Genomic DNA, 133,049 nt, shown 5'->3' with positions numbered 1-133,049 from the left:
ACAGTCTGGAGCCGAGGGGTGGGGTTTCGGGGTACGCTTTGGGGCCCCGCCCACCAACGCCCCCGCCTCCCCTTCGGTGCCACACGTGCTCGTCTCAGCCCTGCCAAGACTCCATGCAGATGCAACTTCTGCCCCAGATAAAGAAAGTGCACGACTTCCCGACATCGGTTTGCAAGGGACCAGCGCCCCCGCCCCGCGCGGCCGGGCGCACCCCTCCGCCGGCCGCACCGGCTCCCTGCAGCCCTGCAGCCTGCAGCCTGCACCCCGCACCCCGGTGCGCGCGGGTCCCGCCCGCCGCTGCTCGTGCGGACGCGGCTTCGGCGCGGCGACCCTTGCGCGCCCTCTAGCGTCGGCATCTGGGATCGCCGCGGCCCGCCCGCCCCGCCGCGCGTCCCGGGAGGGGAGGCCGGGATGCAGGGATGCAGGGATGCGGGGATGCGGGGATGCGGGGATGCAGGGATGCGGGGATGCGCGGGCGCCTGCAAGTAGCACGGGATGGGATCCCCACCCGGCGGGGGCTCGGGGCCGGTGCTACGTCCAACTTTGGTGATTCCCTTCCACGGCTCCGGGGCTCTCGCTCGCCCTGCACCTGACATCCCCTTGGATGCACGAGTAGGCCCGGCCCGCCGCCCGCTTTCGCCCCGGCCCGCCGCCTGCGGTCGTCGGGACCCCTTGGAGGTCGCAGCGCGCCTGGGGACTGGGTCTCCCCGTGGGCCCCCGGCTCCGCGCGACCCTCTCCTGACAGCCTGCACCCTGCGCTTCGGGGTCCCCGCGCCCTTCCCGCGCCCCCCACCCCGCTCTCCCGCCCCTGCTGCATCCCTGGGCGGGAGGAGGGGACGCGGGGAGGGGGCAGGTGCTCCTCCCTCGCTGCGCCCCCGACCCTCCCTCCGTGTCCACCGCCCGGATTCTCTTTTTCCCTCCGTGTCATTGAGTTTAGAGCAGCGAATCCTCATCCCCATTCTCTTTTCTCCCAATTTCCGCCTCGCAGCCTCTCCTGTCCTTTTTTCTCTTTTTTCCCCCTACAGTTTTCTCGCTGTCCCTCTGGCCTCACTTTTTCTTTTCCTGCGTGACTGCCCCGCGCTCTCCCCTCCCCACACCTTCTCAATTCCTGTGTCTTCACCTCCAACTTTCTATTTCTGATCATATTTCCTTTGTCCCGTTCCCCTATTGCCCCCCACCCCCTTCTCTGTCCTCTCTCGCTCTCTCTCTCTCTTTTTCCTGCTCCCCCCGGGGAATTTCACAAATAAATCACGGGCCTCCAGTTTAATCATCTCTAATGCAAGCCGACTTCCCCTTCCTCCGTCGCATGCGAATGAGCTGCGGTCCGAGACTTGCAGACAAGCTGCGGTTGGCCTGCCTGGGTCAGGGGTGCCTCCGGGTCAGGGGTGCCTCCTGCAGCCTGTGCGTCTGCGACTTTGCTTTTTTGCTCTCGGGTTTTGTCTTTGCTTTACAAACACGGACCCATAGGAGTTCCTTTGGAATCCACTGCCCTCATTGGAGCAGTGGCATTAGGTGAGGATGGAAATGTGGCACCCCCTGCCCCCCGCTCCAGGAAGGTTATCTCAGGAGCCAGCTGCCAGGGTGAGAATCAGGGGCAGGCTAGCAGAGTTTGCACTTTCCAGGAACATTCCTGCTCCTACGTGGAGATTTGGCAGCCTCTGAACCAGGCACACCTTTTCTAAACAAGGCATCCGGCTTCAGTCACCAGGAAACTTTTGGAGGGTTTTTGAGCCTTGAGAAAGGCATCAACCACTCCGCGACTGAAGGGAATCCCGATTCCAGCAATGAGTCAGGACCTTCATCCCCCAGGGGGGCACAGGAGTACAAAGAAGCTCAAGGCAGGTGAGAGGGGGGAGAAGAAGGAATGCACACTTAGCTTTGGGGAACATAAATCGATACAACCCTTTTGGAAAGAAATTTGGCAATCTGTATCAAGGACCTTTAAAATGCTCCTACCTTTTGATCCAGTAATTCCACTTCTGGGAATCTGGCCCAAAGAAATCATCTGAAATGTGGAAAGAGCTTTATGCCCAGAGATGTAAATTGAGCTGCCATTTATGAAAGAAAAATTGAAAATAGCCTGAACACCCAACAGAAGTGGATGTTTAAGTGAACCGTGGTCGGTCCGCCGCCCGAAATTGATGCTGGTGTGGAAAGTCGTGTTTGTAGGAGTACGGTGACCTGGGAGACGCGGCGGTCAAATGTCGAGACAGAAGCACGAGTCAAAGCTGCATCGACAGCGTGATCACAGAGCTGTTCAGCAAAGGAAAAGTCACACAGAGAAACCACGTTCACAGCCTGTATCTGTACAGGCAGGTGCAGCTACGTTGCTTCCCCCCCCCCCTTATTCTTCTTTTAATCTTTTTTTTTTTTAAAGATTTTATTTATTTATTCATGAGAGACAGAGAGAGAGAGAGGCAGAGACACAGGCAGAGGGAGAAGCAGGCTCCATCCAGGGAGCCCGATGCAAGGCTCGATCCCGGGACTCCAGGATCACACCCTGGGCTGAAGGCGGCTCTAAACCGCTGAGCCACCCAGGGATTCCCCCCTCCCACCCCCTTTATTCTTCTACTTCTCTTTTGCCTTCTGGTTTTCTGGAAGGAGCATGAATTTCCCTTTGGAATAGAATGAAACGGTTGATTGCCCTTTTCCTCCCCTTTTTTCGAAGTGGCTGTAAAAGCGACAAGGGCTAGCAGAAGAAAGTTCTAGATGACTGAGGGGAAGCGAGCCAGTTCTGGGTGAGCAGAGGCCATGACATAGAAAAAGTGGGGGGAGCTCAGTTTCTAGGATGATGCAGGGGTCAGGGACAGGGCATGGATGTTAGAGAAAAAAGGGGCCTGGGTTTGAATCCCACTCCACTCCCTGACCTGGGTGGTGCTGAGTCCCACTCAATGCTTGGTGCCACCTTAGCTGTTGAGTGTAGGATAGTTTTCTCCAACGGCTGACCCGCTGACCTGTGTGTGTCTGCATCTTATGTGCTCCATGGCCCTCACCATCCTCCTTTATGCTGATGGCTCCCGAGGAGAGGAAGCTACTTCCCAGTTGGGGTTTTAACCAAAACCAGACCCTCGGTTGCCCAGCAACTGTGCATTCCCACAGTGTAGCCGCAGCTCTGGGCTCCGTGCACCAAAAATCAGCAATGTTTCTGGGCAGGCATCTCCCAGAGCATGCTCTGTGGAACACTGTTCTGGAGATGGCCCCAAATGCTCGGTGCGTGCATTGAGCACCTGCTCTGTGCCAGGGCTACAAATCCCTCAAATATAGAGAGTAGACTCACCCTTGGCTTGGCTTTCTTTCCTTCCGTCCGTTCTTCATTCCAGGCTGGTCCTTGGTAAAATTGAGAAGTCGGGGAAGTTTATCTTAGATGACCTTTCCCCTCCCATTTTGCAATTTCTCTTGCCTTGCCAAGAATTCACGCTCTCCCTCCCTCCTACATGACAGCCCTGTCCGATAGAACATTCTGTGATGCTGGAAATGTGCTGTAGTCTGTGCTATCTGATACGGGAGCCGCTAGCCACATGTGACTACTGAGCACTTACAACGTGTCTAGTGCCACTGAGCAACCGAATTTTTAGTTTAATTCAATTTTAATTAATTTAAATTTAAATCAAATAGCTGCATATGGCCAGTGACTGCAGTATTGGACAGTGCCGCTCTATAAAAACCTGTCCTCAGTTCTGCCTCTGGTCTCCCTCAAACTCAAATCTATCTTTTATAACCAAATGGTATGAGCTCTTCCGGTCTCAGCTTGACACCACTTCAGCGGTGTGCAGGAGCCGGCTTGTCCCGGCCTACACCAGCCTGTCCCAGCTCTCGAGGGCTGTGGCTTCTTGTTAGTAGCTTGAGATCAGCTGTTGTGGGGGTCTTTATACCACGAACGGGAAAATGCTACACGTCACGTCTGGTTTTTCCATGGAGCCAGTCCAGTATTTTCCAACACACCCTTGAGTGACGGGATCGTGACTTGCATGCTCCTAAGGGCAAGGGCCAACTTGAATTTTGTTCACTGGACACTTCACTGGTCTTTCACCCAGGGCCTGGCTCTGTTGAGTATCTTCCCACCAGCTTCCCAGGGTCACATCGGGCCCATTGTCTGGGATCTGGGGCTTCCAAGGCTGACATCTCTCAGTGGACTGTCACATGTGTATTTTTTTTTAAGACTTTATTTATTTATTCATGAGAGACACACAGAGAGAGGCAGAGACACAGGCAGAGGGAGAAGCAGGCTCCCTGTGGGGAGCACGATGCGGGACTCCATCCCAGGACCCAGGACCACTCCCTGAGCCAAAGGCAGATGCTCAACCACTAAGCCACCCAGGCATCCCCACATTTCATATTTTCATCTTTCTCCTCCATTAGATTCAGAACTTCCTTGAGGGCGGGTAGTTCCCATGGCCTGCTAGATGCTGAATCCCCAGGCCCCACTCCCTAGAGGGAGCTTGGTGAGTACTTGTCCGATTGATAAAAAGTCTTGGTGGAATGACCGTGGAGGCCCAGTTTGAGTCTCGCTCTGGCTCTTACCATCTGTGCGACGTTGACTATGTCCTCTCTCTGTGTCGGGGTCTTTGTGTGTTCCATGGGCACAATGACCTCTTTCCCGGCCACCCTACTGTGAGGGTCAGTAACATAGAAGGAATGCTTTGAAAGACCGTGCAAATAAATAACTTGCTTTTGAAAGTCCCGGGGCATTTTGAATTCTCTGTGCTCCTTTGCCTGCTTAGGTTTGGTGATCAAAGAGGACCAAAGGGGGTCTGTATTTTTCCACTGATTTAAATGAAATGGGGCCAGGCTGCAGCCCACAAGCAAGCGAGGGAAAAGATGTGCGCATTTGCAGCTAACCAGGCAACTTCCCTGGAAGGAAAGGTTGCCATTGCTTTGGTCTCCCCACCCAGGGAAGGTAAGCCAGGGTGGCTTGGACCAAAGAGTATTCTTTCTGTCGACAGAGTTCCGTGAGGAGGGAGGCGTTGACGGCGAAGGCTGAACTCTTGGATGCGAAATGGTTTTCTTCTGACATTTAGGGAAGAACTTCTCTTTTCAAAGCCCACAAATATTTGTCAGTTATTTTTCTCTTTGAAAAATGTTTTGCTCAAATCTGCAATGCTAAAGACCGTCATGGGCATTTCAGCTTCTGTGGCCTGTGAAAGTTGACTGCTTACCAGGGCTGCTCCAAAGGGGTTAATTGCATGTAAGCATTGGAAAGTGATTATCTAATTAAACTTTGAAATGGAATGGTGAAAACCCTGGGTGACAGACTGTCTGTGGGAGGGTCCCCTGAGGTGCTCTCCATTTATTGCTAATCATCTTCCCTGCCCAGCCTGTGCCTGTTTCCAGTTAAGCCCAAGCTCAGACCTTGCTCTCAGAGCTCTGGATTCACTCAGCTTTGTCAGACAGATCTCCCCATTCTGGGTTCCCTGCCCTGCCCACACCCTGCCGTTGGGCCTGGATATCCTGAGCCTTCCATCGCTGGTCTTCAGCTCCCCGATTCCTATTTCATATCCAAAACTTACGTCTCTACTTAGAACCATGAAATCAAAGAAATCGGAAGTGTTCGGAGTTATTCTGGCTATTTCTGAACACTGCCTGGGAAATTTGGGTGCAAGCCCTTAGGACACCAGCCACCAGGCACACGTGTCGTGTCCCTCATCTTTAAATCTGCCGGATTTATTCAGTCCTGCAGACCGAGGGCCCCGGAAGGCGCTCGGCTGGATGCCTTGGTGACTCAGAAAAGTGAGCTCTGGAGCAGCTTGCAGGCGGGAGGGGAACTGGCTGCCTTAAGATAATCTTGTGACTTAGAGAACCAGCTCGTGGCGGCTCCCCGTTCCTACCTTGGGATGCGGCTGTCTGCACCACCACGGTGCTACAGAGATGGGAATCTACAGAGATAGGAATCGAGGCTCTCGGGCTGCCTAGATGACTTCCCCAGGTCCCTCAAAGCCGGCTTGCCGGACATCGGGACCCACGTCTCTTTGGCCACTGCCCATGATAAGCAGCAGCCTGGGCGGGTACAGACCTTGAGAAGGAGGGGTTCATTTCCACTGGGGGCAAGGGGGAGAATGTCATAGAGGAGGTGGTGTCTGAGTACAATTGTCACAGATGGGGCTCGATCTGCAAGAGGGGTCGCAGAAAAAGGCAACGGGCATCCGGTTTGGGATCAGCAAGCCGGCAGGAGTGACTTGAGACTTTGCACTTTGTTTTTATCTTTTTTATTTCTGAATGATCCCTTCATGCAGCGATGAACATTTATCGAGCACCTATCCCGTGCCGGACACTGGGGTTTAGGACTGGAACCGTCAAGGAGGCTGCACAGTGGCTGCGTTTGGAGCACAGGGGGATGCGCTCAGGTCTGAGGGTCAGGACGGTCACCACGGCGACAACTGGGAGGAGAGGCCGGAGGTGGTGGGGTTAGAAGCTGGGAGACCTTGAAGAAACTTCTGTGACAGGTTAGGGAGAGATGTGGACCTGGCCTGGGGCCATGGGCGCCTGGATAAGGAGGAGGGGATAGATCTGAAAGCAGCTTAACTAAAATTCCTTTGTTTACAATCAAGGCACTCGAGTGACTTCAATTCTCCTTTAGAACTGCCTCTGTGGAACAACACTTTAATATTTTGCCCTCAGCAAAGATTACACGATGGTATAAGAAGAGCCACCCAAGGAACATCATTGCATTTTTGTAAGATGACTATTGGGGACATCATTCATTACACTGCTCAATGCCACTTATGCAAATGTCCCCATGACAAATGCATCCTAGGGCACGGGGCCAAGAAAAAGTGGTCCTCCTGACACACAGGCTGGGTCCCACCTCGAGACAAGAAGAACCCCACGGCCTGCCACCCTTCCCTCCGGACTCCAGGTGTCGGGAGCTGAGACGGCAGTCTGGGGCTTAATTTCTGTAGTGTCCCCTGGAATAGGGTTGCCCCTGCTCCATCCATTGTATTCTGTTCGTATTGTCAGCTGCCTTTTGGAAATGGAGGTGGAGAGAAAGTGCAGTGATTAAAGCAGTCAGTAAGTGGTTTAATACACCTTCTGGCAGCATTAGATGGAGTTTGCATATGTTTCCCGAACACCATTTCCCAAACTCTGTTCCGTGGCATAAGGAGGTTCCAAAAGGAAGGGCATAATTGCAGCTGCTGACATTTTTCATCTTCCATTTATTTTAAAGCAAAATGTTAGAAAAAGGCTAAGCTTATCGATAGAGCTGTTCTAATGATGAAACCAGAGAGGCTGGATGCTGAATGGCTCGAAGTGCGGGCTCTGGACCCAGATTCTTCAGGCACAACCTGACCTGGGAATTTACTTGACCCCTTTTCTTCTTCTTTCTTCTCTCTTCTTCTTCTTCTTCTTCTTCTTCTTCTTCTTCTTCTTCTTCTTCTTCTTCTTCTTCTTCTTCTTCTTCTTAATGGTTTTATTTATTTATTTGATAGAGAGTACATGAGCAGCGGGGAGCTGCAGAGGCAGAGGGAGAAGCAGACTCCCCACTGAGCAGAGAGCCTGACATGAGGCTCGATCCTGGGACTCTAGGATCATGACCTGAGCCGAAGGCAGATGCTTAACTGACTGAGCCACCCAGGCGTCCCTACCGGACCTCATTTTGTCAATCAGTTCCTTTATCTGTAAAATGGCACCAGTGGTAGGATCTGCATCAGAGGATTAGAACAGTGCTTGCCACGCAGTAAAACTTGGACTTGTGGTGGCTCTTCTTTCTCAGTGATCATCTACCTACCTTTGAGAAAGGGCCTCCATCACCTGACCACACTGGGAAGTCCCGTGACAGACGGCCCGCGGGAAGCGTGATGTTCGGTAGCAGGTTGTACATTTGCCTCCCCACTGCCAAGCTGCGTGTTTTCTATTTGACAATTGCTGGTCTTTGTTATGCATTTTATCTCATAATTTTAGCATTTATTGGTGCAATTATTCAATGTTTACTTTATATTAAGCATATGGATCACATTTTGATCATTTCTTACCACAATTAATTCAACCGTGAGACCATTTTTGTGCTGTCTACTTTAATTTAAATGATATTGCATGAGCTTCTATTGGCACCCTGACAAAACAGTACAATTTAAGTAATATTCATGGTCAAACAAGTTTGGGAAATACTGCCTGAGGTTACATCTTAGTTGTGCATTTTAGTCTGTGAACAAGATTTCTATGTGGACTCAGGTACAGCACTAGACAACTTGGACCTTCAAAATATCTCTTTCCAATGCTCTTTACAATGAAAATTCAATCTATATAAGCCATAGGTGTTTGTACCATGGATTATATAGATAAAATTTTCACCACCTTTGAAACAATGCCTGTGTGTTTATCATTTGTTCATTCATTTATTTAATAATTATTTATTGAGTCCCTTGTATGTGCCACGTGCCGTAGTATGCATTGGCGGCATTACTTTCTGTCTCCTATGTTCTAGATCTGTGCTGTCCAATATGGTAGACATAAGCCACATGTGGCCATTGAGCACTCGAAATGTGGCTAATTCAAAGTGAGATGTGCCACTGTGTTAGATACACACCAACCCTCAAAGCCTTCGTATGAAAAGGAATGCAAAATATTTAAAAAATAACACGTGTTATGTGAACTGGCACAGCCACTCTGGAAAACTGTGTGGAGGTTCCTCAAAGAGTTAAAAATAAAATTAAAATAAAATAAAATAAAATAAAATAAAATAAAATAAAATAAAATAAAATAAAATAAAAATAGAACTGCCCTCCGACCCAGCAATTGCACTGCTGGGGATTTACCCCAAAGATACAAATGCAGTGAAACGGCAAGACAACTGTACCCCAATGTTTGTAGCAGCAATGTCCACAATAGCCAAACTGTGGAAGGAGCCTCCATGTCCATCAACAGATGGATAAAGAAGATGTGGTCAATGGAATATTCCTCAGCCATTAGAAACAACAAATACCCACCATTTGCTTCGACATGGATGGAACTGGAGGGTATTATGCTGAGTGAAGTAAGTCACTCGGAGAAGGACAAACATTATATGGTCTCATTCATTTGGGGAATATAAAAAATAGTGAAAGGGAATAAAGGGGAAAGGAGAGAAAATGAGTGGGAAATATCAGTGAGGGTGATAGAACCTGAGAGACTCCTAACTCTGGGAAACGAACAACGGGTAGTGGAAGGGGAGGTGGGCAGGGGGTTGGGGTCACTGGGTGATGGGCACTGAGGGGGGCACTTGACGGGATGAGCACTGGGTATTATACTATGTGTTGTCAAATTGAACTCCAATAAAAAAGTAAAAATAAATAAAAAAAGAAAAAATAACACATGTTTTACAGAACACTTATTATATTTATTATATATTAAATATATAGAAATGTACTTTAAATAATATTGGTTACATGTTGAAATAATGATATTTTTGGCATACCAAGTTAGGTAAAATTTAGTATTAGAATTCATTTCATCTGCTTCTTTTTTACTTTTTCAATGTAGTTACTGGAAACTTTTTAGATAACAAATATGGCCCACGTTCTGTTTTTTTTTTTTAAGGTTTTATTTATTTATTCATGAGAGACACAGAGAGGGAGGTAGAGACACAGGCAGAGGGAGAAGCAGGCTTCTTGCAGGGAGCCCAATGCAGGACTCGATCCCAGAACCCCGGGATCATGACCTGAGCCAAAGGCAGATGCTCAACCGCTGAGCCACCCAGGTGTTCCTCACATTCTGTTTCTACTGGGCAGCGCTGGTTTAGGAGGTTTGCAGACATGTAATTGGTTAATTATAAAATAACAAGGGGAGTGCTATAATTTTCCACATATCCCTAGAGGTGGAGCCTCACATGGAGAGACCTCCCCAAAGGCAGGAAGGGGAGGTTAGCAGAGGCTCCAGCTGTGTGGGGAGGCTCGAGGTGCTAACTGGGGTTGGGGTGAGGATATTGGAGTTGGAACCGGGGCATCGAGAGTGAGCACAAACATACTGGGATCCAGTGGTGTTTGGAGGGTGTATGCATCAGCTTTTGCTGTGTAACAAACAGTCACAAAACCACAGAGATATACAATAATATGCATTTGTTTCTCACTCATGTTTCTGCAGACAGGCTGGGGTTCTGCTGATCTAGACTGAGCTTGGCTTCCCCTGATGACTGGGCTCAGGTCTGCTCCAAGGGTGTTCTTTTCAGGGTCCCAGCTGAAGGGGTAGCAATGAGCTGGGAAAAGCAGTTGCATGATGGTACAGGTGCAAGAGGCAAATCCCAATTGTCTGCAAGTGCTTTCAACCCTCAGTTCAGTCACATTGGCTAACATCCCATCAGCCACAGCAAGTCACAGAGCTGCGGCCAAATTCAGCAGCAGGGAAGTGTACTCTGCCCTCATGTGCCATGAGGCCAGAGCAAGTCATAATGGTCAAGCCCTACATCTGTTGGACAGAGGAAAATACTCCTTCCTCGGTGGTTGGGGGTAAGGAGAGAGTGCATTCTGTGCAGCAATAATCAAATCTATCAATGTGGGGGCATGATTAGAGGTGGGGTAGGGCAGGTCTGTTCCGAATGACTGGTATGAAAGGAACAGAGGACTCAAGGTCCATGGGAAGGGTGACTATGTAGTTTAGGAGTCCTTCTGAGAGTGAAGGGGGACCATTAGTGATTATTTCAGGATAGGGATAAGTTGGGACGGTCCCAGGACCACCCTCACTGCAAGCCAAATCCCCAGCACAGATGGACATGCTTTGTTTTCCTGACATAGTGTTTCTTTTCATTTTTTTTCTTTAAGAATAAATTTGAATGTTCTTTAGAGAAGCCTATGTTCTCACAGGCTAGGCACTCTGTTTGGTCTTACATGTAATCAGATCACCTGCCCGGCATGCCAAGTTGTGGCTCCCAGTGGACCAGCAGCAGCTTGATTTCAGCGGCCACCCTGCATGGGCGCCACCTTGGGTCCCAGGCTGTTGTACCAATTACTGCACATTCGGTAGCTAAACCAACAGAAACTTATCTTCTCACAGTTCTGGAGGCCAGAAGTTTGAAATCAAGGATGCCAGCAGGTTGGTTTCTCTAAAGGCTCTGAGTGAGAATCCGTCACATGCCTCTCTCCCAGCTTCTGGGGGCGGCCCGCAATCCCTGGTGTGCCTTGGCTCATGGCTACATCAATCCCAGCTCTGCCTCCGTCTTCATATGGCCTTCTCCCCGTGTCTTCCGGTACCCCGATGTCAAATTTTCCTCTCCGTTCTCTTATAAGGACACCAGTCCTAGATCCAGGATGATCTCATCCTAGGATCCTCAATGTAATTGCATGTGCAAAAATCCTATTCCCAGATACAGTCACATCCACAAGTCCCAGAGGTTAGGACTTCCTTGCACGTGTCTTTTCTAGGGAAGCACAGTTCAACCCAGTACAGGTGGATTGCCAGGTGGGCCACGGAGAGCAGAGTGTGTGGGGGCGGGTGCAAAGCAGGGTGATGGTGAACATGCTGTTGGCTCTCTTGGGAGTCGGAGGGCGGGGGTTGCTGGGGAGAGCTCTCCAGGGAGAAGCATTTGAGGTGGGTCTTGAAGGATGAATGGAGTTTGGGGGAGGAAGAGAGGCCATGGGAGCAGAGGGACAAGCAAACCACAGAAGTGTGGAGCAGTCTGGGGGTCGCCAGGGGTCCTCGCTAGCATGCAGGGGCTGGAGCCACAGAGTATGGAAGGGCAGGTGACCAGGGAGGGCTTTGGGTGTCAGGTCACAGTGTTTTGCCTTTATCAGGAGCACGCCCAGGAAACGAATGGCTAACAGAAGCAACGAAACTGTACATTTTCATTGCTTTAGGTACAAGGTCCTAGGTGGAGACAGCAGAGACTGGCTAGTCGTTCCCCAGTCGAATCTGGTTTCCTCCGGGGCATGTAAGTGAACTGCACATCCCAGGCTCCCGTGCGGTTGGGTGACCATGCGAATCCTGGCCGAAGGAAGGTGGGGGAAGCCGTGTGTGCCACTTCTAGACCTGGTTGTGGCAATCCGCCCCTCATCTGCCTGCCAGCTGCAGATGCGGTAGTGGGGGGACTCAGCTCGAGAGGCCTCAGTGCAGTCACTGAGCCGAGTTCCCCATGAACCCATGTTGGGCTGCATCGGGTGCACAAATAAACCGTACTGCAGGAAGCCACTGCGATCTGGGACTTTCTAACTTCTCACTGTTGCTAGGGGAGAGCCCTCTGCAGACAACGGAAGCACGTGAGGGAGTCAAAGTCCAGGGGACTGAAGCTCGGGGCCAGATGGAGGCCTGGCCTGGGAGAGGCTAATGTGGCTCAGAGGACGTGGTCTTCAGACCCCCTACTCTTGCCCTATTGGGACCAGGTGAGTCGCTTGCTAAGACTAAGACCCTAGGGACTTTCCAGGGCAGACCCACTTCCCAAGGAGGTCCAAGGTAGAAAGAGCAGAGGGACCAGAAGTCTTTAGATGGGGTCCAGAGTCCCCAGGAGCCAGAGGCAGTGGTTGCTGCAGGTGTGAGCAGATGCCAGGGATGGAGGCCAAGGTCAGGAACTCAGCATGGGTCAGGTGCACATGAGATGGTGAGAGGGTGTCGGGGCGGAGAATGGAAACCAAGCCCACCTCAGGACATGCTTGCTGAGAGGCAAGGGTGGCCGTGAGGTGACAAGGTGTGCCATCAGGTCCTAATGCTACGGGCTGGAACCGCGACGAGCCTGTCCTGAGGCGGCAGTCATCTTTCAATCATTCAGTCCTTCACTGATTCCTTCCACGCATGAGCCGGGGTGGGCAGCTAACACCCGGACCCTGGCCTCCGAGATGCTGCCCCCGCAGAGGGAGGCCCGCGGTCGCCGTGTGGGTGCAAGGTCAGAGCGGCGCAGCGCTGTGACCGAGGGACGAGGGACGGGAGTGGAGGGGTCTCTCGGGGGCATGTGGCCAGAGCCCCGGGCAGGGTGGTTCTGATCACGGGGCGGCCCTGGGGCGGCCCCTCCCTCACCTCCGGAGCCACTCAGAGCGTGCTCTACGGCTGCGCAACTGTGCTTTTGCTTACTTGCCAGGGAAAGCGTCCTTTGTCCCTCTTCCTTAGGAAGGGCAGTGTCCAGGTCTGGTCCCTTTGTAATCGGGGCCAGCAAGGTGGATGTTAATCATTTTATTATTTTTTTAAAGATTTTATTTATTTATTCATGAGAGACAGAGAGAGAGAGAGAGAGAGAGAGAGAGAGAGAGAACCAAGCTCCATGCAGGGAGCCTGATGTGGGACTTGATCCCGGGACTCCAGAGCACGCCCTGGGCCAGAGGCAGGCGCTAAACCGCTAAGCCACCCAGGGATCCCCCAAGGTGGATATTAAATGCAATGATCCCCACGTATTTCAGCAGCGTCTGCTCTGGTGCCCACTGGTAGCTGGAGGACACACACACACACACACACACACACGCACACACACACACAGCCCACGGGGTCTGGCAGATGCAATTAGCCTCTGGGTCCCTCAGAATTAGATGCAGGTGGCTAATTGTCCATGCCAGGAGGCAACTGTGGACACAATTAGTCATGTCTCTTCTCCCACTCGGGGCTAATAGTGGGTGGGGAATCTGAGGTGGGGGAGGGGCTCGGCAGCTTTGGGTGGGAGTGCTCATCCTCTGGGTCTGGGGAGGGCGTTGGGGCAGGTGAGGGGGAGGGTGGCAGCTCTTCTGAGGATGCGCGGGCTCCTCGCCTCCCCTTCCCCGCCCCGCTGGGCACATTAGAGTCCCTGCGTCCCAGTCTGCTAATGATGCCAACCCCCTGCTTTTGTGTGGCTTGTTAGGGCTTTCAAAGCCCTTTTGCATACGTTATTACATCCACCAGCCCCACGACTGGGAGGGGCTGTGGTTACTACATCCCACTTTACAGGTGAGGAAGTGGAGTTTCACCTGGCCATGGGCAGAGCCTCTGCTGGAACCCAGGCCTGGGGCACCCTGCTGCCTTTGTCTGTCTTCTCCTTTTTCTCTATGAGCTGCTCAGCGGCAGCTCCCAGGGCCAGAGAGAGCTGCTGACAGCCAAGCAGGCTGGGGACATTCCAGATATAAAGTTTACCTCTGCAAATTTTCAACAATGCGTGTTTATTTTTTATTTTTTAAGATTTATTTATTCACAAGAGACACAGAGAGAGAGAGAGAAAGAGAGAGAGAGAGAGGCAGAGACACAGGCAGAGGGAGAAGCAGGCTCCGTGCAGGGAGCCCGACGTGGGACTCCATCCCAGGTCTCCAGGGTGACACTCTGAGCCGAAGGCAGGTGCTAAACTGCTGAGCCACCCGGGCGTCCCAACAATGCTTGTTAAGCCCTGAAAGTCTTGTGTCCAAAACCTGTTCACAGACCCATGGGGGTCCGGAGATGGAGCGGGTGCAGCCCCAGCTTCTAAGAGGTTTATGGTCCAGTAGAGAGAATAAGATGCGAACATTATATCCATCACCCCCGCCGGAATGCTTCCCTAATGCGCCCCCTAAACTGTGGGGTGACTTTGGTCAGTTTCTCCTTGTCTCTCTGGGCCTCGGTTGAGCCTCAGTGAGGTCTTGGGCTCTGACCAGTTCTTCCAAATGACTTCTCTCAGTGCAATGGACTCACGAAGGATGTAATTCCTACGACTGGGGAGGAGGAATTGGAATAGGGGGGTGCACCAAAAAGCCTAATTCATTTGGTCTTGACAGGTAGGATTTCAACCCGGGAGAGGGCAGAGCAGACCTGTATTCTAACCCAGGCTCTGCTCAGACTTGTTTTTGATTGCAAGTAATGGAAATCTAACTCTGAGGGCACCAAAGAGAAAACATTGGCTGGTGTATCGTGGTAGCTCTAAAACTGCAGTCTGAGTGAATCAAGACTCGGTATGCATCCCTTGTGCAGGCTCCTCCTCTCGAGTTTCGAGGTTGACCCAGAAGCTTTCTTGTAACCGGTGGGAGTGGGAGAAATGACGCTGCCTGGTTCCTGAGACAAACTTTGTAGCTTCCACCTTCTCTTGGAACCGCTCACCCCAAGGAAAGCCAGACATGGTATGAGGTTTGACTCTGATGAGACCTCCAGGCTCTGAGGAAGTCCAAACCAGCCATGTGGAGAGGCTGCATGGAGAGAGATGCCCGGCCAGCCCCCAGGGAGTCCACCTATGCTAACCCAGCCAACAGACATGTTGGTGAAGATGCCATTTTACACTTTAAGTTTGCTTAACATCTGAATACAACACGGAAGACCTTGCGTCGGAACCACCTAGCTGAGCCCATCAACCCACAGAACCATGATAATAATAATGACTTACTGTCTTAAGCCACTAAGCTTTGGGATGGTTTGTTACAACAGCAATAGATGACAAGAATACATATGTAATGCAAAAGTCTAGGGAGGTCTCGTTTCAGGTGTGGCTAGATCCAGAGGCTCAAATAATATTGCCGGATCTTATTTTTCTCTCTTTTTCATGTCTTGTTCTCTTCCATGCTAGTTTCTTCCTAAACCACCTCTCTCTGCTGATATTGCCCCAAACTTCCAGACTTGTATCACCCCTGTTCCAGGAACACACCTGTCCTGTCTCAGTAGGTACATGACATTCCTGGAAATGCATTCCATTGGCCTAGTACATGATCTTCTTTCACATTAAGGGTGCAGAAGGAGCATTCTCCACCTCTAGGAGCAGGATTAGGCATCAGTTCAAGCCAAACCATGGCTCGTGCATGGCAGAATGACACTCTCTAAAAGGATCTTTAAGGGGAATATTGTCATGCTGCGGGTGGGAAATGGCCCCTGGACAGGCACAAGACAGATGTTCATTCCTGCTGCCTTGTATGAGATACAGAAATTCCCTAAATCTTTGTTTCCTTCTATTTTAGAAAAGTTCAGGAAATAATTCCTGTTCTGCCCAACCCATGGTGAGGCTCAAGGTTGAGAGCCAGGTGGTGGGAAGCCTGGGAAAGCTGTCCGTGGGATCTATCTAGAAGAAATGACCTAGGCAAACTAGGGCTGCCTCAATTGCTGCATAAAGCAGGGTGAGACGTGGATCCCCCAATCCCAAATCCTGTTTCCAGATCACTAGGCAGAAAGTAGTGTTCCCAGACACGTTGGCTCTCAGGAGTCCTTTACCCTGCGTTTCCTGGGTTATGCATTTCTGTGCACTAGCAGAGTCTGGGTCATCTAAAGATTTCCTGAAATTGATTCCCCGGCTTGAAGTAGGGGTGAGGAGAGGTCCACTTGCTGGAAGAAGGGGTTAAGGCTTTCCCCAAACCTGCAGAAAGATCAGAGACACTGTACAGGAGGCCCCAATCTAGAATGATCCATCCTACTTGAGAGCCTACATACTATTTTCTCTCTAGCCATAATATCAAGAGGCACTGAACATATCTAAATAAAAGGGACTTTTACATTAGTCAAGGTCACAGGGTACAAAACACAAGGCAACATAAAAAATAATTTTAAAAAAAGACTCAATGCTAGAAGTAAGAAAATGGACACTCTGCTACAAAGGCAATTCAGTTCTTAAAACCTGGTGTGCACTAAAATGGTATCATTCATTCACCCGTGTGTGGATGCATTCATGCATCCATGCATCCCCCTAGCCATCCCCCATTGCTCTTCTCTCATAGTCAACTATGCACCTGATCGTACCCATACTAGCCTCAGTCGGAGAAAAGCTCCAATGCCTGGTAGAGGCTGAGAGAGAAATTCTTAGAGCAGAGAAATAGTTAAAATAAATCAAAATAAAATCGGTGTTGGCTGTGGTGCTTATTCTTAATGACACACAGGAAACTATAAACCAGCCATGCTACATAATTGACCACTGAGGATTTTTCGCTCTCAGTTTGAGATGTACCGAATCCAATATCATATCAGTGATTTGATTTGTTAATAATCAAATTGCAAATACCTTTTCATTTGGCTTCAAAAAGCAAACAGCCATTCGGAATAATTTTTATGGGTCTTGGAAAGCAATATAAACTTAAAATATTGTGTTTGCAAGTCCTATTGGCATGACCATATTATAATTTATATTGGCCTATTTTGATGTACAGTGGCATAATGAAACTTTAAAAAATATATTCTGCAAAGCTGCATCTAAGCCCAAGCCAGCAGCACAGATTAATGTAAGAACATCATGGGGATTCTTTGCATATTTTCTTAAGGAGATTTCTGGAGAATGATGGTTCTACTCACCAGAACTTTAACTGAAGCAGGGATTGCAAAGCCTTTCAGAGTTTTGCCCCTTGTCACCTTTCCAGACCCTCTGTCTGACACTCCTCCTCCTGCCCCCTGCATTCCCACCCCCTGCCCTACTGTTTGCAGTAGGAACATATTGTGTATTCAGTTTCCTGTTCCTCTGTCTGGAATGTCCTTCCTCTCTTCTCTCTTAGATATTCTTCAGCTCCTGGCTAAAATGTCATCCCTGCTGGGAACTTTCTCTCACACTCCCAGCAGTTATTACTTCCATTCTCCTACAGCAATTTAAAGGGGACTCTATTATAGCACTTGTCACAGTGTGTTATTGTTATATGTTTACACACAGGAGTGTCTCGACCAAGATATGTTCAATTTGAAAGCCCCAGTGCCTACCACTGTGGTGCATAATACATGCTCAATAAGTGTCTGTGGAATGGCGCTGTGGATGGATAGATGGGGGGATGGATGGACCGACAGATGGATGGGTGGGTGGGTAGTAGATGGGGGGATGGATGAACGAGTGGCTAGTAGATGGATGAATGGATGGATGGGTGGGTGGGTAGGTGGATAAACGGGTGGGTGAATGAATGGGTGGATGGGCTGGTGGATGGATTGAAAGAACAGGTCCTTCTAGAGGATAATATTTTCTTTGGCACCGAAAACATTCCAGCACAGGTTGTAGAGAGCCTTCAGGGCCTAGATGGGTTGTCAGACAAACCAATCTGTTAGATTTCTTCCAATCAGAGAGCCTCTGATTCCATTTTATTCCTGTAGGGTTTTGCCTTAGCACAGAAATGCTGTAGAGATTTATTTTACTTTCAGAACCTTAGAAATCCTCTTTCTCTTGAAATAGATAGATGTGTGAGATTTCTGATTATAGCTGAATAAGAAGGAAGGGAAGGAAGAGTATTTATTGAATGCCTACTATATGTCAGGGAGGGTTGGGCATTTTCCAATCATTTTATCATTTGGTCTTCATGATAATCCCACGAGGACCTATTATCCCCATTTCCTAAACAAGGAACTGAGTCTCAAAATCTCTTGTATTTTAGCCACTTATTATTGAAATCTCTTACCATATCTAGTACTTTTTAGTAAGAAGGAAGATAATATTGCCCACATGTAATGGAAATTTTAATTTTCCTTTCTAATAGTTATTATTTTCTTCTCACCTAATTGCTGAGACATGGCTAGGACATCCAGCAAAATGTTGAATGATAAAGAGAGCAGATAAATACTCTTTTCTTGTTCCTGATTTTAATGGGAATACTTCTACGATTCATGATTGGAAATCATGTTTATGGTGATTTATGGTAACTACCGTATTCAAGTACTGGTTAGGGCATTGGCTAACTGGCACAACAAAGCGATTCTAGACTACTGTGGCTTAAGGAAGGTAGAAATTAATTTCTCTCCCGCGTAAGAGTTCACAGCAATAGTCCAAGGTAAGCAGCCCAGGGCTGGTTCCACCAGTTTCCCTAAAGGAGCTTCCACACTAGCTCCAGGAATTTCTATTTTCCAGCCAGCTGGAAGGGGGAAAGAGAACTCAAGAGAACAGTTCCCTCTTTAGAGCAATAACCTAGCATTTGCAGGTATCATTTCTACTTGAGTCCCATTGGCTTGAACTTAATCACCTGTTCACACCCAACTGCAAGGAATGCTGGGAAATGTAGTCTCTGGCTCAGTGGCCGTATTACCAGCTAAAACTGGGGGTTGGGTACAAGGGTGGAAACAGAATGGATGATGGTGACTAGAACAGTCTCTGCCACGATACTCCTTATCTACTTACATAAATCTCCATCCATTTCTAGTGAACAAGCAGTTTGCTTTATTTTTAAGACTAGGATTAGATGCTTGGTTTCATCTGATTATTTTTCAGTAACTTTTGAGGTGGCCATATGATTTTCTCCTTTAATGTGTGAGGTGGACTTCCTCATATTGAACCATATTTCCGTTTCTGGCATTTAACTCTACTGGATTGAATTGCATTATTCTCTTAACAGGCCACCAATCATGTTTTATTTAGGATTTGCTTCTATATTTATAAATGATACTGACCTATAGTTTTTATGTGTGCACTATTCTTGGCCTTAGGATTGAGGCCACACCAACCTGAAAGGTCAAACTAGGAAACTTTCCATCCTTCTCCACTCTCAGTAACTGAGTATTGCAGAGGATGTATCCTGAAACACTCTATTTCTTAAAGGTTTGGGATAATTTGTTCTTAACCCATCCAGCATGGTGGTTTGTTTGTTGGTTGGTTTGTTTGTTTTTTTGTTTGTTTGATTGATTGATTTTAAGAGATAAATCCGGGGGATTCCCCAGGTGGCTCAGCCATTGAGGGCCTGCCTTCCACCCAGGGAATGATCCTGGAGTCCCCAAATCCAGTCCCACATCCGGCTCCCTGCATGGAGCCTGTTTCTCTCTCTGCCTGTGTCTCTGTCTCTGTCTCTGTCTCTCTCTCTCTCTCTGTCCTTCATTAATAAATAAATAAAATCTTTAAAAGAGAGAGAGAGACCCAGGTGCCTGGGTGGCTTAGTCGGTTAGTCTGCTTTTGGCTTAAGTCATGATCCCAGAGTCCTGGATCGAGTCTGGAATCGGGCTCCCTGCTCAGGGAGGAGTCTGCTTCTCCCTCTAACATTCACCTTGCTCGTGCTCTCTCTCTCTCTCTCTCTCTCTCTCAGACACACACACACTCTCTCTCTCTCAGGTAAATAAATAAAATATTTTAAAAAATAAGAGATAGATTTTTGGCTCCTGTGGCACAGGCCGCTGATTGTTCACTTTTCAATTTTTAGCTGGGTATAAATGCCTGGAATGAGACAACTTTTCTTAGCTTCTTTTGTGGCTTATGTAACTAAGTCCCAAAGTTCAGGTTGTGGGAAATTTCAGAATTCAGGTTGTAAAGAAAGTGAGGTTTGCGTGCAATTCCTGGCACATGTCTTTAAATGTGGGAGTGTTCCCCTTCTTTCCTCAATGTGCTGCCTGGAAGGGTCACCTAGAGGTGAGTCAGGGGACAATGAGCTGAGATGCAAATCAATGAAGCAGAAGGAGCCTAAGATGAAACCTTAGTGCTATGAGAAAGTTGACTTCTCCTTTGTTTAAGCCTCTTTGCTTAAACTTTTTTTTTTTTTGCTGTAGCCATTGACCCATATCTAAGTAATATAAGCTACATTTTCAATAACTTCTTAAAAAAAAAAAACTCCTCTATGCCTCTTTATTGAATATTTGTTCTCTCTCCTCCTCTCTCCATCAGCATCTTTCTTGTCTCCTTTGCAAACATACCAGGCATGCCCCTCCCCAGGGTATTTGTACTTGCTCTTCCTTCTGCCAGGAATACCCTTCTCCAGATATCTGCAAGCCTTTGTTCCCTCCCTCCCCTTGGTCTTTTCCCAAATATGCTTTCTCAGTGAGTTCGGGCCATCCTCTTTATAAGTGCAAACCAACCCAATCTAAGGCTCCATATCTCTCTTCCATGCTTTTTTTCCTCTCTAGAACACTCATCTTCATTTAGATTTACTTGTTTATTAATATATCATCTCTCCACTTCCACCAGAGTGTTATCCCCACAAGGGCAGGGACCCTTTGCTCTGCTCACTTTCTTTTTCAGTGAGTAGAAGGACACCTGGCACATGGTCTGTGCTCCAAAAATTTTCAATGAGTCACTGATGTAACATACTTGCCAGGGGATCCCTGGGTGGCTCAGCGGTTTAGCACCTGCCTTTGGCCCAGGGCGCGATCCTGGAGACCCGGTATCGAGTTCCGCCTCAGGCTCCCTGCATGGAGCCTGCTTCTCCCTCTGCCTGTGTCTCTGCCTCTCTCTGTCTCTATGTCTATCATGAATAAATAAATAAATAAATAAAATCTTTAAAAAAACCCATACTTGCTGAAAATATGTCTATTTCATCCGCCTCTCAAAGTGCAAGTGTTTGTTTTTACTATTTTCTGGTTTTCTATTTAATTAATTTCTGCCTTTGTGTTTGTTAATTTCTTCCTTCTGCCATTTTTAGTTTTATTTAGGATTATTTTCTTGTTGTTTCTCCCAGCTCTTCAGTTTCCCGAGTTAAATGTTTAGCTCATTTATTTTCAATCTTTCTGATAGAAAGATTTTCAGATGGAAGATTCAAGGCTATAGGTTTTCCTCTGAGTATTAATTTGGCTGCAATCCATGGGTTTTTATATGTGGTGCTCTCATTATTGCTCACTTCTGAACAGTTTTTAATTTTGGTTTGCTTTTCTCTTTTACTTGGGAGTTATCAAGAATGGCATTTTAACATTTTGAGGCAGATCGATTAAATTTAGTTATCTTCACGGTTGCTGTTAATTTCTAACAGTATTGAATTGTCAGAAATGTGTTTGTTTTCACCGTTTTTCCAAAAAGATTTTCTAGGGCACCTGGGTGGCTCAGCAGTTGAGCATCTGCCTTTGGCTCAGGTTGTGATCCTGGGTCCTGGGATTGAGTCCCGTTATCAGGCTCCAGGCCTGCTTCTCCCTCTGCCTGTGTCTCTGCCTCTCTCTGTGTGTCTCTTAAGAATAAATAAATAAAATCTTTAAAAAAATAGAAAAGACTTCTTTTATAGCCTACTATATGAGTGTTCCTTGAAAAGAATATGGATTCTCTGCCTGGTAGTTCAAAATTCTATGTTTCTATTATATCAAGCTTGTTAATTGTGTTATTTAAATCTTCTACATTTCTTTCTTTCATTTGATCCCATCAATTTTGAGAAAAGCATGTTAAAGACTTACAGTATGATTTTATAGGAGTAAATTTCCTGCTCTGCATCCATCTTTTAAATGAACATTTTAAAATAATGCTGTCAGGTGCAAAAATGTCATAACTATTACATTTCCTTATAAATTGTACTTTTTATTAATATGAAAAATTACTTTTTGCTTGTATTCAATGCAGTCTTATATTAACATTACCACAATGGCCTTCATTTTTTATTTACTGCTTGTCTTATGTCTTTATTTTCAGTCTTTGTGTGTCATTTTTTAGTTGTGCCTCCTATATGTGATAGGTATTTGCATCAAAACAACTCACTCTGAGCTTCTGATTTTTAATGTAAGAATTTAATGCATTTACATTTCTTTTTCCACAGACATGATTTTGTTTTTGAGTTACCCTGCTCCCCCTCCCTTTCCAGACTTCTATTGAAAAGATTGAATTTTCTTTGTTCCATTGCTTTTCCTTTTTCTTAGCATTTGGAACCTATATGTCTCATTTGTATCTATTAACTTTGACCCTTTAATTAATCAGCATGTATATTTAAGCATATAGTCCTGGCATAAACCAGAAAGAACATTCTCCTTCCGCATGAGAAAAAACTGCTGTTGATTTGATATGTATCCCTGCAGAGCCTTTTCTGAGCATTTATACACATGTGGATATTCTCCTAGAAGGTAGACAGAAGTCTAAGAATGACCACTAATGATCCTTGCCCTGTATCCTCCCTCTGGAGTGTGGATGAAACCCACCAATATGGTGAGCTATCCTTCCCATGATTATGTCACCTTACATGACAGAAGGAGGGTATCGGGGTGGGTCTAACCTAATCACGCAAGCTCTTTTAAAACACCTCCTCCTTTCTTCTTTCTTTTTCCTAGGTCATATTACATAAGACACTATATACATATACCATTACATGAGACACCTAGACCCCAGGTTACTATTAAAATGGTCACAGCTTGAGGAGGGAGGACACAGAAGGCACACTCAGGTGCCTGTAGGTACAAGATGACATCCTCCAGCTTCAAAGCAGGTGAGCCTTGACTAACCAGGATTGGAGGGGAAGCAGGGAATGAAGGTTCTGGTCAATTCAGTGACCTGCCTTATGGTATAACCATCTGGTAGGGCTGCCCTAACAAAGTACTGCACACCTGCGAGTTAAACCACAGAAATGCCAGCCTCCTCGTTCTGGAAGCCAGAAGTCTGAGATCAAGGTATCAGCACCAGGGAGGCCTGCAAGCGCCCTGGGCTTGCTGACAGTGTGCTTCCTGGGGTGGGCATTCAGTGCTCTGCAAAGCTATTGGAGATGTGGTCACCTGGGAGTCACACTGCTGACCCATCTGAACCTCTGTACTAGATCCCCAGGGATTGGCTTTTGAGCTATTTTATGGCCCGTTCTGTTGATGAAACACACCCAATGTTAAGTCCTTAATAAGGATGCTTCTAGAAAAAAGCTCTGTACAAGGACTCATTGTCCTCAGATCTGAGCTCCTCCTTTCCCTGTCAACTTCAGCCTTTCAAGTAGCTGGATAAAAGGGCTTCTCCTGGAAGAACAGAACTCTGTATGGAAAAAACAAGTCACTCTTTGAACAATTTGTCTGAGGATTTGTCTGGGGCATCTAATTCTCACTGCTAGGGTTAACAGCGAAGTTCCATCTTGACATGAACACGCAGAGGTGTGGGTGAGGGACCGGGGGCTGGTCACAGCCAACCCACCTGGAAAAGTCAGAAATCCAAATTTTACAATCTCTCAGGCACGTGTTCCACTTTGGAGAGCTTTATACATGAATAACCTGATATACAGCAAGGAACTCATAAGGAAAACGAGGTAAATTAACATAAAAGAGCAATTCATAATAGGCCTCCGTTTCACAATAATGTCTACGCACAAAGGCCCCAGGTTAGAGCATTCATTTTGCATTTGTTACTCAATAAGAATAACATAGATGAGGCTTGAATAATTGAAAATTCCCAATTACAGTTCCGACGAGTGGGGTTTTCCAGCCTGTTGTGAGTGACGTGCGAGACAGTCTCGCTAAACCCAGTCGTAAAGGGAGAGGGAGATGCTACTCGTCCTACCTTTCTTCCTCCGAACAAAAGCCGTGATGGCTTTGTCAGGTCCCATTTGGAAACACAATATCAATCTTGCCTGATCCATGTTATTGATGGGTTGTGGGTATTCTACTGTAATTATGTCAAAAATGAAATATTTCAAAATGTGATTGGCAGGCTGATTACAATAATGCATGTGATTAAAGCCAGGGCTTGCTTGTGTAACTAAAGCGAGAATGTCAGTGGCAATTAACTATATTTTCTTTAAAGTTTGCCAAGATTTCTCTTGTTTTTCATTGTGTTGTCGGGGAAATAACCCACGGAGGCACCTGGCGGTAGATGTGCTCAGTGTTCTTCCTCACTAGAGCCAATGGGATTGGAGGCAGGGACAAAAGGACTCCTTAGCTCCTGTCTCTGTCAGGAAACCTGGACAGCCTCAGGAAGGTACTAGAACCAGGGACAAAGACCATTCAAATTCTCTCTCCATCTCTCTCTCTCTGGATCTTCCTTTCTGTCTCAGGCTCTCTCTTTCCTTATCTGTTTTCCTCATCTCTGCAACTCAAAATCCTTGAAAAAGGTACTTCCTGGGTGGGTCAGAGACCCCATTGGCTGTCATTCTGTATGTTGCAGCCTCTTCCTCCCACTTTTGACCCATCGCGTTGACCACAGATGCGTGGACTGGATGAGTAGGGCCATTGCCAGATGGAAGGAGCAGGTGGTCACAGTGGTCTACGTGAGCTGTGCAAACACTCCTAGGCCCCTTGGAGTCTGATGGCCCCAGGAATGGGCTGAGTTGGAGTTCAGTGCTGCTATCATTTCAGTTCAATAAACACCTGCACAGAACCTACCAGATGCCAGGCTCTGATCTGGCCCCGGTTGAGTTTAGAGTATGTGCACCACAAATCTTCCCCACCCCCTGGAGTTCATAGGGAATTGTGAAGTCATTTGGAGGCCCTCACTGACCTTCTCCATGACTGCAGCTGCTCCTCTGTAGACAAGAAAGAGGATTCTTGTCTTAGACACACCTTGCTGTTTGAGGTTTTATCTTGAGTTAGAAGAGCTTGAGTGAAGTGTAAGAATCCTCCGGGTGAAACCTAACAGTGGACCTTATTGAGGGAGAACCTGCTCACAGCCCCAGGGGTTCCCCAAGTCTTCCATGTCACTTCCTCCCCGAGCCTTCTCTGATTCCCTGGGCTGGAGTAGGTGCCTTGTGCTGCTGTTTTGAAATTAGTACTCGGCTTTGGGATGAGTTTTTCTTTTTGGAAGACTCTTGAGTGTAGGGAAGGGTCAGGTCTTTTTTTTTTTTTTTTTTTTTTTTTGCAATTTTATTTATTTATTGAGAGAGAGAGAGTGCGCGAGTGAGAGAGCATGAGCAGATAGGGGTGGGGAAGGGCAGAGGGAGAAGCAGGAAGCCCAACGTGGGGCTCGAGCCCAGGACCCTGGGATCATGACCTGAGCCGAAGGCAGATGTTTAACCCACTGAGCCACCCAGGCGCCCCTGGGAAGGGTGGTGTCTTAGTCATTTCTATGTATGATGCCTGAGACACAGAAGAAGCTCGAGAAACACAAGTTTGATGTGAATGACCCCTTGCATGAGTTTCCTCTGGCTGCCATAACCAAGTACCACATGCTGGGTGGTGTACAACAACGGAAACTTATTCTCACACTTCTAGAGGCTGGGAATCTGAGGTCACGGTGTTGGCAGTGTCATGCTCCCTTGGAAGGCTCAAGGGAAGGATGTGTTCCAGGCCTCTCTGCCAGGTTCTAGGAGTTCCTTGGCTTGGACAGCTTAACTCGACTCTTTTTGTGGCATTCTCCGTGTGTGTCTGTGTGTCCATATTTCTGCTTTCTTTTTTATTATTGTTATTTTTTAATTTTTAATTTAATTTAATTTTTTTTTTCAAGTAAATAGGCTCCACATCCAGGGTGGAGCCCAGCATGGGGCTTGAACTCATGATCCTGAGATCAAGACCTGAGCTTAGATCAGGAGTCAGATGGCTTAACCACCTGAGCCACCCAGGTACCCTCATATTTCTGTTTTCTTTTTTTTTTTCTTTTTCTTTTCTTTTATTTTTTTTTAAAGATTTTATTAGTGAGAGACACAGAGAGAGACAGAGGCAGAGACACAGGCAGAGGGAGAAGCAGGCTCCATGCAGGAAGCCTGATGTGGGACTTGATCCCAGGTCTCCAGGATCACACCCTGGGCTAAGGGCGGCACTAAACCGCTGAGCCACCCGGGCTGCCCATATTTCTGTTTTCTATAAGGGCACCAGTCACATTGGATTAGGACCCATGACCTGATCTTAACATAATAAAGTAGCTCTACAATGACCCTATTTCCAAAAATGGCCACCTTTCTTGGTCCTGGGAGTTAGGACTTTATTATTTTTTTTAAGATTTTATTTATTTATTTGAGAGAGAGAAAGAGAGAGAGAACAGGCAGGGGAAGCAGCAGAGGGAGAGAGACAGAAGCAGGCTCTCCTCTGAGCAGGGAGCCCAACGCAGAACTCCATCCCAGGACCCTGGGATCATGATCTGATCCAAAGACAGACACTTAACCAACTGAGCCACCCAGGTGCCCCTAGGAGTTAGACTTTAACATAAATTTTGGGAAGACATATTCCACCTATAACAACCCTTGAAGAGGCTGCTCTCAAGGCTCCATCTCCCAGATGTAACAGACAGTTTGCAAGTTTGCCTCCTCGTTGTGTCCCCATGATACTCCCCGAGACAGATCAAGAGCTATCACGTTACAGAAAACCTGAGGTTCAGAACCAGAACCTAAGCGCAGGTCTCTTGATCACGGAGCGGGGCCAGGGCCTCTCCGGGTGTGGCCTGGTGAGGATGCTCTCTGTAGGGTCCTCTAGGACTAGACCTTGTTTCTCCCTCCTGCCGAGTGTGCCCCCTCACCCATCCTTCTCCCCCTGCACCAAGGCCTCTCTCACATTTCCAGTGCAGAAAGCCAGGGTGAAGCTGAGCTTGGCCTTTGGCTATTCTAGGCTGACTTTGAGCCTTGGGAGGAGATGAATGGCTTGAAATTCCCCCAAAGGCCTACCTTGAAGGGAGGTTTTTGCTGGCTTTGCAATGAGATCTTGGATTTGACCCAGGAACATAAGAAATTGCTACAGAGATGATCTTGCCATGAGAATGAAATGCCGGCTGACATGGTGTTCTTGCTCGGCTCCTGGAATTGCATTAGATTCTTATCAACAAAACCCACCTACTAATAACACTCTCCATATTTACATCATGTTCTTTGTCAAATGGGCCACCATCCCTACACCTGTCAAATGGGCCACTGTCCCTACACCTTCAGAATTGTGGCCATTGAAGTAGAGGTCAGAGTGGGAATGAACAATGACATAGGAGGTGTGTCTGAGAAGTGTGAGAATGTATATGTGTGTGTGTGCACACACCAGCATGCACTACTTCCTATTTGTTCACAGGATTTTTTTTTTTACAAGATCTGATGCTTTGAGTGTGTCCTGTTTAGCTCTTGCTGTGTAACAAACCACCCCAGAATTTAGTGGCATAAGACAATAGCCGTTTAATTACATGCACAATTTTGTGGATTAGGAATTGGGGCAGAGAGGCATGCAGGACAGCTGGTCTCCACTCCACAGTGACTTGGCCTCGGCCCAGATGACTCGAGCAACTGGAGATAGCTGAGCAGCTCGACTGGGGCTGCAGTGCTTGGCCTTGGTCCTGGCTGCTGGCTGGGCTCCTTTGATTTTCATGCTGTGTTTACTTGGGCTGGATTATCCAAGATGGCATCTGTCTTCACACGTCTGATGACTGGGCCGGGCGACAAGAGCAGCTGGGGTGGCCGGGCATCGTGCTCTCAATACACAGCTCCGCACGTGGCTAGCTTGGGCTTCCTTACAGCATGGTGGTCCAGGGGGAGTTGGATAGCTGGTCTCCCTCCAGAGTGAGTATTCTAAGAAGGCTGAGTAGAAATGCCAAGGGTTCTTATGACCTAGACTTAGAATTCACACACTGTCCCTTCTTTCACGTTCTATTAGCCAGGAAGTCACTGAGGACTGTCCTGATTCAGGAGGAGGAGAAACACACTCCATCTCTGTCAGAGGATTGACAGAGAATTTGCTGCCATCTTCAATCCTCCAAGCATGCCCTGCCTATAAGCCATTGACTGATGTTTCAGGTGTTTCTCCAAGTCCTTCTCCATGCAGTCTCAGAACTATCGCTCTTTGCCCCAGATCTAACCACGTCAGCCCCCTGGCCACTCGCCACACGCACACACACGTGTGCACACATTCACAAACACACAGCTTTTCAGATCCTCTGAAAGATTGCCACGCTCCCTGGCACACACACTCAGTAAATCCTTCACAGCCTGCCCCCTCCTTACTTTTCTCCTCCTCTCCCCTCACCCTCTATTCTCCATCCTAATTTTATTTCTTGTAATTCCAGAAATCTCTTTATCTTCCTTCTGGGCCTTTGCACGTGCTGTGTCTGCGGCATCCCTGCCTCCTCTGATTGTTTCCTTGGGCAGCAACTCATCTTTCAAACAAGGGTTTCCTGACATCTGCCCCACCCCATCCCACCCTACAAGGTGCACATTTATCTTATGGGCCTTGTCACTTTGCATATAATTATCTGCTCAGGTGTCTGTCTTCCCTGTTAGACAGTGAGTTCCTTGCAGTCAGGAGCTGTATTTTGGAAGGTATTCTCTTTGCCTTGGAGAGACCATGGGAAGCAGAGCTTGCTCTGTGAATACGGAATACGTGCATGATAGAGTGCTTTGGGAATGGACGGATGGTGTAGCCCAAGGAATGGCTTCATACTGGAATACGTGAATGAAAGCATATGAAGTATTAGCAGGAATATCACAGCTAAGAAATAGCTGGAAATTCCATTTCAGCTTCTGGAATCTTGGAGCCTTGCTCCCCAAGTGGGCTCTCCCTTCCATGAGCGCTATGGATTGGTGACAGATGTTCTGCAGTAGGATTTGGGAAGCCCCAAATTAAACAAAATTATTTTTTTCCCTTTTGACTATAAAAGCTAAATATGCTGATGTGCATTGGAAATCTCACGGAAAGTATAGAATGCCATGTTTCCCAAACCTGTTTCCCCACGGAACTCTCGTAGGGCCACTGGTCCGTGCTACATTCTCTGGGAAATGTTCAATTGCTCCAATTTCTCACTGCTCTCTGCCCACTGCTCCTTTCAGGGGATACCCCTGCCTTTAGCCCCTGATGACCAGTGAATGAACCAAATGTCCCTGGTGCTCAGCCATTGGCAAAGGGAGGATCAGTGACCAAAAGGTGATGAGCATATTCCTGTTTTCCATGGTAGGTGACTGAGCTGAAAGGTCTCACGGACTCAGGGTTGGAAGTATGGTGCATGCATGACATGAATGACCACGACAATCCTGTGACATATTCAAAGCTCCCTTGACAAGGAAGTGGAGGGGTGTCTGGGTGGCTCTGTAGGTTGAATGTCTGCCTTTGGCTCAGGTCACTGATCCCCAGGGTCCTGGGATTAAGCCCCACACGGGGTACCCTGCTCAGCAGGAGTCTGCTTCTCCCTCTCCCTTTGCCCCTCCTCCTGCTTGTGTTCTGTCTCTCTCTCTCTCTTTTAAATAAATAAATAAATAAATAAATAAATAAATAAATAAATCTTAAACAACAACAAGGAAGTGGAGGCTTAGAGACGTGAATGGCCCGCCCAGGGTAAAGCTGAGAGCTTGCTGGTCTCTGGGCTCCAAACGTGGGGTCCTTTCCAATCTACCACTGCTCTTGTAGACCTAAATCCCCCAGTTATTGAAGAGTCACATCCACCAAGGACAGGGACCCCCACATTCATGGATCACCTATATGTACCAGGCTTCAGGCTTAACTGACCCCTCACAAGGACACTGGGAGCTGGTACTACTGAACTTATTTTGTAGATGAAGTGACCCAGTGGACACACTGGGGGGAAAGGGGCCTGAGAACTAGCTCCATGCGTATTCTGCATGGCTGCACGTTTTTGCTTGAGCGGGGTGCCTGAAGAAGCCCATTACTGTCCATCTGGAATAGTTTCAATATCTGCAGATGGGAGCACGGGAAGCGTGTCTCACTCACTAGCTGGAGGTCCAGCCCTGCCATGGGATTTGCTACCGCACGGGCTGCTTCCAGAAGTCTTCTGGGGAAAGGGATCAATGGCGGAATTGGTAGATCCAGCAAGGCTTTTGCAATAAAAGCTCTTTATGCCTCTTGTTCAAAGCGTTTAAGTGCCTTTTAGATCACAGATTGAACCATCGACATTATAAAGTGGAGCCTTTTAATACCAAAATACACTTCCAGAGTAAAATTCCATTATGGGAAAAAGCATTTCACGGCACCAGGCTAGATAATAATTCTCTCACGTGTAATAGGATGTATGAAATGTTTGATGATAAACAGAGTTTCTCAGCATTGTAATAAGACGACTCACACAGCAGTGTGTGTGTGTGTGTGTGTGTGTGTGTGTGTGTGTGTGTGTTGTATACATATAACAAGACACGTCTCATTCCGGATACCTGTTTCTTTATCTGTAAAGAGTGGAATTGGACTCGATGGGTCCTGAGGTGCTTCCTGCTGTCAGATTACAAGAAAAAGCCACTTTCCACTCTCAGGTTCCATTCCTCAAAATGAAGGCTTTTGTATCAATCAGGAAACTTAGTTGCAGTGACAACTTAAAGTGGCTTCAGACACAAAGTGAAGGATGAAGCAGCTCTCGTAACCACGAACTTCGGAAGTGTTGTGGGTTTGGGCAAGGGCACATCCTGATGCTCCAAAAGGGTCCCCAGGACTTGGTTCCCTCCATCTCTTGACATCTCAGCTCCTCAGATGTGCCCCTGGTGCTGCCCCGCTCCAGGTTCAACATTCTCACGGCGTGGCAACACCAGCAGAAGGAGAACTTATTTCTCCCAATATTTTCAGTATAAGCCCCAGGATTAGATCTCACTGGCTCAGATTGAACCACACTCCTGTCCCTGAACAAGTCATCGTTTTCAGGGTGCAAACTGCCCCGATGGGCCAGATCTGGGTCAAGGCCCACCCGAGGGCAGAAGCAGGGATGGGGCCAGTCCCTCCCAACTGTAAAGTAAAAGTTACTGGGGGCATCTCTCCTGCCCCCCGCCCCGCCATGGTATAGAGACAGGCCAGTCTCAGTGGAAGGGTGGAAGGATGACAGGCAAAGCCAACACCAGGCATCCGTCGGGGCTTTGACCTAGCTCTGGTTGGACCTGAGGCTTGCCCAAGTTCTAGAAGCTATTGAACAAGTGCTTAGTGCTAGAGGCAGTTTTGAGATGATTAAATTCAACCTTTTTGCTTTGAGTTGAGGAGACTGAGGGAAGACATGTCTCGCTCAAGGTTACTTGAGTTTTTGGTAGCAGGCCTCCCACTAAGACTCGGGTCTCTAACCCTCAGCTTTTTTCTTCTCCTCTCTGAACTACGCAGGGAGGGAGGCCTCCTGGGAAGGGTCGGTCCAAGGGAGCCTCTTGGCAGAGTCCGGCCGAGGACTTCGCTACTTCAGTTTGCTTCGGCCAACAACAACCCTTTGGCACAGCCAATACAGGATACCTCAAACTGGCTGGCGCCTTCTAAGTTTCCTTGTGCAGAATCAGGACTCCTGGGTGTGGTTTCTGATCACCTGCTGATTTGTTAAATACTCTTGGTCAAGTCACTTAACCTCTCTGGTTATCAGTTTCTTAATTTGCAAATTTACCCTCCTCCTTATTATAACTTCACTCAGGAAGTGCTTACATTTTAGCCAAGATATTTAAAGAATATGGTGACTCTCCAGGCACCTGGGTGGCTCAGCCAGTTAAGGGTCTGCCTTTGGCTCAGGTCATGATCTTGGGAGTCCTGCTATTGAGTCCTGTATTAGGCTCCCTGCTTGTCTGGGAGTCTGCTTCTTCCTCTCCCTGTGCCCCATCCCCTTGCTCATACTCTCTATCTCTCTCAAATAAATAAATTAAATCTTAAAACAAAACAAAACATGGTAACTCTCTAATGACCCGTATATTTCAGGCAGTGTGAGATGGCCATCTCGCTGGCTTTGGAGATGACATACCTAAGGTCAAAGACAAACCTGGACTTCTCCATGTGTGTGACCTTGAACAGCTGATTTAAACTTTTTGGCCACTGTTTCCTTCTCTGGAGAGTGGGAACCTTGCCGAGTGGATGTACTTGGGCCAGAGCAGCTCCAATTTGGGGAGAATGCATAGCAGGAGACATGCCCAGCAGCACCTGAGGTCCATGGGCAATTGTTAGAGTAGCCTCCTTTCTTGATTCCATTAAAGAGACTGATGGCAGCAACATTGGCCATGGCTGTTGTAGTGGGTTCAATAGTGTCCTCCCCCCACCCCAAAGATATGTCCAAGTGCCAAACCACATACCTGTGACTGTGACCTTGTTTGGAAGTAGGGTCTTTGCAGATGTCATCAAGTTAAAGACTGTGAGATGAGATCGTCCTGGATTTAGAGTGGCCCTCGGTCCAGTAACAGGTGTTCGTAAAAGAGAGAGGAGAGGGAGATTTTACACACACACAGAGGAAAGGTGGCCATGAAGACAGAGGCAAACGTTGGGGTTATGCAGCCACAAGACAAGAGATGCCTGGAGCATCAGGAGCTGCCAGAGGCAGGGAAGGATTCTCCCTGGAGCCTCCGGAGGGAGCACCACCCTGCTGATACTTTGATTTTGAACTTCTGCAGGGTGAGAATAAATGTATCTTAAGCCACCAAGTATGTGGTCATTCATGTGGCAGCCACCAGAACCCAAAAACAGTTGCCACCCTGTTTATGATAAAACAGGAACTTGGTAAGTTCTGTAGCGTTGACTCTGCCTTTCTGACTACAAAAAAAAAATTTCTCATCTCGTCTTTCTCCCCGCACCCCCAACTCCGTCTCAGCATGCACTATCTTTATGTTCAGTCTGATTACTCATGGAAATTTTCCCTACTGAGCTGATTAATCAAAATACTGAGTCATTCATATTATGCTTAGAAATTCCTGGTCGTACTTAAAAATAGTCAGTAACAGATATGTACAAATAGACCCAGCTACAAACCAGAGTGATTATTGGTGATTTAATTCACTCCAGGATCATAGAGGGTGTGTGAAATTATATGGCAGGAAGGCATTTTTAATCATATGTCTTCACTAATAACAAATGTATTAATGTATTATACACACGCAGGCTTTGGTGAGTCATTTATTCATTCAATAGGTATTTATTGGACTGGGTGTCAGGCACCATGCGAGCTCTCTGCTCCTACGGAGCTTCAGTCTAGTGCAAGAAATGGATAGCTCCATGTACAATGTCATCGGGTGTTCAATTTGGTGATGAGTGCTTTAGAAGAAGGATATGGGCTACTTGAGGTGAGGGTTGAACATGTAGTTGAGGTTGAGGGCTTCAGTTCTGGAGCTGGAGCCTTTGGGCTTGAATCCCAGCCCTGCCTGGACAAGCTACTGACATGGTGGGGCCTCTGTTTCTTAGTTCCCCAGTCCTTGAGCCTCACCTTTCTTCTTCAGTCATGGTCTTTTGTGGGTTTCAGTGGAGAGATAGCCTAATATGTTAATCAAGCTCCACCAACTTGGTAGGGCTCAAACTCCTGACTCAGTGTCCCCTGTGGGACACTGTGTGCAATGCGTGCAATGTTGAACTCAATGCATGCTCTTTCAGCCTTCCAAATACTCCTCTCTCTTGGGCTTCTTGGAGTCTTGCTCATGTGGGTGCAATTCATCATCAATCAGCCAAAGATTTCAGGAGGTCTTAGGGTCGCCCCTGTGGCTCTGTTCTGCAATCCCTCCCCATTTCTGATTGCTCCAGCAGCTCAAATCCCATCCTCTGACTCCTCCGGCTAGTAAGATTGCAACTTTCCGTTTGGGTTCTAGCTGCCTTGTGGTATGTAGGCTGCGGAGTGTCCCCATTAGAAAAGTCAGATAAACATGGATCCACCTCTACTTTCAAGGATCAGATCCCCTTCAGGTCTTGCCTACTTCTGGCTGCCCCATCCCAGGGGAGGTTAGTATGCTATGAGTTCCTCCCTCATCACCAACAGAACTTTCTGACTTCTTGTCTCAGTCTACACTCGCTCCTTATGTTACTTCCTTCATTCTCATAAATAACCCATCCTCGGTTCTAACAGGCCAACTCTGTGCTGAAGATCTCCAAGTTTTTATCTGTGCCCTCTGAAATCAGTGTGGATTTGAAGAGAGACACAGAGCAAAGGGCCTTTAAGACTCAGAAGTTGGAGCCAAAGAAGTGCTAGCAAAAGGTACAGGGAAACCGTTTTTCAGAAGAGGAAACAGAAACCAGGGCAGAGGCGTGTTCTAGAGGCCAAGAAGAGAAAGTGCTGCAAGAAGAGGAGTGTGGCAGGTATGGGGGGCTGCTGTGTGGAGGCCTGGTGGCCTGAGCAAAGGTCACCATAATTAGTCACATGGGTTCACTGGCAACCATCGCAAGAATGCTTCCGGTGGCTTGAAGGTGGTGGAGGGCATCCTGGAGGTGTCAGAGAGAGGGTCAAAGAGGAGATGAAGGAGCGAAGGCATAGATGTAGAGAGGGCCACAGCTAAGGAAAGTATAGTTCCTGGAGCGTCACAAGACAAGAGCAGCTGTTTGCAATTTCTCAAAAGCACCACGCCTCTTACTCTCATGCCTTTGCAGATGCCCTTCCCCCTGCCAGGAGTGCCCTTCCCAGCCCTGTGTGCTTGATTCCTGTCCACGCCTTCTTTAGGACTTCATTCAAGGGTCCAGCTTTGCCTAATGGCCACTTCCCCTGCTTGGTTAGTTATCACTCCTCATGCACTCATGGATTCATTCACTCATTTATTCATTCGTTCCTTTTTATTCTCCCTCTACTCCTCCTGCTTACCCCTGGTCACAGCTACCAGAGTTCAGGAATCCAATGAACTAACACCCCATTTCCTTTCCTCTGAAAGAAATTGAAATATAGAATCAAACAAATGAAGAGCAGAGTGCCACCTTTAGGATTGGTAAAGCTTCGCTGGAGAATGTGGCTTCACCTGTGGACTTGTGAGCTTCCTTGCTACTTTGGTCCCCAATCTAAACCTTAAGATGAGGCCCCTGAGCCGAGTCACATACAACAGAGAATCTCTGCCCCACATCTGTGAGCCTCAACAGAGAAATTCATGCTTCCAGACCTGAGTCAGGAAGGCAGGGCTGGCTGAGATCCGAGCCTTCTCTTCCCTTAGGGGCAGGAATGGGGAGATCAGAGAGGAAGGCTGTCTGCCCCATGCTCGTGTTCAGTTACTTCTCACCACCTACCCCTCTGACAAATCCCTTCTTATGTAGGAGGAGTCAGTGGGGAGAAGGTTGAGATTTCTTCCTATGACTGCTTTCCTTGGGATATGGGATGGAATTCTCTCATGGGAACTTGAGGAGGGAATGACAATCCCCTCTCCTAATGAGGTCATCGTGGTCCTGTGACAGTCACTTTGTGTCCATCTACCCCAGCAGAGCGCGGCCTCTTAGAGACAGCAATCTCGCCCTGTCCCTTCCCACCCTGAGAACCAACACTGCACCTAGGGCATAGTAGGTGCTCAGTAAACCTTTATTCAACAGTACGTGTATAACATCAAGCATGTAGATGCATCAAAGGAGGCAGCACAAGTGGATGCCTAACATCCTGAATCCTCCTAAAGCTACTCGACAAATTTTTATAACACCTGAGGCCTTATCGCTATGCTAACCTAAGACCAATGACAGGGGGAAGAATGATCAAGTTCACAAATTATCCTTTGGCTTCTATTTTAATTCCCAGAGATAAATGTTACCTCGGTGAAATCATGCTTTACGCTTCTATTGCAGGTGTTAGCTTATGAAAATATTGGCTGAGCTCAGCTCCCTGGTGTGAAATGCAAATCCTGGGAAATTCAAACATACCAGTGAATTGCAGCCTGAGTTTCACTTATTAATGGTCACTAATGGTCTACAATCAAGCCACACCTGCTAGCGGTGAAACAATTGGTTTGTTTGCTTGGAATATAATTTATCAACTTGCTGATTATTCATTCTCTCTTAAGGCATTAGCCAGAGACATTTAGGCAGAAAAAGAGAAGAAGGAAAGTCCACTCACCTAGTTTTAGTGGGCATTGTGGAGTCATCATGGCTCTGGAGTCAGACCGTGTCGAGTATAAGGCTTCATTCTGTCACTAACTAGCTGCCACCACAAAGACTTTGCTTCTCATGTGCTAGGTAATGATAATCAGACCTGCCCTTGGGGTTGATAATAAGGATTAAAGAGGTCAACACCTTCTCAAAGTCTCCCTTAATAGATGTGCAACACACTTCCTCTCTTGTCCCCTTTCTGGTATTTTCCTGAAATTGTCTAGCTTACATCTGAAAGCACTGGTGGAGCATCTCTCCATCAGTTCACACCTTTGGCCTCATAGAAGTTTCTTTCTAAACAGAGCAACAGAAGCAAGGGCTCCTGGCATGGTGCAGGGCTGGGTTGGTGCACCAACTGGTGCCTCGGCTGGGTTGGCGCACCAACTGGTGCCTCGTAGAGATGGAGCACGAAGCCCAGGAGCCGGGTCTCGGAACCCTGGGAGTGGGCCGGAGGAGCGGACAGGTGGTGTGGGATTGGCCCTGCGTGCACAGCCACCCAGCTCCGCAGCTTGAGGCTTTGGTCACCATGTGTATTCATTGGCCTGAGCCACCAGAACAAAACACCACAGGTGGCGTCAACAGGAGAAATGTATTTTCTCTGCAAGTCCAAGATCCAAGCGATGGCAGGACCACTTTCTTCTGAGGTCTGTCTCCTTGGCTGGTAGGTGGCCCCCTTCGTCCCGTGTCCTTCTGGGTTTTTCTGTGTCCTAATCTCTTCTTATAAGGACACCAGACATATTGGATCAGGGCCACCCATATGACCTCGTCTTAATTTAATCACCACTTAAAGACCCTATCAATAGGGGTGCCTGGGTGGCTCAGTGGTTAAGTATCTGCCTTTGGCTCAGAGCCTGATGCCAGGGTCCTGGGATCAAGTCTCACTTCAGGCTCCCCACTGGGAGCCTGCTTCTCTCTCTGCCTGTGTCTCTGCCTCTCTCTGTGTGTCTCTCATGAATAAATAAAAAAAAAAATATATTTTTTGTTTGTTTTTTTTTTAGACCCCTATCTATAAATAAAGGCATGTTCTGAGATACTGGGGGTTAGGACTTCTGCATATCAACTGTGGTGGGTGGGAGACACAATTCAGCCCAGAGTACCGTGGTATCACTGCCCGAGGCCCAACAAGCAGCCCAGGTCTGGGAGACAAGGTGAGACCCCATGCCTTGAGAGCCCATCAGATGTGTCCCCCACATTGGTTCTAGCACCGATATGTCTTGGGTTGGCCTTAGGAGGGGGCAGGATACACATAGGGCCCCTCTCAGAGACACCTTGGCAGCTTCTCCTTTTGCCTCCCTCTTCCTTCTCCCCTCCCTCTACCCTCAGCATTGGTCTGCTGAGACCTCTCCTATGCTCTGCCCTTAACTCCAAGGCTCTGGCCCTTGACACACAGCCTAGCCTCACAAATCTCTGAATTGTATTGCTTCTTCCATGACTTTGCAAAGTGTATTTTAAAATTTCCAAAGCTGAGAATGACCCTCTCTGTTCTCTGGCTCTCTTCCTCATGGCTTTCTGCCCCCAAGACACAGAATTGGAATGTCCTTGCTGCCTGTACCAGGGAGAAACCGCAGGGCGCAAAGATATTAGTGGGGAGAAGGAGAGGGAGCCAAGTAATTCATATTAACAAAATGTAGCCCGCTGTACTCTGTCTTCCCAAAGAGCCCTGGCCCACTCAGATTTCTCCTGCTGCAGACCTTGACACTTAGCTCAATGATCAGACCCCAGATGTCTGAAGATCAGGGGCCATGTGCCAGTATACTGTGGGATACCACATTCCCTTTGACATACAGGAAGAGGGTCATCGTTGACACCGTATGGCTGGGTTCAAATCTGTCTCCATACACTCACCGGCTATATGACTTTGGACACGTTGCCAAAGCACTCCAAGACTCAGTTTCCTTGCAGGTAAAATAGGTTAATAATGGTACTTATCTCACAGAGTTCCTGGGAAGACTAAATGGGATGTAATTATAATATACTCAGGTATGCCTGGCACATGGTAACTGTTGAAATCTTTCAGTTATTTTTTCAAAAAAGATTTATTTATTCTATTTTAGAGAGAGAAAGCACATGAACGTGTGTGCACGAGCAGGGAGAGGGACAGAAGGAGAGGGAAAGAGAGAATCCTCAAGCAGCCTCCCTGCTGAGCACAGAGCCTGATACAGGGCCCGATCTCAGGACCCTGAGATCATGACCTGAGCCGAAATCAAGGTTTGGACGTTCGATGGACTGAGCCACCCAGGTGCCCCATCTTTCAGTTACTATTATTGAAAAATATTTGCCTATAGATTGACAGGCTATGGGTGTGTGTAGTTGAAGCGGGATGGTGGTGATGGCGATGATGTGTGGAAAATGGGAAGAATGCATTTTCCATGTGGTGACTGTACTGGGCAACAAGTCTCTCCAATTCTCTTGTGATAAAACGGTTTTGTTTTGCTCAGAGCCCTTCGAGTCTCATAACAATATTCATATACAGTGCCTTTTGTCCCAGAATCTCGGAGCAGCCCTGAAATCAAAACATAATAAAAGGTGGATGGTTGAAAAGCAAAGCAACAATTTGCTTTTTTGGAAGAGCACGCCTTCCTTTCCTAGTTTGTAACCTGGCAGCTGATGAGAGCATGTATGTGTATTTGGCCTGAGTCTATAGCTAGCCACTGGCAATCAATGATGACAGCTGTGGACCTCATGATGTTTAGGAGAGAAGAAAGAGAGGGATGAAGAGAAGGAGAAAAGCAACTTTTACTGAGTGGCCGCAGGGGCAAGATTTTTGCACACACTGCCCCATCTGATCCCAACAACTGTGAGCAGCACCAGGTGAGGAAAGAGGCTCAGTGAGGTTAATAATTTCTACAAGGTCACATGGCATTAAGTGAAGAGGGAGGTTCCAGACTCAGGTCTATCTCATCTACAGAGCCCATGCTGCTATCATATTACCACACTGCTTCTCTCTCTGAGGACATTTGTCTTCACTTTCAGAAAGTGTGGAGTGGGAGAAATGCTCATGCCTCTAGGAGTTTGGGGGTGTCAGATCCAGTGTGCAATGTGGGAAGTAGAGTGAACAGGAGAGATGATCTGGAGAGAAGTTCTAATGAAGCAAGTACCAGGTACCCTGGAGTTTATTCAAATCCACCAATCACAGTATGCCCCATTATTTTATGTGCTTCTGATAAAGGAAAGATGAAATCACTATTAATTACAATTGGCATTGATTGTGAGACATATCCTGATTTCAGAGATGTTAAAGACTGAAAAGTTTGCATGTTAGAATTGATACGAGACGTCTTTTATCAGGGCCAGCTCCTGTTCTGTATTAAAGTTTAACACAACAGCCATTCTGGGTATTTTAAGCACAAAGGGATTTAATATAAGAGGTTAGTGCTTTATAAAATCATTGAAGGGCCAAACTAGTCCAACTAGCTGGAACTCTGCAGAACCACCTTGCCAGGGAAGCCACTTGTTCTGCTACAGTCAAAGAGAGGAAGGACGAGGAGGCTGCCATTGGGACTTGCAAGTTTAAATAGAGCTGTGAGAATTCTAGCCAATTCACGGTATACTCGTGGGTAGGGTTTATTGCAGGGAAAGGATACAGATTAAAATTGCCAAGGGAATGAGCAGAACTGAGGATTCCAAATATAGAGCCTCAGTTGTCCTCTTCTGCTGGGGTTAGGACAGCGTTACTTCCCAGTATCAGTACATGACAATGCTTCCAGTATTGCCAACCAGACACCCAAGCCTCCGTGTCCAGAGTTCTTATTGGGGCTCTGCACAAAGATATGATTGAGTGCCCATGTGGCCGATCTCTAGTCCCTCTGGAAGTTGACTGATACTGCCTGACCCAAAGCACCAGCCATACACTGTGTTGGTGGTTCTTCCAGCATAGCCAGGCCCTACCCTAAACCATTTTATTAGACCATCTTGTGACCCAAGACTTCCAGGCAAACAGACACTCCTATCAAGCGTGAGATTTCAAGGTCTTAGAGATTATCTTCCAGACACTGGGATGAAGGTCAGAGCTCCTTTTGGGCAAGGTTAAAGTCTTTATTACATGTACTCACAACTGCACCTGCCACCAGAGCAACTGTCTTCTGACAACGAAATAAGACACATGGAATTGGAACATGGTGGCAAAAAATCCCAAGACTCCGTGACTGTGTTGATGCCTCACTTCTGCCTTCAAATCTTCCTAAGGAATCTCACCTGATGGAGCATAATATACATTTAGGGCCCTAAGCACTTAGGGGGTCTGGGAAATGCAGGTTTTAGCTTTGCAGCCTCTGTAGTAGGACGAGGCAGTAGAAGATGGTAGAAACATGTGCTGAGTGACAGTAGCTTTTATCTGTCACTCCTCCCAAGTAGGCTGAGAGCAACCCATCCACCAATATCCTCTGCTGAGAGCTGGCGAACCAGCATCATTGAGAAACCATGCAGTCATTCCTGGAGGTACACACATTAGATTTTCCTGTACCATTAATTTCTTAAAACTTGGGGAAGACAAATAATTATGGTGTCTTGAAAACCAGCTCGGGAGATAGAAACACATGAAATGATGAACGGTTAGTGCACTGCAGGAGGAGTGGTTAAACATTTGGTCTTTGCCATGTTCAACTGCTTGAGCTTTGTTTTGGCAACCCCCTGCCCAAAGTTGCTTACAGACTGTTCTTCACCTTGTTTCCAAGGCTGTGGAACAGAAAGTAGCCTCTGTTTTGAGGAGGTGGAAGTTTAAGTATACATTTATTTTTTACTGTGACTTGTTCAGGACCACATTTTACAAAATGCCTTGTTTCCTTTATTATTGCTTCTGGAAAGGAAAGTTCTATTAAAATTGTTTTAGTTTGAATATAGAATAGTTTTATTAATTAGGGCTTATTTTGAAAAATTCTGAGTTTAATTCAAATGTATGCCAGTACCTTCCAAAGTAAGGTAATATTCAGAGACAGTTCTGATCAGATGGCTTAGAGAAATTTTGGGATATTCATATTCGAAGATTCCTTATTAATGAATGTCTTTGACTTAAATCTAACCAAAAACTGCAACATTATTCTTTGTACATTTTCATTATATAGTGTTAACAAGCTTAGTTGCAAACAAATAAAATACTTAAGCTATTTAAAAAAAAAAAAAACATTTGGTCTTTGGAGTTGGTTGAAACCTTGGCTTAAAGTCCAGCTGCATCACTTACTAGGTGTGTGACCTTGAGTTGGTTACTTACCTTCTCTGAGCTTTAGTTTCCTTATCTCTGCAGTGGGGGAAGGGGTAGTAATACCAACCTCCAAGGGCTATTGTGAAAATTTCTTGAAATTTTGTTTGCAAAGTATGAGCACAATTCCTGGAAAATACTTGATATAATGAATGGAAGCTGTCATCATCACCATTACCTCCATCATCATTGTCGTCGTTGTTGTCATCATCATTATAAGGATAAGGAAAAGGAGGAGGAGGAGGAAACATTTTCCTAGGCCTTTAAAACCCCCTTTAGACACTTCTGACCTCAGAATAATCTATACTCATCAATTATTGTGTCATTAAATCTAAAAGGACCTGTCTCTACTATTGTGGACGTCACCAGATTAGTTCAATAGACCAACTAGATCAATGTCTGTCACCTTGTCTATGAAGCCTGGCAGAGCAACTGCCTCTTCTTTCTGCGTTCTCACTACGTGGAGTCTGTGTGCCACCAGTTACTCCTTACATCATTAGCTTTTGCAACATCAGCTGTAATATCAGGATGGATATGGAGTCAGACAGCTCTATTGGTCACCAGCAGTGACATTGAACACATCAGTTCGTTTCTCTGGGGCTTTGTCTACTCACCTGGACACCAGGGATCATGTTATTTACCTCTCAGGGTTACCAGGGATAGTTTTCCCAGCACATAATACGTGCTCGAAAAAATCACAGCTCCTGGAATTTGTAGACATGTCTGGCTTTCCCACTGGATTGCAGATTTCTTGAGGACACTGTGCCTGGCACAGGGGAGATGCTCAAAAGTCCTTGCTAAAATGGAAATACCAGCTCTCGGCACCAGGGGCAGGGTACTCAGAAGACCATTGTCTACATTCTACTCTTGCCTCCTCTTCCTTTTCCCTCTTCCCAGGAAGTAATATTTCATTGGGTTGTTGTTAGGTTGCCTACACTGACTAATGACACCCCAGCAGCTTTGTTCCTGGTAGATCAAAGCCCTCTCAAAGCCCTGGGAAGGCAGAGAACTGGTTGGCCCAGGATGATTATCCCCATTCTACGGATGAAAACAACAGAGACCGGGACTCATGCATTGACTCATCAGCAGAACCAGTAACTGCTAGACAGCCTGCCAGGGCAATATTTCCTCTTAAATAGTAGTAGTGGGTGGCTATCATATTGAACTTCACAGACCTTTTCTGCCACCGTCTAGCCAAAACCAACATTCTCTCTCTCTTCGTCAAAGTGCTCTGTTGTATTGTTGTTACTTTCTGTGCCTTTGTATGAGGATTACAGGAGCTAGCTGGGCTCCTGGAAATAAAAAAAGGGCAATCTGGGGCCTGGCTATCTGACAAATCAATACAGATCCCACACATAGATTTTTGGCTGGTCTGTCTTTCTAGGAAGCTGGAAAGTTTTTGTTCATTGAGCTGAACCCACTTATGGGTCACCCCACTTTATCTATGATGATCTGTCAGCCAGGAACCCCATTAGCTGACTATGACAGCCTTGTGTACAAATCTCTATTCCTGCACTGAAATTATTTCTTTATTAGAAGTTTCCTAATGTACTGGAGCTGTGCATAAAGGGGCAGTGAAAACCATTCTTAGTAGATTCAGGGGGCCTGGAATAATTTAGTCTTTGAGATATTTTTCCTGAATGTATTTTTCCTGAATTTAAGACCTGAATGTATCTGAAAAAGCACAGTGTCTAACCCGTGGTAGAGGCCCCTTAAACATTAGTTACACCAGAATCCTCAGAGTCCTCAGAGGTTAGCTTATTCCCTGGCTCAGAGTTAGTGCTCAGTAAACATTTGGACTGTGGATGTTTTTGCGTAGATGGCAGGGTTATATGCATGGACCTTTCCTCTTTAGTTCAATTCTTAAGTTCTAAAACCCAGCCATAGCAAGTTATCGCTGGTCAACTTTCTGCACAACCCTGATCTTGATACCAAGCTATCAAATCATCAACATTCATTGAGGATCTCCTCCGTCCCAGGGGTTGTATCCCCATCTACAGCATTTCAGACACGCTGTCTCCATGACGGCAGCTTGGACTGGTCCCCTGCCATGCTTTGCACTGGTAGGACATCTCAGCATGTGTGGGTGGTGTTGGAGGTGTTAGCAACTGCCTTGGAACATAGCTGCATTTAAGTAGCATTTAACAGTGAGCCATCCAACTGAGGGTGATGTAATCATGAGCTCCAGAAGAAATATGTTCCATTCTCACCTTGGAATACTCCATGTACTGCTGTTGACTTAATTGTGCTTTAAGGACAGCCAATTGTCAACCCAGGGTGGAAGCAGGGAGATTTCTTCTGTATGTGTATGGTGAGGTTAGGGGAACATGGTCACAATGTGACAGATAAGTCCTATTCCAAGTCTTCTTAACACACAGATGTGTGTGTGTGTGTGTGTGTGTGTGTGTGTGTTTAGAGTCTCTTTTTCTCAATGGATTCTGGGCACATTTTCTTGCTGGGGAATTCCATACCCATGAGATGTGTGAATCTTGAGACCTCTTTACCGACAAATATTCATCAAGTACTCACCTTGTGCATGTGCTTCCTTCAGGGTCTCAACAGAAAGCAGATGACACATTGAGATAAAATGATCCGAGGAGGGTTTATTTGCAAGGAGACTATTAACAAAGGTTTAGGGTTGGGAAGCACAGGAGTGGGGCAGTAACTCCCGGTTCAGAGTAGTAGAGGTGCTAATCTGCAGATCTGAGGAGGGAGGGAGCTGTCATTGCAAGCTGGAGGGGAGGGCCCAGGGGCAGCGTCCTTCAAGTGAGGGACTCACCTGGTGGAGGTGACCTTGTCAACAAAGATCCAGGGGAATACCTCATCGATGACCCTCCTCACCAATATCCTTCTGCCTTTGGTGATTTTGAGCTAGAACGTTGTCCCAGTCCGCAGTAAGCTTACAGCTGCATGGATGACAGAGGCTTAGACAGTTTATTGTAAACACAATGGAAACCGTGGCATAAGAGAATTATAGATGAGATGCTACAGAAGGTTAGGTAGACATTGAAGTAGGCTTTGAAAGACAATTAGGATTTAGATGTAGGACAATCGTTGGGCACAATAATATTAATGCTATCTACTATTTATTGAGCATCTACTGTAGGCAAAGCACTGTCTAAGATCATCTCATTTAATCCTGACAGAAACAGGAAAGCAAGACTCACAGGGGTTAATTAAGTAAGTTGCCTTAGATCACAAAGCTACAGAGTGAGAGAGCTAGGGTTTGCACTGCGGGCTGTTTGCTTCCAGACCCTGGCCATAGGACCCTGAACCAAGCTGCTGGGGGAGCAGAAGGTGGGAAAACGCAAGCCTCAGGAGGCACAGGAGACCCTCAGCTCCCAGGACTTATAGGGCTTCTTTTACACCCAACCCTTTGCAATACACTTATGCGATAAATCAAGCCACTGGCAACACTGGCAATATCTACTCCGGTTCCAACAGCATCGAAGGGTACAGTATATGATGGGACCTACTGGCAGGTAGGAAACCACACTTGTCTGGAAACCCAGGCGGACACACAGAGAGAGACCCGGATCGCCCTGAGCCTGGGAAAGACTCCATTTCCCAGCATGCAGCGGGAGCGCCGGGCCACAACTCCCGGCATGCCTGCGGAGGCGGCGCGGGCCCCGCCCCGCTCCCCGGCTGCCCCGCCTCCGCCGCCGCCCTCAGCCAATGAGCAGGCTCCGTACTGCGGGGTGTGCCGGGGCCGACGCCGCCGCGGAGTCGCAAGTCGGCGAAAGCGGCGGGAAGTTCGTACAGTGTAGAAGGCGACGCCGCTCCGGCTCGGGGTAGGGAGGCCGCGGGCAGGCTTCCGGGAGCGCGGGCGCCGAGCGAGGGGCTGCGGCCGGGCGGCCTGGCGCTGGGCCGGCTTGGGGCGGCGGGGCGGCCGGCGGCCGTGACCTCGGGCGGCGCCGCGGCGCGGGCGTCCCTTCCTGCCGCTTCCCCTCGGGCCCGGCGGCGGCCCCGGCTTCCTGCACCTGCCGCACCCCCCCCCCCCCCGGCCCAGGCCCAGGCTCAGGCTCAGGCCCAGGCCCGGGCCTAGCTGCACGCGCGCGCTCCGACCTCCCCGCGTCCTGGGCGCTCGGGGCCGGGTCTGGGGAAGGACCCGCCCGGCCTCGCGAAGCTCCCATTCGGGAGGGGAGGCACCGAATGGAAAGAAGCAGGTGCTGCAGTTTGCAGACCTGATACCGGGACGGGCGACTGGGCCAGGGTGACGGGCGGAGGGCGGGCGGGCATCCCAGAGGAGGTGACGCCTGACCTGAGAGCCGGGCGGGGGAGAAGGAGCCTGCCCCCACCGCCCGCCCGGCTCCGTCCCCCCCCACCCCCGCCTGGCTCCACCCTCCCCCGCCCGGCTCCATCCCCCCCCCCCCCCGCCGTGCCCGGCTTCATCCCCCCCCTGCCCGGCTTCATCTCCCCCCACGCCCGGCTCCGTCCCCCCCCCCGCCTGGCTCCACCCCCTCTGCGCGGCTCCATCCCCCCCCCCGCCCGGCTCCATCCCCCCCCCCCCGCCTGGCTCCACCCCCCCTACCCGCTTCCTTCCCCCCCACCCCGCCCGGCTCCATCTCCCCCCACCCCCGCCCGGCTCCATCCCCCCTACCCCCGCCTGGCTCCACCCCCCCCGCGTCCATCCCCCCCTGCCCGGCTCCATCTCCCCCCACCCCCGCCCGGCTCCATCCCCCCCCGCCTGGCTCCACCCCCCCTACCCGCTTCCTTCCCCCCCCACCCCCGCCCGGCTCCATCCCCCCCGCCTGGCTCCACCCCCCCTACCCGCTTCCTTCCCCCCCCACCCCCGCCCGGCTCCATCTCCCCCCACCCCCGCCCGGCTCCATCCCCCCTACGCCCGCCTGGCTCCATCTCCCCCCACCCCCGCCCGGCTCCACCCCCCCCCCGCCTGGCTCCACCCCCCCTCCCCCCTCCGGGCTCCATCCTTCCCCACGCCTGGCTCCATCTCCCCCCCCCCCATAGCATTCGGGGCCCGGGAACCCCCAGGTCGGAGACAGGCCCCCCTGCCAAGCTGTCGGTGTCGGGGCAGGCCGTGCAGGAGCTGGCCTGGCGGGCACGGTGCGAGGCGGTGGAGCTCCGAGGGCCCTTCAGGTCCCAGATAAAGCCCCTCGGTGCGCTGCGCTCGGTGCCTCCTGCGGCTTCTCTGCGTGGCCCACACGTAGCGTCCTTAGGGATGCACGAGCGTGAGGGCAGCGCGCTGCTCTAACCACCGCCCGAGGAGTTTTGGGCTCTGGTCTCCAAACTCTTAGGTGGTGATGTAGTTAAATCCCGGGCAGTGAGAGGCAGACCCTAGGTTCCTTTTTTTTTTTTTTTTCTTTTTTCCTTTTCCTTTTCCTTTTTCTTTTTTCTTTTTTCTTTTTTCCTTTTTCTTTTACTTTTTCTTTTTTCTTCTTTTTCCTTTTTCTTTTTCTTCTTCTTTTTTTTTAAGACCCTAGGTTCCTTTTGAGGCCATCCCTTCTTCAACTCTCTTCTTTGTCAAGCAACTACTTTTTTGTTTTCTTTGTATGGGGCCTCCCCCCCCCCGCCCCCCCATCTCCCTCTCTTGGAACGACTTGGAAAATCCTAGTTTTGCTCTTGGGGTGGTGGTTTCGGGGAGCTTTTGAAGAGCCTCATTAATTCTTTTTTTTTTTTTAAACTAGAATGGTATGTCTGTTGTGTCTGAATTCACAAGGGGGAAAAATGTCCCCATTTATTTTTTCAAAGTTCAGAATCAAGACGCCTTTTTACGATATGCGGAGCAGATCTTGGGGTGGGGAGGAGATTTTAATCTACAGTTTTAAAGCAATTTCGGAAGGAAGCGGGGGTTCTTTATATCATCATTTTATTTAGATTATGCTGTTCAAAGTGGCGTGTAGTAATTGGAATTAAATTTCTGGATAGATAAGGTTGTGTTCATCTCCCCATAGAAGGGAATGTAACTTAAGTAGTCACCTAATAATAGCTTTCTCTGCTGAAGCGATCACAGATGGTTATTCTCTGTGCATCTCAACATTGCTGATCCGACTCTGTTTTAATACAGTAAAACAACCTGAACTTAATAACAAGAAACTTACATGAAGTATCACTGGTAAATTTAGTGCTAGTATCTGGTACAGATATCAGGTTTATAGGGTACTGGCTTCTTGTTTAGTACTGCAAAAATTGTAAGAGGGTATTTGTTAAACAAATGGGATAATGGAGTAATGTGTCAAGCATAGAACCTGGCATAGAATAAGTTACTAAGTGCCCAGGAAATGGTTCTGTGGAAAGCTTAGGCTAAGTCTTATTCCAGGATGCAAATATATATATAAAAACAGCAGTACATTCCAAATGTTGACAGACCCTAAAATTTCTTAAATAGGCCACTTTTTTTTTTGTATTTGAGAACTAATGTGAAAAAGTAAACATATAAGTGAATGTATTAGATGTGTAGAAGAGAAAAAAAAAAAAGATTTTTATTTTGACAACTGTGTATTTTTGCCTTAAAGTCATCCCTGGTAGGATACGGTGTACCGTGAATAGAATTTTGATTTGAAAAATAAAATTTTGAAAGTATTTTTGATTTGAAAAATAAAACTTACTGGAAGCTTTAAAATTCACCTTATAGCAAATGAAGGGTGAGTCCTGAATTTATGCAAATGGGCAAGTGCAGATAACGCCATGTATCAGTCAGTGAACCTAATGGGAATTAAGTGCTGCCTCGGTGTGTGTGGGTAAGGCTTTCATGCAAATTGTTCTTGATGGGTTATGAGAATGGATTGGTAACTGACTGGGACTGGAGGGTATTTTTTGGAGTGGTAGGATATTTTTCCGTGCTTGCCGAGGTTATTTTTCAGAGTAGGGCCGAAATGGATTCATTTATTCACCAGATATCACGTGCCTGCTTACTGTGTGTCAGGACCTGGGCTAGGTACAGTCTGTTCTTGCCATTGGAGTATTTTGTGCAAACACGTTTTCTTTTTTTTAAATTAATGGAGGTCATTCTTTTTGATTTCAGTTGGCTGGCATTCAGTGCACAAGAAGCCCGTATATGTATAGGACACATTTGAAAAACTACACTATTATTGATACAATTTAGAAAATATGGAATTTTTAAGAAGCTATAACACTAATTCAGAAAGGTGACAATCCTGACAAAGCGCTTAGCTGGGATATGTTTGTATTCTAGAATACGTTTGGCCCCTTGACTGAAATTCCTGTGAATACGTTGCTACTAGGCACTGTAAATAGGGGAGGAGGGCTGTGCCCTTTAACTTTTCTCCACTTTGGTTTCTGAATTCTATTTACCTAGCATTGAGGTTGCTGTTTTGAAGTAATTTCATGCACTTTCCCAACTATGCCTGTGTTATATCTCTGCGCTCAAACCAAGTACAGTCTACTACTCTTGTTCTGGATGACTTATGGGCAGCCCTTTCAAAAAGGAATACTCCCAGGACGCCTGGGTGGCTCAGTGGTTGAGCGCGTCTGCCTTGGGCTCAGGGTGTGATCCCAGGGTCCCGGGATCGAGTCCCACATCGGGCTCCCCAGAGGGAGCCTGCTTCTCCCTCTGCCTGTGTCTTTGCCTCTCTCTGTGTGTGTGTGTGTGTGTCTATGAATGAATGAATGAATGAATAAATAAAATCTTTAAAAAAAAGGAACACTCTAGAGAGCCTAGATAAGAGCTTTTTAATATTCATCAAAAATTACTAATGATAAACTACTTAGTAGTACCATTCTCCAGTAAATTTATTAAGAAATTTATTAGCCACAGCAATCTTTATTAACTTGGAAAAATACAGTGTGAATCATATTGTTTCTTTATTCTTCATGTAGACACATGTATTTTGATGATTCTTTGCAATAACTCCTCTATCTCTCCATGGATTTCTGGCTCATTGGATGGGAACCAGTACTCTAGGATTTGAAACTTAAGTTAGACACTGTTCACACTGGCTAATATTTAGGATGAATTTTAAACATATGTACATATTAAGATATATACATTAAGTGGGATGGTGTAGTAGGTGGAGTCATATAATTAAATTGCAAGGTTGTTAGTTGGGAGATTAGGAGTGTTCTGTCCTATACCTTTTAAGCAAATAGCATTTCATTGGAAAGACACATTTGTTTTACGACTTCACTATCTAGTTGGTCCCAAAAGGGACTGAGGGACAGGAAAGTTATTAGGGACAAGGACAGCAGAGTATGTCCCCCTCCCACCCCGCACCTGCCCCCGCGCTCTTTTGGGGAAGTTAGAGTTCTTTCTGTGCATTTATTTCATCTCTTTGCAGACTGGCTGTCTTCCTGATGTTTGCATGTGGATGTCTGCTTCACAGCTAGCTCCTTGTTTCAAGAACCCCAAAAGAGACTCCATTATCCATCTTTATCAATTATATTTAAAATTTTTAAAACTCATGAAGTTAGAAATCTCACAGCTAAGATAACCTCAGCTTTATTTCAGATTAATTGCTTTTCTCCAATTGTTTTACCAAGTTACAGCTGAACAAGTGCCATTGTTTGATAATACTATGTATAAATGCATTATGAACACATTTCATAATACTAAGAGTTGGAAAGTGCCTAAACAACTTCAGTCTTCACAGGCTATGTCTGGAAGACATAGAAACAAACTTGTACTGTTTCTGTTGGCAATATTGCCTCTTTTTTCACTTCTTATTGCAGTTTATAATATGGCAACTGAACTAGCAACAAAGGGATTATGTCTAAGTATAAATTGTTAGAGGTAATAAAAAAGTCTATTATTTGGGGATCAAGATAAAGGTTTTAAAAATTCACTTTTTATAAACTAAGCTCAGGTTATGACATTTAAGAGGCTTAATCTTACTGGTTTTTTGGGCCTTCAGAGCATATTTTAGAAATTGTGACTTTCAAATTTACATTACCTCTCATTGCTACTGTTAGGAATGTAGAATGGTTCAGCCACTCTGGAAATGAGTTTGGCAGTTTCTTAAAAGTTAAACTTTAATACACTTAACAATAACACTCTTGGGTATTTTTCCTAGAGAAATGAAAACTTACTCACTAGAAGACCTGCATGTATGTTCATGACAGCTTTGTTTATAATAGCCAAAACCCCAAGACAACACCTGTCCTTCAGCGGGTAAATGGTTAAGTAAAATGTGGTCTAGCCATATAATGGAACACCCACTCATAATAAAAAGGAAGAAGACTATGGACATGTAACAGTTTGGGTGGAGCTTAAAGGGCATTGTATTGAGTGGGGGAAAAAAAAGCCAGTCTCAAAAGGATGTGTGACTGTATCATTTTGTTTTCGTAGTATTCTTGAAGTGATAAAATTGTAGATATGGAGAACAGATCAGTTTCAGGGCTGGGGGGTGGTTTGTTAACTGTGAAGAGGTGGCACAAAGGAGTTTCTATGTAGTAACAGTTCTGTATCCTGATTGTTGTGATGGTTGCACAAATCTTTACACATGATGAACTGTCCTAGGACTATATATACACACACATAAAAATGTAAAAACTGAAATTTAACGGAATAGTTTGATTACCAATACTGTATCACTGTCAATTTTCTTGTTTTGATAGTGGTACTGTGCTTGTCCAGTGAATGTGGCACAACCACATTTCATTTAACCACATTTCATTAACCCACGGAAGGAGCTGTGGATTGTTTCTAGTTTTTGACTGTTACACACAAAGCTACTTTGAGCCCACGTTCAGGGTTGTTTTTTTTTTTTTTTTTTTTTCTTGATTTATTTTAGTTGACACAATGTTACTTTAGTTTCAGGTGTACAAAAGTGATTTGTCGTGTTTAAGTGTTTAAGTATTTCGCTACCTGCACCAGATAGCTACCATCTGTCAGGCTACATCGCTGTTACATTATTAACTATATTCTTTACATTGTACCTTTCCTGTGACTCATTTTATAACTGGAAGCCTGTATTCATATACAGGTTTTAGTGTGAATATAAGTTTTTATTCTTCTAGGATAAATGCCTATGAGTGCGAATGTTGGGTTGTGGGGTAAGTGAATGTTTAACTTAAGAAACTGCCAAACGTCTCCACTGTAGCTGTACCATTTTACAGTCCTATCATCACTCTATGAGAGATGCAGCTTCATCACATTCTCGCCAGCATTTGGGGTTGGCAGTGTTTTTTATGTTAGCCATGATAATAGGTGTGTAGTAGTATCTTATCATGGCTTTCATTTGCATTTCCCTAGTGGCTAATGATGTTGAACATCTTCTATCTTTTTTGGTACTTCTCTATCTTTTCTGGTGACTTGTCTATTCATATCTTTTGCCCATTTTGTGATTGGATTGTTTTCTTACTGTTGAGTTTTGAGTGTCCTTTGTATATTCTGAATACAAGTGCTTTGTCAGGTAGGTGATTCTCAGTCTGTAGCGTGTCTTTTCATCTGCTATACTGTCTTGTAGTCCAGACGTTTTAATTGATGAAGTCTAACTTATTGATGTATGGAGTGTGTTCTTGGCATCATGCTGTCTCAGAACTCTTTGCCTAATCCTAGGTCAGAAAGACACTTAAAATTTTATCCCTTATATTTAGATCTGTGATTCATTTTGGGTTAATTTTTGCACAGGATGTGAGGTTTAGGTCTTAGTCTTTGTTTTTCTTTTCTTCTTGCCTATGGATGTCCAACTGTTCCAAAACTGTTAGTTGAAAAGACCACCCTTGCTCCATTGAATCATAGTTTACCTTTATAAAAAAAAAATCAATTGGCCATACATGGTAAACTGCATATCAGAATGAAGGTAGGAAGTGAGTATGCAATGAAGTATGAAAATTAATACAGATTTAAGAAAGTATGACATGACTTGAGTCTAAAAAAGTATGTATGGATTTGAGGGGAAAACATTTTAGAGAATAGCATGAGCAAAGACAAGTCCTAGAAAAAATAAAACTGGCTGTTTTGGGGAGCAGGCGAGTGAAGGGGAGGAGGGAGATGAAGGATAGTTGCATCATGAATGTAACTGTTGACTAGATTATAGTCTCTAACTGGTTGTAGTTTGCTAGTATGGGTTCTTGAGCAGGAAAATGATAGAGTCAAAATGGCATTCATAGAGGTTGTTGTAAGCCCTGTGTGGCGGTAACAGGTTCACAGGAAGAACAGGGTATAACCATGGCCTTTGACTTAGCTCTTTGTGTCACAGATGTCTACTGGAAAGCTCGAAAAGTGGTATAATGTCAGAATATTAAGTTCCTAGTATTTTCTGGAAGAATTATGGTAGATTTCAGGCTTTTGCCACTGTTTTTGGCAAAGAGAACTCTGCTGCACTTCCAGACTCTCTTAAATTAATGCTACTTTCAGTATATTTTACGTGTGGGAAGAAGAGTAGTTTCTGTTGACTCATTGTTGACATGGTTGATGTTTCTTATCAAGCCTGAAGGTCGTAGAGGTGAGCACCTGAAATGGTGAAAGCATAAAGAGTTAATAAATTGGTTCAATGAGGGAAGTTAATGGTACCGCCTTTATTTATCACGGCAGAGAGGGTTATTCTCTCAGTGTGTCCTGCTGCTTGTCTAGGAAGAACTCTACAGAGGATGCGGGCCAGCTGTCTTTCTGAGTAACTGAGGGCTAAACATGGACACATGTTTCCAATTGCAGCATTCAGGACAAGTCTAAGGCCAGAATCTGGAAGAATTTCCAGACAATAAGAACATTAGGTTTTTCACGCAAGCCATGCGAAACATCTTTAATGTCAGAATAGGAACCTACATGTACTTTGAGAACATTTTGCTCTAGTCAGGGGGCTGTGACAGGGACAGGCCTTGAGTCCTTATTTATTAATTTGTGACCCAGATTATTCGTTTTTTGTTTTGTGTTCTTAGCACCCATTTCATTTCTTGATTTCTTTCTCTGAACAAATTATACTTTTTCCCCTATTCATCTGTGGAAATCTCTTTTTGGTTTCTGCTTTCTTTCTTGCATTTAAAAGATTATCTTGGATATTGATTGAACTTCTGTCATTTAAAAAATAATCACCCAACAAATAGAACGTAATGTCAGGCAAACTGCTAAATATCAATGCATTTCTGCTTTTTTGCTTAGAACATGGAAAAGCATGTCAACCCATTTTTTAAAACAATGATGACTTCTTGAGCAAGGATTTACTGCCTTAAGAGATCACCGTGACGTGTGTTAATGAAAGATTGGCAGTGTGAAAAGCTTTAGCGCAACTGCTTGTCTTCAAAGTACCTTTCCTATTTGATTTAATTTCTTCAGTCTGATTCTTTTCTACCAGTCTAGATCTTTTTCCCACTAAAATGTTGAGACTGACCAAGAAATATTTCATTTGTGATTGCAACCCTTCAGTATTATCACAGAGATTTTTTTTTTTTCTGCAGAAGAGCAAGCTCTTACCGTGCTATGCAAGCTGCCCATTTAAAACTATCATTGCTTGGCACCTATGCCCTAGTGACAGTTTGACCAACATGTGAGCAGGCACATTGCCATCCCGACAGATGGGCGGGAGTATAGGCAGCCAAGAAACCATGTATCTGCATCTAGTGTGTTTGTTAAGGGCAGGATTCCCAGTCGGGGATGTTCAAACGTCTGTCCATCCTGAGCTTTCACGCCTCTGGATAAAGGGATGTCATCATTAATTTCAGCTTCTGACTGAGATTCCATGGGTATATAAGAGCTTCTTGGCTCTTACCAAAGTAGGCAATTGGGGACAATCAGGATAATTGTTCTCTCCTTCATCACAGGACTACTTCAAATAATCCTTTCCTCTTTCTTCTAGCCAGCAAGGTTTGCAGTGAGTGCAAACCTGTTCAGACATTGTCCCAATACTTCTAGAAGATGTGCTGCTTCATTTGTTTTCTGGTGTACAGAGGCTTTGAAAGTCATCTAATGTTTGTGCTTTGGACAGCGATGTATATGATTGAGGTCAGGTAGCTCTCAGTTCACATGTTAACCACTGTATGACATTAGAGCATCATCCTGATTTTACCATCAGATCAAGGTAAAATAATGCATATATCAGGGTGGCTGTGAGAACGAACTGGGAGATGTGTATCTGAATTACTTGGTATAACACCTGGCCCACAGTAAGTGTTTATCATCTTCACTATCATCATTATTGCTTTAACATACTGAAGATATTTTTCTTTGGAGAATTATTTGAAACAGGAAATCTTTTTTCTGCTCATCTCCCACCATTTTTGAAAGTCATGGAATGTCCATAAGTACAGTGTCTGGTCTATAATGGAATACTTCCAGTGACAGGGAGCTCACTACCTCTGGAGCAGGTTTTTCATCCATGGGACCAGAGACATTTTAGATGGATCATTCTTAGTTGGGGGAGGGGTTCTCTGAATTATAGGGTGTTTAGCAGCATCCCTGGCCAGTGGGGACAAAATCATCCCAGATTGAGGATCACTGTTCTAGAGATAGTCTATCTTGTTCTTAATCAAGTTTTGACTGTTAATAAGCTTTTTCTTCTATTGAGTGGAAACCTTCATTATTTCTCCTATCCGGTTCTGTCTTTTGGAGACACCAAAGTAAGCGGCATCTCTGTTGTGTAACATCCTTTCAAGTACTTGGTCATCAGGTTTTCTCAGTCTTCCTGAGTTGAGACATCTCCAGTTCATTAGCTATTCCTTACAAGGCATGATTTCATGGCATTTCACACATTGGTGGCTTTCCTTTGACTTAATTCCATTTTTAAACTGTAGTGTTTAGGATTGAATGCAGTACTCTAAGGCTGATTAGTAAAAAAATAGAGTCACACTTCTGTTTTGGATACATCATTTTTCTTCTAGTAGTGTAGGGAAGAATAATACCTCTCTACATACTATATTCTTATTATCAGCTTGTTGACCACATCATACATCAAACTTGGGTGATGTTGAGTAGATATGTCTAAGCTGCATCTTTTTTTTTAATAAAGATTTTATACATTTATTCATCAGAGACACACACAGAAAGAAAGAGAGAGAGAGAGAGAGAGGGAGGCAGGCAGAGACATAGGTAGAGGGAGAAGTAGGCCCCTTGTAGGAGCCTCATGTGGGACTCAATTCCTGGACCTGGGAACACACCCTGAGCTGAAGGTAGATGCTCAACCACTGAGCCACCCAGGCATCCCTAAGCTGTATCTTTATCCTATTCTTAGGCATTTGTTTTGGGGTCCAAAATGGGAGCTTATGTTTATGCTGTTAAATTTATTGGATTTAGCTAACTGCAGTATTAATTCTTGGTTGACTCAGAAGGTTCTTCTAAAAGAAAGAGTAGGTGATGATGCCATCAACAAAGATTGAAAATACAGGAGCAGGGGCCATGTGTTTGCATGTGTGTGCATGTGCGCATGCAGATTGAAGAGGGAATTGAAGATGGAAGCCTGGTGAACCTCCCTATTAAGAGGCATCTGGGAGAAAGGAAGGAAAAAAAGGTTTCCAAGGTTAGGGTGGGCAGAAGGTAGGATGAAAATGAGAAGAATGTCTTGGAGGCTGGAGTGACTGAAGTACTGTGGTAAGTACTTGAATACAAAATAAACAGGACATGGTCTGCTTTCTCTGCTCATTTGTATTTCCCTGTCATCTAACTGTTCAGTTAATGGCACTATCTAGTCAGTTATGCCTGGAAAATTAGTTATCCTTCATATTTTCTTCACAGTCTCACATCTATTTGAGTTATCATGTTTTACTGAAATTTTTTTTTCCACCTGAAGTATAGCACATACTGGAAAAAGAATGCAAATATCAAGGATCTAGATCAGCGATTTTTTTTTTCTTTGAACAAAGTGAACACACTAAAATCACCACCACCCAGAGCAAGACATTCACTATTCCAGCTCTCTAGATGCCCTTGTTGTGCCTTTTCCAGTAATCACTCCCACCTAAGGTAACCGCTGTTCTGACTTCTTTAACTATAGCTTCGTTTTGTTCACTAAGAGAAATTATACCATATATAGTCCTTTTTCCCAAACTTCTTTTATGTGGCATTGTGTCTGAGGTTCATCTTTGCTGCATGTAGATCGTTGTTTTAGCTCTGTTCTGGTTATCTGTTACTGCATAACACATTAGTTTTGGGTTTTGATAACTGCATAACACACCACTCTAAACTTGGTGGGGTAAAACAGCACCATTTTATTGGCTCATGGATTCTGTGGGTTAGGAATTTGGTGGGTATAGCTTGTCCATGCTCTACAGTGGTTGGGGTCTAGAATCATTTAGAGGCTCCTTCACTCACATGCATGATGCCTCAGCTGGGATGTCTTGAAGATGATTGTCTGGGATTGTTGACCACAGCACCTACATGTAGAATTCTCCACTAGGCCTGTTTTTTTTTTGTTTTTTTTTTTTAAAGATTTTATTTATTTATTCATGATAGTCACAGAGGGAGAGAGGCAGAGACATAGGCAGAGGGAGAAGCAGGCTCCATGCAGGGAGCTTGATGTGGGATTCGATCCCGGGTCTCCAGGATCGCGCCCTGGGCCAAAGGCAGGCGCTAAACCTATGCGCCACCCAGGGATCCCAGGCCTGGGGTTTTTGCAGCATGTCAGCTGGGTTCCCAGAGGAAGCTTCCTGAGAGTGACTTCTCCCTGAGAGTCCTATAACATCACTCTACTATACTGTTGGTTGAAATAGATACCAGCCTGCCTGGATTCAAGAGGAAGGAACATAGACCTCGTATCTTTCTGGGAGAGGTGTCAGAATTTGTGACCATTTCTAAAAATCACAAATTATATACCACAGTTTATCTACTGTATTGTAGATGAATTTGAGTAATATCTACTTTGGTGCAGTTATAGAAAATGCTGTTGTAACCATTCTTGTACCTATCTTTTGGTTCACGTATATATTCATTTTAGTTGAGTATATAAGAGTAAAACTATTGGCCGTAGAGCTTATGTATCTTCAGCTTTGATGGATAGATGCTGCCAGACAGTTTTCCAAAGGGGTTGTATGAATTTATACTTCTATTAACTATGTATGTGAGATCTCGTTGCTCTGCAGTCTTGCCTCTACTTGATACTGTCATTTAAACATTTAGAATTTTTTTAACCATTCCGTGGTTGTGTAGAAGATCTCAATGTGATTTTATTAAAGATTTTATTTATTTATTCATGAGAGACACAGAGAGGCAGAGACATAGGCAGAGGGAGAAGCAGGCTCCCTGCGGAGACCCTGATGTGGGACCCGATCCCAGGACTCTGTGATCACAACCTGAGCCAAAGGCAGGTGCTCAACCACTGAGCCACCCAGGGGTCCCCTCAATGTAATTTTAATTTGGCATTTCCTGGATAAACAATTTGAGCACCTTTTTATATACTTGTTAGCCATTTGGTTATCCTCTGTTGCAGACTGACCACGTTTTTTTGCCCATATTTGACAAACTGGGATGTCATCTTCTTGAAATATTGGTCTTTGTACATATTCTGGATATGAATTTTGTGTTGAATATATGAATTGTAAAAATCTCTTCCTATCCTATGGCATAGCATTTCACTCTTGTAACATGTCTTTTGATAAACTAAAATTCTAAATTTTAATCAGTTCCATCTTACCAATCTTTTCTTTATGGTTAGTGCATTTTGTGACCTGTTTACTTTTGCTACCCCACAGTCATGAAGATTTTTTTTTTTTATGTTATCTTCTACTGGTTTTATTATTTTACCTTTCATATTTAGGTCTGAGTTTCCAGGAACTGATTTTTGTGTGTTGTGAGGTAGGGAGATCAAGATTCCCGCCTCCCCCCCCATATGTGTATCCATACCAGTAGTAGCAGGTAGCATTGGTCAGGTAGACACAGCTGGGAGTTAGGGTTCCTATATTCCTAGCCTTAATCTACCTTTCATGCACCTTCTGAACTGGGCTTATTATTAAACCCTTCTGGCTTCAACTTCATCTGTAAAAGGAAGGATTTGAATGAAATGTTTTCTGATTTTCAGTCTGGCTCTCGTTTGTCAGATCATTCTATCTAGTTTGAGAGTGTTATTTAGGTTTGTTAGACTCTACTTAGATCTGAATTCTATCTGATATATTCATGATAATCTCCCAGCTTTCTGCTATCGCCAGTAGTGATGAGTATGCCATTTAGATCTTCATCTAAACTACTGATGAAACACAGCTTTTTTGATCACGTTGGCAAGTCCCTGCCCAAACATGGTCTTCTGATCTTCTTGGTATGCTTTGTCCTTTGCCAGGAACTCATTATTCTGTTTTAGTAAGCCGTAGTTCATGATACCAATTCAGTTTTTGAAAGCCTTGTGCTATCTTGTCTCTTACTTCAGTTCCTACTTGAATTTTTAAGAGTCACAGATACAGTGTAGAGTTTCATGAATCATCAGAAGTCGATCATGACCAGTGCGCTCTAATTTCTGCAAAGTCTCCCTCTACTTGAATTTTTAAGAGTCACAGATACAGTGTAGAGTTTCATGAATCATCAGAAGTCGTTCATGACCAGTGCGCTCTAATTTCTGCAAAGTCTCCCTTTAGAGCGTCTTGCATATGTGCTCCTGGAAAGTGGTATACCTTTGAATATCAGGTTTACGCACTATAATTGTGCCCTAAGCAGAGTAGTCAGGAACTATCTGGATGATAGAACAGGAAATCTGTCATTTGCTGGTTCATTTGTGTTTGTAGAGGCCTGCTTTGGGGTGACTTCTGCCCTTCTTTCAGAAGGTAAAGTTTTGTTTCCACAAAACAGTGTAATTCCAGTATAGCGTTATTGTTCCTTCTTTTATTATCTTTGATCTCACATTTTTCTTCTCATTAACTTTTTAAAACACCTTTATTGAGATGTAGTTCACAAAACCTATGATTCACTCATTTAAGGAGTATTGTTCTGTGATTTTTAGCATCTCCCTGGGACTACAACTATCATCATCATCTAATTGTGTAATATTTTCATCAACCTTAAAAGAAACCTCCTACCCATGACAAGTCACTCCATTCTCTCTTCACTTCCCACAGCCCTAGGAAACTATTAATCTTTTTTTTTTTTTGTCTCTATAATGCTTATTTTGGAAATCTTACATAATTGGAGTTGTAAAATATGGGGTCTTTTGTAACTGGCTTCTTTCACTAAGTATAATGTTTTCAAGGCTAATCTATGTTGTAGCAGGTGTCAGTACTTCTTTTTATTCCTCAGCAATATCCCATTGTATGGATAGGCCACATTTGTTTACTTATTCATCCGCTGAAGGGCATTGGAGTTGCTTCCATGTTTAGACTGCTATGGATAATACTGCTATGAACCTTATGTACAAATTTTTGCATAGATGTATATTTTAATTTCCCTTAAGTATGAACCTACCAGTAGGATTGCCATGTCATAAGGTAAGTTCTGTGTTTAACTTTTTAAAGAACTGCCCAATTGTTTACCAAAGTTGACTGTATAATTTTACACTTTTGTAGCACTGTACGTGGATTCAGATTTCTCCAAATACTCACCAGTACTTGTTATTGTGTCTCTTTTTGTTTGTGTCTTTGTGAGTGTGAAGTGGTATCTCACTGTAGTTTTGATTTTCATTTCCCTAATGACTGATGCCGTCGAGCACTTTTTTGTGTGCTATTGGCCATTTGTACACCTGTTTTGGAGAAATGTCTGTCTAAATCCTTTGCCCATTTTTAAATTGGGTTGTCTTTTTATTATTTTAACGTTCAGTCTGATTTATTTTCAACTAGAAATATTTTTTTGCCTTGGTTTTCTTTCCTTTGTTTTTCATTCATTTTGTTCAGGGACTATTCATTCTTTCTATAGTAAGCCAGAGGATTAAGAGGGTTTTCAAGCCTTTTGCATTCTCTTGGCAACAGCTTCCCTTGGCAACCTACATAATTGTGGAATACCTTAGACTGGAAAATGTACATCTCCTGATTACTGGAATAGATCCTTTATAGTTCATACTGATTCTAAAATGAACTATGCTTCTTTCCCTGCAAATCAGTAGGTAAAACTCCAAGCTTAGACTTTAATCCAAGTAATTTTACAGGTGAGGTAAAAAGACCTGGAGAAGTTGGACCATGTTTGGGTTCACAGCAGGTAGACCTGGAACATGGTTTTAATTCAGCCCATTCTTAAGAAAAATGTTGGTTTCTCACAAAGTGACAGCTTCATGTTAGACTTGGGATACCAGGGTTAGACAGGGTCCCTAACTTCCAGATTCTCACAAAATATGTCAAAAGAGAGTGACATATATGCAATTAATGGTAATACAGTGTCACTACTGTGACATTTGGGCAAGGGTGTAGAGTCTAGTGCTCGTAACACCACTTAGTGCTGAAATTTTCACTTTACTTTCTTTTGCATGTAGGCAGAATTAGATTTTTGAGTAGTTGATTTTGTCTGGACCATTTAGTAAAGAATGGTAACAAGAGTGCCATCATTCACATGCTGAGATTGCAAACATACTTTAGAATATTGGGGGATTTACAATGGAATCTGAAGATAGTCTCATCAAGTACACTGTTTTTATACATATATTATTAACTTTCTTCAAATATTCTGCAGTGGTTCATTACATTTTCTCCCCCTGAATTTGTGTCAATATTTTATATTAAAAAACAACAGCTAAAAACTTCTTTCTGAAGATACATCAGTGATTTATTTCATTACTTTTTTTTGTTCTTTTGATCTTTGGAAGTCATTCTTTTTATTCAGCAGAGTTGGGCTGGGTATTTATAGAAACTTGGGAATATATTTCTGTTTTATCTTTTATACTGTTTTAATGGCATTTGTAAAGGTATTAGATTGTAATATTAAAGTGAATATTTTACCACCTTAGGACTTCTTGTTTCACAAATGATTTATTTTGTAGCATATACTCTTTTTTAATGCTGTGTTAAATAACAAAAAGGCATTTCTGCAAAAATTATATTTTCCATATGTGTGTTTTGAATATTGGTTGGTCTTACTAACTTACTGGTTCTAAAAGCCATGGACAAATTATTTAACTTCTCTTCTTCCCAGTTTTGTTATATGCAGTCAGTATAATGTCACCTATGTTTTATGCTTATTCTAAGAGTTAGAGATAGTGATTTAAATTAGCCAAGGTAGAGCCTGCCTTATAGGTGCTTAATAGTGAGGGTAGCTGTTGTTACATGTTCATTCATATGTAAGAGCTGTAATTAATGGCTAATTGATTCTTCCTGGTACTGATTCAGTCATACATATTTTTATTCATTTAGGATTATTTGGGCAAAAATAAGTGATCATATTAATGTAAGAACTTCATGTCAATATTTACTTTCAGATTGTATTGCTCTTTAGAGACTGACCTAGGCTTTACATCAAAACACAAAGTTTTGGTCTTATCTGCATTGAGGGTTGTTTTTCTACATCGTCAGTTGCTCTGTTTTCAATTTGAGCTAATGGCTGGGGCTGAGTTGGGCGGATCCTGATGTTCAAAGAGCAGATTCCAAAGTGACAACATTGGAAAGAGCTTTTAGTATTTTTTGTAATACAAACTGTTTTATTATTTATGAAGAATTCTTTAGAAAGTTTTAGTTGAAAAATAACATGCACACAGTAAGAAATTTAGGCAATATAGGAAGATAAAGAATGGAAACTAAACCTCCTACCACCAAGGCATCTTTTGCTACCAATTGATTATATAGGGTACCAGTAACATACTGTATATATACATGGTACATTGTTGCACAAGTCCCTGGGGTGCTAATCATATATATTCAAGCATATGCAGCATACGTTTTTCACTTTTATCTTGAAGACTGTTCCATATTGATGTATATAGGTTTACCTCAGTTTTTAAACTACATATTCATTCTGTGGATATGCCATCACTCACTTAATAAGTTCCCTTTGGATGTAAATTATGAGTGTTTCCAGTCTTTTGTTAATATTATGCTGTAGTGAATATCCATGTACACGTTAACCTTAGAATAACATTTATTTTACTAACAGAAATGGACTCATTCAGGAATAACAGAATTGTAATTCAGGACAAGCAAACTGTGGCAAAACCAGAGGCTAGTCCGACAAAAGAGAGGCACAAGAGGAAAGAGGAAGCTGAGTGAGGTCGTTCTGAGTGAAAGTCCACTGGAGGGAATCAGGGGTTCTGGGTGCTGAGGCTTCTCACTGGCTGAGCTGTGGGGGCAGTCTTTTTCTTGTGGGAGATGCAATGTACATCTTTCCCTTTGGGGCCTGTAATTGATGGTTCTTTTCTGTCCACTATTCTGCTGGGTTGTAGTTGTCAGTTCTTCCCCTAATGGATGTTGAGTGGTAGGGCTCCCCCTTCTAGCCTCTGACTCCCCCTTCTAGCCTCTGACTCCCACTTTGATGAGGTGTCCCTTGTGAAATGGACACGATATGAGTGTACCTATAGGATAAATTGCTAGAAGTGAACTCAGCCATAGGGCTGTGTGTGTAACGTTTTGGTAGCTAATGCTAAATTGATAGGCCACGGTAACTCCTACTAACCCAGTCTGTTTTGTAACTCTTTGAATTTGGCTAATCTGAGAGCTTAAAAATGTTGATTTTAATGGTAAATTTAATGGTAAATTAAAATTTTATTGTAATTTTATTTTGCATTTTATTAATGAAGCTGAGCCTATTTGCTGTTGATCTTTGGGATATAGTGTTAGTGAATGAGATCATGGTGATGAATAAGGTATATGTTTTACCTGTTAACCTAAGATGCAGGTGATGCAGATAAATGTATTTTATTTATTGTTTAAAAAGAGGAAAAAAAAGAAAAACTAATGAAAGCAGTTACATGTAGGGAAAGGACAGGAAGAGGGGAGGAATGGAAGCTGGAATGCTGAGCATACCCTATGTTTTGGATCTGGAAATGTAAATGTTTTACAAAATTACAAAAATTCAAAGAGAAGAAGTATGTATCAGTTAACTATTTAGGTTAATGTTTGGAATCAAGAATTTTAACACATGAGAATAGAGACAAATATAAAGGCAAAGAAGTTAAGCAAAAACCCTATAATCCTAAATTTGAACAGGAAATATCAATATAAACTTGTGATGTATTTTCTCTTTGAAGAGACTTACTTCCTCTACCTTTGTCTACTCAAAAGATCTAGAAATAATGAGAACTTGGGACCAGTGAATATGTTAGGGTCCAGATCTTGGTCTCTAAACCATTTTTTTCTGCTAAAAGGAGACAGGCTTTTCGTAGAAGTGCTTGATTTTAGATTTGGGGCAGAAAAATGTGCATGAGGAATCTAGAACATTTTATACTAGAGAGCAAGGAAAATATCCAGGACTGTTGGGGTTGAATCAGAAGGGTATAGTGACAATGCAAAGGGCTTCCATCGTTTAGTGCAAAAGAGAAAAGAGGCACCCTGGCTGCAGAAACTGCCTGACATTCATGTCAGGCCATGTCCTCCAGTTGAATGTAAGCAGTCTTACGGAATACCTCAGGCAGGGTTTCATTCACATTATGATAAAATGAAACCAAGCGCAAAGCCATGGTCTCTGTGCCATCCACAAAATTCTTGACCAAAATGAGTGATGGCTGCTGCTTTACCACTTCCAGCCTTATGTTCATTCTAGTCTGGTCTTGCTGACCTAAGGTTTATGGAGATACCCCTTCATAGAATTACCCTACTTTCCAACATCCAATTTAGAGAAACTCCTGCTTCCTTAGAACCTCCCCTAAATTACCCAGCCAAAGCCTGAATCCTGTAATAGATTCTTTAGAACATTCTTTTACTGAGCTGCCCTAGTATTCCTGTGGAATGTGTTCTCCCAGCTGGTTTAACTATAGCTGTGTGTTCCTGGTGTTCTTTCACTGAGGGACACTAACAAACACCAGATAGATGATAGGATAGTTTGAGTAACAGTAACAAAAGATATCCGGGAACACGTTCAGTGATGCTATAAGGATCCAATGAGCAAAATTCACAAAGTGAGAAATTCTGCAAGACAAATGACAAGGGAAGGAAAAAAAAAATAAAAGAGGGAAGTGGCATTTGTCCATTAAAGAAATTCAAAGACATCTGCCAGATGCAGCGACTAGCTATAAGGAGATACTTCTTGAAATAGTTAGGGAGTCTTTGAATTTGTTACTAGATGATATTATAGGATGATTGTTAATTTTATTAGATATGATATTTAGTAACTATATTTTAAAAAAAGTACCTGTTAGAAGAATTTGCGTATGAAATGATATGATTTGCTTTGAAGCCATTCTGAAGGGGCAAGTAGATTGGGTATAGGGAAGAAACAGATTGGCTGTGTGTGGATAGTTGTTGAAACCAGGTAGCATGTACGTGGGAGTTCATCATACCGCATCTCTACTTTGCATGGATTTGAAAATTCTAGTAAAGAGTGTGTGTGTGTGTGTGTGTGTGTGTGTTTCTAGAAGCCTTTTGTATTTCTTTTTCTTTTTCTTTTTTTTTTTTTTAAAGATTTTATTTATTTATTCATGGGAGATAGAGAGAGAGAGAGAGAGATGCAGAGAAACAGGCTCCATGCAGGGTCTCCAGGATCAGGCCCTGGGCTGAAGGTGGTGCTAAACCATTGAGCCACCGGGCTGCCCCCTCTTTTTCTGTGACTTTCTTTCTGCACCTCACTTTTCCATATTTCTGTTGGGTTTTTGCCTTTTTTTTTTTTCTTAGAAAGGAATTGTTAGATACTAAGAAAATTAGCCTTTTGTTATGTTTTGTAGATTTCATTTACCTTTTGGGTTTGTTTGTGCTATTTTAAACCAATGATGGATTTTAATTTTGTCAAATGTGTCAATTTTCTTTGTGGCTTACCTGTTTTATTCCATTGTCTACAAAAACCTTTTTTTTTTTTTTTTTTTTTTGCCTCTGAGAGTCTTTAAAGTTTTTCTTTTATGTGTTCATGAATAATTTTTTAATGACTAGAGTGCATTTCTGATATGCTCAGACTATTTGGTCATCCTAATTTCCTGGTATTTAGAGCTATTCTCCCCTCGAGCCCTGCCATAAGAATATATAAGGAAAAATGTTTAGTTGCTATCCTGTGAAAATTTAAATGTGAACACCCAGGAATTAACTGTATACAAAGCTTGGTCATTATTTTGCCCCCAAGTAGGAGAACTCATGGGAAAGCTATCATTTACAAAAAAAAAAAAAAAAAAAAAGCCAAAATATGCTAAATGCTGTATAAACATATTAACAGTGTAGTTCAACATTTACAACTTTAAAACATTTTCAGTGTTTGCTTCACATAGAGAAGCATTCCTTGTAGCTCCGTTTGTAGGGCCTATGCGTCACACCTCCCACAGGTGTGAAGTCAGTATCTTCAGACTTGTTCCCCTCTTAGAGGTCATGCCTTTGTATGGGCAGAGCAGGAAGTCCCCAGTGTCTCCTCTCTGTGGGACAAATGAATGTTACTGTAATGTCTTCTTCATGGTGGTTTCCTGGAGACCTGTTAGGACTCCAGGGATGGATCTTCTTACCATCACATCTATAGTCAGAAAGAGAGGTGCACAGTGAGACCTCATGGAATCCTTCCCTTTTCCGAGAAGGGGTGGCAGCCAGGCATCCTGAGCTTGTGTTTGAAATTAGACCATCCTGTGTATTCTCAGTTGAAAATTAATTCTGCAGTTAGTGCTCCTCTTTTAGAACTTTTAGAAATCACTTGAAGGAAATAAAAGTTGAGGAAGTACACTTGATATACTATATTTTAAACATTTTATTCGCTATACCAAAAAATGTTGTAGTGTAATGTAAATCAGTTTTCCAATACAAGTAGAAAACATTCTGACTAGGAAGAAATTTTTCTTCTCTGAGAATACCCACTTTCTTTTTCAGAATTAGAAGCGTGAGTCTTCACCTCGTTCTTTCCAGCGTAGGTGTGAAAACCTGACTAGTGTGACAATTGCTTCCAAAGATTGTGTCACAGTTTGAGTTTAGCTTAATGTTTTTCAGGAACAAGCCTATGAATTTATAGGATCATTATCTCTGGAGGTTCACTTCTATATGCTCATGGGTTGTTGTGCTATAGTTGACTCTTGTTTTGTTAATGTCACTATAGGTACCATAGGGCTGCAAATGTTTTTCCTTCTTAAATTGATATGCCTGGTTCTCAGAGTGAGACCAGGGGGACAGACTGGGTGTCCCTAATGTGTAACCTTCCTGTGTCACAGGTTTTTACGTTAAATGGTATTGGTAATAAGTATATTTTTATTCTATGGATATCCTTGCAGTTTAGTCTCAGCCATAGGACTTATGGAGATAAAAGAAGTGTATGAAGACCCTCGGTATGATGGGGAAGAAGCTATATAAACTCAAGATGCTGTACTTTGTTTTTTAGATGATTTCCTAGCAGTAATCAACTGCATTAATCAACTTCTGTTTAGCTGGCTCATTTGTAAGAGAATTGTCTTTAAATATATTGCTTTCAAATTGTTCCTGATATAATTTAGCAAAAGGGGTGATGAAGTTCTTTGTTGACCGATTATCTCGTTTGCTTTTATTCTTTGACTTACTGTAGTTTGGCAGAAAGCCATTTACACCAAAACATGTAATTACTTTTTAATCCCAAATAAGTTTGAAATGTAAATGAGTGATTTTTGATCTGGGATCTGATGGGATGGGAAAAAGGTGGTTTTTGGGGGGACTCTTCTTAAATCATTCATTCACTAATTTATATTTTTTTCCCCAACTTCTGAAGTGAACTAGAGGGAGCCTTTATTGACATCCTCTAATACAGTGGAAGTGTGTATAATAGAGCTAGTATGTTGAAAATGAGTGACTGAATGAAGAAAGGAGCATGTGCCAGCATATCTAGATTGGTGGTCCAGTCTGTGCATCACCTCCTCCATGCTTTTCAACACATGGACGCTGCTGGGGCTCTTGTGGGAGAGGGCCTGTGTGGTTCCTGAATTCTGCTGGTAATTACTGTGTGTAGCAAGGACTGAGAGCCACTGCCTCACATTATGGTACTTATGTAATTGAGTTTATAATTTTGCTCTGAACTTGCGCTCATTAAAAAAATGAGAAAACAGAAGTTTCAGAGCTCTTGATATCTTAAAAACTTGCACCACTGGAAGAAGTGCTTTTTTCCTGCCCTGAAACCAAGAGTTTGGTTCTGTAAATGTCTACAACTTTCACTGTCTTTGATAGTTTTATCAGAGGATTCAGAAATTATCAGAGGATTCAGAAACATTCTTTACCTAGAGGGTTTTTTTATTGATCCTTGTTTGAAGCTGATGATACAAAAATCCTAACTGTATGCAGGTGTTTTTACGTGAAGGTGAGTGCAGCTTCTTGAGGCCAAAGGTTGCGTTAAGTAACCATGTGTTTCCAATTCCAAGCATCAGTTTCTGGCACAGATTTTGGAAGTGTTTGATAAATGCCTTTGGAATAAAGGAGTTCAAATATTTAATATTCTGGTGAACTAAATTGTTGTAAAGATAGAGCTTAGAATATCTAGAGTAAGAGATGATTAGCATGTTTCCTAGACCATCTGTCACTAATATCAATTGTTTCTACTTGGCACTGAAGACTTGTGGGTGAGGGGTAAGGGGGTTGGTAGCTTGTGTAAAGTTTAAAAAAAATCTTTAAAAACCTCTTAGGTTATTCAGCACTCCTCTGTTTGGTAGCTAGAAGTCAGTGCAGTGTTTAAAAAATTGACATTCTTATTATTCAGGAAGGATGCAGTCATTGGTTTTTTCCAATAGCAATACCATTGTAATAAGTGGTAGCTGTTTCTGCTTTTCCCCCTTCCAGTCTGTTTGATGGATTAACCAGAGTGATCCTTTGAAAATGTAAGCCAGAGCATGCCACTTCTCTGCTCAGAACCCTCCCAGGATTTCCCACCTTACTGAGAACTAAAGTCTCTGTGTTGGGTGTGATCACCACCCCATGCCCAGTTACATCCCTAACATCAGCTAGTGCTCTACCATGGCCAACTCTTCTCTGGCTGCTCCCTGTTCCCACCTCCTTGCCACTTCCAGAACAAGCTAGGACCTTTGCACTTGCTGCTCCCTCTGTGTGGGATGCACTTCCTCTGGACGACTGCGTGGCCAGCTTCCCTCCCAGGGTCATTTTTTGCTCAAGGGTCATTTTCTCCTAAGGCTTTACCAGTTCTTCTTTTAAATTTCATCCCCCCTCCCCTACTCCTTCTCCTTACTTTATTTTTTCCCTTATCACTTAACTACCATTGGACATTGAGCATGTTTTAATTTAAAAAAAAATCCTCTATCTTAAATTAAAAAAAAAACAATGAGAGCAGAGATTTTTTGTGTTTTTGTTCATTTGTTTATTTTCTTATAGAACAGTTCCTGGCACAGAGTATGCTCAACATAAATATTTGTCTAGCAAATGAATTAATGAAGCAGGCACTATACACTGGAATAATACAGGATAGTATGGAACTCACTTTTTTTTTTTTTTTGAAATTAGAGGGTGTAGCATGGTAAAAATTTTTTATTTCCTTTCAAAAAGTTATAAACTGTTCACTCTAAAGCACTACTAAATTACTTACATTTAAGTTAAAGGGAGAATAGGTCCTTATTCCTAGGCTCTGCTTTATAGGAATGGAATCTGATCCATTATAAGCCCGTTCCTACCTTGAGGTGACATTAGTGACAAAGGCACTACAGAAGCACTGAAGATTTTGAATTTCTATCAAGCTTACATAGTTTAGTCTATTGATGGAGTGGATTCTGAGAATGAAATAATGTACATTAGCAAAAAATATCAAATGTAAAAACTGGTGAGAAATAGGTCAGCAGAAGGAGATTTTTTGACTCAAGTGTTCATGGAGTATGATTTTTATTTTGATTAATGTATTATGAATTAAAATGCAAGTATAGTACATGTTCCCAAATCTTGTAGAAGTATATTTCCCCCTTTGCTAAAGTCAGCGTCCTGAAGTGGCCTGCAGTGCTGTGCTTGACATGTTGCTCCTGTGTTAACCTGCCGTCACCTCCTTCTATTTTCCCCTTGCTCCCCCCATGTATAAGGCACACTGGCATCCTTACTCCTCTTCGGTTGCCTGCTGTGCTCCTTACTTAAGATTTTTGCACTGCTTGTCTCTGCCTACAGTATTCCCCCAGACTCACCAGCTGTGAATCTGCTCAGCCCTCACCTACTTTTCTCAGTGAGGCTCACATGCCTCCGGCTACTCTGCTCTCTCTGTCCTCCTCCACTAGTCTGTTACTTTCCTTTTTTTTTTTTTTTTTTTTTTAAAGCACAGCACCTACATTTTATGAAATGTTATATAATTTTCTTGTGTGTTTTAATTATCAGTTTGTGTCTTTCTTTCTCTGCTAGAATGTGTCAAAAGAGCAGCACCTTTGTTTTGTTCCTTGAGGTCAAATAAGTATCTAGAACAGTGCTTGGCACATGGCATATATTCAATAAATACTCATTAAGTGAGTGAATGAATGGATGTAATTCACGTAATAAGTTCACATAATTCATTTAGCCTTTATTTTGTACTGTGATAACTAGTAGATTTCTGTACAAGCATGCCTTGGAAATACTGCAGGTTCAGTTCTGGACCACCACAATCAAGTGAGTATTGCAATAAAGCAAGTCAAATGAATATTTTGGTTTCTTAGTGCAAATATAAAAGTTATGTTTACATTGTTGTATATTCTGTTGTGTGCAATAGCATTATGGATAAAAAACCAATTATATACCTTAATTAAATCTTTGTTGCTAAAAAATGCTATCATATGACCTTTCAGTGAGTTGTAATCACTGATCATAGATAACCATAATAAATAAAATAAAAATGAAGAAGTATGAAATACTGTGAAAATTTACAAAATTACACAGAGACATGAAATGAGCAAATGCTATTGGAAAAATGGTGCCAATAGACTTGCTCTGCAGAAGGTTGTTACAGACCTTCAATTTGTGAAAAAAACACAGTATCCTTGAAGTAAAGTAAAGCGCAATAAAAGGCGGTAGGCCTGTAATTTGCTTCTGTAAGGACAACCTTTGAAATAATACCACTTGTAAGACTTTCCTAGTTTGTGTGTATGTGTGTGTTTGCATGCATGCAGGAAGGGTGATTACATGGTCACCATGAATGTGTTGGTATTATACTATATCCGTTTTACCTATCTATAAACACTTGTCATTTTTTAATTGTGGGGGACAAATAACACATAGAATCACAAAATTTGTCACCGCTACCATTTTTTAGTGTACAGTTCAGTAGTGTTAGGTGTGTACACAATTGTTGTGTAACCAGTCTCCCAAACTCTTTTTATCTTCCGAGTTTGAAACTGTACCCACCACTCAACAACTCAAGAGCTCCCCTCTTCCCCCTCCTCTCAGTCCCAGCAACCATTCTATTTTCTGTTTCTGTAAATTTGACTGTTATTGATACCTCATGTTATGGAATCCTACAATATTTGTCTTTTTGTGACTAGCTTGTTTCACTCAGCATAAGGTCTTGAAGATTCACCCATACTGTAGTAGGAGTCAGAATATCCTTTTTAAGGCTGAATGATGCCGCACTGTACGTATACACATCTTATTTATTCATTCATCTGCCCACAGACACTTGGGTTGCTTCTACCTTTTAGCTGTTGTTAGAAGTGCTACTGTGAACATGGGTGTGCAAGCAATTTCTTTGAGACTATAAACTCTTTTCTTGAGATCTGTTAGCTTACAGGAAAAGTGTACCAACCAGTTCTATTTTTGTATATGCCTCCATCTTAATTTCAAAGCTCTTAATTTTGTTTCTAAGATCTGAAGTTTATTTAACAGCGTGTTTTTCTTTTATGTAATTTACTTTCACATTATAGAATTTGTATTTTGGTGTAAGCTGGGGAAGTGTAGGTGTCCCGCTTTTTTAACATGATTCATTCCTGGAAAACCATATGTCAAAAAGCAGGACAAGCTCCTTGGAAAAACAAGCTATACTACTTGTTGTATTTTTCAAATTATCTAGACTGTGAATGACCTAAACTATAGAAATAGCACCAGGATGGTATTGCGTTGTGGTAGCAAAGGAAGGAAATGTTTCTAGAAGGAAAGAATGAACAGTGTTGCTGGCAGATGGGAGGGTGCAGTGTCATTTGGACTCGGGTGCCCTTAGTCCAAATGAGTATGAGCAGATCCTGAGGGTGGAGTCTGGCTGGAGTGAGGTGTGGCGCCAGCAAGGAGAACAGAGAGGTTACTAGTAGGGGCACATGATTATTGAGACATTGGCATGAAAGGAAGAAGAAAGGACAGCAATGGGGAGGGACCAATCAATAGTGTAAGTCTTAAGGTTGGAAGGGATGGGGTATGAGGCAGAGGTAAAGGACCATCTGATATTTGGTAGAGGAGCAAAGCTTCCCTGAATTGCGATAGGAGGGACAGATGATAGGATGGATGCCCAAGTGGGCTTGATGTGGGTGCAGGTGGTGTGTAGGTTTGGGTTTTAGAAAGAGAAAACAATTTCCCCTTAAAACTTCAGTTTTCTCTCTCAACTGGGAGATGAGGTCATCTCTTGAAATTTATGAGTTAAGAAGAGGAATGACTATTTTGAGGAGAAGAAACAGGGTTTGACATAGTGATTATATGTAGAGAGTGGGAAGAGATAGATACCAGTTGCCAGGCTTGGAGAAGGGAGGCATTCAGTCTCCATTGCAGTTGAGTGAGGTACATTAAGCATAAAGTTAGACGTCAGATGTTTGTGAAGATTAATTTGACACATTTATTGAATTCCTACCTACTGCAATGTGTTGGAAGACAGTTCTTGTACCCAGGGAGCTTAGAAGCTTATCGAGCATTTATTACATAAAAGAAGAGGTGAGAACAGTCCTGAAACTTCAGAGATCAGATCTGACTGAAGGAGAGAGAGATCTTTGGGTTTGGAAAAGACTTGAGTCAGTGTTGATGGGGGTGGGTGGGTGAGAAAAAGCTTCACACAGAGAAGAATTTGTAGGTACTATGTTAATAGAATGGTGAATAGTCCAGTTTGTTCAGAATTATCCATGAGTCAGTTTGTCTCCATTGCAGTTTAAAAACATATCAGAGAAGCTTATGATTTAAAGAAGATTCTGTAGAAGTATGTGACCCCGCTAGTCACCCATATATAAACAGGCCTTATTGCTGCACTGTAGATTCCTGGTTTGGGCCAGATGAATTTGTAGAGCTCATCAAGTGTGATACTTTACCATCCATTCAAGCTTTTTTTCTGTCTTCAGCAGGCGATTAGAAAAAATTATTCCAAACTTGAATCCAGGACTTGAAAAATGTCAGTTGTCTAAATACAGTATCATATTGTGATAAATATAGCTGTTGAAATAAAAAAAAATATCTCTTCACAAAACTTTGTTTTAATATTCACAGCAGAACTTTTTTGGGAATGTTATCTGAGAAATAGGACCATTTTATTATCAGAGCTGACTATTAATTAGGGTATTGTTTCAGATATAAAAGTTGATCTGCCACTGAAATTCTATTTGAATATGTATAGTTCCAAGCTTGCTTTGTGTATTTAATAACTTTAGTACCATAATTACTCTGTTTACAATTAAATTTTGGTGAATATGCTAATACGGAATATTGCAGTGAGTGATTTCAGCAAAGGGCAGTGCTGATTTGCATCTTGATGTGCTTTTCACTTGCATCTGCATTTCATTTAATGTTACTGGGAAAAGAAATGGTCAGATTATGTAATGGGTTTTGTGACAGTAAAGTTTTCCTTTTCTTTGAAACCTAAACTACCGTAATAGTGGATTTGCTTTCCTCCAAGTGGGCAGAAGTGATGCAGAAAGGTTGGGTTTGGTGGAGGTTTGTGCCCTCCAGCGTATTGTTTAACAGAAACCTAATGTAGGTATTGGTTTCATCAGTAGAAGAAACCTATAATGTATTAAGGCAATTGTTGAATTCAAATTAGTGTTTTAAGTTCTTTAGGAAAGTCACTGAGTTACTGAGGCAAATGCTTGTGGTTGTAAAACTTAACGATTTTTGAGTTGAGGCTTCTGGTTTTAAATACTTCTCCTCCTTTTCAGAAATCACATGAAAGGAAACAAGGAGATTGAGAAACAGTTCTCATATTCTCTGAAACTAGGGGAACTTCTGTGATCCTAAACCAGGAAATAAGAGGGGTGGCTAAACGCTAAAGTCAATTGGGGGTGTGGCAGGGCGTAGAAAGGGGACAGTCTTGGCACTGAGACACAGCTCAGACGGTGCTGGAAGAGGAGTGTTCTCCAGAGTGAGTGGAGTGCAACCAATAAGGTTTTGTTTGGAAAAATAGGATATGGGTGTTGGCAGAACGACTTTATATGAAAAAAAAAAAGAACAACTTTGTATGAACTTGTTTTGTCCTTAGTTTACTTAGGCTGTATGATATATTTAAGTTCCTCGAAACCTGTGGATCTCCCTAACGTGCATACATGACCAACACAGAGAAAAAAAACTGGGGAACCGTTTGGAAAATTCCTGTGTTCCTACCCCTGGTTATCTTACACCAGTATAAGTGTAGACAAATCAAAATTTTATCAGCAAAATATGAAACCATCAGATAACTAAAAGAAGACATGGGAGGTATTTGAAAAGAGTAATTTGGGAGCAGGCTTTCCAAGGATGACAGACATAAAGTCCAAAAGCTAAAAATAAACTCAAAAGACAAACGGGTGAGACTATTTGCAATATAAAGAGCTAATCTCTTTACTAGAGAATATATGAGAAATGCCTATAAATAAAAAAGCAAAAGCAACCAATAGCTGTTAGGAAATGAAGTACAGATTTTACTTAGGAGTGCGTGGGTGTGTGTGTGTGTGTGTCTGATTGGACAAGCTCATAGAGTCTGAAAAGATTCTCAGTTTTGGTCCCTTGGTGATTGTTAATTATAGGAACAGTAATTTTTTAATGCTTAAAACCATAAAGTATTTCACAATACACAAGACCTTATTAAGCAGACACAGACTTAGTGAATTATCAGGTGCTATTAGAACCACCACGCACACCAGGAAAGAGAACCACCTGCCCGTCCTCATCACAACTTTCTTACACTTTTGAAAGTAACTTCTATCTTTTATGGCAATCGCTTCCTTTTCTTTATCGGTTATCACTACAATGCGCATCCTTAAATACTTCAGTATAGATTTGCCTGATTTTGTTTTGTTTTAGATACGTTGTTTTTCATCTGTCTCTCTTCTCCCCCATCTCTTGTTTTTTTTCCTTTATCTGTTGAAGGAATGGGATCGTGTACTGTAGGGTTTCCCACCCTTGGGACTTGGCTGATTGCATTCCTGTGCTATAGTTTATCATGTTCTGTTCTATTCATCTCCTGTGAATTGATAGGCTTGATCAGATTCAGATTCTATTAATTTTTTATTTTTATTTTTTGGCAAGATTACTTCATGGGTAGTGGCGTATTCTTTTATCAGGAAGCGTATAATATGTCTGGACACCTCTCACATTTTGATGTTAGTAGCTTTCAGTGCTCAGTGTCTGGATCCATTAATTCATTAGAAAGTGGAAGTGGTGTTAACCTAAAATCATTCTTATTCATTTATTAGCTGAAATTTTCCCATAAGGAGAAATTTCTCTTCATCCAGTATTTGGTTACCCGGTGGTACAATTCATGTAAGAAAGAGAGGATAAATGCTTGATTCTTTTCTTTTCTTTTCTTTTCTTTCTTTCTTTCTTTCTTTCTTTCTTTCTTTCTTTCTTTCTTTCTTTCTTTCTTTCTTTTTTTAAAGCAGTTTTCAAAATTGAGTGGTTTCCTGTTATTCTCTAGAGGTGACCAGTTAGGTTTTCTTACTATTATAAACTCTTGGATTTACCCATTTTATGTGTTTTAATCCATAGCGGTTATTATCTTTATTGAGTCAAATTGGCTCATCTTTGGTCAGTGGGAACGTTTAAGTTGGCTCCTTAGACATATCTGACATAACTCTCATAGTTTTTGATAGCTTCCTTGACACCTAGAAATGACAAGATGTTCCAAGTCTATCTTGTACATTTCTAGCTCCACACCTGGAATCAGTCATCTCTTCAAGAAATCTGATTTCTTTTACAGGAAACAGTATTTCAGGCATACAATTTGTGTACTAGAAATACTCATTACTACTGGGTTGGTTATTTCTAAGCTTTTTTGTGGCTAGGGCTAGGAAATGCAAAGGTGTGTGGGTGTGCCTGTGGGCGTTCACGTGCACACATGCTTTTTGTGAAGATAAAATAACTCCTGAATTAAGAGTATTTTCTTTTTAAAAATATTTTATTTATTTATTTATTCATGACAGACACAGAGCAGAGACAAGGGCAGAGGGAGAAGCAGGCTCCCTGCACAGGTTCCCTGCAGGGAGCCCGATGTGGGACTCCATCCTGGGGATCACGCCCTGGGTTGAAGGCGGTGCTAAACCCCTAAGCCACCTGGGCTGCCCAAAAGTATCTTTGTATAAAGCATTTTTAGCTTTACTTCTTCTGCCTTTCATCTGTATCCCCTTTCTTTCATATATGAATCTTGACTTTTAAGGATACAGGGGCATGACAATTAAAATATCACATTATTGCTCATTTGCATTATTCCACAGCTATATATACAGTAACCTTAGTTTATAAAACCAAGTATCATTTACAGTATGATTACCCGAGAGTTGGTTTTTTGGCATATATTCCTCCCCCCCCCTTTTTTTTTTTAACAGTTGTACCATATCTACTTCGTCAGAACATATGCCTGTTATATATCCTGTCCTTGTAGTCTTTGTTGAGTCTTGCTTCTGCAAATCAGTGTCTGCTTACTGCTCACTTGCAGGTCTTCCAGCGACGTTTTCTTTGGGCATTTTGGATATCTGAGGCTTGTTCTCTGGTCGATTCTTGCTCCCTTTTTCCAAGTTGAGAACACTTCTGGTTTTTATACTTGAAATTTAACAGAGTGTAAAATCTGTGGTTCATGTTTCTTTGTCTTAACTATGTTACTTTCCCTTTTTTTTTCTGGCATAGGTATTGCTGTCAGAGTGATGACAGTCTGATTTATTCTCCTTATAAGAGATCTGTTTTTGGCCTGGATGCTCAAAGAATACTTTCTTTTCCGTGGAGTTCCGTAATTTTGCTAGGTGTGTTTGAGCGCAGAGTTGTCTTGGGCTGATTTCTCCATGTACCGGGAGAGGTGTGACCTTTCGTTTTGAGGTTTCACTTTTTTTTTTTTTTTTAAAGTTCAGGAAGGTCTTCTTAGATTAAAGCATTTTTAGTATTCTGTTCCCTTGCTTTGATTTTCTTTGTTATATGTTCACTGGCTTTTCTTTTTGTGTTCTAAATCTATGACTTTTTTCTTGAAATGTTTATCTTTTTCACCCTTTTTGATTTTTAAATTTTTTTCCTTTTCACTTTCTATTTCTGTTAAGTCACAGTGTTTAAACTGCCTTCAGTCTGATGTTCCTTCTAGCTTAGTTTTCATCTCTGAAATGATTGTGACTTTTTAGTTATTCCCTTCTATCGCTTGGTTTCTGAGTTTTTCTAATTCTGATCTCTGTTAGTCTTTCCATATAAAAATTTTTAAGCTTGTTTTGAAATATTGCTTCATAGCTCTCAACTTTTTGGCAGGCATGTTTTATGTATTTTTCTGCAGGGACTTTAAAAAAATTTCAATTTGCACGGGACTAGGTTTGGATCCTTTTTTGTTTTGCTGAATTTTATAAGCAATTGTTTTTCTTTTATGTGCAATTAGTTCTGGATGGTATAGTTCAGGTTGACTTTGTGTCATTTTCTAGAGCCTCCTTTTCTGTTCTGTACTGTTTTAGTTTTAGTATAGTGTTCCAAAACATGGAGGCTACTTACAAATCTGCTATTGTGTTTGTTTGAACCTTCTTTTTCCTTTCTTTGTATTATCTTTTTGATGCTCAGTTTGGATTCCATTCCCAGCAGTTTCTGATCCACCTGGGGAGGCTTTGACCTGAGAGTGAGTTTTGGCTGGTTGGTCTTGTGAGCTGTGGAGGCCAGCAGAGCCCCGCATGCGCCCGCTGTGGGAGTGTGCAGGGCCCTCCTCAGCTTCAGCTGCTGAGCTTCCACGTTGTCTCTGTGCCTCTAGAGGCAACCTGGGGTAACTTGGGGGTCCTCAGATTCGTCAGAAACACTACCCTGGCTTCTGCTCCTTCCCTCACAGCTGCTGGTGGCATGTATGTCATCTTGTTGCCCGTGGCATCTTCACCCACTCCCATTTTGGGGTTCGTGGATGTAGGGAATACTGTTGCCTCATTTTGTTGTAGATACTGTCCTTTGGGTTTGAGTTTGTTCTCTAGTTGTCCTTTCTGGTTTTATGGGGGAATTTAGGGAGATTAAATAGGTGTGCTGCCCCTGATTTGTACAGGGAATTGAGAGACTCTCAGTGATGGCTGATTCTATGGGGCTGCTTTTAGGAAGGAAAAAAGTCATTCCAGACTGCATTAATTGGTACCAGTAGGGTATAGGACTAACACTCAGAGTAAAAGCTAACCACTTAATTTGGAGAAAAAACACTTTTTGTTGACCACAATTTATATTGAGTAGAAGCTGAGCTAGCATATTTCATTTGAAATATGGCCACTTTTGGAAAGGAATTATAGTAAAACACAAAAGATAGTCTGGTTACTATCTTGAGTTACTGAAAGAGGAAAAGTCTTTTTTTTTTTTTTTGACTCATTTTAAACTGTCTTGACTACTATAAGGAAATCATCAAATAGGAGATTACTCTGATGATTTGTTACAGTGGGGTAAATTTAGAAGGCATCCATTTTAGCATTTGGAAGTGCTGTGTCTAGGTTCTTTCTCTTTTTTTCTTTTTTTGTCTTGGTTATTTCTTGTACTCCATCTACAACCATAGCTGTAAAAGTCACCTTGATTGGGGTATTGAGTCTAGGCTATTACAGAGTACACTGAAATTTCATTGAGGAAGATTTTACAATGATTAAATATACAATTAAGGGAATTGCTAGGAAGAAATAATAGTCACATTAATTTATTTTGGAGATGTTTTCTTAGAGAAGATTTGGACAGTGAAGAGGGATTGGTTCTAAAGGAAAAATTAAATTTAAAAATCTCCAATAAGTTAATACAGAACATTTGCATATGTAGAGTTTATGTATGCGGCGTGATTGTGGATGGATATTTCCGCATCTAATTTCCGGTGTATGTACTTAGAATATCTAGGCTCCAAACCAAACCACCTTATGTAATGTAATTGTTCTGTCTTAACAAACCTGTCCTTCACCTGAACAGCCATTTCAAAGTGTTGCCTCTGAGACTGTGGCCTCTGAGAAAGTATTTGTTTTAAATCTTTTCCAATTAGTAGTTGTGGAACTGAGAGTTTGAGGCCCTCCTGCCCCGCCCCTGCCCAGGGTTCTCTCTCTGTGAGGCAAGCTAGATCTCAGGGCACTTACAGCCCAGAGAGAAGTGACTAATTGGTGTCAGTGGTACTAGAATCTGGGGCTTTTGATTCTAGCCCAGGGCTATTTTCACAGTAACACGCAGCTTCTCTGAATGTTTTGTTAAACTCGGCTGTTGAGTGAGAAAGGTGAATCCAGATTCACTTCCAGAAGCATAGGTGTGAGAAGGGACACATGGAGCCCTGTGTGTTGCCAGCTTTGCCTTTTTTGGGAAGCCGACCAAACAGCCGCCGTTTCCTTATCACTGTTTGGAAAGGTCCACTCTTCCCCTGGGTAATTGTGGGCCACAGCATCAAGGCTTTGGAGCCAGGTTAGTCTTTAGAGCGATGTCTGTTGCTCTGCTGCTTTTAGGCGTAGAGCCTTCATTTCCTCATCTGTAAGATGGGGATGATAATGTGATCTTCACAGAGACGTGACGATGGATTGTGTGTTAAAAAAGCATCTCCTATCGTGTCATAAATGCTCTTCCTCATTTGGAAAGCACCTTTGTAGTGCCGAGCATCCCTTAGTGGAAAATGTTTTCAGCACTTCTAGGATTATAATTCTGAGTGTCGCTCTCTTTCATGTTATAGTGAAAATGCCTCGTGTAAAAGCAGCTCAAGCTGGAAGACAGGGCCCTGCAAAGAGACGACTTGCAGAACACTTTGCAGCTGGGGAGATAATCACGGACATGACAAAGAAGGAGTGGAAACTAGGATCGCCCATTGGCCAGGGCGGCTTCGGCTGTATATATCTTGGTAAGTGTACCAGTCCAAAGATTTACATGTTTTCTTATCAAATAATTTCTCAGGAGCTTTTACAGGATGTTCCTAATTATCGACATTCAACTTAATACTGTATGATTAGACGAAAACGCACCTCTGTTACAGGAGTGGAGAAGATAGTAGATTTACTCGCAGTAGAAAAAGAGGGTGATAGATCTGTAATATTGTGCTTTAGATTTTTAAGATATTCTGTATAATCTCAGTTTCTTCTGAGACCCGGAGAAAGCCATGGCCATCTTTCTTTCCCCCCTCCACTCAATTGGGATTTATTCCCTCTGTTTTGGTTTAATTTGGAGATTTTCAGATAACAGGTATGAATTTTTTTTTTTCTCTATAACCCTACTAATCGTTGTAGTGGAATTGGAAGAATGACCTGAAAATTGCATACTAGGCCTGATTAAATGTGCTATTAATTAGCATACTTACCTTGAAATTTTGGAGGACCCATGTGGAACCCTGAGATTCTGTAGGTTAACTAAATCACTGATTTAAAAAATATTTTACCTGATTGCTTCTAAAGCTGACTGCTTTACTTGGAGTGTTAATAGTGATATATTTCATGTTTGCTTTTGCAGTGTTTTTCTGACTTTTCCATGATATATCCTACTCCACCTCTAATCTTGATTTAGTTATTTACCTAATTATTTAATTTCTGCTCTGAGGTTTATAAAATTTTATTTTTAGTAATGGAACCCTTTTTTCTTTCAAGCAATGTGTTACTCAGGATACTATTATTAGATACTAGGTTAGTGTTAGTAGTGGAAACTTCTTAGCACTGAGATTCTCAGCTCTACAACCAGGCCTAGGAATCAGATGCCATATGTAGAGAGAGGGCCCAGCAGTGAGACTAAACAAGTACCCCAGGTGATTTGGATGTGTGCTGATGTTTGAGAGCTGCCCACGAGATGAGGATCTTCTTAGGAGGGTCTGATTCCAACTCCTCCAGGGCCAGCAGGCTGTAGGGTTAGCTGTAGTCTCTAGGGCTGTGTTCCTGAGACAGCCTGGAGCCCAGTGCTCTACTGTATGCTGTAAATAGGATTTCTCTAGGTCAGTGGCACCTGTCTTTGGGAGACGGGTGTTGATTCTCTAGTTTTGTTGAGGGCCAAGCCTGCTATAGTAGACCAGGCTATCTGTTGAGGGGAAAATATGTATAAACCAAGAAAGGTTAGTGGCCAGGTTATATAGGTTTTGACCTTAGGGGTTAGAGATGGTATATTCTATAAGCTGTTCTGCAGAATGTGTGCACTTAGGACATTCCATGTTAGGAGTGGGAACCTGAAGCAAGTAGGTTCTTCATTTTGTATTAGTTACTTTACATTTGTAACCTTTGGAACATTTGCCACAGCCACTGCATTTGTGCTCTTTTATTGGTGTTTGTATTTATCATTAAAAAGTGCCATCTAATAGTGAGTACTGTTAATATCCAATGATTGACAGATTCCTTTAATAAAGCTTTGTTTTTATAGAGCTGGATTGATCAATCTGGATTTGTTTTAGTATTGCTGCCTCCAGTTTGTCTCTTGGTGCCCACTGACATACAAAAGCAGCCATAGTTGAGATCATCAGCAGTTTTTGCTCATGAATTAAAAAGATTACTTTTGAATTATTTTGGATATTTCCTGCAGTGTTTGCTACCATTTATCTTTTCTTCTTGGGAAGATTGCTCCCATGTCTTTCACGGGAGCACGTCCCCTCTTGCTGTCCTGCTGCCTGTGGAGATGCATAGTCATCCTCGCAGAGACCTCTGGGTTCTCCAGCTTTCCTTCCTCGGCTCACTTTTCATTCTGTGGGTTCCGCTCTGAGTGCTTTTATCGATTTCATGGCTGCTCTTGCTGTGTTTTGACTGTCGACTTCCCCATCTTTTATCTGTAGCCAGGGGCTTGATCTGCTGCGTGCATCCCGTGGCCAGGGGCCTGCAGGGCACCCGCCGGCTCTCTTGTGACCAGGAGAGGCATATCTCAGGCCAGACACCGGAAGGCATTCTTAAGTGTTCCTTCACCAGTGTCCCAAGTACTTCACCTAGTCCTGTGGCTTTACCTGTGTGACAACTCTCTCCATCTTTGTCGACCTTGCCTTAGTGCTGGTCATTTTCACATTTTGTTTGGATTCTCACTGTGGCGGTGGCTCTTCTTTGCTACCTTCCTGGCCCCCTTGCATCTCATCATTCATGGCTATGGCTTGAGTGATCTAGCCTAGTCAAATTCCCGTAATGGCTCCCCGCAGCTCCGGGGAGAAAGTGCCAGATGTAGGAGAATGGCATAGAGACCCTCCCTCTGTTCTCATTCCTACGTAGCTTCTTCATCCCTCTTATCTCCTCAGGATCTGTGCTTTGTCCTGCAGCCCTTTGCCTCTTGATCTCGGTATGTGATGCTTCTCTTGCTTCATTTTTCCGAAGCTGAGGATTGGGCAGGTACTCTGTTTATAGGCCCTTTGCATTAACCCTTTCATAATACTGTCCATACTGTATTGAAGTTACTCTTCTCTCTCTTGGCAATGGGACAGCTCTTCTCACTGTGTCCCCAGTGCCTGGCATATTTTGTGGCATATAATGTTTGAAGGAATTACTGAGCCTCCTTTTCCCCTTTCCTCATTTGAACTGTGCAGCATTATTGGAATACTATCCTTATTTTAATATTTTGTTACACTGAATGCTTATTTAAAGCTACCATATGCCCATGGTAGTCACTGTTGTGACTCTAGCATTCCTTCTTTACTCTCAAGTACTGTAGCTGCAGTTTCTTCAAAATCTTGCTGTTTTCCTCCACTGGTCCTCCTTCATCAATTCATCTACTAATGTGAGAATGCCTTAGGGCTCAGGCCTAGGGTTTCTTCTTTTCTTATCTATGCTCGTGCCCTAGGGGCTCTTCCAGGGTCATGGCTTTAACTGAGTAGTGTTTCCATGTCAATGACTCTCAAATTTTTTTCTTCAACCTGGACCATTCTTGTGAACTCAGGACTTGTATATCAAGTGCCTGTTGGATGTTTACTGAGCATCTCAGACAGAAAGCTCTCCAAAGCACCAGCTCTTCCTGAAGCTTCCTCCATCTTAGTAAGTAGTAACTTTGCAGTTGCTCAGGAAAACTTGGAGGCCTCCTTGCCTCCTTTTCCTCCTTTCCCTTCCATATCCCGTTTATCAACGAATCCTGTTGACTCCTTTTTGAAAATACATCCACAGTCTAACCACTTAGCACCACCTTGTCTGCTGTCGTTCTGGTTCACCTCGAGTGTCGTTGTGGCCAGGCTGACCTCTCTGCTTCTGCTTTTGCCCTCTGCCCTCTTTACCCCATTCTCCACCAGGCAGCCTGAAGAATTCTGAAAATCAAAGTCTAATCTTGCCAGTCCTCTTCTCAGAACCTTCCAGTGGCTCTCCAGCTCAACCACAGTGACAGCTTTATGTCAGCCTTACGTCACATGCTGCTCTTTGTCCCCTGCTGCTGCTTCTGATCTGTCCCTTGTTACTTTCCACGTCACTTAGTTTTCTTCAGCTACTTTTGCCTCCTTGCTTTCTTAGACTTGTCAGAGGCTTCCATGTCAGGGCCTTTGTGCTGGTTTGCATGGAATGTTCTTCCCCAGGTACTTACATGGCTGATTCCCTCTCTGCCTTCAGACCACAGTTCCAGTGACAGAGAGGCTTCTCTGAGGACCTTTCAACAGTGTGTACCTTCTTTCCTGCCTCATTTTCCCGTTCTAGCACTCAAAGCATTGAGCATGCTTTATGTTTTAATTGCTGTCTGTGTCCTACCACTGAAATGTTAGCTTCATAAGAGTAGCAGTTATTTCTTTCTGTTCATTACTAAATCAGTTTCCTAGAAATGGCATTTAGTAGGTACTTGGTAAAATATTTTTTTCATGAATATGGGCAGCCTTATATTCCTGACTCCTTAATCTAGCACCTGTGCTTTATTTGCATGAAATAAAATGACAGCCACATTATGATTATTATGGAGGCAGTTCAAAGTTCTAGTGCCAAAAATCCTGAATTGTTGATATAGATGAGTTTTTCCCCCCAAAACTAGTGCTTTTTGGAACTTTAGCTCCCTCTTTTCTTACCCTCTTTTTTTTTCTTTCTTTTTTTTTTTTGCCCCTGGTTTGTGAAATTTAAGAAATGTCATCAGTTATTATCCTCTTGGGAATTCACAACCTTCATTAGCATATCAAAGGCTATGAGTACTTTTGAATTAAAGAAATCTTTAACTCAGAGTTTTCCATACTTAATTGATGATCCTATTGAAGATACCAACAATTATAACATGCATTCCATTTTCAGATCTGTTAAATCTTAAAAAAAAAAAAAGAGCCTTCAAATTGGTGAAATATACTATAATGATATCCTGAGACACATATTTGGGAACTGAAATTTATCCTATCAAGGAGTTATAGATATACAGACCTAAATATTAACAGGTTTGTAACAGGTTCATTAAAATAATGCTACTTCTTGTTCTGATATTACATATGTCACTTTTTCCAAACAGCTGATATGAATTCTTCAAAGTCGGTGGGCAGCGATGCACCTTGTGTTGTAAAAGTGGTAAGAAAATATTTTAGCTGATTTTCTTTTTTTGTTGAATGGGTGTATGGTTTATTTTGTATGACATCCTTTTTGATAACTAGAATTAAACTATAAGATACTACATTTTTAACAATGTTTATTAATATGTAAGAAGACAAAAAATATCTTTATAATTTTAAATAATTTAAGTTCAAAAAGTCCATTTCTTCCCTTTTGAGTTAGAGTGATCTTGGTTTTTTTTTTAAAGTTTTTTTTTTTTTATTTATGATAGAGAGAGAGAGAGAGGCAGAGACACAGGCAGAGGGAGAAGCAGGCTCCATGCACCGGGAGCCTGATGTGGGATTCGATCCCGGGTCTCCAGGATCACGCCCTGGGCCAAAGGCAGGCGCCAAACCGCTGCGCCACCCAGGGATCCCATGATCTTGGTTTTTAGGGGAAAAATGAATCATGGAGTTGTACAGATGTAGAATAAAAAATTCATCTCATTCTTTTATTTTAGCTATATTTACAATAGAGATGCTTTTTATTTATATCCTGTAAGACTATATACTTTAGTGAAATTTTATTGTATTTTTTCTTGCATTTGCTTCTGAACTACTTTGTCAGTTTTTTCATTTTATTTCCAGTTTTCTTCCCTTCTCCATCCATTTTAATAAATTACTTATTTACTTTGAACTTTCTTTTGCTAATGCTGAAATTAGTTTGTAACAAGTAAAAGTTGACAGCATCCCATCTGATATAAGCATACTTTGAATAGTCAGCTCAGCTTATACCTTGGGTGCACTAAAAGGCATTTTAACTACTATTTTTTGTTTAGAATATATTACACATCTTTCTGCTTACAAAGTTATATTTGTAACTTCTCCCTCGAAGTTCTTTACTCCTTATGAAGAACACGCTTTTGTTAAATAATAGAAGAGATAACAGGGTCTGTTATTTGGGCAAAGTACTGACATATGTTCTCCAACTCTCCTTTTTTCCTAAAGATTACCGAAGTCAGAATTATCCTGAAGTTTTGTTTTTTTGTTTGCTTTACTTTATTTTCTTTTCAATGAGGAATGTATTTATTTGATCCCTTGTGAATTAACTCTTTTGTACCTGAATTGTTTTAGTGATTGTTTATAACACTTTTTTATTCAGGCATAGTTTTTACGAGGAAATTTATAGGTATTAAATAATTTGAATACTTCTGACAGGTGCATATACCTGTATAGCTCCCACCTGTATCAAAATATGTAACATTTCTGTCACTGCAGAAAGATTTCTTTTATCCTTTTCTGGTCAGACCCCTACTTCCTGTACCCTTTGAGGTAACCACTTATCTGAGGTTTTCTTTTTTTTTTAATTTTCTTTTGTGCTGTAGACTAATTATTCTTGTCTAGAATATCATATAAGTGGTATATAGTATATACTGTTTTCTTTCTGACTTACGCTTAGCAAAATGTTTAATGGGCTCATTCATATTGTTGGTATATTGATTACTCGTTCAGTCTTACTGCTCAGATATTATACAGTTTTTTTCCATTTCTTATTGATAGACAGTTTTTGGCTATTATGAATAAAGTGTCTACAAAAATTTTTGTACAAGGTTTTTATTTTTCTTGGATAAATACCTGGAAGGAAAATTGCTGGTTTATAGGGAGGGTGTATATTCAAATTTATAAGAAAGTACCAGACAGATTTCCAAAGTGGTTATGCCATTATGCACATCCATTGGTGATGTGTGAGAGTTCTGGTTGCTCCACATCCTCTTTAATATGTGCAGTTGTCAGATTGGTTTTGCAGCTGTGGTGTTGGGTGTGTAGCAGTGTCTCATAGTTTTACCTGATGCCTGATTTTGATTAGTTTTTCCAGGTAATTGTGCTTATTGACCATTCATATATGAATGTGAAGTGCCTCCTCAGTTTTTGTTTGTTTGAAATAACTAAGTGGTTTTGCTTTTTATAATTGAGTAGTAAGAGCATTGTTCTGAATGCAAGTCCCATTCCACATGTGTGAGTTGTAAAAATTTTCTCCCAGCTTGTAGTTTGCCTGTTTGTTTTCCAAATGCTTTTTCTGCATCTTTTGAGATGGATCATAGGATTTTCTCCTTTATTCTGTTAATGTGGCGGTGATATTGATTGGTAATTTGAGAGTAAAACTTTTATTCTTAACATACCCTACACTTAGTTATGATGTATTATGCTTTTTACATAATGCTGGAATTGATTTGCCATTATTTTGTTAAGGATTTTTCCATATTTGTTCATGAGGGATAGCAGTCTGTAATCTTTTTTCTAATATCTCTAAATTTTAAAAATGTCTAATCGCATTGTTTGGTTTTGGCATTAGGGTTGTTGGTGTGTGGTCTCCTTATCCCTTAGAACCCTGATTCATCTCCTTTTTACTCCAGGTGCCTCTGTAAGGAAAGCCAGGGCTGGCCTGGGGCTCATTGTGTTTGTCCCCCTCCTCCCCCTCTTTTAAATTTTATTTGTGTATTTACTTAGTGCAAGCAGGAGGTAGGGGCAGAAGGAGAGGGAGAGAAACTCAAACAGGCTCTCTGCTTAGCTTAGATCCTGATGTGGGGCTCGATCCCAGGAACCTGAGATCAGGACCTGAGCTGAAACCAAAAGTCAGACGCTTAATCCATTGAGCCACCAGGCTTCCTGGTTTGTTTCCCATTTTTTAGAGGTCACAGTCTGTGCTTCCTGTTCTATCTAATGTCTGAAAGGAGTAATTCCATCTGTTTTGTCCAGTTTTTATATTTGTTTACAGCATGGGGGGCTAACTGGGGCCCAAGTTACTCCATCAGGCCTGTAAATGGAAGTAAAGTTGACGCCTTGATGGGCGTGTCCTGCCATTTTGCTTTTCTTTAAGCCCTTTTCGTTTTGGATTTTTCTCTCTTTGTGGACTAATTTTCCTCTTGAAATTAAAAAAAGAAACCTCAGTTTGCTGCTCTATCAGAGGAAGGAAAGTTCTTAATATTAAATTGAGTTGTTCGTCTTTGATACAACAATTAAAATCTACGGGTAAGACTAGTCTTCAGGTCTTTAAAAAGTTTCCATTGTGAGAGGAGAGCAAGTCCACTTATGACTTCTCATAATCTTGAGGTTCAAAAATGTGGTTCGCTGAGACCCCCTTGCAGCTGGCTGACCTATACCTCCCTCCCCACGTGTTGGATGGACAGCGCCAGGGCCGCATCTCACAGGCAGAGCTGCTAGGTCACCATGTCTGTCTTCTCTATGGCTGAGATTCTTCCAGCTGCGGTTTAGTTTAGAATTAAGATGCTCTTCTTTATTATGGGTCATTCTAAGTATTTCAGTTGTTAGTCACTGTAGCTTCATTTGTACTACCTGTTTTACTTAACAGAATTATGAAAAAAATGGGTAGGAACAGGCATTTCCTAACTGCTTAACATAAGGTAGTAAATTACTCTTTATTTCTAAGTTTAAAGCCCGTTGTTACCAAACCTAGTTTAGTGCTCTGCGTCTCTCCTGTCTCCTAATTTAGTTCTATTTCCATTGGCCTGTATTACTCCTTCTCTTTGTAATTAGGACAGTGATAAATATTCAGTCGATTTCTCTTTTGCATTTAATATCTTACTAACATTTTCAATGTGATAGTTGGTCTGTGATCCTGGAAGCACGCCATGAACAAATCAGAATTACTGACTTTCCCTTTCAACCCTCTCAGGGAGTGCCGAGTAGCTGCTGTTACTCTTCCTTCCCCAGATCCTCCTCGTCCTCATGCGAATATCCTTCCTAGGCTACAGTTGCTTTTAATTTTGTGTTTCTCTCCTTAGCTGGATTTCAAGTTTTAGTGATAAGGACTTTCTTGTAAACCTGTTTTCTTTATGCAGTTTTTAGTTTTATTCTTCTGAAAAAGTTGTAGCCATAATTTCTCACCACCTTTTGATTTCTTGAGACCACTCACTTTCATCTCTGGTCTGTGTCTTTTCAAGTAGCATGATTTGCCTTCACTTGTGACATGCTGTAGCTCTGTCTACTAAAACTACTATTCTATAAGTCTTACTCTCAGAGCTTTGTAATACTAAAAATGGAGATGGTTCATCAAACACAAACCTGTAAAATCAGTATTAGATCTTCCAGTATTAAAATCAACTTTATGAACATTTGCCATTTAAAACATTAGGGGCTATTAATCATATTTTCAAGGTACAGGAACTACTATTTGGGGAAATTTCATAAGTAATTACTAAAAAAAGCAAGATATGGGTATGCCAGTTGAGTGTCTTGCCTGTGGCTCAGGGCCTGATCCTGAGGTCCTGGGATTGAGTTCCACATTGGGCTCTCTCCACAGGGAGCCTGCTTTTCCCTTTGCCTATGTCTCTGCCTCTATCTCTAGTCTTTCAGGAATAAATAAGTTTTTTAAAAATTACAAAAAAATAAAAAGCAAGATACAAAACTACGTGTGGTATCAAAGTAATTTTATGAAATAACCACGTATGTGAAGAAAATATACCAAAATATTTCCAAAATCTAAAATAAGCACATACTTTATTTTTGGAGAAAAATCACTCCAGCAGATGTTATTTAAGAAATAATTGAAGGCTGGGGCACCTGAGTGGCTCAGTCAGTTAAATGTCTGCCTTTGGTTCAGGTCATGATTCCAGGGTCCTGGGATCGAGTCCCACATCTGGCTCCCTGCTCAGCGGGGAGTCTACTTCTGTCTCTCCCTCTGTGTGTGCTCTCTTTCTCTCAGATAGGTAAATCCTTAAAAAAATTTTTTTGAAGGCAAGTTTTTTATGAAATTAGACTTAACAGTGCAATGCTATATCAAATCAAAAAGTGATTCTCTATTGGGTTGTGCAGTATAATCAGAATCTCTGAGTGCAGAGCCTGGCTATTGGTATTTTTAGTAAAGCTCCCCAGGGGATTCTTTTGTGCCTCAAGGTTGAGAACCACTGGTAGAGTGTGGTGCACAAAGCACTTTAATTATTTTCAGTGGACTCACGCATGCTCATGTTTACCTTTGTGGATCGTTTCATTCAGTAGAGGCAGCAGGTATCCCGTGCTTGTGGTAGGGCTTCCGCCTTAGTGTGCAAGATTTGTCAGAAAATTTGGTTGCTGCTCATATGCATACCTACCTGCTCTATGAAAGAGCTTTGGATGGTTAGCCCACATGTTTCTTATATTTGGTCTTGAAATGAAGTTAGGACAGATTTAAGATAGAGGTTTCGGTGCATACTAAATATATTCTCCCTCCTACCAAATGACCATGGTTTAGATTAGGGCCTTATCCTTACTGACTTAGGGGAGCAGCCTCGGAGTCGTGATGCTGGGGTCACCGGACATGGTAAACTTGTATTCTCTGCCTCTAGTTAACTGTAAGATACCGTGTTTTACCTCAGGAAAGATGATGTGCAGCGGGAAATGGGAAATTGGTACTAAGTTGGATTATGCAAGGAGAAAAAAAATACTCTTTTGTGTTATCTTGTTAACACAGTTGATAGTTTTCAGTGACCTCCCCCCAGGCTGACCGACTGCAGTCCCGTCAGTGAGCTCAGAGCAGAACTGAGCGGGGAGGGGGGGTGGGGGGGTGGGGGGGTGGACTTTTGGGTCTTGTATCCTAACAGTTCTTTATATCGTGGTCACTTTACAGTATGAACGATCATAAAGCCTGTATTTCAAAGTTCCCTGGCAAGAAGTTTGCAGACTGATGTTTCATTTTCCTCACTGACTTTATGAGAAGTGACCTGAATTTTCAATTCATATATCATAATTTTTTGGTAGGAAGGGGAAACTTTATACAGCTTCATTTTTAAATGGCAGCCAGTTGCTTTTAGAGGGTGCCATTGAAATCTATCACATTTTAATTTTTTTTCTGTTGTCATCTTCATTTTGACACTTAGAAGTCTTAAAGAAACGTTTAGTGATATTCTAGTTAAAATGTCAGTCCCAATTTCTTTTCTAAATCTTGGCTATTATAGAGTTGGCAAAGTATTTTAGATTTGAAATATGTTAATAAAATTTTAGTTATGAGTTAAGGTATTTTCTTCCACAGAAATAGCGAGCTTTGGCCAGAGTGCAATGCCAAGGAAGTAGCTCCTTTATTTTGTTATAATGGAACCTTATTGGATTAGAAAAAGTATGAAATGAGCTCAAAGAGCCTTCATTGTAGTGGGGCTTTCATTATAATAGTCTGATTTATATAGGTTGATTTTTATTATTATAAGTTTAATAAATTATTGCCCAAAGGGAAGCTTGAAAATTAAAGTTGATATGACATAGGTTGAAAGGGAATGAATCAGAATTTTATACTGATGGTAATAAGCCAGGATTTGTCTTAGGAAAACCCCTTTCAAACCTGAATTATATTAATAAGCTATTCTAAAAGTTAGCCTTTGGAGAGTAACTTCACCAAAATTTCATCTCTTGAATTTCTACTTCTTCATTTCTCACACTGAGACTGCTACTTCTGCTGGAGGCCTAGCGGTGGGCTCTGACCACACACAGGTGTCTGTCTAGAGAGCGTTGATGCCAACAAGGAGCCACAGGTTGTGGCAAAATTTGGGGTACTGAGTCTAAAAATTAGGGATTTGGACTCATACTTTGTATGTTGGTTAGTTTCTACTTCTTAAGAGGCAGTGAGATGCCAGACCTTGTGTACCATTCTGTTCTAATGCTGGGCTGACAAGTATACTTACCTGGAACAAGGCAAATTTATTTTCAAGTTCTGATCCACGTGTTAGTTACTTATGGTGCCTGTTTGTTGAGTGCTCATTCTTAACTAGGTACTGCCTGACTGTTTGCAGATTGGCTGACTAGTCTTCCTATAGGTGCTGTAAGTGGAGATTCCTGAAGCTAGTGGGCCTCATTGTCATTTTTTCTAATGCTCTGCTGACCCTGGAACTCCAGCTACACGGATGTTTTGTCCAAAATAACTTTCTTCCCATATTTCCTAAAGGAAAAGCAACCCTAAAATTTAGCTGGGAAATGTTAGCTTCCTAGTTTGAAGTTTTTACTGCTTTTCAGATTTTTTTCTCAGGTTCTCGATAAACAAGATAAAACAGAAATGATCAAACATGACCTAATAACCACTTTTGATTCAGATACAATTTACTATTTAAAAAACCCACAAAATTGTAAGATCTGTGTTACCCTTCCATATCTGTTTAACAAAGGCAAAATTCCCAACAGGCTGACATTTCTTGTTTGTCCATACCTTTTTGTGCATGTGTACCTCTTCACAAATCATCTTACCTGTTACTGCCCCTTAAAATGTAAAATGAACGTAGTTCAGTAAAGTTGGTGGAAAACAATTATTACTGAGCCCTGGTTTCCTCTTGACTTTGAATTATCATGTGGGATGTTGTAGGGCTTCTTAGTTTGAAAAAGGCAGGAATCAGTGTCAGCAAGAAAGGGATGCAGCTAAGTGGATAGTGCTTGCTTGCTCTGGAGTTCCAGAAGATTCCCTCTGTGACAAGATTGGTTTCTGCCGGTCCTGATCAACTAGATACAACTGCTTTGAGAAACAGGGAAAAGAGTTAGATTTTGACACTGATGGGTTAAGTTAGGTGTTAGAATTTTATTAGATCTCAGAAACCTCTGGTAGCCCCCTGCTGAGACAGTTCACATGGTTGCCAATCATTGCTTAAGAGAAAGCTTAATAAAGATGAAAACGAGTTTAAAGATTTTTCTTAAACTTCTGTGAAGACTGAGCCGTATATGTGATTTTGAGTGTTTTATCACTTACAGAAGTGGACCTTGAGAAAAATGTAAGACTCACAGACTCTTCTGAGAATATCTAAAACATTTCCAAAGAGTGTATGCCTTAAACATAGTTACAAACTTAAGTAATACAATTAATTATATTGGAAAAAAATACTGATGTTAGTGCTTTTTGAAGTTTCATTGAAAATGACTCCATAATGTTAAGCACTGCTAGCACCAATTACCTCTTATGTTTTAAGGAACCCAGTGACAATGGACCTCTCTTTACTGAACTGAAGTTCTACCAGCGAGCAGCCAAACCAGAGCAAAGTAAGGAATACATATATACGTGTACAGTCTCAAAGTGACCACTGCTTGTGTGAACTCAGGACTAGAGCACTGGGTCTGATACTCTGATGCTTTGTTAGTTTTATTTTCTACTTCGTAAATAAATTTCATTTTGATGAGGTGTGTATGAAAGAATTCTGATATAAGATTTCACCTATATTAATATATAGAATAAAGTTAGTAAAGGATGTATGATTTAGGAAATATTGTTAAAAATTGAGAAGTAACCTAATTCATGCATAGGATTTAAGGATATCCATCCCAGTCTTTTTGAGACATTTTTCTAAAGTCTGGACAGCATAACCTGGGTGGAGGGGGATTTTGTAATTGATGAATTAGAACAGACTACTGGGAAGAGAGCAGGACCTCTTCAAGCCACTCTCCCTCGAGCTCCATTTCCTGATTGACAACCTTTAGAAATGAGGTAAACAGCTTCTAGGTTGGGTAAAAATTAAGTCTTTCTGGAGAAGCAAGTAACCATTTACATCATTAGAGCTAATAACTGCCACTAGAGTTACTGTGGTTGGATTTTCTTTTTTTAAAATGCCTTTCAGATTTTTCATTTTAAAGACAGTGTTTAGAGCAGGGTAACACAATTTTGTGGGTTAATAAAAATGCTTTGATTGTAAGGTACTTGTTATTTGTTATTATAACATGTTCCCTTTTTTATGAAAAAAAAGATGAAATCTTATTGCATGTATAAGTACATTCTACTCTTAACAATTTAAAAAATGAAAAAGATTTATTTAAAACAAAAGTGAAATCACAAGCATGTGTTTTTAACTTGTAGTTCAGAAGTGGATTCGTACCCATAAACTGAAGTACCTGGGTGTCCCTAAGTACTGGGGGTCTGGTCTACATGATAAAAATGGAAAGAGGTAAAACTATGCATGTATTGTTTTTCTTCTCCCTGTTGAGCATTCACCATTTACTGTTGACTGAGTACCTGCAGTACTGCTGGGCCTTCATCTGGGCTACATGGCATGCACTTGACAGAGATGAACAAGTCATTATTTAGAGTCTGGAGGACTTGTGCAAAAGCACTAGCAACTGACTGGAACCCAGCGGATGAGTAGGAACAAAGCAAATGCACCTTGCATTTATTTCCCTTACAAATAAGGAAGGAAGCATGCTCCATATCGTTGATGTGAAAGGGAGCCCTTCAGGCTTCAATTTGGTGTTTCATATTATATATATATGATCTACCCATAGCATCGTCCCCCTCTTTATGACGTTTCAGTCTAGCTGATGAGAAGAAACAAACATATATGAAACAATTAAAACCACTAAGTGCTGCTAAATTGTGTAACTCCAAATTGTTCATGTTTTAGGAGTTCCGAGATTGGAGAGAGAACATAGTTGGCACAGCTGAGTTGGAGAAAACCTCCCATACTTTAAAATGATTGATGTTTTAAAAATACTTGAATGAATGACTGGAACTTCTTGGAATAAGGCTGGTAGCTATATGAAGAGTAGATTTAGTCTGGCTCTTGGGGGTGTATTGGGTGCTTTCAGCTGCAGGTAAAGGAAAAATGACTCAGCTCTCTGGAGTGATCATCACGGACCTTGCTTCCTTTATCACGCCCTTTTGCCCTCTTCTTGGCTTTGTGCTGTATTAATTCTCTGTTATGTGGTCCCAAGGTGGCTAGCTGCCCTATTTCTAGGCATCACATGCAAACACAGCAGCCCACAGCAGTAGAAGGTATTGCTTGTTGTGTGTTTCATTTTCCTGCAAGGGAACCTCCCTTCCTCTCGTGTTTTCTTGGTTGGGGTTGTATCAGTGCTCATCCTTAAACTAGTCACTGGCAAAGGCCGAGCGATCACAGTGATTGGCATGGCGGAGCACGTGGCCACGTGGAAGAGGACAGAATGCCTGAACCCGGTTGGTGCTTTGCTGAAAAGGATGGAGAGGAGAGGTAGTTGTCAGGTAGGCAGCCAGTGCTGTCTTTTACTTGGAAGTTCTTATCGTGGGATCTGTGTATCCCTCAGCAAGTGTGTGAACTTCCTGAAATAATGGCGTTTTGTTATATAAGATTTTGCTGGGATGATTCTCTATAGTTCTCATGGAAATTTTGGAGAAATAGTATAGAGCAAGGAGTAATTATGAATAGAGCAAGGGTTCTAGAGCCATATTGTTGGGTTTCAAACCTGTGTTTTGCTCCTTAAAATGTATGTGACTAAGTAAGTTACTCCTTTTGCCTTGATTTCCTTGTCTGTGAAATTGAGTAACAGCTACCCACTTAATAAGGAGGATGAAACAAAAGCTATTAGAATATATGTAAAATATTGTGTTAACTTTTACTTTCAAGGGGATTTTAATCCCTTAAATGTTCAGAACTACTGATTTAGAAAACCATTGGAGAGCAGGATAGCATCTCAGGTGGGAGAGTAATATGAATGCAGGGCCAGGGTAGGATTTTGGCCTGTTGTGTGGCGCCCAGCATCACTCTTTCACCAGGAACAGGGTGTGCATTTGGAAGGGAGAAGGGGCCTGAGGCTGGTAATGGAGACTGGGGTGAGGAGAGGAGAGCGGTGTGGAAGCATGGAAATCTTCACCACCTTCTTTTGTAAGAATGCTTCTCCCACTGAATAGTAAAATGAAAGTTATTTCTAGGTAATTCCTCCAAGGGAAAGCCATCAATGTCTACTTTCCTGGGGACTTAGATAAAATGGCACAAATGATGGGAAAATCAGTTGATGTGTATAATTTGAAACAGACGATTAGGGGATTATTTACAGTAGTGGTGGAGTGGTCTATGAATAAAAACAAAGATGTACTCAGTGTGATGTTTTAATAGATCTCGTGATGAATTAAGCAATTGTGTTTTAGCCCTCTTTTAGACTGTTAGCAGAGGTTGTATTTTCGTTACCCCTGTATTATATTATACTAATTACATCACTTATCATAAAAACAAATGTGTATGTGTGTCCTTTTGTCCTCCCTCCAAAATCAAGTTGTGCAAATGAAATCAGGAAGTCAGAATTATTGTTCCTTCTTTATGATGATAGAGATCGTGGTGTACTGGAAAATCTTGCACGAATGAATGCATTTTGCTCTAATTGTATGACTTTGGACAAAGCATTCTATGTGTATACACATTAATTTATTTATTAAAAGATGTTTAGATAAGAGGATCTCTCATTCCCTTCCACTTCAAAAATGAATAGAATTCTGATTTTTTGTCATGTTGTCTTTTAATGTTAGCTTTCCTTCCCTGTTGAACTTGTCTTATGGTATTTGTTGTAGGCTTCACAGATAAAAATAAGTGGGATTTTTGTGTACCACTGACGTTTATTTATTTGGATATGTGAAAAAGAATGACGCCATCACTTCCTGGAAGGCAAATTACCAATCATCAGTTTTATTCTGCTGTAAAATGGGGGTGAATAGGAGCCTCTACCTCATGAGGGTGATGTGAGGTTGACATGCACTAGTACATGTGAAGTAGACCAAGGCTTCAGTGAGTGATAGGTGTGGTTTTGATGGTCATCATTAATCTTATCCTCATTGGAAGATACATTGTGAGTGTAGTATTGGTTTTTACGATTTTTCAGAGTGATTTAACCAGGCAAATCAGAATCTGGAAAACTTGGTAAAGATAAAAGTCATCCTTAGAGCAGCATAAGGTGAACTGTGTTACTGGACTGAGGTGTTGCTGTTTGGGCACACACAGAAGTGTCACGGTTGTTGAGGGTTAGAATTCAAGTGCCAGAAAAGACCTCTGTAGACATGAGGCCCCACGCTCTCATTTGACACCCGGGGGAATCAGGGCTCAAAGAAGTGATGTGAGTCAGCCAAGGTGACCTAGTGGGTTTGTGGCAAAATCAAAAATCTGCACATTTCCCCAGGATATTTGTTCTCCCCTAACTCTTGTCCTTTGAGTATTTAACATACAGCCCTTTTATACCATTTAAACAATTTCATTGAATTCAGCTATTATTATAGCATCTTTGGTATCTTGATTTTAATAAAATGTTAATACTGCTAAAATGTGCCCCCAAAATAGAGAAAAACGGTCACAGACAACAAGCTAATATCCAGAAACATGAATTGACTTCGGTGGGAAGAAAATCCGTGATACTGGTCTTACTCATATTGTCTTATCTTTCCTGTGAATGAATCAGCTGGAGTCAGTCTGTGGGCTAAATACCTTATATTTATGGGTGTCTCTGGAAACTACCTGGCTGCCACCAGGAGAAGGCCCTCAGGCAGGACAGGGAAGTATTCCCAACTCTGAGATTTCTAGTTGGGAAAAATGGTTTCAAATGTTTGTCTTTCTTTCCTCCTTTCTTCTTTCTTCCTTTTTCCTTCTGCTTTCTTACTAAACATGGACTTGAAAAAAATGACTGTGAGAGTAGTCCCTGCAAAGTAGGTTACCCAAGTTCTGTTTTGTTTCATTGACTTTTCTTGTTTGTCTTTAGTTACAGGTTTATGATAATGGATCGCTTTGGGAGTGACCTTCAGAAAATATATGAAGCAAATGCCAGAAGGTTTTCTCGGAAAACTGTCTTGCAGCTAAGCTTGAGAATTGTATGTGAGCTACATTCCTCTTGTTTTAATCCAGCGAAGGCGAGTTGCGTTGAAGCTCGGTCCTCTGCTGGCTGGTGTTAGGTACTGCATTAATTTATTCTATATGATGCTTTCATAGCTGGATATTCTGGAATATATTCACGAGCATGAGTATGTACACGGAGATATCAAGGCCTCAAATCTGCTTCTGAGCTACAAGAATCCTGACCAGGTAGCTTTGTTAAGTTTAATTTCTACTAGTTAAAAGCTGTTGTTTGAAAACAAATATGGTTGCTTTGAACTTTTGAACCTGTGCAGAAGTTTTACTTTTTGGAGTCGATATGGTAATAATAATATTTCTTCTTGACACTTTTATCTAGTTAACATTCTACATTTTTGATGCGATTTGTTGGCACTTTATCAAGTTGGCTATTTTGCCCTAAATAATATTCAGAAGAAGTGCTTGTGATACAAAATGAATTTCAAATAGCTATTTGGGGGTGGAAGTTTAAAATTATATAGTGCACCGATGAATTATGTTTGCCTGTCTGCTTTGTCATTTTTTTATTTCCTTTGTTCAAGAAATCCATCAAATGTAAGTGTTCTATTACTTGGAAAATTTGGTCTTTAACATGTTGATTATTCAAATCAATTGGTTTACAGAAATATCTTAGCTGTCTAAATTTGTATACCCTTAGTGTTTAGAATTCAAATGTGCATTTTTTTTTATAGTTTATTACATTCACTTTGTAATTTTTACTTTTTAAGGAAAAGAGAAAAGCTAATGTTATTATATCTCTATTTGGATCAGTTTAGTCAGAATAGAAGGGTTTATACAATGTTCTTGAAGCTGTACCACAATTTTGGTTAAAGTAAGGTTTGATGTAGGCGCTCCTGGTAGGGCCACTGAAGGAAATCAGTTCCATATGTGTTCTTGCATCTTATTGATGGTGTGTAAGAAGGGACTGTTAGGTATTTGAAGTGTGTTTATGTTGAACTCCACTTTATTCTTTTTCTCAAACCAATCTTTGACTTCCTCTTGCTTAGTTTCCACTTGTCCCTTCACCTTCCCTTTATTGTCCACCTGGCTTTGTCCCCCCAGCCCCATCTCTGTCACAGTGGCTGTCAGGGGTCTCTCCGTGCACAACAAAGGAAAATTGGTATACTTGTAGAATGCTCATGGAGAAGTCTTAAAGGCACTCGCAGGATTCCCAGACATCTTGTGTTAGATGTTTTTAAAAAGGTTAAAAGCAAGCAAGCAAACAAACAACATAGCTGAGGATTCCATTAAGCATAAGGATTCCATTAATTGAGGCGAACTGGACTTGTACAATGTAATAAATAAAAATACCATTGATTTCAGTTTGCTATTAACCAAAATATGCTGCCTTTTGTTTATAGGAAAATATTTTTGCATCTCTGTTATCCTTCAGGCATATGCTTTGGATGGGATTATTTTTCTAGTGTTAGATGTGTGTGTTAGATCTGTCCCTATATTTTTACTTCAGTTTCCTCTTGTGATCACATGCATACATTTGTGAGACAGTTACCCAGAATTAGAGATGTGATATGTGGCTATGGATTAGAAGAAAGCCAAATTTACTAGCTTTTATGCTCATCAAACCCACACATTACATGCCCACAGATATGTGCTTTGTAGTATTAAAATTTAGTTTTAATTATGAAACTTTATTATATAATATTTAAATTATGTATTATATAATATATCTCATATATTATAGATAAAAGTCATCTAAAGGTTCTTCAGATCATTATTGTAATCTGAAATACTTTTATGAAATGAATTGATAATTAGAATATTTTGTAAGTGAAGGAGCAGAGGAATAGAAGATAATGTATCATGTATCATCTACACCAGTAGTCTTATATTTGGTGTGGGGCAGTTGTAACAAATATTGATGGTTTCCTCTGTGCCCAATTATTCTGTTTTAGACCCTGCAAGAAAAAAGTACAAGGTTTATAATCTTTGCTCAAGTTAGCAGACAGGATTAATTACAAGTATAACATACTTATTTTAAAAAGTATATAAAGTCAGGTGATAGTGTCTGGACTTCGGTGACATGATCACTCAACATTTTTCTTGAAATAAGTCCTTCAGAATTAGGGCACCGTGGTGGCGAAGTCCATTAAGTGTTCTGACTCCTGGTTTTGGCTCAGGTCATGATCTTAGGGTCCTGAGATCAAGCCCTGTGTTGCACTGTGCACTCAGCATGGAGTCTGCTTGAGACTCTCTCCCTCTGCCCCTCCCCACCTGTGTACGCACATGCTCTCTCTCTCTAAAAATAAATAAATAAATCTTTAAAAACAAAAAAAAGTCTTTCAGAATTCAGTATTTGCTATGTTAGCATATTGGATCTCACTTGTTGGGGGGTATAGTGGTGTGGCCTTGCAGATGAATCCACCTTTATATGATAGTATTTTATCTCTGGGCCATAAAGGATTATATGTGCAATCATTTTGGCTTTGATTTTACCTTGTGCTTGGACATTTATAGGTGTACTTGGTAGATTACGGCCTTGCTTACCGGTATTGCCCAGAAGGAATTCATAAAGAATATAAGGAAGACCCCAAAAGATGTCATGATGGCACAATTGAATTCACCAGCATTGATGCGCACAATGGTGTGGGTATGTCAGATTCCTCCCTGGTTCTTAATCTTCTACAAATAAACAAGCTGATAAATAAATAAGAATTGCAGAGGCAAGGTAAGGCCAGGGAGGGATCCGGGGAAGAGGTTAGACTCTTCCAGCCCTGTAATCGGCCACCTTGTCTTTCCCTGTGGTCCCCTTCTGTCCTTCACAGACGCCATGGTTTGAGCAGGGAAGGTGGTTTGGTTCAGCTCAGGATTTCTTTTTGATTGTCTTTAGCTTAGTTGAATGTGGGGTGTTATTCCCCCTAAAAGTCTGTAAGTTTCTTAGGCAGCCACGACTTGGCGGCAGGCAAACTGACTTTCTTACCTGTGAAATCATCCTGCTTTCTTTAGCAGGCATTTTGCTTTTCTGGGGCCCGTACAGTATAGAGGAGCTGAGACCCCCAGTTCTCTGGGCCTCTCCGTAGCTCATAGCATTTTAGTGTCTTCAGGTTTTCCAAGAGCAATATTAAATGTGTCTCCACTTTATAGTTTATTTCCTATGCTCATAGTCTTAGTTTGAAACTCTAGAGTTTGCCAATTTGGATTTTAAAGTAAGCTGTTAGTTGGATGTAAATGACTTCTTTCGTATTGCCAAGTATTTATTCAGTACTTTTATTAAATACAATGATAAGTTTTGATCAAAAACAAGACCGTAAGATTGGCTGTTTTACTTTATTGGTTTGTATATATTTGAAACTATACCTGAAAGTGATTTTAGTATCCTTATCCTGCTTCTTTTGTATTCACAGCCCCATCAAGACGTGGTGATTTGGAAATACTTGGTTATTGCATGATCCAGTGGCTTAGTGGTCATCTTCCATGGGAGGATAATTTGAAAGATCCTAACTATGTTAGAGATTCCAAAATGAGGTAAAGGAAAACTTAAATTATCTTGGGCAAAATCATGATAAGATAAATGTGTATGTCAGAATTTCTTAAAGAGACTATAGTTTTAATGGCTACTGATGTAGAAATAAGAAAGTACTTGCTAAATAGGAGGAGTCCTTGGTTCTCTGTCCAGTTTATTTTAGAAGAAAGCCTGTAAGCATATTTAGGATGTAACACAGTGCTGCTTATTGTGCTATTTACTGTCATTAAATATTAATAAGTTTCCATGGTATAAAGCTTCAAACAATGACTCATTCTTTAATTTTTAACAGATATAGAGAGAATATTGCTGGTTTGATGGACAAATGTTTTCCTGAGAGAAACAAGCCAGGTAGGAAAAGACTTCTTAAATGTTCATAAGGTTTTTGTTTTCTGGGAGAAAAAGATTAAGAATCATGATGTGCACAGCATATCCCATAACGTAAGAGCTTAGGTATTTTCAAGTGTGATTGTTGTATAGAGGCCTGTTCTCATCACGACAGCAGTCCCCTTTCCAAAGGTAGACTAAATGGGGATTTGAGCTTCCTTAAGTTATTGTTCAACTTTCAGGAAAGGAAACCAAATTTCATTCATAAATTCAACTTTTTAAAATTTTTTTATTTTTTTTATTGAGGCTTGATTGAATGCCAGGAACTGTTCTAGATACTAGAGTTACAACAGTAAACAAAATAAAGAGAAATTTTTGTTTTCATGAAGCTCATGTTGTAGTTGGGAGAGACACACAGTAAACACAGGAGTGATTTTATAGTATATTCTGTGGTTAGTACTATGGAAAAAAAGAAAGTGGGGAATAGAATTAGTGTGGGGATGAGGTAGGGAGTACAGACAGGGGGTGTTGGAATTTTAAATAGGGTGGCCAGGATGGCCTTATTGAGAAGGGTGACATTTGAGCAGTTGGAGATAGGGATTGAGCTCTGTGCAAGTCTGGGGAACAGTGTTTGAGGCAGAGGAATGAATGTGTCTGGTGAACTAGAGGACTGCGTTGTTTTAGGCCATCCATTATAAGGGCTTTGGCTTTTACTTTGAGCAGGAGTGTAAGGTTTGGAGTAGAAGAGTGACATCAATGTGTATTTTTAAGGGAACTCTCTAGCTCCTGTTCTGAGAATAGACTGCTAAGGGAGGAAGGCAAGTATGAGCAGGAGCTGGCTAGGAGGGCCACCACAGAGATCCAGGGAAGGGGGGTAGCAGTGGGAGGAGTGAGAAGTGGTTACTTCACACATATTTAGATGTCTTTTCAAGCCTTTGCTCATTTGTCTCCTTTTTAGGGTAGTCCACTCTGACCTTATGCAGTTTAAAATTGCAATCTTACCAAGTACCATAAGAGAAGTGGAACGCTATAGGCTTTTCAGAGTCCCCCCCCTTGTGCCTCCTACGAATCATGAGCCTTTCCCCCTAGGCTAATGAATAACTTACTTGCCTGACTTCCAACCCCTAAGATTTGTTTTTGAGCTCTATAAAAAATGGAATCATAGAGTGTGAACAACATAGATAAAAATCCCTGCCCTCATGATCTTGACTGCTAGCTCTGTTGGAGTCCTGTTTCTTTTACTCAGTATTGTATTTGTGAAATGCATTTCCATTGTTGCATGGGTTTTTTTCTTAATGTTTTTACTTATTTATTTTTTAACTTTATTGACAAATACAGTTGTATACATTTAAAGTGTACAATGTGGTGATTTGATATATGTTTATATCATAGAATGATTAACAAGATCAAGATAATTAACACTTCTGTTACCTCACAGTTAACTTTGTGGTGTGTGTGTGTGTGTGTGTGTGTGTGTGTGTGGTGAGAATGCTCAAGATCTACGCTCAGCCACTCTCCAGTCTGTAGTACCAGATTATTAACTATAGTCCCCATGCTGTGCCTTTGATCCTCATGGGACCCCATTGTTGCATGTTGAACAGTGATGTGTTCATTCTCATCTCTAATAGTAGTCTGTTGTATTTATATCCTATTACTTAACTATTCTGCTGTTGATGGTTTCTAATTTTTGGCAATTATAGATCCCCTGTTACAGATATAGATGTTTAGTCCACCTAGCATCGATTATTGTGCCTTACATCAGGAGGGGCCAGATTTTTTCCCGACCCCCATATTTATAAACAGTTGACCAAGTAGCTTTTCTTGAAGAAACCACTTCTTGTCTATGGTGCTACCTTTGTCTTAAATCAAGTGTGGATCTGTGGATCTGTTTCTGAACTCCTTCTTTCTGTTATTCTTTTTATCTGTTCTTGCGCCACAGTGTCATAATGACTCTGACTGAGTCTTGACATCTGGTAGTATAAGTCCTTCAGCACTGATGCTCCTTAACTTGACTTTGGTCTTCTGCAATTCTTGACCCTTGAGTATCTGTGTACATTTTAAAGCCACCTTGTCAGTTCCACACACATCCCTTCCCTTTCCAGTTTGCTGGAATTTTGAGTGGGATTGCCATGACTCTAGATCAGCTGACATTCTTGTACTAGTGAGTCTTCCAATCTACTAATAAAGTATATCCTCCACTTCATTTCTTTCACTGTGTTTTATAATTTTGTCTGTAAAAAGTCTTGCCTGTCTTCATCGTATTTGTTGCTAAGTATTTGATGTTTTTTTGATGCCATTGTAAATGATCTGTTTTTAAATTTTATTTTAAGATTTTTTTTTTTATCTTAGAGAGAGCATATGTGTGTGTGTATGTGTGTGAGAGCAGGAGGAGGATGGGCGGAGGGTGGGGGAAGCAGACTCCCTGCTGAGTACAGAGCCCATTGAGGGGCTCCTTCTCACGACCCTGAGATCATGACTCCTGCTGAACCAAGAGTCAGAGGCTTAACTGACTGAGCCACTCAGCTGCCCCAGTGATCTATTTTTAAAAAATTTATTTTCCAATTGCTTGTTGCTGATACATAGAAAATGATTTTTTAAATATTTGCCTTGTATTCTGTAACCTGGTAAATTTACCTATTAGTCTCATTAGTTTTTTTTATAGATTCCTTAGGGTTTTCTGCATACAGTGCTGTGTTTGTGGATAAACTGTTCCACTCTCTTTGCCTTCTCTTTCTTTTCTTGCTTTACGGTACAGACTAAAAGCATAGATGACTATTACACTGAACAGAAGTGGTGAATGTGGACATGCTTCACATTTTCCCCCCTCTAAAGGAAGGTTTTCCATATGTGACCTTATTAGGTGAAGTTTGCTTTAGATTTTCCATAGATCCTCTATAGATTAAGAAAATGAAGGGAGGGATTTCCATTTCTTTTTTCCTCACATATCCCAAGTAGCTAGAATTGTGCCTGTCGCATGGTAAGTGCTAGTCAGTGTTTGAATGAGGGTGTGTGTGTGTGTGTGTGTGTGTGTGTGTGTGTGTGTAGTGCTCTCAGGATCTCTTGGTTTATGGCATGTGGGGTGTGGGAAGAGTTTTTGGCTTGAGCTGGAAGGATGGAATTCTCAGTAACTGGGGTGGGAGGAACTGCAGGAGAGCAGGTGGAGGGATAGGTCAGGAGTTTGGATTTGGATTTGTTGGGATTCAAGGGGATAGTTGGAGATTCAAGAGCCATTGTATGAGGAGTGGGCACACAGGTTCCTGGGGGCCAGTGGACGGATGAGGCTGGGGATGTAGGAGTCGTTAGCTTAACGATGGATTTCTGGCCTTGAGGAGTGTCTATCTTGACTAGTAAGATTTCTTTTTAGGGGATTGGTCCTGCCTCAGTGTACAGTGAGCCTTTCATCATTCAGAAGCTGATTTTCCTCTTTTTATGGGAAAAGTAGGTCTTGCTTCTTTCTCCCTTCAACTTGGCTTTGGTATGTTTTATTTCCCATTTACCCAAAGAATGCAGCTATTTTCTATAGAATTAATGGCTTCTGTGGCAAAAAAAAAAAAAAAAAAAAAAAAATATGGTTTGATCGTCCTTGTACTTAAGTACCTTTTACTTTGTAATCTGTTTGAGGTCCTTTCCTGTTTTGTTTTTGTAGCCTTAAAACTACAGCAGTTATTTCGTGCATGTTTAAATTTTAATATGTGTCTCATCTTTTGTCCCTTAGAATTACAAAAATGTCTTTTACATTCTATCTCAAAATAAGTTTCTTATTTCACTTACCTGACAGCTCCCGACTTCAAAAGCGTACTTTCTATTGAAGAAGTGATTTATGTAAAAAACATATTTTAACAGGATACACATTTGCATTCTAATTTTACTGTGAGTTATTTTCTTAGAAGTAAGAGATAAATCTGTTGTATTTGTGATTAAAAAATTACAGAACAATTGTGTTACTCTTTTAGATGAAATTGCTAAATACATGGAAACAGTGAAATTACTGGGCTATGCTGAGAAACCTCTCTATCAGAACTTGCGAGACACTCTTTTGCAAGGACTAAAAGCTATAGGAAGCAAGGATGATGGCAAGCTGGACCTCAGCCCCGTGGAGAATGGAGGCTTGAGAACAAAGTCAATGACGAAGGTGAATTTTGATCCTAAGTTATCCTTTGGCCTCCTATGATGATAATTGCCGCAAACTAATTTTAGGGAAATAAATCAGTAAAGAAAAATGTAACAGATTGCTTGGCAATTAAATATCTATCACCATTAGGTAAAGGCACAAAACATGTAGAGGGTTGTAGAAGAATGAATAAGTATCAGTTTCTTATGTGCAGTAGCAAGTTAGTAAATTCCTGGAAAGATTGTCACTTGGGATACTGACCACTGACAGGGGGATTGGGATGGGGCATGCGATTTAGAGTGTGGGTGTTTTTTTCTCCCAGGCCACTGAGTGCAGTTGGTCTTCTCTCTTAGCTTTTCCTCCTTTGTTGATGTGGTCAAAGCGTTTACCGTTTGAAAATCAGTGTTTGAAAATGACTATTTGAAAATTAGTGTTCGAAAGTTTGTTTGCTGGTGTGGGGTGCTTACCATTTGACCATTAGTTTGCTCTTTATAGAAATGTCATTATGTAAAGCTATGTATCTGCATAGAAGGAGGTTCACTTATCGGACAGCTATGTTAACAGTGAACATTGTGGGCAAAGTATTGTGCAGGCATGTAAATAACTTCTTGGTATGACTTTAAACTTAACTTATTGGATATTTTTAATTAAATTATTAACTCAGATTTCCTTTATAGTCTGAAATTATTGAATAAAATGCTAGCTGCATTTAAATCAAAAAGAAGAACTACTCTTAGAAAAAAAATATTTTTTTACAATACTACTTTTCCTGTTACTGACTCTAAATTCCAGTAGATTCCTTTGGAAATCTCCAAATTATGAGAAAAAGGGTTTAAAAGCAAATTTTCTCTTTTTAAAATAAGAAGCAGCATTATTAAAAGGTTTTTATAATTCTTTTTAACTTTATAAGTTAACGTTATAAAGGAGATGGGAATTTTGAAATTGTATCTTGAATTTGACTTTTTTTTGGCAGTTAGTAGGTCTCTGTGTAGTTTCGCTCCAAATCTGAAATTATGCACATGTGCCTACATCTAAATTTTTTTCTTTTGTAAGTTTTGTCTTAATTGCATCGCTCCATTTTTGTGGTCAACAAGTGTGCTGAAAGCCACGTCCAGTTTTGAAATGAAGAGGATAAAATGGCAGCTCGAGTGGGATTTTTCAGTAAGGTAGTAAACTTATAGTTTGCATGTATGTGTAAACATACAGCTTGCACCTTTCTGCTCAGGACAGGTTTCTGTGCATTAATATTCATAGATAGCTTCTGTGGTGTTTTCCTCTAAAATTTTGCTGATTGAGAAATAAAGATCTCTGTTGCAGTGAGAACATGTCCAGTGCCATACCCTCTTACTTTTCAGATCACTGTTATTTGGACTTACATGCTGGAGAAAATTTGGTTTCTGCAGCTTGGCTGACTTTATAGCTGAATAGGTCAGTCTGCTGCAGAGCTAACATCTGTGAACTTAAAATTCTCATGTGTCCTTGGGTAGTTCAGAAGGCTGGAAATTTCCTGCTGGATCATCCCCTACATGTATAAAGCTTCATTTAGAGGAGGAAAAAAATGAATAACAACTGAACTATTAGATTGCTTCATTAGTTTACTGCTTTTTTCCCCTTCCCTCATAGCTGACCCAGGCCTATTCTTTGTATTAAAAAGAAGTTAATAAAAGTTCAGATTAGGTAAGATCCTGAAGCTGCTTGATGGCCATGTAACTGTAGATGAGTTGTTAATTTTAGGTGGCCTTTTGTCTTGTTTTTGTAACCTGAACAAGTTGGACCAGGCCAGTTTTCTTTTTTAAGTTTTTTTTTTTTTTTTTTAAAGCCCAGAACATTTTCTTCAAATACATTGTAAATACTACACATTTAAGGCAGATAATAGCAGAGCTCCACCAACTGAAAAGTTAGGGACTCTTCTCTCTACAAGGGAAAACTTTCCCTTTGATAAACTAGTATTCCATCTCTTTTTTAGCAAGGGGTGTATAATCAAGATGTCGTTTTTTGCTCTGGTTACTAGGAAGCTCAGAGTTAATTATGCTTAATCATAGAAATTATGCTAATCCTTATAATTAGTATGTATTCTCCTTTCCCTTTGTCATAATTTCTTAAAACTTTTAAGTATGTACTCTTTGTATTTACGACACTCAAATCTCTTTTGGAAAGGGATAATAGTTTTAATTCAATATACATATTTCTTTTATGTTCCTGAGAGTTGTCCATGATTGTAAGAACCTGTAAGAATTGGTTAGCAGTGGAATGAAACAAGGTTTCTATCCATTTTTAAATAGCCATGCTTGATTATGGTACAGTAAATTTGGAAACTAGAGTGAAGTATGAATTTTCCCACTTGAAAATGTTTTCAGCCTCAGTAGCCTAAGAGTTTTATTTAAAGCACAGGATTTGGGGATAATATAAAGCTGAAGTAGAAAAAAACTAGGTATCAATCTACCCTTAGGAAGTACACAGCCAGAGATTTTCATTGTTGATCAGAACTGAACACTTGCCTTAGAATCGGGCAGTACAGTTCCAGCACTGGATTCAGTGTGTACTCTTAAACCAACATTCAACAATATAAAGGTCTAATTTATGTACCTGGTCTAGGCTAGGTCCCCGGGGCTATAAAGATCAATAGCACGTAGTTCCATCCTTAAAGAATTCCTCCCTGTCCCATCTGGGTTAAGAACAGCTTAATTTACTGGAAAGAACTCAGCAAGTTAAAAGGACATTAATACCTCCATTAGCTATTTTCTTGTAAGGTTTTGATTAAGTTACTTGCCCAAGCCAACAAAAGGGGCTGTTCATTAGAATTTCTCAAGTCTCATCCCTGGAGATTCATTGAGTAGGTCTAGAGTGTGGCCCTGCGATTTGCATTTTTCCCAACAGTATATACTGTTGTTTCCTGTGAATGACGTGCACATACCCTTTTCTCCACTCCCACATTTTTTTAGTTCTTTTAAGTTGTATTATGCTAGTTCCCTTCCTAGAGTTTCTCTGAAAAATGATTAACCATTAAATAAATCCCTGCTGGTACTCACCCTGAAACATGGTACAAGGAGACAAGAGTAGAGGCCCTCCATTGCCCACCAGTGGTCTGCAGCTGCTCTGGTGGACAGCTTCCTGTCTCGAGGTGACTGCCCCCAAGGCAGCTTATAGTTCTAGTCAGATAGCCCCAGATACACCCTCTGAACTTGGGCAAAAGTCTGTCTAGCTGGGTTAGCATGCTAGAATAATAGAAACTATCTTTTCCTTTGTATAAGTTTAGATGGTTGAAGTCAGTACATTTCTTTCTGTTTTTTTTTTTTTTTTTAATTTTTATTTATTTATGATAGTCACACAGAGAGAGAGAGGCAGAGACATAGACAGAGGGAGAAGCAGGCTCCATGCACTGGGAGCCCGATGTGGGATTCAGTCCCGCGTCTCCAGGATCGTGCCCTGGGCCAAAGGCAGGCGCTAAACCGCTGAGCCACCCAGGGATCCCTTCTTTCTGTTTTCTGATGAGGATTTAGTCATAGTTTTCTATGTAAGTGGATTCAGTGTTTACTAATGATTCTCTTCTTTAGATCTTTGCTTGAGCTCTGTATTTTAAATCTCATATTATTTGGCTGGATTTTGCCAGGTAGCTTTTTTCCCCTATGTTTTTAAGTGAGATTATGACGTATGTACAGAAAAATACACAAGTGAATGTGGAATTCAAAGTTTACAAAGTGAACATACACATTTAAACATCCCCCATATCAAGGTATGGATTATCACCTGAACCCAGGAAACCTTTAGCAGGCCCCCTCCCAGCCATTATCCCTTCATTAACAGTAACCAGTGTTTTGACTTCGACACCATAGATTAGTTGCCATTTAAAGAAAATTAATAGCACCTTACAATGTATACTTCTTATACTTTTTTGTGTCTTTTATTCATTGTATGTCTAGATTTCCATGCTGTTGCATGCAACAGAAGTTTTCTGTTTCTTGTTACTGTATAGTATGGCACTCCATTATATGAGAACATCATAATTCCTTAATCCCTTTTATTGATGGATATTTGATGGACATTTGTACTGTTTCCAGTTTTTGGCATTTGCAGTAGTGCTGGTTAAGAACATTCTTGTAATTTCTTTTGGGAACTGCATATATTTATTTTAACTGGGGTATATACATAGTGGAAGTACTTGGGTGGAGGGCTTATGTTTAGCTTTAGTAGGTGTTGTCATGCAGTTTCTCCCAGCAGTTGTCCCAGTTGATAATCCCACCAGCAGTTTATGAGACGTCTAATTGCTTGACAGTAGCTTTTGCATTATATTTAATTTTATCCATTTTGATAGATTTGCACTGGTGTTCCTTTGTGGTTTTAATTTAATCTCCTTGAGAATATTGATTTTGAACACCTTTTCCTATGCCCATCAGTCTTACTGTCCTTTTCCTGTGAGGTGCATTTCAAATCTTTTGTCCATGAAAAAGGAGGAGGTCGTCCGCTTTCTTTTGATTTGGTAGATTTGACTACCTCATATATATGCAGTCTATGTATTATACACTTTTCTTTTTATAATTGATAGTTTATTTTTTCATTGTGTCAATGTATTAGTACTTCTTGATGAACAGAAAGTTCTGCATTTTAATGAAGCCTAATTTATCAGTCTTTCTGTTTATGGTTAGTGCCCTTTTGTATTCTGTTTTTGGGAAAATTTTGTCTACCAAGGTCATGAAAATATTCTTTTATTATCAAGAAATTTTATCTTTTGTATTTAGGTCTACGATATAACAGCATCTGATTTTGTGCATGGTGTGAGTCTTGTTTATTTACCTCCTGTGGATAACCAGTTGATTTGAACCATTTATTGAAAAGACTATAATGTCCCCACAGCATGTAGCAGGTTTTCAGGTAACAATATGTGTTTGGATCTGCTTCTAGAAACTCTGTTCTGTGCCATTGGCCCACTTACCTTTTTACCAAGCCACACTGTTTGAACTCCTGGCTTCATAATGGTATCTGATGGTATTACTCCTTCAACTTTGTTCTTTTTGTCTTAGCTATTCTTGGTCCTTCTGCTTTATGTATAAATATCAGGATCAGTTTATTAATTTCCACAAAAATACTTCTGGGATTTAGAAAAAAATACTTCTGGGATTTTGATTGAGATTGCACTGACTCTCATTTTGGGGTAGAACTGACATATTAACAATCCACCTTTCTGTCCATGAATATAGTATACTCCTGTATTTATTTAGGTGATCTTTCATTTCTCTCAGTCATGTGTGCAGTCGCCTCTGGCTGTGTAGAGATCATACATGTGCGTCTTCCTTTCTGTTTTCTTCTAAGTGCTTAATTCTTCATCTATTTCTTTTGTATCATCTGTAATTACCATAGAACTTACCTTCATGTCATTTGGTTGTCAGCTCTCTCTGCTGTTTTTTGATGTTTCTAATATATTTATAAGTTCTATGGTGATTACTGTTCTATTTATTGGCTGCACAGTTTCCTTGTTTTCTCTTTTAAATGATCAATTCTCATTTACTCAGTTTTTTAAATCTTTTTTCTTTTAAGCCTCCAATGCACATTATAAAGTTTTCTTCTTTTGGGAGGACTTTGTTTTCTTTCAGAGTGGAATCTTGGCTGTCTTTTGCAATCATTTATTTCATCTTCTTTTTTTGTTTCTGAGGATTCTCATTTTGTTGGCATACTTCTTCTCTGGATCGTATTAATATTGAATAGGATAGCTTTATCTGGGCATAACAGATTATCATATTTGTGAATCCTTGGCTTTTCCATTTGATGAAACTGTTTCGCTTTTCCTCATAGTTTGGATTTGGGGGTTTGGCATTGTTAAGGGACATTCTTTGCCTGCAGCTCACAGTCTGGGAGGGTTTGGAGGGCCATGGCTTAGCTGGTACTGCAGGCTGGATTACCTGTGTTTCCTCAGTACCTGCCCCATTTTCCCTTCCTGGCCAGAAGAGGCAAAAGTTTGGTAAAATCTAAACCCATATTAAGAGAAACCTCATTGGGGATTCTTCTCCATAGTTTGAGCTGTTTTATTCATTTCCTCTTTTGTCATCTATTTTGGTAAATCATTGTTTATTATTGAAAATAATTAGTCTTGAATGATTGTAGTTATTCTGCCCCCTTTCTCCAGATTTTTTCTCAGCCAGAGAAGAAACAGAATTACATGTCCTGCTTTCTATCGGGGACTGTGGAACTAGGGAAGGTCTCTTCCAGGGGCTGTTCTACTCTTTCTTCCCAAGCTTCCTATTTATATTTTGTAACTTGAAGGTCAGTGGTGAAAAGTTTCTGAAAGGTGTTCACTCATGTTCTTTTCCTCAGTATGGTTTGGTGGTGTGTGCTTTCTAAAAGTGTCTGACTTTTCTTGGCCATCACTTCTCAAAGGTTATGGTGTGACACTCTGTCACTGTTGCTGCTGAATTACTTCTTAACTGTTATTGTGTGTTCTTTTCTTCAGAGTTCAGATGGAGGGAGGCTGAAATATTACCCCTCACAAATGTCCCTTATTTTTAAACATTATTGCTTGTTTGTGAGTATGAACATTCCGGGGTAACCCAAAATCTATGCTCTTCCTCTACAAGAGTAAACTGCATGTTGTGCTATCACCCTCTCAGCTCTTCACAGATTGTCTCCCACATTACAGTCACCTGAGATTTCAGTTTTTGTACAATAGGTAGCATTAATTCATTTTCGGACAATGACAGTAAATTCTTCATTCTTCAGCATTCTTCAGTATTTTAAGGGTGAAGAACTTGAACTGGTGAAGAACACCATATTCCAAACTTTGTTAGTCATATGATGAAACATTTTCTGTTGTTAAACCCTGTCCCCCAGACCTGGAAATAACTAGCAAACTTGACATGAGTTTACATGCTCTTCCTACCTCCATAGTAGACAATGAAACGTGTTGACAAGCACGTTTCAGCAAATAACAAGAGGAACAACAAATAAAATAAGTCGTGCATGGGCTCCATTTACAGGTGCATTGATACTTCACTGAATGGCATTCATGCATGTGGGGTTACACTGGACACTTACTATGTAAGACTATTTACAGAACTCTGAAGTGATTTCTTCTAGGACTTAAAGTGTCATAAATTTAACCTGTGTGTGTGTTTGATGTTTTTATAAAAGATAAGCTTCCTCTTGCTTTAATCTATTTTTTAGCATGTATTTTTCAACTTGAGAATGCAGCCTGTAACAGTACCAAGGCGCACAGTAGGTGCTTAGTAAATATGTGGTGGGTTCTCTCCCCCTGGTAACATGGTATTGCAGGTTATTGCAGAAGAAATTATAATATTTATGATTCTTATTACAGCCTTTATCACTGGAACTCATTTAAAATAATAAATCACTTTAATGCATTCTAGCAGAATATTTTTAGATTTTTCTTCAAATTAATCTGCCCCTCTTTTTAAGTCCTTCACTTCCTGACCCACTTCCCATCTTTCATTTCTTCTTTTTCTAATTATGTCTGGCCTCTTCCTACTTTTTCTCAAAATATACCTGTAATTACTTAATGTTCACTTAAAATTACACAGTTTGTAAAGGGTTTGGAGTAAAATAGGAAGTCAGCTCTTATTACAACACTGGATGAAGAGTTCCTCGACAGGTGCAGACGCATAGATGTTTCTATGTAAAATACTGTGCTCGACTCAACGAGTGCTCCCCAAATGGGGAACAGTAGTCCCTGCCTTCTGGGAACACATGTAGACGGGAGAAATAGGGTGTGTAATAGGATGTGTCGAGTTCTGTGGACTCGAACTCTTCGGGAAGGGTTGCGCTGATATGAAAGCACAGCAACTGGGAATTGCTGTGTCCACTGCAGGGCCTGTACCAGACGACATAGCTCCAAGATAGAAATTAGAGCGAGAATGAAGAGTTCTGAGTTCTGATCTTTCCCATCCCCAGCTGAGAAACACTGAGCCTGTTCTCTTAGCCTTCTGTCTCCAGCCTCAGCGTTTTCTGTCTATATTGTGAATGTTAACTAACTCCACTGGTTTTGTAAATATTACGTAACAACGTGTCTGCTTTGCCTTCATAGAAGGTATGTTCCATGTTTTTTTTTTTTTTAGCTCCTGGTTGCTACTAATGAATGTAGGACTATAAATAAATAATACTGTTAGTTTATAAAGTATGCACCTTTTCCCAGTGACTTCAGGTGGCCTTAAGTAAATAAAATGAGATGAACTGATGGATGGAGTCACATGTTTGTATTTGGAGTTCTTTGTTCATCGCCACATGTAAAGTACCAGACCTTTGGAAGTTTTAGGTTGTATATTTTAAGTTTCTGTAATAAGGAAACTTAGAGTGGTGATTTTTGTAATAAGGAGGAAAAAACCAGCAACAGTCCTGGAATACTCCTCTTCTTTGATAGAGCAGTGGATCTGATTGGCTTTTTTTAGAGGCTTTTGAAAGCATCTGGAGGTGATCTTTTGATGTGGGACCTGGGAAGCAAAGAATGAACAGGTCTTTGGTTTTTGCCTCGCAAGATTTTTATTCTTTGTCCCGTTAAAACAGCTTTAAGTCTCTAAGTGGTCTCTAGTCAGTGTTTAGACTATTAGTAAATTATCAGTCCAAATGCATCTAGCTGATTTGTCTTCCTGTTTCTAAGCTGGAAGTGAGAAGCTGCTAATTAACTAAATTTTAGCCTAGCATATCTGAACACTTCAAAAATACAATGCGTAATACATACACTAATGCCCTTTGGAAAAAAAACTTAATTTTCTGCAGATATTTTAGCTGTGCTGAATTAAAAGAAAACTCTCTTCTAAGTTTATAAGTCATTCTTGTGTGCCGTACAATATTTTGATTTCATTTATAAATGCAAAGGCACTTTGTGGGACCTGGTGTGGAATATGACAAAATCAGACATTAGCACAGTCCCTTTGTGAAGTAGTATTCTGTTCTGGGAGAACCCAAATATGTACTATCTGAAGCCCAGGATGTTGACAAATAACAGAATGAAGCATTTGGAGATAATCAGGAGAAAGAAGCTGCCAGTGAATTGTTTGGAATTTTGCTCATTGCCTTATAAAATCAATAACACACTTAGATACTATTAAACTTGAAGTTTTTTTGTTTTTAATTGGTCTTTTCCTGTAGACCATTGACCCTTTCTGTCAAAACTAAATATATTCTCAGAAAAGTTGGGCAGGAGACACCTAGCTGAAGTGTGGACTAATGAAATTCAGTGCTTTACCTATTGCATGATGCTTAAAACACAGGTGGTTTTTTTTGTTGTTGTTTTTGGTGGTGGTGGTTGAATACTGGCTGTTTTATTCATTCCTGTGTAATTTACCTGCATGGAGATTAAGAAAGCTCTTTTTTATTAAATAAGCTTGGGAACAAGATGAATGCACTAGGTTCTTGGGTAGAATGTATTGGATAGCTCCCTTTATAATGAGCATCTAAAAGTCTGCCTCCTTAAAATCAGAAAAAAATGCATTCTTTCCTGTATAGGAAGCAATATAGTAGTGAAATATTCCTCCTTAATTTTGGTCCGAACGAACAAAAGTGTCTGTGTTTATTCCTGCCTAATGCATCACAAATCTGCTGACATGCTAACCTTGGAGTCTTGGCTGGCGTTAATCAGGCCTGTGCACCGACAGGAAAGATGTACCTAGTGCACTCCATCAGTGCAGTTTGCATATGGAAGTTCTCACAGGGGAGCTGCCCTGTGCCAGCTGAGGGTTACCTGCCCACTGCAGTTATTGTATGTAATTATCGAGCCAATCTGTTCAGCCCAGCAGGGTTTAGATGGTAATCATGAAGCAACACTTTGGAAAAGAAAGATGTAAGGCACTCTCCCCTTCTCTCATCAGTTATATGAAGTTACAGCCTCTCTTAACAGCTATTTCTGAGAGGCAATACCTCCATATACAGATCTGCTAAATGAATGCCTTTGAAAGTTTCTTAAACTTTAGTCAAGTTATTTTTGTCTATGTGAAGAATTTTCTTTAGGAAAGTGGCAGGAACCTCAGAGTTTTAATCTTTTCATGGCTGCCTTAAGAATATTTTTGAAACAGTGGGGTTATTTGTAATATGTAGATAATAACAGTTCTGACCATTTGGCGGGGGGGTTCAGGGAATGTGGTTTGAGTAGAGGGGAGCTTTCCCATGTAGGTCTCTGTGGAACAGAGCCTGTTGCTGTCAGGCAAGAGAGCAGTGTGCTGTCAGCAGGCAGTGTGCAACATGGCCCGAAGCAAGTGAATTCTCAGATGAAGTTTAACTTAATATTAATTGTTGGAAAACGTAAGCGAGGATATTCCGATGCGTTGCGAATCTAAAATTTGGGACAGATGAGAGGATTTCCTAAATGAAATCTGGGCAACCCAGGGAAGCTCTTTGACTTATCATTTGGATTTTATCACATTTAAATTTGAGACTACATAGGATAAAATTATATGAAAAATAGAAAGTTCTGAAGTTATTTCCTAAATCCTTCCATAGTTATTCCTACATGTAGACATGTTGAGTAAATTAAAACCCTCATACCATACTGAACTAGTTAGAAAATGTCATAGTGATAGAAAATAATAAAAAGAAATTGAACAGACACCTGGGAAGACTAGCTGGTGACAGAATATAAGCATTTACTCCTAAGTAGCCCTCAACTAGAAAAATAAATAGAAAGTTGGAAAAGGGGCAGCCCGGGTGGCCCAACGGTTTAGCACTGCCTTAAGCCCAGGGCGTGATCCTGGAGACCAGGGATCGAGTCCCACGTCGGGCTCCCTGCATGGAGCCTGCTTCTCCTTCTGTCTGTGTCTCTGCCTCTCTCTCTCTCTGTGTCTCTCAAGAATAAATAAATGAAATCTTAAAAAAAAAAAAAAAAAAAAGTTGGGAAAGCTTGAGGGGAGGTGGAAAATCCAACCTATTTTCAAGATTTTAGGAGGGCTATGTGCTTACTTTTAAGACTCTTCCTTTATAGGAAGGTGTCCCCCTTAAAATTTTAATAAAAAGTATACAAAGGAAAATACTCACTGGAAGTTGGTCATTATTGATTCGTGAGTAGAATTTTGCCACCGATTGACAAGGTATAAGCAGTTATATACTATATCGATAAAGTATATTTTCCCGCCCCCCCAAACACACACACACAGTAAAAATTGGGAGAATTAAGTGTCATTAGCCTCAGGGCCAATTCCAAATTTGTTAAATGCTTTGATGTTCAAAACAGAGTTTCTGTATAATCAGTCCTGATGGGTACGGTTTCAGTGATGAACTATAAGAAGCATAAAAAGTTAGAAGTGGTTATAACAGACAAGCCGACAATGAGACTACTATATAGTTGAAGATTCTCTTAATTCCATTTTCTTCCATCCCCAACCCCTTCCCCTTAGGTAACACCCACCCTGAGATTGTATATATTCTTACTGTATGTTTTGATAACACCCCCACCTAGATAGACTGGCATGTATACCAGTATACGGTAAGTTGTATTTATTTGCTTGACCGTCAGACTACATCTCTCTTTCTCTTTCTTTTAAAAAATCTTTGTATGTAAGAAGCGCAAGAAAGGAATTGAGGAGAGCACACAGTCCAGTGTTGAAGACATGGAATGCTCCGATACACAGACAAAAGAGGCCACACAGACCCGTAAGTTGAACAGTCTTACCTGTTAGCCTTTTCTGTATATAAATACAGATTTCATTTCCTTCCAAGAAGGTAACCTATGATTTTATAATAAAACATCATGCAAGAAGATCGTATATTTGTATAGTATTATCACAATGTCCTTCGTACATACGTTGCATTATTTACTATTCACAGTAATCATGAAATTGGGGTGGGGAGCTACTCTCATTTTGCATCTAGGGAGCCCAAGATACGAGACATTTAAATGGCGGAGCCAGAAAGCCTACCTCTCAGGCTATTATCTTTCCATTTCCACATGTTGATGTACATAATGGGATACGAGGAAGATCCAGATCAGGCGAGTAGTACCTGGGCTTACTGCAGCTGCTGAGTTCCACTGGCCTGAGTCGCCTGAGTGCCCCCCACAAAGTGTGCCAACCCTCCTTTTCTCTCAACAAGTTGGGACACAAGGAATTAAAGCCTCAAGTCATCACTTTTCTTTTTTTCTTTTTAATATTTTCTTTATTTGAGAGTGAGCGAGCACTAGAGACAGAGCAAGCATGAGTGGGGGGGAGGAAGAGGGAGAAGCCGGCTCCCCGTTGAGCTAACACAGGGCTTGATCTCAGGACCCTGAGATCATGACTGAGCCACAGGCAGATACTTAACTGACTGAGCCACCCAGGAGCCCCCAAGTCATCACTTTTCAAAGCTCTTGAAGCAAAAGGCAAAGTAGAAAGTCATTTCTGAGGTGGCTCATAAACTAGTGCTGAAGGCTCTTCCAGTACGGAGCAGAGCCATCATCGACATTAACAGGGCCCCACTTGCAAAGGGCATGGCAGGGTTGGGCTTCCATGTGGTCCCCTTCATAGCTGGGCAGTGTGGGATGTGTAGGCACACCTGTGGGCAGCTCAGGCAAGGGGAAGATGGTTTCAGGTTTCACAAGAGAGGATTTATTTGATGCAATGAAGAGATTCAGTACTGGCTGCAGTACCAGGTTTCTCCTACCTCTCTGCCCTTTGTTTATTATTTTTTGGTTCCAAAACATTTCTTGCCTTCTAATAGTAAAGGCTCATTCTGGGGAAAAATTTCATTAATGTACAAGTGCCCTGTTGAGTCAGGCCATGGATATATTTTACCTTTCCTTTGATAGTGTCATTTGTGGATAGTCTCATCTGTGGAGACAAACATTCGACTTTCCAAGAGAATTGTCTGCCTCCAACTCAGTTAACATTGTCTTTATCATATAGTGTGGATAGAACATCCTTAGGTTTACATGAATTCACCCCAGAGAATGCTGGGGTATCTAAAGAGGGAGGACAGAATTTCACCCTGGAGGCTAAAGGTTTTAAAGAAATTCCTCTCTCTCTCCTGCAGCCTGTTCCCATCCCCACTTTCTTCCTGCCTCCCGTCTTGTTCATTTTGTTATTAGGAAGTGAGGAGTCCCGAGGAGCAGTGCATGGAAGCCTGTCTCAGCCAGAGGCTAGCAGCAGCAGCTATGACAGTGAGTGGGAGTGAAATTAAGGAGCATTTGTAAAGATAGAGCAATATTCTTACTTTAAGAAATCCCTCATGTTTTAAAACGGGCAGTTTTAGTTTAGGAAAGGGCCCACATTGTGTTAGGAAGGGGCTGATACCCATCTAGCCCAGAGTGAATTCACAGCTGTGTGTGGAGAAGACTCCTGCCTCTCTTGGCTGCCTGAAGGTCATTTGTTACCTGCACTTTGCTTAATGAGCATCAGCGTCATTTGTTTTGATACATAAATGATTTTAAATTCGACTATAATTATGAAAAATGTTTTTTATACCTAGAATTTTAATTTAAGGTCCTTACACTGATGGCTTTTACTGGAAGAAAATATATTTGTATTTCTTTTTTTAGTTATTAATAACAAGAGTGTGGGCCCCCTTGCAAATTTAAAGAGAACAATCTAGATTTTTGGTTTTGATTTAGAAAAAAAGAAGATAGAATAATTAAATTCTCCCTTATTCATATAAACTCTGAATTGTTTTACTTAAACATTGTTTCTCCTCTTATTGTAATTTATCCTTTCTTCTAAAGTAAAGGGCTAGTTAGAGTATTTTGCCGTCTAAATATTCATAAATGAAAGAAATATTACCTGAGATGGTAAAATGTTATTGCTTCTGGCAAAAAAAAAGGCTTAATGTTCATGAAAATATATATTTGTATTCATCATTTTAAAGTAACTTGAAGGAGGAGGCACACTATTACGTTTGAATTTTGTTTTCAAGAAATATATAATACAATTCAGTGACTTCTGTGTTTTAGAGCTTTAAGATTTTGTGTCATAAACGTGTTTCAAGAATGGTTACCTCTAACAGCAGCTTTAGAAATGTCAGTTTCTTCATTAACAATTTTATTTTCAAACACAATTTATGGTTTACAATATGGTAAGAGATTTTTCTCACTGTGTGATCTTTCAGAATGCTGTGCCTGGCAAAATGGGAGCAACTTTCCTTTAATATCTATTTAGACCATTTTAAAAACGTGTATAATTTTCTTGATACACCTAAACTCATTTTGACTAGTTGGGGGTCTATTGTGTAAGAACACATTCTGAAAGCTTTCAAAATGTGTATTGTGTAGGTTTTCTCAAAGAAAGAGAGGGGGTGACGGGGTGGTTTTCAAGAAGAACAGAGGCCTCTAATCCTTTTATTTTTATGCAAGGCATAATTTTTACCAATTGAGAAAATTTGGTTATTTGCTTTAAGTAATTTTTCCCCCCACAAAATGATAAGCCTTAAAAAACCATGCATATTCTGGCATTTCAAAACCGTGCCAATACTTCAGAATTATACCAAAAATTAGTTAATGTAGCCATGATATTTATGGCTGGTGTTCTTTGTCCCTCCCGTACATGAAATGGACAGTACTCCACAACCTTCTCTTGTGAGTGTTGTTTTTGAAGTAACCTTGAATACTGGTCCATTCTAGAGAAATCTGAGGGAGGCAGGATTTACGTTTGCCTCTGAAATACCTATGATCTTGTCAAAAGGATATTTTTAAATGAACAAAGAAACTCCCACTTACTTTAAATTTCTGCATTAATAAAATCAGAGAAGAGTACCCAAACTTATATATTTTGTTTTTTGGATGTTAAGTTTTACATATTAGTCTTAAAATTGCACCTTTTACCAGTAGTAATATATTATGAAAATGGGTATATTTTTTAAAGAGACGAGAATCACAAAAGTATTTTTTGTGCCACAATTAGAGTTGATTATTAGGGAAGATACTGAATGGATACCTGCTGCAAAGACTCCATGTTGCAGAATCCTGCAACATGAATTTATTACATAATTATTATGTAATATATTCAAGATGGTGATAGTGTTTTAGTTGTAGTGAAAAATTTTAAATCTAGTTTGAAGGAGATCAGCAGTGGTATTTAAGAATAAAATGACAAATTAGAATGTTAATGAGAATCCTACTATTTGAACATAGTGATAACTGTTGTTAAGTGTCCTTTGTAATGTGACTATAGATTTCAAATTTATTGAAAGGGAAGATGTACTATAGTACTGATTACTAACCTGGATTTCGTGATACTCTGTTATGCCCATCTCAACCCATCAAAACATTCTTAGTTTTCTGTGCAAAAATAATTTCAAAATTCTTGAAATAAAAAACTAAAAGCCTACCATGGGATTTTTTTTTTTTTATATATATCACAAAAATTGAGAAAGCTCAAAAGTTTAAACCAGCCATAATATGGGCTATGGATTATCAGTGGCAGGAAAAAAAAGATATCCATGAAAGTTTGAAATTTGCTTTAATTGAAGTATATGGCAATTAAGTAAAAACTGGAACGTGGAAAAATAAAAAACACTAATTTTCAAACTGATCTTCCACATAAGTAAATAAGCCTGTAAACAGAACATCTTTAGAATTTTTTATTAGACATGTGGTAAATATTGTCCTGGATTCAAAGAATGTTTTGTATGTTTCAGAAAAGAAATATTATTGATCTGTTGTTTAGTACATTCATTGATAAATTATGGGCGACCACACTGCCCCTCACCCTGGTACCATTGCTCTTTTCCTGGCAGAGGGAGGCATGAGGCAGTGGGAGGGCATACTTCGTTTGCCCGTGCTAGGGAGCCGTGATCAGCCTTCAACATACCCTTCCAACTGCTGTGTTCGCCTTGGAGGTAGAGTGGGGGTGCTAGGTGGGAATAGAGTCTCCCCGGTGAGGTGGAATGCCCATGTGGAGTTCCCATAAAGAATTCTGCCCCTACTGTAGAATCACTGATTTATTCCAACTCAGGAGTTGTTGGATAGGAACTGTCATAAGGCACTTAGACCAGTTATCAGATGTGATGCTTCTTTAGAAGGCTACTCAGTTGGGATTTATTTAATTCCTAGTGGAAAAGACTTTGTGTTTTGGAATGGCCCAGTGTCCTCCTGCCTAAAGAGTATAGGTAACAGGCTTTAAAAAGCAACACATTTTATTCTTTGCTTTTCAAAATATGCATTACTTTGTCGCTTCCCTTCAAGAAATGACTGCCTGTCTTGTTGCTATAGCTTACATTAAGAGTTACTGTTTTAGATTGCATAATAAAATATTTGGGGAGAAATATTTTAGTTCTCTTATAAATTGGATGTGTTTTGCTAGTGGCAGAGTTCTGTTGTGAGTTCTGTTAAGACTGGAAGGTACAGGTTAGCATATTTTTCTGACATATTAAAGAGTTGACACAGTTTCCTAAGATTTTCAGGCTATTAACCATTACCTTTGTGTTTGAATTTCATTTCCACAAATCATTGTAGTCATTTAGATTTTTAAATACAAATAAGTATATTTGGAAATGCTTATATTTCCGTTTTTTAGTTTTAATAAGTTACTGATTTGAATTTGTTTTTTTTTCTCTTCAAGGTTCAAAAACCAGAAAAAGAGTCCAGAAGTAAATCAGATGCTGTCAACCGACTTTTCTTTTCTTCCTGTCATTTAATTTTTTCCTCTTTCTCTATTTTAAATGTTGTATTTTCATGTGAGTCTATTAGGGTGGGACTAACCATGAAATACCTATGTCTTTGAAAAATATAAACTTTTTAATGAAGTAAATACTTTGTACAATTTATTAAAGACTAATTTATAAAATTGAAAATCTTTAGGTCATACTCTTTAAGCTCTCCCAAGTGGTATGTGTTTGAGGTTCTGAAGTAGCTTATAAGAAAAACCCCATGATGTGCACTTTGTAATCATTGTACATTTGCCCTAAGTGTTTAGAATGCTTGGCAAAGTCCTCACCTTTAAGCAGATACAAACCTTAAAATAAAGGTCTCTTTGCATGATACAAATACACCATTTGTTGTGGCTCTAAGATTTGGATCGTACTGGTTCTGTTACATTCTGCAAGTATTCATTGAGCAACTGCTGTATGAAGCAAGAGGAACAAAGGGAAAAGGCTATGAAAGCAAAAGTGGGGTACTTAATGTGTCTGCGAGAGACCAAATGCATGTATTTCAAAGTTAGATTGCAGAAGGACTACGTAAGCATGCAAACTGTATGAAAAGAAAACAGGTGATAGAGTATCGAGTGGTAGCATGATCACAGTCGTGTAGACTGGCTGCTTTTAAGGAGATCCTGGGAAACAAACAAAGCAAGCGTATTGCTCATTCACAGATTATTTTTCTTACAAGTGTTGTGTTTTGTAGCATATGATGTCTGTGCAGTAAACTAAGCACTTGAGAGTTTTAGTGATCAAACATTTTAAGGTTTGGACTCTTCTAGTCACCCTGGTGATAAAAGCTTGGGATTTAAACCTTTATGAACAATTTCAAGGCTTACTTTGTTACAGATATTGGAATTGAATTGGATTTCCTAAAGGGTGGGACACCTTACCACTTAATGGCATGTCCCATGTTTCTAGGTGGCATAGAGACAGACTTTTATTTAAGTATTTAAGGATTGAACGTGTATTTTATTTTATTTTTTTAAAAAATTTATTTATTTATTCATGAGAGAGACAGAGAGGCAGAGACACAGGCAGAGGGAGTTCGATGTGGGACTTGATCCTGGGTCTCCAGGATCGCTCCCTGGGCTGAAGGCAGCACGAAACTGCTGAGGCACCCGGGCTGCCCAGAACTGTATTTTAATATGTATTCAGAATATAAGTAGCACATTAAACTGGTGATTTCTCTGTTGCTTAGGACAAGCCTAGAGTAGGTATTTCTGTTTTTAAAAAAGTGAGCTGATTTAAAGAAAATATTAAGTAAGTAGTAGCACAGGAGGAATGTAGATTTACCCCATGTTGTCAAGGCGTACTGCATTTGAGCAGCTCTGAGCCAACACGGAGACTTTAAAACTTTGGCTCCCTGATGTGGGTGTTTAGTTGTCACATGGAACATGTGTCCCAGTAGTGGTCAGATGTTGAAAAGTGTATACCAGATCTGTAGACTTTCCTTTGAAAGTTAATCTTTTAAAGGCCTCTTGAAGTTCTTAAGCTGTGTGTCTTCGCAGAATAGAGAACTAGATTTTGGGCAGAGCCGCCTCCTGTTTTCTGTAGAATGTTGGATTTTCGTGCTCATCAGTGTTATGGTCCCAAGTTTATTTGTAACACCTAAATCAACTCTCAAGTTCTGTTTCAAACACATTGACGCTTAAAATAGGATAAAATGTGTGTGGTGTGTTTTTGTGTATATGCCTTAGCCTTTTTTATTTTTCAAAACACAAAAACATAGCAAAACCTGTTGGTTAAATATTAAGAAAACAAATATTTCCTCACATATTGTTTTTAACAAGTGCTGGCATTTTCTCGAATGTTACTCTCTTGGCAGGGCTGCAGAAATTAAAAACTAGTAGCCATAGTAGCCAGTTTGATTCATTGGCTGCATCTCCCGATTCCACTGCTCTCCTTCTTCTTCCTACCTTACACTGGGTTTTCTTACATTCCCTTTATTTTAAGCCAGTGATCGAATAGACTCGTCATTTGGAGTTACGCCTTTTTTTTTTCTTGCCCTTTTTCAGTTCTGTATTTATTATTTTTATGTTGCATCATTTCTTTCCTCTCCGGTCTGTGTTTCAGTGGACTTTGCCAGTCTTTGTTCTTTCCTAACCCAGCGTCCACATTCTGACAGGTGTTCCTGGCACCGAGTGGTCCTGCCTTCTTTGCCGTTTCCCTCGGTTGTTAGCAAGCCTAGGTGGTCTGAGCTGTTGAGGATTGGCACCTGTGCCAGGCTCTTGTCCTTTGCACGCCGGGGGCAATATGTGCTCTGGATGTTCCAGAAAGCATCCGGTACATCTTTGGTAATCAGCTAAGCCCTAAAGTAAAGTAGCTTCTGGTGTTTTTCAGTAGTGATCTCTTAAGACAAATAAAGTGCTAATAAGCCAGAGCTATAAAACCCCAATTATTTTTTTGAATTACTAAATTAAATGTGCATATGAGGGCCTAAGTTGCATAGCAATAAATCAGTGCTAGAAATATAAATGTGTTTATGTATATGTGTTTATATGTGGTAGAGCAGTATGTAGCTTGATTATCCCTTAAGATGCTATTTTTTTTTGTTGGCTATATCCTTATGATTATCAAAGTTTATTAATAATGCCTGGTCGCTAGGAAACTTAAGACACGTTGAAAAGTATCAAAAGGCAAACTAGCCATCCTACTCCCACCCACAGGCAACCACTGTGAATGTCTTGACACATTTTCTTCCAGTCTTTTCTGTGCATTTTTATCTTCAAATTGTTTTGTATTAAAACTTCATATGTTGCTTTTTAAAGCTAGAATTAAATACTTTCCAGGTTATTACAGATACGTCATGAATATAATTATGTTTCTATAATATTTTCTTCCTGTGGATTTATGATGCTTTCCTGACCATTTCCCTAATATTGGACATTTAAGTTGTCTTCAGTATTGGGGTATTATAAGTAGTAATTTTTTAAAGTTTTTTTTTTTTAAGTTTATTTATTCAAGTAGCCTCTACGCTCAATGTGGGGCTTGAACTCAACCCTGCAGTCAAGAGTTGCTTGCTGTGCCAACTGAGCCAACCAGGATCTCCTATAAGTGATATTCTTGATTAAACTGGGCAGAAATCTTTGTCCACATGTACAAATATTTCCTTAGATATTTCAGGAGGAAGCCACTGAGTCACAAACTATGAACGTGGACGGTAACTGATGCACGTTATCAAGTTGCTCTGCAAATCAGCCAGCCAGCATTTTGCCCAGCAGGTCAGGGTGCACAGCTTGGATTTATCATTCTTGCGTTTTACTAACTTTTATAATCCTGTTGATAAGGTAAAGATTTTTAATTGCTAGTGAACCTGAGCACCTTTTTATTTGTAAATAATCACTCTGTTTTCTCCCTGGTGTATCTGTTTGTATAGTGATTATCTTCACCCTTGGTTATTTTCGTTGCTGACTTTTTCGATTTGTGTTTTGTTGATGGTAATATTTTTTTATTTTTGTGAAATTTAGTATTTATGGCTTCCATCTTTTGATATTTTTCATGGTAATTTCCACCACTGTTTTAAAATACTTCTCATCCTGAAATCAGAAATACTTACCATGTTTTTTTTCTAGGCTTTTTGTTTTAGTGCTTCTAAATTTTTCATCCATATGGAATTAATTTTGGCATATCTATGTTGGTAAGGATCACAATGTACTTTTTTTCCAAATAGCTAACCAGTAGTTCAAATAACCTTTGTTTAATAAATCTTCCTCCCCAGCCCCTAAATCCTGGCTTGTAATGCCTGCTTTATCATATATTAAGTTATTATACCAGGGTCTGGTTCTAGACTTTCTGTTCGATTTCATTGATCTGTCTGTCCTGATGCCAGCATCACACTGATTTAATTAATGCCATTTTACTTATTAATTCTTGTTTGTTGCCCAAACCACATTAACAGAAGTCAAAATGAAAGAAAAAATTCACTTATGAGCTCACTATGCTACAAAAATCAAACTCTTGTTCTTTGGCTTCATAATTTCTCATAATTATAACAGTTGCATAGATAAGGCCCTGTGGGTTTTGGTTTCTTTTATAGTTCACAGGTGTTCTGTCCCCCTCATTCTTTAAGCTCTGCTGGTATAAGGAGGACAAGACAGACTGAAGAATCAATACTGGAAAAGGGTGTTTGGATAACACAGCCCCACACACTGGATCAGAGAGTCTATCAGTGCACCACTGACCAGGTGGTTTAGGCAGCTCTCTCATTCGTTGGGTGTTATTTAGCAAATAAAATGTTTACCATTTCCGCTGTTCTGAACATGTATTATTCATATAGTGGTGAGTTTTCTTTTATTACGGCAGTAGTGTTTTGCAATTTGTGAGTGGTGGTCCTGAATTTTTGTAATTTTGGCTCAAGTTAACCTGTAACATTTCTGCATTGAGCAAATTATGGTTTTATTTAAGTGAGCCACCATAAATGATCTTTGGAAAAATTCTTTCCTCTTTTTGATTTAGAGTACAGCACTCCTTAGAAGTCTGAATTATCAAAAGGATGAATGGAGATGATCTGTAACATAACTTTTGTGCCTGGTCTGTGGGGGCGAGAAGGAGTTCTAGAGGGGAGTCCAGGGGACAGTAGGCTAAACCTATTCCTGCTTTTCTGTAGGTCGTCTTTCTGCTGCTACCTTACATAAGCAACTGAAGAGCTATCACAGTTATATAAATGAAAACCTTGTTAACAGCCAGGCTAGCTTGTTTGAAAACTGAAAAATTGCTCATTCAGTATTCTTTCTGACCTTGATACAAGAATCTTAGTACAGAGGGTCATTCTGATCCTTATTGGTATACTTCTCAGATGGGAGCGATGCCCCTGCACCTTTCCCAAACTTTGTTCATGAGGGTCTAGTATGTGCCAGCACCATAGAAATGTCGGAGTTGAGCCACTGAAGGGTCTGCTAACTGAATGCTAGAAAGTTCTAGGGCAATAGACACAGGGAAAGTTACAGTTGGATAGTATGTATTGATTCTCTTAGATTGCCCAGTGCAATGAGAAGAGAGGAATAGTTCTTGCAGTTTTCCACATAGAGAAATGTGCCTTCAAGATCCCTAAGAAGGGCTCACCCCCACCCCAAAGGGGAGGATAAAAGCTGTGTTCTTTTGTCTTTGTTTATTTCATTAACTATAGAACATTCTGGTGCTAAGGCATGAGTCCATTCTGCTGGAGAAGTATTGTGCACATCCAGATGGGTTTAACACTAGTGGCAAAGCTGTGTGATCTGGTCCTTGTGTAACAGCCTCCCTGCTACCCCCTACCCCCCCCCCCCCCCCCCCCGCAGCCCCTCAGGTTTCTAGTCCAAAATCCTTGGCAGATATTTAAAGGCTTATGACAAAGATACGTAATTTGCCCTGCCATTTGTAATTTAAACAATGATCATTTTATATTTCTTAAGATGCACGTATAGCCATGTCATGTTTCTTTTTTTTTTTTCCCCCCTTAAAGTTCCTAACCAGGGTTTTGAAAGAAAGTGTCTGTATTCCAGGTGCTGCAGGCCCCAAATATGTCTTTGCTATGCCATGCAAAGTGTTCAGAAAGCAAAGGTGGCTGAAATTACATGAAAATGTCTTCCAAGGCCCTGTCTGTTCCTGTAGAGGTCAGAGAAAGCACAGCCCGCAGAGACACAATTCGAGGTCAGGAATCCCAGACACCCGCTGTTCCCGGTGAACTGTGTGATGCACATAGAAAATGTTTGGAAGCGAGGGTCGAGCGAAGTGAACAGTCATGATAATACCTGATTGGTCTTTTAGCAGCAAAATTGGGGGGGGGGGGAAATATGAAACTTTTTAAAATGGTGGGGTTTTTTATTTTTTTATTTTTTTTTGGTGTTATTGTTGATACCCCTATTTGAATGTAAAGTCCCTAACAAAAGAAGCAAGCTGCCTTTAGACTGCATTTACTGCTCTTGATGACTCCAGTTGTGTGTAAATATTAGAAAACAGCAGGGTCCTACATTCCAAGAATCACTTGAGCAGTGCCACGAAGACAAGTGTCCTTACTGGTATTGTAGTCATACTCCCAAGCTCTCCCGCTGTTTCTAATCTGTGCGCACAGCCGTGAAAAAACTGGACTGACATTTACAGGCACAGCAGGGAGACACTTGAGTAGGGAATGTTAAAGACTCCAGTACCTCCGATTCAAAGTGGCCACCACACATGATAAATCTTCACAGGAGAGCTAGTCTGCACTTCAGCTGATGCCATAATGAGGGTATCTGTAATGAAGCAAAGAAGTAGAACATTTTTTTTCCCTCAGCTCAACTTTTTAGCAGTCAGATATTTATTGTCGTCTCTTGCAGACCTGAATGTCTGCAGGGAGACTCTCATTCTGGGTAGGCGAAGGGTCTTTTCCCCTGGAACTGTGCTTTCTGGGGGGCCTCTTGCCCTCTCCTCTGTCCCCAGGCCCTGCCGGGGTCACACGGGAACGTTCCTCAGTGGAACAGCACTCACCCGTCAGCTGTGAACAAAAATAAGGTTTCCCGGAATCTGCTACAACTGGGTTGTGAAGGAGGGTCAGTTGCTTTCCTGACTCGAGTTTGACAGACTTTACTCCCGGTTTTGTCCCAGTGAGCTGCCAGATTTGTATGCCATAATACCAGTAATGCAATTAGGTTTGCTGCACATTGTCTGGTTGACTTCTCAGTTAAGAGTTTCTTTCCCTATGGGAATAAGACTAGACAGGCTGTCATTTGCTATTACTAATTCTGCTTAGCATTAGCACTGGAGCTTTTTTTGTAATTAGCTATCTTAGTTGGCTCTTAAATTTTAATAGCCAATTGAAGCTACGTTTTAGCCAAGTTCCATATCTAAATTGCATTCAGTCCATTAACAAAGTTGGTTAAAAGGCTATTAAAACAAAAGCCAATATATGGTGGTTCGCGCTCCCATCTTTGCAGCCGTAGCAATGCCAGCCTCCTGCGAGCTCTCTGAAGGAACTCAGCCTCCTCGAGCAAAGTTACACACAAGCTGGACTGAACTTCCAAGTGGCAAGAAACTCCCGGCGACAAGATTTTTGTTAGGCTAACATATTCAAAAATGTCACCGCTCACACCCGGTTCCTTTCTGTGAGGGTTCTTTTGGGGTTGGGCTTCACTTGGTTGGTGGCGACAGAGGGGGGAAGAAAGGGGCATTTCGTATTCCAACTTAAAATTGACGGTTTTTGAAAGTGAATAATTGAAAGGATGTTTTTCTCCATTTCAGCTGATCAAAATTATTAGCAAAACCATCTGAGGCACCTTCTGGTAGAATTGTAGTCTTGCTGGGTTTAGTTTGTAAAACATTCTGCCAGACATTAAAAAAAAGAAAACTGTAGCCGAGCCAGCACATAGGCTCCGAGCGCCCGTTGCCTAATGGAGAGTCGCCATTGTCGTTATTTGTCAAATCACGAGACCATTTCTAACACGAACTCCCCACCCCACCCCCTGCAAATTAGTTTACCATGATTTTAGTTTCTCTGTGGGGTCCTCCTCCATCCAGATCGAGACAGTGGATCTGTTTTCCATGTTCAAAGAGACTTAATTTCAAAAATTCGTATAATTTGTGAAGCAGGCTGTCAAAAGAAATTAGACTGGTATGGGGCGTGTTCAGTTGACATTTCATCTCTGAATCCTTGGAACCCAGGGAATGAAGATGTGGAGAGAAACCAGCAGGCAAATGAGTCTGTCACCTTGACCAAGCCCAGTGCTTCTGAAGCACTTGCCCACCCCCACCCTGCCCATTCAGCCCGTGGCCTGCTTTGAAACTAACAGGTAGTTTTTCTGCTCCAAAAATATGTGTTAAAAACAACAACTCCAATGACTCTTTCTGTCTTCCCACTCAGAAGATAATGGGAATCGTAGTTTAAATTTCTAAAGCAATGAGTGGCTTTGCCTGCTTTTCATTTCCCATGTCTGGCCATTCTTGGCCTCCTCTGACTCCCTCCAGGCCGCCATCAGGCTTTAGCCTTGATGGTGATGTCTTCCTTCCCAAAGACCGCCTGGCAGGTAGATTCTAGTGAAGCCCAACAGCTCCTTCTACTTAGGTTTCCATGTGAAAAGGTCTAGTAGCCCAGCTCACACTGAGACCTCTTGTCCTGGTTTCCTTCTCCAGCCTTGGGCTCCTTGGCTGAGGCGCCATCACATGAAAGCGTGGCCTCAGTGACAGAGGTGAAGAGCTTCACTTGTCATAGCAAAGGACGGGCCAGGAATGCCAGAGGCCCTCTCTGGTGGTTTTTGTTCTCTGCCAGAAGCTGATGGAACAGGGCAAGAGAGGCTGTTTTATCCGGGTCTTAGATTATATGCTAAAGTTAAAATTAACATCCTGTTAAAAATGTATATGTGACTAATTGGCCTTTAATAAAAATGGAACTGGCTCGGAAGATCAGGTCATAAACTCTCTAAGAGGTCAGGGCCTGATGGCCTCTCCCAAGGAAGACTGAACGCAGGACCAGCCCTGAGCTGGCTTTTCAGGGACACCCTCCCCCTGACCCCCGCCTATTGATGGGTGAACTGTGAGAGCTTTAAGTGAATGTCTACAACGTGTGTTAGACCTCATCTACCCCGTACAGCATTTTAAACTAATTGTTAGGAAATACCCATTTTTTTTAATAGACAGTACATGTACATGGCACATGATACAGAAATAGGGAGAAAAGCAAATAGAAATCTTAAATTGAAGATCTTGGGCCTCTAAGGGATCTGGATGGAGAACAATCCTGTTTTGTTCATTGCATTAAACACAGAATCTATTGCAGAAAAATTAAGACCCTTTCCTTCCCCCTAGTGTCACTTACCCTCCGTTCTAGGTTTAGATAGCTTTCCAAAGCCACAGTATCTCTGTGTCTGTGTGTGAGAGAGAGAGAGACAGGGAGGGAAAGAGAAAGCGAGGTTGGGGGAGATGGAAAGTTCTTAAATTTTTTGTGTTGCAGTTTATTGGTTTAAAGTTTGAGTCAAGGTATGGGACCAAATGCCAGATTTCAGTGTAACTCCTTGTGATGCTAGGGGACATACTATTCATTATGTGGTCTGAGTTTCACATCATTATCTTTGAAGATCTCTTAATGACCCAGCCACAGAAGTGATTGGCTCTGCTTGTTCACACTGGAGGCCAGTGGCTCTGGCTCTGGAGCCCAGCACAGACCTCGGACATGGATTTGCAGAGCCACGGCTGTTCGCAGTCTTCCTGGTCCCCTTCTCCCCGACTCTGGGGCTTCCTCTGTGCATCCCCTGTGTGGGATCACCCGTTTCCTGGTCCAGCGTGTTCCTCTCTCTCAGTTTACTCCTCATAGTTGGTGGAGCACATCCTCCATTAGTTGCTTGAGAAAAAAGATGTGTGGGAGGTAATTGTTTTGTTGAAGTCTTCAGGTCTAAAAATGTCTTTGTTCACCCGTTGCTCTCGACTGCTAGTTTGACTCACATAGAATTACAGATTGGAAATCGTTTCCCTCGTTGTTAAGGCCTCACTCTGATGACTTCTGGGTCCTAGGATTGCTGCTGAACATACTTGTCTGTCCTCTCCTTCTGGAACTTCTGTTATTCAGATGTTGGGATTCCTGGGCTGATCCCAGCCCCTTCTCCTCACCCCGCCTGCCCTCCCCACCTGCTTTCTGTTGCTTTTGTCTTTTTTCCCTCTACTTCCTGGGAGATTGCTTCAGTTTTCTTCTGTTCTTCTGGTTTTTAAGATTTTTCCAGGAGCTCCCTGTTATCCTAATTTCTTTAAAATGTCATCTTGGTCTTAGTTTATGGATGCAGGATCTTCTGTCTCTAAGGACATTGATTATAGTATCTGGAGGCTGGAGGCTTTCTTGTCCCTACATAGTTTCTCTTTCTCTCAAGTTACATTCCCATTTTCCTGCCCTGTTTGTTTTGGTCTTTTTCATTTGAGACAGTTTTCTCAAATGTCTGGTTTCCTTGGCTGTTTATATATCAGCTACTAAAAAGGTGATTGGGGGTTCCGAGTCTGTGTGATGGGGAGGGGTTTAGAGCTGTCTTTTTTTTTTTTTTTTCTCTAGCATGAGCTGTTTTTAGTGCCCCAAGACAGGGGCTTCTGGGTGGCTCAGTCAGTTACGTGCCTGCCTTTGGCTCGGGTCATGATCCTAGCACCCTGGGAATCGAGTGCCACTGTGTCGGTCTCCCTGTTCAGTGGCGAGCCTGCTTCTCCCTCTCCTCCCCACTTATGCTCTCTCTCGCTATCTCTGTCTCGGTCTCTCTCAAATATATAAATAAAATCTTAAAAAAAAAAAGAATAGAAGAACCCTGTCTCTTAACCTGGTACCTTCAGAAAGCCAAGCCAGAGATAAAGGCTTATGTGCAGATGGTTTATTATGAATGTGGCCCCAATGAAAAGCGAGGGACAGGAGATAGGAACAGGGATGCATCATCACATTGGCTGTGAACGAAGAATGACTGGTGCTCAAATCTTCAAGGACCTCCTAAATAACCCAGTTGATATGCATCTCACAGCCTTTCTTGGAGTGCTAACTTTCTGAGTTGCACATGTGGAATGCCCACTGTTCCTGGCAGATATTTCATGCAAATCCCAGAGAAGGAAATAAGCGGGGCTTAAGAGGGGGTGGAAGCCTGTGCAGAGTCCATCCCTATGGCTTGGGCTGGAATGAGAGGATTTGAAGCAGCATTCAAGAGGTATCTACCCCTGCACTGTCGTGTAATTATCTTAGTCTTTCCTCTTGGACTGGTCCGTTTCCTTAGAGAAGAGTCTTCCTATCCCTTGCCCAGGAAGTTGAGTTCTTAAGAGAGCCCGGTTGTCTTACCTTAGGCTGCTGTAACAAAAATCCGATAGACTCGAGTGGCTTATAAACAACAGAAATCTACTTTGTCATAGTTCTGGAGGCTGGAAGTCCGAGATCAGAGTGCCAGCATGGTTGAGTTCTGGTGAGGGTTGTAGACGGCCAGCTTCCTGTATCCTCATATAGTGGAAGGCGGAGAGGGGAAACAAGCTCTCTCATGACTCTTACAAGGGCGCTAATCCAATTCATGACAATCCCACCCTTGACTTCATCTAGCCCTCAGTTTCCTCCCAAAGGCCCCACCTCCTTATACCATCACACTGGGTGAGATACATTTCACTGGGTTAGTTACAAGGTCCCATGAGATTTGTGTGCCAGATGGGGTTCAACATGAATTTGGGGGGACACATTCATCCTTAACACCCATCCAGTGTATCAATTTTTGCCTTGTAAATGGATTGTGCTGTTTGTGTCAAATTTAAAAACTCAGCTCTAGATAAGATTTTCTATTTTTCTTTTCTTTTTAAAAAAGCTTTCTGCTCCCCCTTCCTTCCTTCCTTCCTTCCTTCCTTCCTTCCTTCCTTCCTTCCTTCCTTCCTTCCTTCCTTCTCTCCTTCCTTCCCTCCTTCCTTCCCTTCTTCCTTCCCTCCTTCCCTCCTTCTTTGATATACTTACTTTGCTTGCATTTAGGAGGAATAAAATAGAGCAAGACTTAGCAAAGCAGAGAGTCCTGGAAAAAGTGCAGAAATATTGGCATTGTACTGTCAGAGTCGTAGCTGGCTGATGGAGCTCACCCAGAGGAGTCCTCACTGTCCTGCTGTGATTCTCAGTCCTTCTCTCCACATTTTAATTTTGTTTTATATAAAGACATAAAAATCTGCTTATCATGTTTCCAGATGAAATGATTTACTAGGACTAGCAGTTTATACTTTGGATGATACCAAGCATCAAAAGAGTGCACGGTCTTGTTGATTACTGATTAGTCTCCCTCAGCTGCCCATGTGCATCTTGTTGTGTTGGTGTTTGTGGCCTCCTTACGAAGCACGGTGTCTGGCACATGGTTGATGTGGGATAGGTATTTGTTGAATGTATTAATGAATGCTTGGAAGACCAGGAAAACTGGGAAGTGAAATAAATCTGCCAAACATTTGTATTAAGGGAAAAAAATACCAATTACCTAAGAACAGGATGAAGGAGACATGGCCCATTAGCAGATGGAGGGGACAGGCATGGGGCTTGGGTTGAGCACCATCTCCTGGGCTAGGTCAGCAGGAGGGGGATGGCCACAGGGAGGCTGCTCTATGACTCAGTGGTCTGCCACCCAGTAGAGCAGATAGTGGTGCCCCCACCTGCATGGACCTGGACAAGTCCAGGGCCTTCCAAGGGAGGGTGGAAAGGATAGAGGGAGGTTAAGGAACCATGTCCCATGAGGAAACACTGGAAAAAAACCAGAATCCTTTAGTCTGGAGAAGAGGACAGAGGTGGTCACGGGAGTCTAGTGGAGAAGGTCCGTGTGTGCAAATATTTGATCTGTGAAAGAAGAATATGACTTCACTGAGTCACCAGAGGAGCAGAACAAGGCCTGAGGAAGCAGAAGTTAAAAGGAGCTGGCCCAGGGCAGACAGGGAATTGGTCCAAATAGGACCAGCAGCCCTCAATGCTTTCCGTAAAGCTTGCTACGCGTGATGTTGGAGGTGTC

The 133,049-nt window shown here is 41.9% G+C and overlaps 1 protein-coding gene across 3 annotated transcripts; it reads left to right on the top strand.

Moving 5' to 3' along the window:
- The first annotated feature begins 11,928 nt into the window (after positions 1-11,928).
- Positions 11,929-120,975, top strand: VRK1 (VRK serine/threonine kinase 1). Of its 3 annotated transcripts, none has more exons than XM_041759708.1 (13): positions 11,929-12,281; positions 78,927-79,091; positions 83,594-83,649; positions 91,544-91,613; positions 92,422-92,509; positions 96,054-96,162; positions 96,281-96,373; positions 98,657-98,789; positions 99,544-99,664; positions 99,955-100,013; positions 103,943-104,121; positions 115,593-115,683; positions 120,555-120,975. In XM_041759708.1, exons 2-13 carry the CDS (start codon positions 78,932-78,934, stop codon positions 120,584-120,586), a joined length of 1,191 nt encoding a protein of 396 aa, XP_041615642.1. In that variant the 5' UTR covers positions 11,929-12,281; positions 78,927-78,931; the 3' UTR covers positions 120,587-120,975. The 3 variants fall into 3 exon arrangements, with proteins under 3 accessions (XP_041615642.1, XP_041615645.1, XP_041615643.1); XM_041759711.1 differs by having other exon boundaries at positions 11,930-12,281; positions 115,596-115,683; XM_041759709.1 differs by lacking the exon at positions 11,929-12,281 and adding an exon at positions 44,867-44,967.
- Positions 120,976-133,049: the final 12,074 nt, after the last annotated feature.

This window comes from Vulpes lagopus, chromosome 6, assembly GCF_018345385.1.
Source record: "Vulpes lagopus strain Blue_001 chromosome 6, ASM1834538v1, whole genome shotgun sequence".
Taxonomy (NCBI): domain Eukaryota; kingdom Metazoa; phylum Chordata; class Mammalia; order Carnivora; family Canidae; genus Vulpes; species Vulpes lagopus.
Note: the sequence above shows the minus strand (reverse complement) of the source record. Positions and strands in the feature narration are given on the sequence as shown.

What these genes read in the sequence shown, in the direction of transcription:
- VRK1 (XM_041759708.1), top strand. Translation starts at nt 78,932, where the DNA reads ATGCCTCGTGTAAAAGCAGCTCAAGCTGGAAGACAGGGCCCTGCAAAG. An exon ending in CACCTTGTGTTGTAAAAGTG is followed by an intron (nt 83,650 to 91,543) that starts GTAAGAAAATAT and finishes TTATGTTTTAAG; the next exon opens with GAACCCAGTGACAATGGACC. An exon ending in AGCAGCCAAACCAGAGCAAA is followed by an intron (nt 91,614 to 92,421) that starts GTAAGGAATACA and finishes TTTAACTTGTAG; the next exon opens with TTCAGAAGTGGATTCGTACC.